Genomic DNA, 144,179 nt, shown 5'->3' on the forward strand with positions numbered 1-144,179 from the left:
TTGTCTTAACCTTTCACCTGAGCTAAGGCTGCCCTTCTCTCCCTGAATATCTCCAAGGCAGTTCAAATATTCATTAGTTTTTCCATTCCCAACCTGGCTTCCTCCTGCTTCCTGTTGACGAAAAAACATCCGTCCTAAGATAAAGCTTATGAGTTTATTTGAGCCAAACTGATGACAATTGCCGGGAAGCAGACTCTCAATGGATTGAGCAAATGCTCCAGAAAATGGCAGTTTTGCAACATGTTTTGTGCATTAGAATCAAAGGAGGAGGGTTACAGAAATCCATTGGTGGTAGATTAAGGGGGTGGGAAAAAGCAAACGGGGGGAGGGGGGATCTCTGGGATTGGATAAAAAGTACATTGGAGAGACAGATAGTTCTCTGACATTGGTGGACACAGGATAGTTACGTTAGCATATTACAGCACATAAAGATGGTAATCAGGGGACAACAAAGAAGGGATTCTGGAGTTTCCTGCTCTGGTGTGGGGGGTTGTGCCCTGATGGGTCCGGAGAAAGGCATTTCTCTGACCTTCCAAGGGTATGTTATCTTAGATGCAAAAAAGACAACAGACAGGTTCATTTAAGGTAAAGACTGACCTTTGTCAAGGAAGCTACGGGCCAAGGATGTGACTATGGGCCATGACCTGCTTTTAGTTAGCAATTTTTATGTTCAGACCATCCTATGTGGTTAAGTTTGTAGGGCCTGCCATGCAGGCCTCCCCTGAGCTTGTCAGGTTTAGTATGTGGCCCCTTTTCTTGTCCACATCCCAAAGCTCAGTCAACAGAATCAACATCCATCTAGTTGTCCAAGTTACAAATCTCAGCGTTCCCTTAACTTTTCCCAGTGCCTTTCCTCCTTGTCATGCTGGGCAGCCCCCTATATCCCCTACCAAACATCCAGCCTCAGAGTCCTAACTCTGCCTCTGGGTCTTTACTTCAGTTTCTTCCACTTGGGAGGCTCCTCCCCACTTTGTCCCAAATCCTATTCATTCTTTGATATTCAGAACACTGGTTAACTTCGATTAATTGCTGCTTCTTCCCAGTTCTAGACAAACTGCTTCTTCACATTCTGAATGCTAAGTTTTGTTTTTTAATGACTGATTTATATATGCCTCCCTCACTATGTTACAGGAAAAGAGAGTTCTTGGCTTCACCTAGCAAAGAATTCAAACGTGAGCCAATATAGAGTTTAAAGTAAAAGTAAGTTTATTTAGCATAGAGTAAGAAACCAAAGGCTACCCCATAGAAAGAGTGGCGGTCTCTAATCGCTAGTGGAAGAGAGACCCCCAACATCCACTGGGCTAGGTAGGGATTACATGTTTTCTACTTCCATGGGAAATTCACTGGTGTGCAGAGAAAGGAGGGTAGAAGAAAAATGGTAAATTAACTTCAGTAATATGCAAGAAGAATAGGGGCAGGTTTGTTTTCAACTCTTGTAAAGCACAACCTGTGTTTCCTTTCCGTGGGCTTAACTACAGGGATGGTCCTAACGCAATCTCAAATCTTCTGGAGAGATTGCTCTGTCATTGATTAACGTCGGCCTGAGTTCTCTGTCTTGGAGCTCTTAGGCCAGGCTTGGAATCCAACCTCCTGGTTCCTTCTGCAAAAATAATCCTCATGCCCCTTCCCTGTTATCAACGGCTGTAAAATTCTTGAGGGCAGGCTTTTGTTATTTCTTTTACCATTGGGTCTAGCCAGTGACTGACATTTTAGGCGATTAAAAATATTTTTATACGAATGAATGCGTGAATAAATGAGTGAACTGGGAATGTGAATCTCTTCAATTACACCCGTTAAGAGATGACTGCCAGGGAGGGACTCTTTGAATTAGGACAATAACTCGGTTTGAAAACAGGAGTATTAGGTAACCAAGTAGGCAATACACATTGTACCGACATATACATGCTGTAGACAGCAGGTAATTGCTACGTATCAAGGGAGACTTTATTTTTAGGCTTAGTTCTTGGTATGGAAGGCCAAATTTTAAAAGGGAAGGCATTATTTTAACCCGTTCTGTACTCCATTATACTGGGTGACAGAAATTAAAAGTATAAACAAGAGAAAACACTTGTAGCAGCCTAGGCACTTGGTAGGTCCCCAGCACATTTTAATCCCTTTGGTTTTTCCTACCTCATTTTATACTAGAAGGCTCATGAATTTAGAGAACCTAAAGGAAATTTTAGTTTTAGGATTTCAATTGGATGAAACAACAACGTCGTGAAGATTCTGATTAGCTCTATTCACCCAAGATTCTCAATCCCAAGGGGGAAATCCCCGCTGGAGGGGGGAGGGGAGAAAGGAGACGGAGCAAAAACTGAAAGACCGAGACGAGAGGAAGCGGGAGAAGGAAGCTCCCTTTTTGGTTGAGTTTGTCTTTTTTTAACCCGAGGGCCGTGACGCCGTAACTGCCGTCGCGGGTCGGCTTCCCGGCGGAGCGCCCGCCCGCCCTGAATTTCCTCGCCCGCCTTCCCGCTTCCGCCCGGCGGTGCGCTGCTGGCCGCCGCCGCTGGGGGCGCTTGGGGGACCCGTGGCTGAGGCGGCGGCAGCCGCGGCGGTTCTCGGAGCGTCGCTTCTCCACGCTCTCAGACGGGCGGCAGCGGCGGCGAGCTGCGCACCGAAAGGGCGCCCACCGCCCAGGCGAGCTGCAGCACAACCGCTCCCGCGCCGCGGCCGCCGCCGCGCTCCGGCCCGGGCTGCGGCGAGAGGCGGCGGCCCAGTCCCCGGCCCGCCCGCGGCGCCCCCCGGCCGCGCCCCTGCGCGCAGCTCGCGGCCCTGGCTATGGGGCGAGGCGGGCCCGGAGCTCGGCCGAGCTGAGGCAGCGGCGGTCCGCGCGCCCCCTCGGGCCGCCCCCGCACCCCGCTCGCCGGCGTCTGGCCCTCATGATGATGAAGAAGAAGAAGTTTAAGTTTAAGGTGGACTTCGAGCTCGAGGAGCTCTCCTCGGTGCCCTTCGTCAATGGGGTCCTCTTCTGCAAGATGCGGCTGCTGGACGGCGGCAGCTTCACCGCCGAGTCCCCCAGGTAACGCGCCGCGCCTCCCCGGCCGCTGTGCCCGCGCCTGACCGCAGGGGCTGGTTTGTGGGCAGCGTCTCTTTCCTTGGCCGTTGGCTCCAGGAGGGCGGCCAGCCTCGTGAGCTCCTTTCTCTAGGGACCAGTTTGATATCGGGCAGGAACGTATTGATCTGCACAAAGTGCTCCGCAGATGGTTGCATCTGGACTGGGCTGGGCTCCTGCTCCCCTGATTCCAAATGGTTCCTGCTGTCTGCTCTTCCCTCCTAAATTCTCTAGGAATAGGAGCAGTGGCCAGAAGGGAGAGGATGCTTCTGGTTTCTCCTGAAGACGTTTCCATATTTGTGAAGCGCCAAGTGGAACTTGGGCTGTTGTTAAAACAATAACAAAAATGCCCCAAACTGCTTGAATCCAAGAGAAGCCTGTGCTTAGCCTAACGCCTTCTCCCTTGTTGGTTCCTCAGGGACTCAGGAGCCCAGGGGTAGGCCTGTCGGGCTTGACTTGACTCAAGTGTTCCCTGGCAGATGGGACAACAGTCTGTGATTCATCAGAAAGCTGCGTCTCCAATTCTGGGCTAACCCTCACTGAACTACCCATCTTGAAGTGGCCACTAGTAGCTCTGAGTGTGGGGAACTTAGAACCAGCCCGAAGGAGAACCCAGATCCTTCCCTCATTTTGATGAGCCCCTCGGCACTCTGGGAGAGTCGTTGGCAGGTTGCAGAATGAAGTCAGGAGTAGTAATGATCCTGGAGTCATTTCAGGGCCATTCGCAGGTTGACAGATTTACCCTAAAGTGTTCCTTAAGAAAATAGAAATTTTACAGCATTTTAAAAAACCAACCTTGAAGTTCCTGAGATCAAGGGAAAAGGTTAAAAGCTTCTTTTGCCTAAATTTACTACTAAAATAAAGTCTACTGTTCATAGACTTTATTTTTATCCTAAAAATATTCTGCTTTCCTTCTATCTATCATTCCTATTAATAATGTATCGGAAAAAATGTCAGTGGGTTGTGGAATTGGGGCCAGAAAATTGGGGCAAGATTGAAGCCTGTAGAAACCAGAAATTGTAATGTCCAGTTGGCTGAAGCCAAATATGTAGGAAGCACTGTTGGTTCTCAGAATTAAAATACTGTCAGCAGAGGATGGTTTTTAAAATTAAACTGTGGTTACAAATCTTCTGTGGCTATTCAGCTAATGAATTATACTACAATCCTTTTTTTTCCTTTTTTTTGAGTCCCTATTAATGCCTTGTTTCATTAGTGACTTTTAAACACATTCAGTAGGCACTAATTATTCAGAACAATAGCGTGTACTAGTTGGAAAACATTCAACTACTGAAGAGTACACTACAATCATTTTTAACACAGATAAGAGAACAATGTAACTTAGAATGGTGCGACAAATATTGTACCAGCTGTTAGGGTGTTGAAAAGCCAAAGCCAATTCTTGAGGTGCAAGTGAGCCTTACCCTGAGCCAGTATGGTTTTGCTGCAGGGTCCTACTGCCACTTTTAGCAGTCACACCAGCTCTTCTGGGCCAGTGGTGACACCTGGTGGCCAGGGTACTTCTCTACCATCTCCTTTCTCCCTCAGGTTATTGATTTGGCTTTCTCCTCAGTCAGTTATTCCAGTGTTGCAGACAATCATTTATTCAGCAAATATGTATAGGCTGGGTCCTTTAAATATAGTATCTTATTTATTTCTCACAGCAAACTTTTGAGGTAGGAATTCCCATTTTGTGGATCAATAAACTGAGACTCAGAAAATATAACCAACTTTCCCAAGGTCCCCACATCTGGTAAGTGAAATGCCAAGATTCTGATACCAGGTCTGTCTAATTTCGAACAGATTGATGCCAGATAAAGGGTATAGCTCGATTTGTAATTTGCAAGGGTTGGACGGGAAAAAGCAGAGTATCCTGGGTTAAACTTAGCCTGTTCTGGTCCAACTAAAATTTGACTTTGATCAAAGTCATAGTACTCTGTATAACCAAAAAACATATTTACATATGCATATAAAGAGATATATATAGACATATATATATATATATATATATATATATATATATATATATATCATATAGTTTGGAGGGAAATGATTCATAATAAAGAGCTGGAGGTAGTTGGTATAAACCAAGACCATGGGTTTGGAATGAGGTGGATCTGGTCCTAAATCCTAGCTCACCTGGTAAACCTGGGTGGATTACTTAGCCTCTCAAAGTTTCCATCTATAAAATACAAACCAAGAGCAGACAAGGAACTTGTCTGAGAGGGTTCATTTCTTTTAGATATTTTTCTTAATTCCTCATCCTGACATCTGTGAAAGTTTGTTTTGAAAAAGATACCTCATTTTACAAGGAAAAAAAAAAAGAAAGAAAACCTGAAATACCTAAAGGATGTGAATTATTTAAAAATTTTATAACTTTTAATTCTTGGGTGCCAGTCTAGGCAATGCATCTCTAATTAAATGCTAGATTTTAATATTTAAAAAAATCACTTTATGTGCCTCTTATAAATCAAACATAGTGAACACTGTAACATTTCTCCCATAAAAATACGAAATGAACTACATCGAAAAGATTTAGCATAGCAGGCCCAAGAGTGCTTTTCTTAGAAAGGCCTGCTTACAGTGTTTTTGCTGGCAGCTGAGAATTTGAATAGTCAATAGCTCCCTACACCGATATAAAACTTCAGAGTGGCTCACTGTGCCCCCTGAAAACACACTACAAACAAGGTGACTGATGGTGAATACTTTCTGGGAGTCTGGAATTGACCAGCCCTTAGAAAAACCTTATGCACTGTGTCTCCAACAAGCTTCCTTGATAGACGCCATGTGTTGTCACAATTTGATGCCGGAGAAATTGTGCTCTGGGTGACTCCACTGGGCGAGGACTCTTGGAAGCTTGCACTTGGTTTCTCAGGACTTTGCCCCATGTTCCTTTTCCCTTAGCTGATTCCACTGTGTATCCTTTCACTGGAATAAATCTTAGACATGAGCACGACTATATGCTGAGTCCTATGAGTCCTCCTGATGGATCACTGAACCTGGCGGCGGTCTTGGGGACCCCCCCAATGCATGAACCCATAAAATAAGAATTCATTTTGTTAGAGAAAAGCCTTAGAGGTACATGGCAAATTATAAATATATTTGGCTTTGTACAAAAACTTAGATGCAGCTAATTCATTGTTCACCAAATATTGAGGATTTACCTGGTTTGTAGCTGTCTGTCAGGGGCTATGAGAGGTACAACTAATATAAAGGACCATAAGGGAATTACTTCTTCTTAATTAACTTAGGTCATAGATGTATAATAGCTTGACAGTAAGAGACATTATGATTTGGTGCCTAATCAATGGGTCAGACAATATGCGAGTGTTGTTGAAATTCTGAAGGTGAAGAGTTTAATTACAGCTGTAATGGTCACTGAAAACCTTTTTAGTAGTTTTTCAGGTGCTCATGTGAGCGGCATCCTTACTTTAACCAGGAAGCCAGGGTGGGCGGAGAGCTGGAAAGTCATCAGTAGGAGTTGGTGAGATCAGCCTGATTGTGGAGAGAGTTCACATTGAACAGAAGCAGAAGATAAAGACTTGGGATACCTTCATAAAGGATTCCCCTTCCACTGCTCATAGCATAAGAGTTAATCTACGATGCTCGCAGTAAATTGTAATGTGATTAAAGTGGTATTTAAGCTGGCTGGTGGGCTGATGCCCTTTGGATTCAAGTGGGGTTAGATTAGAAATGGGGAGAGACATTAGGAGTCTATTAAAATAAGCCAGGCAGGAGCTAATACGAACCTGAACTTGGAGGTCTGTCATGTAAGTGACTGATGAAATGATAATGATATGACAAATGCCTTGATGATATATGACAGTAAAGAAGTCAAGAAGAATCTTTGTTTTGTTTTGTTAAGGGGAGTGTAGTATATCATGAGGGAGGATATGAGGCTGTAAGTTGTATGTTAACGTACGACATTTAGGTGACAGGGAGCCTGATAAGCAGTTGAAGACATATAGAGTGTGTATTTCTTAGATTCTAGTCTATTATAAGTCAGCCTGCGCACCGAACATTTCATCTGGAATTTTCTTATACCATTTTGCCCCTTTACAGGTTATTAATGCAAATTAATTTTAGAAGGATTCAGTTTTTCCTGGGAAGGTATGTCCAGTGAAGGGGTTATAAAAAATATAAAGACTAAAAGGTATTTATTTGTAATAAATGTTATTAAAATGGTCAAATTTTACATACCATAGTCAAAAATGCATTGTACATTGTACGATTATAGTAAACTGAAGCTAAATTATTGCCTAATTTTATATTATATGTATGAGTATGAGTATATATATATATATATATACACACACACACACTTTTTTTTTTTTAAGGAGGGCGCAGCTCACAGTGGCCCATGCAGGGATCGAACCAGCAACCTTGGTGGTGTTAGCACCGCGCTCTAACCAACTGAGCTAACCAGCCACCTCACTAAAATATTTTTGAAGACCTTTCAAAGACAGAATGTTACATTATTTAAATCTTTCAGAGCACCTTTCCTTTGTAAAAGCATCTGAATCACGTTTGAGGTTCATTAAGACTGTCAAAATAAGTTTAGTTTCTGATTTGCTTTAACAAAAGGAATAAGAATGTTTTCCTGTATTTTTTAGGATTCCTAAATTTGCCTTGTGTTGTTCATCTTTTTCGATTCCTATAGCTAAATACTAAGTTTCACATGGGCCTGTGGAAGAAAACCATGTGAATTCAGGGAGTGTCCGGAAAGTAATGAACACATCTGTGTACTGGATCTTTTACTTTGTAAACAAGCCAAAGGGATTTCTTGTCTTTGGCCAGAGAATGCCTTAATGTTCTCAAGATTTCAGTTCACTGCACATTGTGTACTTCCTTTTAGTAACCTTTTTCCTTATTTAAAAGTAATATAGATTCATATGGGAAACTTATAGAAAAGCAAAAAGAACAAAAATTACGTAGAAATGAACCAACTAGAGATAATCACTGTTATTTTTTGTTGTCTATAACCTAGGAGTCTTTATTAATCCATGTACACACACACACACACACACACCCCTACTGTTTTTAATCCAAAGTGGGATCACACTGTAATTGAATGTGTTTTCCCTTGACGTATCTTCCCATATCATTAAATATTCCATTACAAAATTGTTTTTAATAGATGCATACCATTCCATTTTATGGATTTCCATAGGTTATTGAATCAAGCCTCTTTTGTAATAGTCTTTCTTCTTTGCTTTCTTTTTTATTGATACTTTTATAAACACACTACAACAAGCATCTTTATAGCCAAATTTTAGGCACATTCATTATTATTTATTAAGGACTAACGCTTAGAAATGGAATTGAGACAAAGGGCTTGCAGATTTTTAAGGCTTTTGAAATATAGTATCAACATGCTCTGCAGTACATTAAATAGACTTTTTAAGATGGAAAAAAATCACTAATAAGAGGTAAATATAAAGAATAACCACTATTAGAAAATGCCGTTTGTCCATATAGCACAGAATTCTTTATACCCTGACCAGAAATGGTGTCATCTGTTCACATTATTATAATCGGTGTAATAATGGTAGCTAACGTTTATTGAGCACTCCACCATGTGCCAGGAACTTTTCTAAGCCTTTACATCCTCAAATGAACCCTAGGAGGAAGGTACTATTACTACGTTATTACTGTTACTGCTACTGTTATTGTTCTCATTTTTTACGTGAGGAAACAAGCACAAAGAGGTGCTGAAGGTTGCACAGCTGGTCAGCGCCAGAGCGACGAGCCGATCCAGGCCCAGCGTACACTATTAATCACTAAACTCTGCTGCCTCTCCAATTTTGTTATATGTGCTCTCATTTTTTTTTTTTTTTAAAGATTTTATTGGGGAAGGGGAACAGGACTTTATTGGGGAACAGTGTGTACTTCCAGGACTTTTTTTCCAAGTCAAGTTGTTGTCCTTTTAGTCTTAGTTGTGGAGGGTGCTGTTCAGCTTCAAGTTGTTGTCCTTTCAGTCCTAGTTGTGGAGGGTGCAGCTCAGCTCCAGGTCCAGTTTCTACTTGCAGAGGGCACAGCCCACCATCCCTTGCGGGAGTCGAACTGGCAGCCTTGTGGTTGAGAGGACACGCTCTAACCAACTGAGCCATCAAGGAGGCAGCTCAGCTCAAGGTGCTGTGTTCAATCTTAGTTGCAGGGGGCACTGCCCACCATCCCTTGCGGGACTCGAGGAATTGAACTGGCAACCTTGTGGTTGAGAGCCCACTGGCCCATGTGGGAATCGAACCGGCAGCCTTCGGAGTTAGGAGCACGGAGCTCTAACCGCCTGAGCCACCAGTCCAGCCCTATGTTCTCATTTTTATGTTTTAACAAGATAGTAGATAAAAAAGTAGCATGAGTTTTTCTGAATGTCAGTCTCAGAAAACTGGTTCCAGCATGTGACACTAAACAGGTCATGAGACCTGGCCCCTTTGGATTTGCCCCAAGGTTATTGTGTGTGAAAAAGAAGAAACATAGTAGTCATGCATGTACTTCTTCTTCAAGATATGACTTTCCAGCAGTAGGTCCTCAAAATTCAGTCTCATTAATGGGCAGTTGTACCTTGTAAAAATATTATTAATGCCATTTTGCACCAGTAAGTTAGTATTCACTATGACATCACTAAGCCTGCACAGCAGGCGGTTTATAAATATTTGTTGAAAGAATGCAGATATTTGGAGACAGGGTCTGTTGTAGCTTTGCTAAGGGTGACAAATGCATAGAAATCCCCCAATTAAATATATAGGGAAGTCAGAGGGGGAATGTATTCTGTTCTATGACAAAGCTTACAGAGAATTTATATTCAGTTTGAGGTGTCAGCCTTTGTGGGGTATTATCAGATAGAGATCCAGGGAAATATGTTAATCTTGAATTATGTCAATAACAGGGTCTGGGGTCAGTCTCGAGAGATGATGGTCTTCAAACAGTAAAAAATGAACTTATGTATATTTTGTAGTTCTAATTTTATTTAATTCTTACAAAATTCCTTTGATAGAGGTGTTACTTCCTATTGGGTATCAGGTGCTGTAAGACATATATTACAAAAAAAATAATAATAATAACAAGTGGCTTAAACAGGACAGAAGGTATTACTCTCTTGTGTAAAGCCCAAGCTGATGTAATGGCTATGCGCTGGCAAGTAGTCGGAAGCCCTGACTTTTTATCTTGTTACTCTGTCGTGCCAAGGGTATTGTTCTCATCCACAGGGACTAAGTTGGCTCACCCTGCATCCGAATTCCAGCCCCTGGGAAGGAGGAAAGGGAGGTCCCATTTGCTCACAGCCCATTGACCAGAATTTAAGCATAGGCCCCATCAAGCCCCAAGGAAGATTGAGAAAAGTAGTGTTTCCTGGGGGAATGTAGTCCATGTGCCCAGTAAAAGAATCAATTACAATAAAGAGAAGGGGAGGACAAATACCACGGAACAGTTAATTAGCCTTTGCCACGTCTCTTTTAAAAATGAAAAGGTTGATCCTCAGAAAAGCGACATAATTTGTTCAAGGTCACACATCAATAAATGAAAGCTATTTTAAAGACTGTCCCATAAGGAGGGAATAGACTCATGCTGGGGGCATCAGAGGATAGAACTAGGACCAGAAGGCATGTTTCTATCGTGTATAACATACCGTGTTTCCCCGAAAAGAAGACCTAGCCGGACCCTCAGCTAAGTCTTTTGGAGCAAAAATTAATATAAGACCTGGTATTATATTATATTATATTATATTATATTATATTATATTATATTATGTTATACCCGGTCTTATATAAGATTCGGTCTTATATTAACATAAGACCAGGTTTTGTATTAATTTTTGCTCCAAAAGACTCATTAGAGCTGATGGTCCAGCTAGGTCTTATTTGCAAGGAAACACGGTCGCTATAACACTTAGTATAACTTATATAACAGTATTCAGTATAACATTTAGAAGCGTACAGTGGTATATATGCTACCTCAATACCTTGTCCATTTGTCGAGAATGTTATTCTTCATTTGAAAGATGGGTGACCTAGGTGATTCTTAGGGCCTTTTCTAATTCCAGGACTCTATGATTAAGCTTTCAATTTTATTTTCTAATACTGCTCTTCCTGAACCTCCTGTTTTAGCCAAGATTGGTCAGCTTATAGTAGCCAAAAGTGTGTGCATCTCCATCTCTTGATCCTCTGTCCTTTTCCCTCCTCTTCACCATTCCTTCAGGTGATTCAAATTCCAACCATTCTTCAAGATCCAGATCAACTGTTTCATCACCTGTATGCCTGCACCTGTTCCAACCTACAATCCGCCCACTTCTTCCCGCCAACACTCGCTACACGTACTTGTCCTTAAGAGATGTTGGTTATTTGTTGAATGGATGAACTCTTTCCGCACTGTCCCACTATGATTTCACCTCTCACTCAATTCCTGTAGTTCTTGTTCCTGCCAGTCATTTCAAGTCACCTTTCTGAAAAATTTCCATGCATTGTAAAATTTAGTAAAAATAAATATAAGAAAAGGTAGGAAGAAGTATTTAACTTCTTTTGGTGCAGAGGTGGTCAGGGGAAGTGTGGGGACAGAGCCCCAGAAAGCAGTTTCCAGGCTCTCGGCCTCACGTGGAGGAGTGCTGGCTCGGGTAGTAGATGGCCGTCAGCTGTGGCTGATTGGCCGTCAGCTGTAGCCAGTTAGCCAGTTAGCCGCTAATATAACTGCTGCGGCTACGGAGGAGAGAGGAGAGAAGAAAGAGGAAGAAAATGGGGGCTAGCAAGAAGATGGCGGCTGGGCTGGCAAGCGTGGATGGCGGTTTGCGGACAGTGTGGATCCAGCCTCCAGTGAGAGTATAGTGCCGCCAGAGAGAATATAGTGGTATGACTCCCCTACCTATGGCTCCGTGGGTGTTCCTTTTTGGCCTCACCATATCCTGCGTTCTTGTATGGGGAGCGGGAGCAGAGACCCCGCAGGCCGCCCTGCACGACAAATGGAGCAGCGAGCAGGGTCTCCCTGCACGACAGGAAGTGTCATGGAAGAGAATTCTTTAGCAAGGTTTTGACAGAAGTCTAGCTGGAGAAGGAAATAGAGTGGAGAAGAAACGGTACACACAGTGGTAAGGAACAGTGTGTGTGGAGGACGGAGGATGGGAGGGGGGCATTATGAGTGTTCAACTTGCCCTTCAGTACATTAACTTGACTTTTTTTTTACTGCAGAATATTGGGGAACAGTGTATTTTTCCAGGACCCATCAGCCGTTGTCCTTCAATCTAGTTGTGGAGGGCGCAGCTCACTGGCCCATGTGGGAATCGAACCCGCAACCTTGTTGTTCAGAGCTCACGCTCTAACCAACTGAACCATCCGGCTGCCCTAACTTGACTTTTTAAGATGAAAAAAAATCACTAATAAGTAGCAAATATAAAGAATAGCCAGTATGAGAAAATGCTGTTGCCACATGAAGAGGGGGAGAGAAGGATCATTACAAGGAGACTGGACTTGCTTTGATGCTGTAGGGCCTCGGGAGGCAGACGCAGGGCAGTGGCTGGCGCAGTTGGTTGGTTGGCTTAGGGCTGACATTTAAGAGAATTCTCATCTGGTGACCTTAGCTTTCTCAGCAGCACCCAAGGAGGGTGGAGTAAGGGGCGCGAGGATACTGGAAAAGATCAGAAAAGCTTCTGTGAAGCTCAGACAATTAAGTTCGCGAACTCCCCCTAGAAAAAGTGCTGCACACCTCATTGCTGAATATCAATAAGGTCACATTTGAAGTGCTCCCCTTGGGAAGCTATGCACTGACTCCAGCGCCTAGTCCACCCTTCAAAGCAATTTGGGAACTCTTTTTCTGGAATGGCCATCAGAGCTGTCATCGTATTACCCTTGATGTCCTGAATGTCATCAATATGTCTTCCTTTCAATATTTTTTTTTCTTGTGGTAAAGAAAGAAGTCATTGGGGGCCAGGTCAGGTGAGTAGGGAGAGTGTTCCAATACAGTTATTTGTTTACTGGCTGAAAACTCCCTCACAGACAGTGCATTGTGAGCTGGTGCATTGTCGTGATGCAAGAGCCATGAATTGTTGGCGAAAAGTTCAGGTCGTTTTCGTCTTTTTCACGTGGCCTTTTCAGCACTTCCAAATAGTAAACTTGGCTAACTGTTGGTCCAATTGGTACAAATTCATAATGAATAATCCCTCTGATATCAAAAAAGGTTGGCAACAGCGTTGCAACAAGTTCGCGAACTTAATTGTCAGACCTTGTGTATAAGGAATGGGAGGACGTGAGGATACTGACAAAAGATCAGAAAAGCTTCTATATAAGGAATGGAAGAGGAAGGTAACGAAAGACAAGTCCGAAAGGCCCCACTGAAATTTAAAATGTAAATTGTAGTGATGGCAGTGTGCGTGTTTGTGCATTTTTCTCCAGCCATGCTCATAGGTTTGACATAGGAGAAAATGGGTGGTAGGATTGATTCAGGTTTAGAAGTTTGTAGGTATGTGGAAAGGCCAATCAGACAGGGGAATTAAGTATTGGTGAGAAAGGAATTTAAGAACTCAGTCATGGGGTCCGTACATCATAAAGAGAAACCGTGGCCAGGAAGATAAATCAGGAAAGTATAGAATGGAATGGTTGGAAGATGAAGGCCTCAGTGATTGTGAAGGAAGGCAGGTATGGAAGGAATGAGCCTGTGACACATTCGGTGGGGTATGGAGGCTTGGGATCCCCTCAGAGCAGTCCAGAGAGGTGGTGAAGTCCAGAGTGTGGGTGTTAACTGATGTGGTGTGAACATAGCTTGGGACAGAGTCTAGGGTGTTAGGTTATTTGCATGGTTTAAAATAGCCCGTGTGATTGCAGATGCTGGGGTGAAAAGAGAGGGAGCCAGAGAGAGAAAAACAGGTACTTCAGTGTGACATTAGATAGGAGAAGCGTGTGACATAGCCAGATATTGTGAGCCTTCAGCTTGTAAATAGAAGAGTTATAGCCCATAAGTGGCATTGGGAAGTTAAGAAAATGCTAGCTAGTAGCACGGCCTCCTGTGGGAGATGCAGGTGGAGAATAAACATCATCTACCCTACACGGCTTCTATATCAGTAGTGTCCTCATGAAATAGCCCGGTTTCGGTTAGGAATGAGCAGGGTTAAGTGAAGAGGTGACAAATGTAAGAGTGTGTTTAACCGTGAAGCAGGGTTCAGGTGATGGTACGGTGGAATGAGTTGAGAGAGAGCAGCAACAGAAGAATGAATCAGAACGAGGAAGAAGAGAACAGTAGGAGAGAGCAGACTAGGGATTTAGGGAGAATAGGTGACCAGGACTTGCATTTTTGTCTTTTTCTGTAGATTACAGAGATGAGAGGTGTACATAGAACTGACTGACCTTAAGATTTCCAGTGTGGATATAAAATGATTTAGTGTCATACCTAAGGCCTAGGTCATACAAGACAGTTTCTCCAGCTGCGACTTGTGGAAGTGCAGGAATGAGGTCATGTTACGCCTTACCTTTCACCTCCTAAGAGGCCTTGCCAGCCTGTCTCTGTCTTCGTCTCTGTCTCACAAACCCCCTGCTTACAAACTAATCTTCTTCCTCACTACCCTTTTCACTCTCAGAAGACAAAATATTATCCTTCCTGTTCAGTGCCAACCCATTTCCCTCTATCCTGGATCCCTTCTCCATCTAATTTTCCTCTCCTCTCTGTACAATCCTGATCCAAATTTCATAAAAAATAAGCTACATTTTGTCTCTTAGGCATCCCACCTCTGCCCTCACCCCCATACTCTGACTTCTTTCTCACTGTCCTTGCTGACACCATCAGCCATTTCTAACTGGCGTATCTAGTCAGTATTTTCTCATTTGTGCTCGATTTGAAATTCTGTGATAATTACCTGTTCCCTGAAACTTGACTATCTTGGCTGCCATGCACCTTATTCTCCACTTCATTTCTCTGATTCCTTCCATGAATTCTCTGAGGGCACTTCTGTCCACCCTCTTTCTCTTTTTAATGGACTTTATTTTTCGAGCAGTATTAGGTTTGTAATAAAGTGGAGTGGAAGTGCAGAGTTCCCACATAGCCCCTGCCCTCACAGTCTCCCCAGTGTCAGTATCCCACACCAGAGCCATATGTTTGTTACAACTGATGAACCTGCATTGACACGTTATCACCCACAGTCCGTGGTTTGCATCCGGGTTCACTCTTGGTGCTGTATATCCTACGGGCTTCAACAAATGTACAATGACGTGTGCCTGCCATTTTAGTATCATACAAAATAATTTCAGGGCTCTGAAAATCTTCTGTATGCCACCTATTTATCCCTCCCTCCCCCCAACCCCAGGCAGCCACTGATCTTTTCACTGGCTGCATAGAATTGCCTTTTCCAGAATGTCACACAACTGGAATCATACAGTATGTAGCCTTATTCAGATTGGCTTCTTTCACTTAGTGATAACGCATTTAAGATTCCTCCATGTCTTCACGGCTTGATAGCTCATTTCTTGTTAGCGCTAAATAGCATTCAGTTGTCTGAATGTACCACCGTTTATCCATTCACCTACCGTTCACTGTATGATTCCACTTACGTGAGGTAACTAGAGTAGTCAAAGTCACAGGGACAGAAAAGAGAATGGTGTCTGCCAGGGGCTGGGGGAGGGAGGAATGGGGAGTTGTTTAATGGGTACAGTTTCAGTTTCACAGAAAAAAATTCTTGAGATTTGGTGCACCACAATATAAATGTACTTAAGACTACCGAACTGTACATTTAAAAATGGTTAATGTAGTAAATTTTATGTTATGTGTACTTCACCACAATTTGTGGTGAATGAATGAATAAATATCTCAGCCCCCCCAAATTTTTATGAGGCCAAGCCAATTATTTACATGTTAGTATTTTCAAGTAAAGTGGATTAGTATTAAAAAGAAAGTTTTCTCCTTTCTAAACTTTGTAATTTAAGGATATTTTGCCATGAATTTTCTGCAGTAGCGTTGAGGTGTCCGTAACTAATAGGATTTAATGAAATATAGACATGTAGGCTTATATTTAACATTTCTATTTAACAGGTTTAGAAAAACTCCCTTTTTTTCCTTTCTCGTGTTTCTGCTCAGCTAAGCCATTGTGTTTGCTTTGTTGTATAAGTCTTGAGATAATCTTATTTGTTGCTCATCAACAAATATCAGCATTTATTGATAATATTTCAAGTTTATCTTCTATTAAGTATATTACCTTGCAGATAAGTTTGTCCTGTGAAAATACTATCTATGATGTTTACTTTCATCTTTTGCATGAGCCCTCAAGAGGAATGATACATTCTTCTTAATAATCATTACTGTAAACATAGGTATAAAATGTAATTTTTAGCATCAAGGAACCTGCGGTTTAGTGGGTGATACTGATACATATATTGTTAAATACAATAGAGGACAGAGTGAGTGACAAAGGCTACAGTTTATGTACAAAGAAAATTGTATGGCAGTTCAAAGGAAGAAGGGAACTATTAATTCTGACTGAGAAAGTAGGGAAGACTCCTTAGAAGAGCTGGCATGTGAGATAAACTTTGAAAGATTAGTAGGATTTAACCAGTAGGAGGGCAATTGTATGGTAGAATTTCTGACATTTTGACGCTAATAACATTTTGACTTGTGTTTATTGTTAAAAAGAACTTATTTTAAAGAGTGGTACATCATTACTGAATCTTCATCAAGAAGGCATTTTCTAGTGTAACCCCTTTGAAAAACAGACTCATAATTCCTCAGATATTAAACAGAATTACCGCATGATGTGGCAGTTCCACTAATATACCCAAGATAAATATGTCAACACAAAAACTCGTACGTGAATTTTCATAGCAGCATTATTCATAGTATCCAAAAAATCGAAACAAACTCAATGTCTGTCAACTGATGCACGGATAAATAAAATGTGGGAATCTGTGCAATAGAATATTATTCAGCAATAAAAAGAAATGAAGTCCTGCTATATGCTACAACATAGGTGAAACTTGAAAACATCATGCTAAGTCAAAGAAGCCAGTCACAAAAGACCCCATGTAGGATTCAGTTTATGTGAAATGTTCAAAATAAGCAAAATCTGTAGAGACAGAAAGTAGATTAGTGGACTACTAATGGGTATGAGGTTTTGAAGGTGGTCAAAGTACTCTAAAATTGTGGGGGTGGTTTCACACTGTAAATATACTGAAAACCGTTGAATTGTACATTTTAAATGGGTGAATTGTGTAATATGTGAATTATATCTCAATAAAGCTGTTTTATTATGAAAAGTGTTTACTGACAAAACTCCATTAAGCCAATCTAATTAATTCCTTGGACAATTTTCTATACAGAACAGTTCATTCTTTCATTTAACAAGTATCTTTTGAATGTCTGCTATAATGCCAGAACTATTCTAGGCAATTGAACCATTTCTGTTATTTTTCACTTTTTTATTTTATGAAATTATTTTCCTTCATGTTTATTCTCTTCTCTGTATATTTTACAATGAACATGAGTTATAAAACAAGTGTATAGATCATACTGTGTTTCCCCAAAAATAAGACCTACCTGGACCATCAGCTCTAATGAGTCTTTTGGAGCAAAAATTAATATAAGACCCGGTCTTATTTTAGTACAATATAAGACTGGATCTTTATAATATAATATAAGACCGGGTCTTATATTAATTTTTGCTCCAAAAGACGCATTAGAGCTGATGGTCCGGCTAGGTCTTATTTTCTGGGAAACACGGTAAGTGAAATCATACTGTTTTTGTCTTTCTCTGTCTGACTTTTTTCACTTAGTGAAATGCCTTCACGGTCTATCCATGTTGTCACAAATAGCAAGATTTCCTTCTTTATGGCTGAATAATACTACATTTTGTGTGTGTGTGTGTGTGTGTGTGTGTGTGCGCACGTGCGTGCGTGTTTTCTTTTTTCAATATCCATTCATCCATGGATAAAACACTTAGGTTGTTTCCATATCTTGGCTATCGTAAATAATACTGCAATGAAAATATGGGTGCATACACGTATATCTTTTCAAGCAATTAATGTTTTTGTATTTTTTGGATAAATACCCAGAAGTGGAATTGCTGGCTGATATGGTAGTTATTTCCATAGTGACTGCACCAATTTACATTCCCAGTAACAGTGCATAGGGTTCCCTTTTTTCCACAGCCTCTCCAACACTTGTTATTTCTTGTCTTTCTGATAATAACCATTCTAATAGGTGTGAGGTGGTATCTCATGCTTTGATTCGCATTTCCCTATTGATAGTGATGTTGAGCATCTTCTCATGTACCCGTTGGCCACCTGTATGTCTTCTTTGGGAAAATGTCTACTCAGATCTTTTGCCCAATATTTAATTGGATTGTTTGATCTTTTGCTATTGAGTTGTATGAGTTCTTTATATATGTATTTTGGATATTAACCTCTATCAGATAAAGGATTTGCAAATATTTTCTCCCTTTTGGTAGGTTGCCTTTTCATTTTTCTGATGGTTTCCTTTGCTGTGCAGAAGCTTTTTAATTGGATGTAGTCCCACTTTTTCTTTTGTTGCCTTTTCTTTTGGTGTCAAATCCAAAAAACCATCACCAAGACTGATACCAAGAAGCCTATGTTTTCTTCTGGGAGTTTTATGGCTTCAGTACTTACATGCAAGTCATTAATCCGTTTTGAGTTCATTTTTGTGTATGGTGTAAGGTAATGGTCCACTTTCATTCTTTTGCACGTGGCTGTCCCGTGGTTTCATTTGAGTCATAGGTTTCAAGAGGTTAGGGAGTGAACAGAAGTAGCAGAAGCACTGAGAATACTTGTCCTTTTGGTAAGTTTGTTAATTAAGAGAAGGAGAAAAGTAGAATTAGGTAAAAGGGAAAACAGGAGCAAAGAAAGATTTTATTTTATTTATTTTTAGAATAGAGATGTGAACATGGTTATAAGTTGAGAGGGAAAAGTGCAAGAGAAAATAGGGATACAAATATTATAAAACGAATCCATGATTGAAAGTTTGTTTTTCTGTTGCTTAAAGAAAACTTTTTCCTGTCCTGGAACCTGTTTACTGCTTTCAGAAGAACTCAGACTGTTCCTAATCAAATGGTATTTCCAAGCTTTGTGGCTTAGAAACTCGCTTACACCCACGGCTTTGTCTTAATGAAATGAAGAAGTACCCATAGTACTGATTTTGGAGTTTACACGTTTGCTTCATTTCATTTTAGTGAGTCATCACTAGCATAGCAGCAGAGTGAACTCATTTATTGGCATTTGCTTTCTAGCCGAAAATTGTATATTTCCTGCTCACACAGACTGCAACCACATTTCAAGAGAAATTGCTGGGAATTCTCTAGTACTGGTGTCTAAACATGAAGTTACTAACATTCTGTCTTCTGTTGTTACCTCTTGAGGCCAATGTAGGATCTCATAAGGTATTGTAGTTTTAACAGTGTCACCTTGTGTATCATCCTAGACATCAAGGTCTCCCTGTTTTGGTCATTCCTTATGGTTAAGGAATTATTTCCAGAAAGCTCAAATGAATATCTTACTGGGACTGTCCTGTGGACATCACTGTTTCTCTGTGTACAAGGCAGAAACAGTTTTAGAAATCACAGCCTCAGGAAGGTAGTTAGAAAAGATCATTCAGGGCAGGCCCGGTGGCTCTGGTGGTTGGAGTGCCAGGCTCCTAACACCCAGGTCACAGGTTCGATTCCCACATGGGCCAGTGAGCTGCACCCTCTACAGCTAAGATTGTGAACAAAGTTCTCCCTGGTGCGGGGCTGAGCATCCGGAGGCTGCAAACAACAGCTTGAACGAGTCAGGGGGAGGCGGAAGAAGGGGGGAAAAAAGGAAAAATCATTCATAGTCCCTGCAAAAGAAGGTAATTGCTTCCAAAATTTTGCCTGCAGGTTAAATTTAAAGTACCTTTTATAAGCAACCATAAATTACCTTTATAATTTCTATTAACACATTTCTTTTTTTTTTTTTTTAAGATTTTATTGGGGAAGGGGAACAGGACTTTTTTATTGGGGAACAGTGTGTACTTCAGGAGTTTTTTTTCCAAGTCAAGTTGTTGTCCTTTCAATCTTAGTTGTGGAGGGTTCTGTTCAGCTTCAAGTTGTTGCCCTTTCAGTCTTAGTTGTGGAGGGTGCAGCTCAGCTCCAGGTCCAGTTGCCCTTGCTAGTTGCAGGGGGCACAGCCCACCATCCCATGCGGGAGTTGAACCCGGCAACCTTGTGGTTGAGAGGGCATGCTCCAACCAACTGAGCTATCCGGGAGCTCAGTGGCAGCTCAGCTCAAGGTGCCGTGTTCAATCTTAGTTGCAGGGGGCGCCGCCCACCATCCCTTGCAGGACTCGAGGAGTTGAACTGGCAACCTTGTGGTTGAGAGCCCACTGGCCCATGTGGGAATCGAACCAGCAGCCTTCGGTGTTCGGAGCACGTAGCTCTAACCGCCTGAGCCACCGGCCGGCCCCTGTTAACACATTTCTAATACAGAAAAATAAATTCAATTATTAAGTTAGTAATACAGATAATACACATTTGTAATTATATACAGTTCAGAACTGTAAACTCTTTCATTGTACTAATAAAGTGTAAGCCTCCCTGAAGCAACCAGGAATTCAGTAATTAATGATTGCAGTATTGGTACTTGCCATTTCCTAATTTGAGAAACTAAATTAGTACTGATACAAAATAAAATGCAATCTGAGAGCTATTTTTGCTAAGGTAACCCGTATAAAACCAGCATACAAAATAATTGAGAAGTTATTTTAAATATTTATTGCAATTTCTCTAACTCCCCTACTTACTCTGCTCCCGCAGGGGTTTATTTAGTTCTGTGTGAGGAAAGGTATCAGTCATGTGGAGTAATGCATTTGTGCCACATAAACATCCAGTTTACACTGACTGTGATCAAAGTCAGCAGGAGCTACCATAGCTGATCTGTGCCACTCAAGAAACATGCCAACATGTATGCTCAGTACAGTCCTTTTTCTATACAATCCCCCATAATCGCATCCTTTCACTGCTGCACAGGTTTCTTCCAGTCTCTTCTCCAGACATCCATTCAAAGTAGGCTCACAAGACCGTGTTGCCTGCCATGCTTTTGATTTCAATTTACTTTATTTGCATGAGATTTTCCTTGTCATTATAACATTGTCATTATTTTAAGGGTAACCGAGACAGCGAATTAGAATCTTCACAGTAGTTTGTAATACTCTTTGTGCTATGTTGTCATATTCCACTCGTTTCGCTCTCAAGGTTAAGAATGTGAAATTCTGCAGTCGGTTCCTCCTTATCCATACCTCCCTCCAGGTAGGACGTGGTGGCTTGTACATGCTCTTTGGGATTCCCTACTTCCCGTCACTGTACCAGAAAACCCCCTCTGATACCATAGATTCAGTTCCCTTTCAGTGATTATACCGGTGAAAAGTACTTTCATAACACTCAGCAAAACTTCATTGAAGTCTCATTTTTCTTTCTCCCAGAATCTTTCGTTTGCAAGGCAACTTCAAATGTGCATATGAAATGTCCCAGGATTTTATAGGAGCAAGAATAATTTTACCCCAGGACTCGGAAAATGTATCATAGAGAAAGCTTTTCAGTGAAGTCTTGATTCATAACACCTTGTTGTTTACACAGTGATATATACCGGGGGTGCCAAAAACATGTATACCGTGGACACTCAAGCAGTAGTTTGCCGTAATCAGAAGTGTCTGGATGCTGATGGTAACCACTTTGAGCACCTCTTGTAATTGCAGAAGTCAGACATGACTTGTATCCATCTTTTGTTATTGATATATATTGAGTATTACAATTTTAATACAGTTTTCCTTTCTTAAAATGTGTATACATTTTTTTGGCACCCTCTGTATATCATTTCATTTTCAAACTACCCTTTAAGTAAGTTTTTATGCCATTTTATAGATTCAAGCAACATCTGTTTATCAATCTGTAGTTGACTACAAAACATTTCATAAAAGAGGAAACTAACACAGAGGAAAGTAATTTGTTCAACATCATTGAGGGTTGAAATTAGAATTGAGCTCAGGTCTTCTGAGTCCAAAGTTTATTCCCGTGCCATTATACCATGTGGATGATGCTGGATGGTGGGTAAAGGATAGGCAGCACTGGGAGGACATCCCAATGGAAGGGATGAAGGCAGAACAGCATGAAGGCAGGTGTGCGGGGACATAGTGCCTGTATAGGGAATAGTGGATAATTCAGGTTAGTGAAGGGTCAGCAAAGGTAAATCACAGGGGATCAAATCTGAGAGGTTAGGGGAAGACCGTGGAGGGTTGAATATGTAGTTGAACTTGGCTTTTAGTCTACAGATAAAGGAGCCATACATTTCTTGATCTGGAAACTAATTGAATATGTGATGTAGAAACTGTTTACAACTGTTATTTTAATTTTTAGTAGGTCTTTTCTTAGATTAGGATTTTTTTCCTATTATTTCATTTTTTATTGTGTTTTCTTCATCTATACTGTCCTTTCTGGAAAGTAGGGAAGTGATGCTATGTAAAATATGTATAATTGCAGCAAAATAAATTAATTTTCTAGGATGATAAAATGTTTTTGTCAAAAATATTTATTTTGATACATGGACTCATGAAATTTTATGCTACGCAGCTCTAGTGCAACACTGCTGTTTCTAGATGAGGAAATTGAGGCCCTGACAGGGTAAATGACTAGTTCAAAGTCACTTCCATAGCTTATAATAAACAATATCTTGACTTTGTCCTTTGCTTTTTCCATTATACCATCCTGCTTTCCTTTCACTGGCTGTTAAGCTGAAAAGTTATGAATAGAAAACTATATGTTAACTGATAGCTGAACTGGGTACTAGTCTCCCTTTTTTATAGTATTCTAATTGTTTGTATTAAATGTTTAGAAATGTGATTGAAAAGTATATAGAAAGAATGATCTAAGTCTAGATATGAGGGAATTTAATTCATGACTCTTTAGGTAAACGTAAGTTCGTATTTTTAGTTTAAACATTTTTCCCCATAAAAATTATTAACTAGCCTGTTATGGTACTATAAAAAAAGCGCATAATTTTGCCTACTTTAAATGAAATTTTTCATTACGACACCTGCTAAGTCAACGAATGGCAACCCTTCTTGAGTGAGGCTACAAAGATTTTTTGTACTATTTAGAGCAGATTATTAACAAGCAAGTATTCAGCACACTTTTGTATACCAAGTGTACCGTGTTGTTCATATGAAATTTTTCATTAGAACAGTCTGGGCAATGAAAAGTGGCCTGTTGACAACCCTGCCTGCATTAGAACATGTCATTTTTGCTTCCCCTCCTTATGATGCAAGAGGAGCCCCTTCTCTTGTCCAAGGCCAATCCCCCCACCTGTTGTCTGGATCCCATCCCCTCTGACATTCTCAGGGGCGGGTCCCCTCTGGCACCATCATTCACACCCCGTCAAATCTTTTGACTTCTCTTTATTGATTCTTTCCTATCAGCCCTAAAGCATGCTTAAGTCTCTTGCGTGTTCAGATGAAATCCTCCCCGTACCCCACATCCCCATCTGCTGCCACCCTGGTTTTCTCCACTTTATTACTAAAATACTTGAAATCAATTGTCTATGTTCTCTATCTCCGTTTCCCATAGTAGCCTGTCTTCTACCCCCACCTTTTCACTGAAACTACACTTACCAATGTTATCAGTGACTTCATTTTAATCTTGACCTTACCTGACCCCTCTCCCACTTTGATATTGTTGAGCAACTTACTTCTTAAAAATCTTTTCCCTTGGTTTTCCGTGATAACATGATCCCCTTTGATTCTCTGTTGATCCTTTGTCTCCTTTGCCTGCCTCCCTCCCTCTCCTGTACCTCACCAGTTCCCTAGAGTTCCACACTCAGCGCTCTTCCCTTCCTGCTCTACGCACTCTCCCTGAATGGCCGCATCCATTCCCATGGCCTCAGAGACGTTCACATTTGTGTCTATCCCTGTGCTCCCCGCTGAGTCCTAGGTCTCTATGCCTCTGTCTGTCTGCTGGGCATTTCCAGATGAGGGACTCTCGGGCTCCTCAAACTCAAAAACGTTCAAAACTGGGTTTTTCCTTCCCTCACTGTCTAACGCCATCAGCAAAATGCATGAATGAAAGAAAATCTTCTTGTGTTCAAATGTTTTCTGTTGAATGATAGTAGATGGTGCTGTCCACCCAGTGACCTTAAGCCAAAAATACCTCTGGGATGTGTGAAAGCCATTTATCCTTAGTATTGTAATTAAAAGTCACAGTTAGAGCTAATTTGTCTTTGGAGCCTTAAAAACTTGTGTTTGCCTCAATTCCAAAAGGTTCATTTTCTCAGTAAGCAGTCCTTTTTAAAATAGATTAATGTCGAAGAAAATTGTCTACTTGTAAATATAACCCTTATTTCTCTCTGAAGGGCAAATGTAAGTGGACTTAGAACTGCTTATATCCTTGATAGTAACTTCTAACATTTATTATTGAGATCCACTATAAGCCAGGTACTGTCACTTGGTTTCCCAAAGTTCCCATGAAGTGTAGGTACTGTTAGCATCCCTGTTTCACAGAGGAGGAAACGGAAATGCGGGAGGTTAGAGAATGTGGCAGTTGGCAGAGGCAGGATTTGAACCTAAACAGACTAGCTCTGAAAAGACGCTCTTCACCTCCGGGCAGTAATGTTGTCTGGCAAAACAGTTTGCATTCCTCATAGCAGTTTTTTTTTTTTTTAATCACCATTTCTAAAAAGTTTAAAATATCTTTAATTACCAAGCCATAGATAATTTTAAATATGTGCTAGAGTATACCTATGCAAGTTATTCTTAGAATAGTAATACAGTTTGCTAGTACAGTAACTAAGTAGTCACAAAAACATGGATCCATAGTTTTCATTTTATTTTATATTTTATTTTTTTTAAAGACTTTTTGGATTTTCTTTGACTCTTTCAAAGTATAAACAGTGGCCATAGCAACATTTATCTTCTTTTAAGTCCTCTGCTTATGTATTTCACAATCAGCAACTTTATCATTTTATCTTAGAAATACTTGGCTTTCCACAGTATCAACACAAATCATATTCTGTTGCTTTGTTTCTTGAAAGTGGTTAAGCAACCATATAAAACTCATAGGAAATTAATGACTCATGTAACGGAAAGCATTTACTAATGTGACTTTTGTCTCAGTTGCCAAGTAGTCTGAGTTTGTTTCCATGGTAACCCATCAGATAACAAACCGTCATGAACCAACTCAGCCACTTTTTGTGTGTGTGTGTATACTTTGGACAGCCTTCTAACAGCTGTGTGTGTGTGTGTGTGTGTGTGTGTGTGTGTGTATGTAAACACTAAAGATTATCACAAAAAATTCTGAGTAATTAATTGCCTTAGGCACAGAAACATTTTTTTTTTCATTTAGAGAAGTTGTTTAATACTCCAGGGCTATTATTTTTTGACATTACAAAATCTAAAGATTATTTAAATTAACATACCTATTTCTGCTTGGTTCTTATTAGGAAACGCCATAGTCAACAATTTTTTAAGCTTATAAATTTTTAAAATTCATTTACACTATTGGTTCATTTGAAACATGTGTAATCATAGAAGAATCTGCCTCAAGCAAGGCAGGGAAGAGGAAATTAGGACCTCGTCCTGGGGAGGTGAGGACTGAATGGAATGAAGGAGGAAGCCAACTCAGCCAGTTCTTGCCAGCCCCTTCCCTGGATGGCAGTTCTCTAGGACGGGGCCAGCCCTTCCCTGGATGGCAGTTCTCTAGGACAGGGCCAGCCCTTCCCTGGATGGCAGTTCTCTAGGACAGGGCCAGCCGCTTCCCTGGATGGCAGTTCTCTAGGACAGGGCCAGCCCTTCCCTGGATGGCAGTTCTCTAAGATGAGGCCAGCCCTTCCCTGGATGGCAGTTCTCTAAGATGAGGCCAGCCCTTCCCTGGATGGCAGTTCTCTAAGATGAGGCCAGCCCTTCCCTGGATGGCAGTTCTCTAAGATGAGGCCAGCCCTTCCCTGGATGGCAGTTCTCTAGGACGGGGCCAGCCCTTCCCTGAATGATAGTTCTCTAGGACGGGGCCAGCCCTTCCCTGGATGGCAGTTCTCTAGGACAGGGGGTGGTCAACACTGAGGTATTCAGGGAACCGAGGCAGACCGGGCTTTAACGTAAAGGCTGAGTTGGGAAAGATTCTTAGAGTTGGTAATGGCTAAACTAAAGGAGTTAAAAGGCAAATATGGGAAGTTGAAAGGGAGAGTAGAGGAAATACGAGGGAAGGAAAACATGAACAAAGGCATACAAATGAGAAATACTGTGACATAAATGGGGAATTGCGGTATAAGACAGAAAGAGATGAGACTAAAGGTAGGCAGGGGCCTAGTCATGGAGATGCCATGTTAAAAAGATTGGACCAAATGCTCTGAGATATGGGGAAGCAGTGAAGGATTAGACAGAGGCATGACGTTACCAAATTTGTATTTTAAAAGGAGCTCTCTGGTAGCAATGAGGAAGGTAGATTTGAGCAAGGACCGTTTAGGAGACTGTTACCATATTCCAGGCAAGATCTATGAGGGACCGACTTAGGGTAACGGCGCCAGACAGAGGAAAGGGGGTGGAGGTGACATAGGCCAGAATTGGTAGCTGGGACTGTTCACTTGTGGCCCACGCGTGACATTTATTCAGTCAACAAATATTGAGTGTTTAACTGTGATTGGCAGTGGATCATCCAGAATGTTATGCTGAGCTCATATGTTCTGCATTCATCATTTCTAGGTTTCTTCTCCAAATAAGGACCTTTATTGTGAGTTAATTAATGGACAGTTTTCATAGCCCTCGTTCCTTCCAACCGATCTCTTGGCTCATTAGACTTTCTTCCTGTCACAGAAGAACCTATTCCGGAGTCGTAGCTGATAAGTCAGTCAGCACTCGGGAGGCAGTACTCACGTGTCTGCGTAGTGTCTTCTCCTCATTAAGTGGATCTGAGCTTTTTGCGACTTCACTGGGTGGGGCTAAACAGGTCGTGAAAAATATGTACAATAGGTTCCAAAGCATTTCATCCCTATGATAATTTTCTTTTTTTAGCTTTATTAAGGTATAATTGGCAAATTAATTATATGTAGTTAAGGTGTACAACTTGATGTCTTGATATATGTATACATTGTGAAATGACCACCACAATCAAGCTAATTAGCATACCCCTCACCTCACATAGTTAACTTATTTTTTTCTAATGAGAACACTTAAGAGCTACTCTCTTAGGAAATTTCAAATATACAATACAGTATGTCAGCTAAGGTCATCACATCTCCAGAACTTACTCCTCTTGCATAACTGAATTTTGTACCCTGTGACCAACATCTTCCTCACTCCCCTCACTTCCCAGCCGCTGGCAACCACCATCTACTTTATACTTCTGTAAGTTCAACTATTTTCGATTCAGTTTTGGTAAGTTGTATGTTTCTAGGAATTTATTGATTTCTTCTTGGTTGTCCAATTTGTTCATAATAGTCCCTTAAAATTCTTTTTATTTATGAAGCATCCATTGTAATGTTTCCTCTTTGATTTCCAATTTTGTCTCCTTTCTTTTTTTCTTAGCTTAGATAAGGGTTTGTTGATTTTGTTTCTTTTTTCAAAAACCCAACCCTTATTTTTGTTATTTTTTCTGTTGATTTTCTGTTCTCTGTTTGACTTGTGTCTATTCTAATGTTTCTTATGTCCTCCTTTCTGCTAAATGAAATCGCCATTTCTTTCTCTCTGATAATCTTTTTTCTTCTTCCAACATAGACTATTTTGTTCAAGTTGCCTTTTTGCTATTCATTTCAGTCTCTGTCTTTTATACTTAAAGGGCTATCCTCAAGTGTCTGCCCATATTTAACTACGAGGCATTTAAAGTTCATTAGAAGCTTTGTACACGTGGAGAGTGTTTTTTGACTCAGGGTTTTACTGTAGATCGAGCTGGCTGAGCCATCGTGTTGGGAACCCTCAACATCCACCCCATTAGATCTTTTCTCTGGGGCTGGTTGCATTTCCCCAGAGAATGTTCTTCCCCCATCTTGAGGAATATATTCTGAGAAGCCAGGTTAGGGAGGAAGGTTGGCGGTCTCAGCATTCAGTAGGCGCTCTTCCACCACCCTCAGCACCCCAATATTCCCTTACTATCATGCCGTTTCTAATACCAATCCCTCTGTTTCACCTGGTGAGGAGAACGAGTCTCAGTCCTCTGCGGGAGTCAGGGAGAGGAGCTGAGGGACTGTGTCTAAAACAGTTTTCAGCCAGCCCTTCTGCCTTTTGTCCCTCCTTCATTCTGCGTCAACACCAATTTAAGATTCCTGCTCTTGGCTTTCACCGTTACCAGCTTAAGGTTCAGCTTTCTTCGGTTTGCTAAAGTCAGTTATCATTTGTCCATCCCAGGCCACTTATTTTTGTCTCCTCTCTGGTTCTCTTTGTCTTTGTGAGAGGATGACTTAAAAATAAAATAGAAGCTTTGGGGGCACATCTTTAACTAGAACTTTTTATGTAATTTTTAAGAAAAGTAAAATAAGTGTGTGTTCGTTTTAATGTCGTCTCTGGTTCCTGATCATACATCAGTGGTCTGAGCGACAGGAACAACCGAGTGCCTGGAGGCATAGAGTGCCCCTGACAGGCCCAGCACATCAGTATTCCTGCACACCCTTTGTGGGGAGCTCCAGCGGCCACGGCTGATGCCTCTGTCAAGGCTGGAGGCCAAGACATGTTGAGAGGAAGCAACAATTTAAAAAAAAAAAATCTGTTTTATTTTTTTCTCTTTGTTATTTTCGTTGTTCACTGATTTTTTTAAAAAAATCATTTATTTTTGAGTGTACAGGTTAATTACTGCTCATCTTACTGGTGGTGCCTCATGTGGCCTGATAAATACCTCCATATCCATCCTTTGCCAAATTACTCATTCTGCCTGTATTGTGACCATACAAATAAATTGCACCCTTGCTGAATTTCAGGGGAAATGCTCCTACGAAGATAAATACATTCTCTTCACACAATAATTTATTAAATCACCTGAAGATTTCTAATGAAAAAAATAAAATGGCTAAAGTTATCACAGTGAAACCTGTGATAAATTATATGCCCTTGGCTCCCATTTATATGTATATACCACATGCAAACAAACATATACTTGATTTTTAAATAATATTCGTTTTTGCAATTCCTGTTCTTGGATTTCTGTGTACTGATGGAGAAATCCATGAAACCAAACTGACTGGTCTTCATACAAATTCATTTTTTTCACCGAGACGACTATAGTTTGATGCCCTATTATATCCTCCAGTTCAGTTATTCCTGACTGTCATCAGCCTTTAAGTTTTCAAATCACCCATCAGCTCCTGTCATTCTATAGAAGTAACCTCACCTATTACTTTCCTAAGAAAATCAGAACTATTCAGCCTGGGCTCTCTTGCCTCTCCCTTTGCTTTCGCCAACTTTCTCTTTATTTTCACCCATTGTCTTTCTTTTCTTCCTATGTTAGAGGAATAGTTATCCTTCTTTTCTAAAGCTAAGCCCCCTATACTTACAGGGAGCAGTGGAGGGGACAGCACGTACAAAGGCCTGGCTGCTTGAAAGAGCAGAGTTGTTAGAAAAATATAGATATTCTTTAGTGAACAAGGAAGCTTGTGGGTTAAAAGGACCTGGTTTGAATGCTAGTTCTGCTACTTTCTCCCTCAGTGACCTTGAGTTAACTTCCCTCCTTGTGCTTCATTTTCTTTTTCTTTCTTTCTTTTTTTTTTTTTTTAAAGATTTTATTGGGGAAGGGGAACAGGACTTTATTGGGGAACAGTGTGTACTTCCAGGCCTTTTTTGCAAGTCAAGTTGTTGTCCTTTCAGTCTTAGTTGTGGAGGGCGCAGCTCAACTCCAGGTCCAGTTGCCGTTTTCTAGTTGCAGGGGGCGCAGCCCACCATCCCTTGCAGGACTCGAGGAATTGAACTGGCAACCTTGTGGTTGAGAGCCCACTGGCCCATGTGGGAATCGAACCGGCAGCCTTCAGAGTTAGGAGCATGGAGCTCTAACCACCTGAGCCACCGGGCTGGCCCAATGCTTCATTTTCTTTATCTACAAAATGGCTGCCTCCTAGCATTGCTGTGAGATTAAATAGCATGTGATACAGTCAGTAAATGGTCACTGCTGTTGCTGTTATGGCTGGAACAGGAGTAAAGCTATGGCAGTAGCTCATTTTAGAAGAACTATTTATTTATATTTCTGTCTCTTTCACTAACTGGACTATAAGCCTTTCAAGGTTAGGAAGGCTATCATTCTCATCTTCGTATTTCAAACATCTAGAAACATACCCAACACTCTAAAGTAAACATGTATAGTATGTTGACTGAATGAATAGTGAAGCTTCAATTGATAAGTAAATTCACTTTTTTTCAGTTTCTGTGCATAATTAAAAGCTTCAAAGATTTTCAGATCACATTGTTAAGAATTTGTTTTCTTCATGTTTTCACTGTTTCTGAATACTGGCTTTTAATATATCACTTTCGCATTATAGACTTGAGTGAAAGAGTGTGTACTTTTTAAATATGTCGTCAATAATAATTAACTGGTTCTTTTTTATTTTATTTTCCTTCAGGGAGGTGGTGCAAGCAAACTGTGTTCACTGGAGGAAGAAGTTCTCATTTATGTGCAAAATGAGTGCGAGTGCCACCACAGGCATCCTAGATCCTTGTATCTACAGAGTATCTGTGAGGAAGGTATAAAAATAGCCTCTTACTTCTCCCCTTTCAGAAACCATAATTAGTTCCATAGTCACAGACTCACTTTATTTAGCTCTGCTTTATCCTTCGAACTGTTACATGTAATTTCATTTCACACTTGCAGCAAAAATGTAAATTACTATGACAAATATGGTGAAGAATCCGAAGTTATAAATTAAGATATTCAAGGATCTTATCTCATGGTCACTATGCATAAAAGTATTAACCTTATTTGTATTATTTTGGGGGCTCTGTATATCTATATCCTGCTATTCATTAAGTCCCTCTTTGTTAGGCATTATGTCTGATAACAACCCTGAAAATAGTTGGTGTTTTTTTTCTTCTTTCAATTCTGAGGACAACTCAGGCTCAGAGAGGCTGTTACTTACCTAAATTCACATAGCTAATAAATGGCAAAGGACTCAAACACAAATCTTTCTAATTCCAAGTCCATGTTTTCTTTTTTATAGGTTGAGTCATATTACCAGTAATCTACAGAAGTGGAAACTTAATCATATGTTTCAACTTAATTATATGTAAATATGTGATCCTGCCTTTTTAGGGGGTGAAAAAGAGGGATCCATTAGTCACCAGTACTGGTGAATTAAACAGCTGGCGTTAAAATGTACATTTTTATGTTTTACATTTTATATACATTTAAAAAATTACCAAAGTAATTCATATACATGTTCAAAAATTAAATAGAGAAGGACTTAGAATGAAAATCAGGAGTCCCTTGCTTTGTTCTTTTTCACTCCAGTCTTGCATCCTTCTATATGAGATAAAAAGTTACAAGCATATTTTAGCTTTCTTGTTCTGCTTTCTGAGTGAACTGTTAGCACTGTTATGTGTGTACCTGTATTTCAAATTCTCTTATATTGCTTAATCTACTCAGTTAAAATATAACATATATGTATATATAATGTGTATATATATATATAAAATGTATACATATAATTTGTATATATAAAATGTGTATATATATAAAATGTATATATATATATATAATGTGTGTGTGTGTGTGTGTGTGTGTGTGTGTGTATATATATATATATATATATATGGAGAGAGAGAGAGAGAGTTTTAAGCCTTAAATGAAAATAGACCTCTAAAATAGTCGTATTTGGAGCAGCAATAATTGAATAGACGCTTCCTTAAAGGAAGTGTAGTGCAGGGAAAATGTATATGGCATCATACTGACCTGGATTTGAATCGTAGAAATACCACTTATTAACTGTGAGACCTTAGGCAATTCTCCTGATTTTTAAAAAATCAGTCTCCTCATCCCAATAATGGTATAATAATAATTACTTCCTCAAGAAGTTGTAAGGGATAACCGAGATATAAGTAAAGCATCCTAACTTCTTCCCTTTCTACCTTAATTGCTGCTCTTCAATGTGGCTCTTACATTGAAACCTTTTCTAAATGGAGTTCTCATCATGATTTTTGAAAGATGATCAGTCTTTGAATTTTAAGAAAAACCATATAACCAGTTTAGAATAAGGAATAACTGCTAATTAAAGAAACTCGGGGCCAGCCCGGTGGCTCAGGTGGTTGGAGCGCCGGTTCCATCCCCACAAGGGCCAGTGAGCTGCGCCCTCTACAGCTAAGACTGTGAACAACAGCTCTCCCTAGAGCTGGGCTGCCGTGAGCAGCCAGAGGTTGGCATAAGCTGTAGTGGGCAGCTGGGTGTTGCCGCAGGCTGCTCTGTGCTGCCATGAGCGGCCACGGCCAGCATGAGTGGCCAGCAGCCAGCGAGAGCTGTGGTGTGAGCTGGCGACCGGCGACCAACTGCCTCAGCCTGGGGGAGCGCAAGGCTTATAATATCAGCCAGGCTTATAATGGGCCAGGGAGCTGTGTCCTGCACAACTAGACTGAGAAACCATGGCTGAACCAGAGTGGGTGTGGGAGGCGGAAGAAGGGGGTGGGGGGAAAGAAACTCAGAGTCTATGTTTATAAAAACTAAATTTTTTTGCTATTTAAGGTAGGACTTGTTCATCTGAAATAAACCAGTTCCTCATATTACGATGGTTTGGTGTATTAGGGCATATGTAATAAGCTGCTGACGCAGACACCCAAATGTACAATGACTTAATAAGTAAGATAGAAGTTCATGTCTGTCTTGGGTAGTAGCCAAGGATCCAGGGCTGGTAGAGCAGCTCTGCCATCTTCGCCATGTGGTGCCCGTCTTTAGATCCAAAGGAGTTGCTCCAGTCTTGTCATCTCTCAACCAGTGAGAAAGAAAAAGCCACATGAGAATAAACATAAGAACCCATAAAGAAAAATTAGTCAGCTTAACTATGTAAACATATTCTGCATTGAAAAAAGAAATAACCTTAAGCAAAGTCATAAATTAGGGGAAAATATCTGCAAATCACATCAAAGGCCTAATTTTCTTAATGGAAAGAGCACCTTCAAATAAACTATGTACAGTGATCGTGAGGTAAGGTTCTTGAATAATATTTTAATTTTACTTCACACTTGCAGCAATAATTTAAATTACTACGACAAATATGATGAAGAATCTGAAGTTATAAATTAAAAGATCCACAACCCTATAGTTAAATAGGCAAGGGACAGCATAGACATTTCACAAAAAGAAAAATAGCGTAAGCATATAAAAAGTTACTCAGTCTCACTCATGTATATTAAAACTACAAATAAGATACCATTTTTTAACCTATAAATTTGACGAAGATCAAAAAGTCTGACAATATACTCTTGTTGCCTGGGCCACAGGGAAGCAGTCAGTCACCAGTCAACAAATATGTGAGTTCCTACGATGTGCCAGCTACTATTCTAGGCACTAAAAGAACAGCGGTGAGCTGGAATGAGTTCCTGCCCCCAAACATTCTACTTGCTGATTCCAGTTCCATGGCCATCTTCTCCCTGTGTGTCTTCACATCATCTTCCCTGTGTGTGTGTCTGCCTCTATATTCAAATTTTCCTTTTTTTATAAGGACACCAGTCATATTGGATTAGGACCTCATTTTAACTAGATTACCTATATAAAGAGTCTGTTTCCAAATAGAGTCACATTCTGAGGTACTAGGGGTTAATATTTCAGCATACCTTTTTGTGAGGGAGGCCTACAATTCCATCCATAGCAGGCCCTAAGATTATAATAAACCTGGGGATTTATGCTTCTGAAATTAATGGATTAGCTTGTTACAGACCACCACTCCCTCCAAGAACAAACAGAAAAGCTAGAGAAATTATTAAAAATGACTGCTTGAAGGCATCAGAAGTTGCCAAGGCAGTAAGGATTTGAGAGGCTTAGCCTCAGAGACAAGGGAAGTGTAAAGAGGGGAGCCTGACATTTCTTATTAATTTTACCCTTGAAGCATTTGTTAATTTTCAAGCAGTGGTTAAGAAGCTGAGCCAAGGGTGGCTGGTTAGCTCAGTTGGTTAGCACACGCTGCTACTAACAGCAAGGTTGCCAGTTCAATCCCTGTATGGGCCACTTTGAGCTGTGCCCTTCTTAAAAAATAAGTAAGTAAGTAAGTAAGTAAGTAAATAAATAAATAAATAAATAAATAAATAAACAAATAAATAAATAAAATGGAGAGGCTGAGCCGAAAACAATGACTGAGAGGCTAAGAAGCTGAGCTGAGATTCCAGCAATCTTACAGGACTAAAGGGACAAACACTGGATTCCCAGGCCCATCAGCAGAAGGTGCCTTGGTAAATACCCCAAGCTTTTCACTGGGACTCCCTAACATTTTCAACCTAGAAGGGGGAATATAATGGATATAGATTGGCCCTTATAAAGACTGAAACTCAGCTTCCAATCAGCTCAATCCCTGCTTGGATGAAGATGATCTGCCCCTACCTTACTACTTACCAGAAGCAAATATATATATCTTTTCGGAAGGAAAATAACATTACTCTGAGCTTCAAACTATTTCTTCAAGTAGTCATGCACAAAAAGTACCAAGCATACCAAGTGACATGACTGCATGACCCACAATCAAAAGGAAAATAGGTACTTAAAAACAGACCCATAGAAGATACAGATTTGGAAGATCAAAGGCAGACTTTTTCAATAACCATAATTAGTGAGCAATATGGGGAATTTCATTAAAGCACTAGAAACTATAAAAAAAGAAGCAGATTGAATTCTAGAACTGAAAAATATAATAACTAAAATGTAAAGCTGAAGAAATGAAGATAAATCTCATCAGACAGATTTAATAGCAGGTATACCATAACTGAAGAGAGCTTTGGTAAACTGGAAAATAAGACAAGAAAATATGCAGAATAAATTATAGCCAAAGGGTGGAATATATAGAAGAGTGTAAGACATGGGAAACGGTATAAAGATCTAACATTTATGTAATTGGAGCCCTAGAAGGAGAGGAGTGAGATTGTGGCTGAGACTCTTCTAAGACTGATGGAAAATATCAAGCTATAGATTCAAAAGTCCCGTGAACCCCATTTAGGACAAACAGCAAATCTGACATGTTTAAGTGACAGAAGGCCAGCCTGGAAAGCATGAAGAGGGCAAGTTCTTGGTGATAAGATTGGAGGCACTAGGTCAGGTGGGGCCTTACAGGCCATGGTGATGAGTTTAGATTTTATTCTAATTATAATTGGAATCCATCTGAGGATTTTAATGAGAGACATGGTCTTCTAAGATCACTTCTGCTGAAGCATGGAGGATGAATTGCAGAGAGACCACTTAGGTGTTTGGGACAGTTCAGGTGAGGAATGCTTGTTTTGGCATGGAGTTATTAACCGTAGAGGTGTCATGACTCAGGATGGATTTTGGAGATAAACCCCCCACTAATGGATTGGATGTAGCAAATGAGGGAAAAAGAAGAACTGAGGATAACTCTTAACGCTTTTGCCTGAGCTTATAGGTAGCTGATTATGCTATTTCTTGAAATGGCAAAGATTCAAAGTGGAATAATTTGGGGACAAATAAGCAGAGATCAGTCGGCCTCTTTTGGTGATGTTAAATTTGCGGTGTCTGAGACACCAAGTGGCAATGTCAAGTCGGCATTTTAAAATACTAATCTGGCACTCGGAGGAGAAGTTCAGAGTAGGGAGAGATTTGAGAGTCATCAGCATACGGTTTGCGGTTTTTATTTAGAGCCGTAGACCTGAATGGGGTCACCCAGCGAGAAAATGTAGAGAGAAGACAAGAGGCCCTTGGCCAAATTCTGGATCACACTCACACGTAGGTGTAGAATAAATTACTCTTAGCGGGTTCAGGAAAGGAGCAAGAAGGCATACGTATCACTTACGTGCTTTTGGTCAGCTCGTCATATTGCCGTAGCACAGGAGGAAGGTAGAAAACATCATTATTTTCGGTAGCCAGGTGTCCAGCTCAAAATAGAGGACTCTGTTACTATGGAGAGGGGGAGAATGGATAATTGGGGTACAACTAGCATTCTTTCTACAGAGGTCGAGTGCAGGTCTAGGTCCAGCAAAGGAGACTGAGAAGGAGCAGCCAATGAGGTCGGAGTAAAACCAGGCAATTGTGGCACCATGGAAGGTTAGAGGAAATGATAAAAGCAAGGAGATGGAGTGGGCAAGCCTCTCAAATGCTCTTGAGAGATTAAGTAAGATGAAGACAGAACCTTTGGCTTTAATAAAAAAGATCATTGGTAATCTTAAGAGCCATTGCAGTGAGAAAATGAGGACAAAAGCCAGTTGGAATGATTGAATAGAGAGTGGGATTCTGCAAATTAAGTCTTTTGAGTAGATTAGTTACAGAGGGGAGCAAAGAAAAGAATGCTAGAAGAGACGAGGATCATCGGAGTAAGTTTTATTTTGCTTTATTTTACAAAGGGTGCTATTAAGGGAATATGACAATGACCTAATAAGAAAAATTCGATAATTCATAATGGGGTAGATCTGGTGGCACGGCCACACCAGCCTCAATGGGGCACAGAAGGGGAGGGGCAGCAAATATTCATGAATAATAGAATTTACCGTAGATTGCTTCTCAGCTTATTTAAATTCACCACTTTAATGATAGAAATGGTAGATAATGCATCATGTATCTGGTTTATGGAATAAAGATAAGAGACAGCTCCATCCAGCAAACCTGTTTCCAACAGTGGGTGGGGAGAGAGAAGTTTGGCCCTAATTATAATCGCAAACACTTAAACAGCATATACTGTACGCTAGGCATTGTTCTAAGTGTTTTACACTTATTCTCACATTTGTGTGACAGCCTAAATCCAGAGATTTGACAAATCAATGTACAGTTCTATATTTTAAATTAAAATGGTAAGACATCTGTATATTATTTTGTATTTCTCACTTTTGCCATTGTTTACATTGGATAAGAGGGTTTCTCCTATACTAACACGGAACAACACCATATATATATATATATGGAAACAGTAAGGCATAGATAGAACAGCGTGTGTAGTACGCTATCATTTCTGTAAAAGAGTATATACATACATATGCATACGTATGCATGGAGTATGTTGGATACCTTCCACAAATTGATAACTGGTTGTCTCTGGCAGGGGTTTTAACTCTTGTTAAAATCTTTCTACAATGTGTTAATATGCTTAACTAAGTAAGTAATTTAACTTTTCTTTGATGATTTGGGTTCCTGCAATGTGTCTAGGACCCTTTCGGCAATTTCTTCAGCAAATAGATTAAATATTAACTTGTCTTCTTAGCATTTGTCACTTTCAGATTTAAGTTAAATTCTAAATAAAAATTCTGATTATTTGGGGGGAGGGGCATCCAAATAGCTGGATATAAGATCATTAGACTTATACTGTCTATATTTGCCAGCATGTAAATCTCTACTTCAGAATTATTTGACATGAAAAACCCAGAATTATTTGACGTATATTTAATTTTAAATCTTTAATCATGTGATAACCTTATAGTATTTTCTATCTTTGGCAGGAATTAAAAGGTGGAAAAACTTATGCAAAGGTAAGTAAATGTTCTTTAACTCTTTTGGAATTTGTAATATCACTCATTGCTATTGACAAAGTTAAAAATTAAACAATTTGCTCTTCTAATTGCTGTTCAGGTTGGCTATCTTTAAATAAGGCAACTTGGACATTGAACAGCTGGAGCCAACAATAAATTATAGTCAGATTCTGTCTAAATGCTGATTATGGGATGTTCTTCTTACGTTTCAGCTTCCTGTCTAGATAATGATCTCTGGTTTGCATTAAGCAGTAGTATCTGTTAATTCAGTCTCCCTTGGAAGTATTCCCAGTCCCACCATTGCCCCCACGAGTGGAGTAGGACCGCTCGTCTGTGTCCTCATAGCACTCTGCATATACGTGATCTCTCCTTTCTTTCCTTTATACGCTTACTAGCTGTAAGCAATTCCTAGTGAATGTGCTCACCTTTTTGCTAAACAGAAGAAAGGAGTAATTAGTCATTCTACCAGAAACCCACACACTCCTCTTTTATTTCCAGTCTCTGTGATGGTATCTCCATCAACCCAGTCACCTGAGCCAAGTACTGGGCACTAGTTCCAACCATCACATCTACCTAACTCCCTAAAATTAGCTGCAATGTCAGTTAGGAACCTCTTTGCTATAAGTAACAGAAAACCCTCCTCACCTAGCGATTTTTTTTAAATCTCACTAAACAAGTAGATGTGAAGTAGAACTACTCCAGGATTAGTTAATCCACTGACTGGAGAATGTCATCAAGAACCCATGTTCCTTTTCTCTTTCTGTTCTTCCATTATCTACGTGGTTACTTTGACCTTGGCTAGCTACCCTCATAGTCACCAGGTAGATGGCTGCTTGAGTTTTAGTCTACACATTCAGATATGGCAAAATCCAGCTGCTTCCCCACGTATGACTTTTTTGCCTGAGAAAAGTTTTCCTAGGTGGCCCTCAAAGAAGTTTCCCATCCTTTCATTGTTCACAGCTGGATCATATGCCCACTCCTAAACCATAGCCAACAGGAGTGGATGGCCATAGTTAGCTTAGACCAGGGGTGTCCAAACTGCGGCCCGCGGGCCAACTGCGGTCTGCAATCCATTGTTAATTGGCCCGCAGCAAATTCCAAAAATATATTTAGTTTACTTAAATAAACCAAGTGAGGCAATACGTACTTCACCTCGAGTGAGTGGCCTGGCTGTATGTGTATTTTACCGCATAAGGCCCTTGGTGAAAACCGTTGAAAAAAGTTTTGACACCCCTAGCTTAGATGATTTAACAATGAGTTAGAGGTTTAGTTAACTTTCCTTATGTACATGGATGAGCTAAAAGTGGACACGAATAAAATCAGAGCTCCGCTAGCAAGGAGTATGAGGGCATTGAATGGTGGGATAAGCCAACAACAGGGTCTGCTATCATTGGCAAATCCTCATGATTTCTCCCTTCCAGAAAGCTCTTGAAACCATCCCTTCTCTCCATTCCCAAGTCCACTGCCTTAGGTTATGCCTTCATTATTTCTTATTTAAAGCCAACATTGGCCCCTATCTTTTGTTTTCTGCCTCTGTTGTCTCCTTCCAGGCCTTCCTCTATATAATTGCCAGAGTGATGGTTTTCAAGTTCAAACATGATCATATCATCACCTCACTTTTAGTCCTTCAGCAGCTATCTATTACCTGTAAAGGACAATGAAGTGAAAAGTCTTTAACCCAGTATATTAGACCCACCTTGGTTTGCAGATCATCTGTCTGCATGTGCACATGCACACACGTGCACACACACATACACACGTGCACACGCACACATGCACACACGCACACACGCACATGCACGCACGTGCACACGCACACACGCACACGCACACACGTGCACACGCACACATGCACACACGTACACGCACACGCACACACGCGCACACGCGCACACACTCACTCACACTCATTCATCCTGTGCTTCAGACATACTGCCCTCGTAAACTTCCTGGAAAGCGCCTTGTGACTTGATGTTTTCCCTGCCTTGTGTGTGTTACACTCCTCCCTCCTCTTGTCCTGTCATTCAGACTCAGCTTAGTCATCCCTCCCCGCTGAGAAATTTTCTTTTCCCCTCTTTCTTGCAGTTTGTCTTCCTCTGTCACAGCACTTACACTTTTTTATAGGAATTTGTTTTCTGTTTTCCCTTAGTAAACTGTGAGCTCCTTGAGAATAGGAAGGATTTCATTCCTAATGCCTAACATTACCCGGAATATAGATGCTCTAAGTTATTTGGCAAATGAAGTAACGTTGTCCACAGATACCGTGTTAATGAGACAGTTATATCAGTGAATCCAAAGACAAAATCGTAAGGAAGTATGTACTCTGATACATCACTAGTATGTAACAAGACAGCCCTTACCTGTCCTGTTCATCACTATTTTCCAGTGTCTAGAACAGGGCCTGGCACATAAACAGTGCTCAGACCCTCAGCCTGAACTATCACGTTGGCATACCCCACCTTTTAATGCTTTCTGAATAGGGATTGACCGGATTCTTTTTTTTTTTTAACTTGCATTTTGCTTAGTGACACTGTAATATCAGCATCCCAACAGTGGATGGTAAGCCAACAAGCTGTTTTTTATTCAACAAACATGTATTAACTGCCTACCATGTGCCAGGCATTATTCTAAGTATTGAAGATGCAGCGGTAAACAAAACAAACAAAAATCCCTGCTTTTATAGAGCTTACATTCTAATGGAGGGTTGAAGCGGGGGGGGGGGGCAGACAATGAGCTAAATAAAAATGAAATGCGTATGTACATGATGTGATGATAACTACTAAGGAGAAAAATAAAGCAGATAAGGGATGAGGGGGGCTGCTACAGGGTAGGGGAAGTAGGAATGCTCAGCAAAAGCCCCTTTAGAGAGATGACATTTGAACATAGACCTGAATGGAGTGAGGAAGAAAGCAACAAGAAGGTCTAAGAGAGAAGCTATCAGGTGAAAAAACAAAAACAGTAGTTGTTAAAGGCCTTGAGGTGATCTCGGCATTTCCACGGAAACAGGAAACAGACGTTGCGGCTAGAAGAGTAAATAAGGATGGGGAGATAAAGTTGAGGAGGTGGCCGAGGACAGAGGGATCAGAGACAGTCAACACAGAGAACTCTTTCAAGGAGTTGTGCAATAAAGGGGAGCCAAAAAATAGTTCAGTAGACTGGAGAGAGAGGTGAGGGGAGGTTTTGTTTTCTTTTGTTCATTAAGATGGAGAAAATCCAGCATGTTTGTGTGCTGCTGGGAATGATCCAGCAGAGAAGGGAAGTTTTAGAATGCAAAAGAGAGGGAAGAATTCCTGGAGCTGTGAACTTGAGTAGGTGAGAGGAGAGCGGTTGGCCTCAGATGGGAGCACAGCCAGTTCACTTACAGTAAGTGGGAAGGCAGACATGTGGGCACAGATGCAGGTAAGTGCGTAGATGTGGCTGGCAATGAGAGCTTATGAAAGTTAAGTGCTCTTTGATTGCTCTTATCGTCTGAGTGAAATAGGAAGCAAGGCATCATCAGAGTACAGATGTGAAGGAGGTAATGAGGTTATAGAGGAAAGATAATGTATGAACCAGGGCATGTGGGTGCTATGTGGTCATGTAGCCATGTGAGTCTTCACATGCTCATTTGGATGCAGCTTTGTCCTGGCCATACCCAGGCTTTTTGGCTGATCCGTTGGACCCCTACAGGAGGCAAGTGAGTTAGGTAGGTGTTACCTGTGGCTTGCTGTGTTCTGACCTATTGCATTTGGGGCTTGTGGCCCTTCAACTAGTCTCTTAAGTTCTTACCCTTCATTCTTTTTGTACCAGTTAAAAGCTACTAAAATAATGCTCCAGCTGGCAATTAAAATCTTCATCTTGAATGCCATTCATATGTGTGCAGTGTGTGTTTTAAAATCTTAAAGCAGGCAACTTAAAATCACAGCAGTGTCTGAAATTATCACTGCTTTTTATTATGTATTCAGGGAGATAATCGCAAACTCAAAACATTTTTTTGTTGTTGTTAAAAGATTCCCTATATACTTAGTCATAGAGAATAGACTTTGTTAAAAAAAAAAAAAAAAAAAAAAAGTTATAATGAGGTTGACTTGTTGTACCACTTGGAAAGAAGAAATAGGGTTAAGCAACATCAGGGGAAAGACCGGAGGGCAATGTTTGGTAGCTGCATAAAACAGAGAACAAACGTGGGTAGTGGCACGAGGGAGGGACGGGTCTGAGCTGAACTTCTGAGCAGCAGCAGAGAGGGTCGGTGTGGGCACAGCTTTGAGGAAGGGAGGAAAGGAAGAAGGGTCCCTAAAGAGAGTCAGCTCAAGGGTGACCCGCAAGACAAGGTTACGGAAGATGCTGAAGGAGAAGGGGCTTATACCAAAGAAAGTGTGTGATGCGCTTAAATCATTTGCGTTCTTGTGTGGAGAGCAAGAACTTAATAACCTGCAACTGTCTGCAGTCACCAGGGTTAACTGAGAACAGAGCCAGAACCAGATTAGGGAGAGGGGAGTCTGGTTAGTTTTCTATATGGATATGCAAGTGGTCATGACGGGTCTGCTCGTGTTTCCCACAGGACGGTGTGAGGACCACTGTTCCTTGCAATGATTTTAGTGGTTTGACATGATTAACTTCAACAGTGACATATTTTAATGTGTACAAGAAAAATAGGTATATATTTGGCACATAACATCTGTGATTTCAAAGACTGTAGTGCTTAAGACAAGAGTAGAATAGGTAATAAATTTTTTTACCAAAAGGGACCCAATTTAAAGATGCATTAAGTAGATAACAAAACAGATATTGTTAAGAAGGCAGAAGTTACAAATGACTATAGTTTTAGGTAGCTTGTCTAGAGCATGGGTTGAATGTTTATTTTAAGTAGAATATGTGAGAAGCCTAGTAGATATTCTATTAATATAATTATTCTTCTTTTCATAGCTGGGCTTTGCAGATCTAAACCTGGCAGAGTTTGCTGGATCAGGAAATACCACTCGCCGCTGTTTACTGGAAGGCTATGATACCAAAAATACAAGACAGGATAATTCCATTCTTAAAGTAAGCACGTTTCAAGGTTTACATGTCAACAAATTAAATTCTCTGCATTTTAAATAAGCATAGGTATATACTCTCAAGGGCAAGATGGGAATCAATACTCAGATCACAAGCTGACCTCACCACTGAAATACTCACCATGTAGGGGAAAAAAATACCCAAATCACAGAAACAGTGAAAGTAACAAATATTCACCGTCTTGATCCCAAGGTGTTTCTCTCTGGTGCTTTGACCATTCCGGCAACAGTGCACACAACCACTGCAGCACAAGGGCTCGTTGGGAGGAAGGAGCATGATGAATGGGTAGCTTAAAATGTTTATAACTCCCGAAAGGTCATTTCCAAAGCAGCTGTGGTGGCCACAGAGAAGTCACTGGGCTCTCTTGTCACTAGTGAAGGGATAGGTGGAACTCACTTTGGACGTATGCCCTTTGTTTCCCAGTACCATCGGGGGCCACGCGTTTTGATGGCCACAGACAGAATATACACTTCAGAGAGTTGGTGGGAGCATTAAATGAGAGCTGTTGAGAAAACATTTGTAAAGTGTCTTGTACCTCGTAAGACTCACTGGATAAACCTTTTGCTGTATTTCAGTTAGGTCACCCATGATGGTAAGTTATCTAATGATAAGAAAAATAATTCTGAATAAGAGCTGGATGGTCAGAGTTAGTGGAGCAAAGAATTACCCCATACCTAGTTTTCAAACTCTATTTTCAGTAAATATTTAGCCCTGAAGATGTGAAAATGCATGAAGTGGTTATTATAGCCAGTCCATTCCTTGCACAAATTTAGCAGCTGTAAAGAAAGGGATGTAGCTGGGGTGGAGAGGAAGGTGGTGAAAGAAGATAAGGAGAAAGTTAGAAAAATAACCTGGTATTAACTTCTGTGCACATCTTGTTAATTTTATGGTTTTATGGTGATCTCTATATAGATGAAAAATTTCCAAAGCACTGCATATACCTCTGTGAAATAGATGGGGTTGGATAGGTGGGCATAGATTGTCTCCATTTTGTAGAAGAAGCTGAGACTCAGAAGGTTAAAGGTCTCCCTAAAGTAGTGAGAGGCAGAGCTGAGACCTTCTGCCACCTGGTCAGCCATCTTCTCACGTTACCATGCCGTCAAAGCATCAGACTCACCAGGAGCAGGCGACACAGTTCAGTCTTAGAACAAGCCACTGAATTCAGTTCCTTTATACTTCTTACATAAGAAGATAGATAATCCTTCTCTGAATTATGGTGTTTTTATTAGAAATTGAACTTTGACATTTCAGACCCCCACATTCCTTCCGGCCAGCTCATGGAGTAGTCTCCTCCTGGCTCCCCATTCTCCCACTTTGTCCTACAAAAACCGTATTCTTTTATAGATCACACCATTCCGCAGTTCTCCCTTCTGATCTCCTGGCCCCTTAATTACCTTCTTTCTCCCACTCATTGATGCCTTAGCTCCTAGCTCACAGTTTTTCTCTCTATCCCGTCTGTCATCATGTTTGGTGGCTTCAGCATCTGTGGGGGTGAGCTTTCCTTCTGGGCTGTCTCCTCTGTGCAGTCTCTCACTCTGACTAATCTTACATGTGCCTAACGCCTCCAGTTCCTTAAACTACGTATCTCCAGCTACCTTTTCATTTTCTTGATCTCAATTCCTACACCCATGGTCACACTCTGGACTTTCTTGCCAATAGAAACTTTACCAACTCCAAATTTTCGATTTAAAGCATTCCTCTCTCCTGCTACTACCTCTTCTGTCTCCAGCCCTCTTGGTCTACTACTCACATAGCTATCCTGAATGTTATCACTGTCTCACTCTCTCAGCCTCCACTTGCTTTCGCTTTCCTCTTTATCCAGCTTAGATTCCATGATCCATGATTATCATAACTTTCAAAGTACTCCTTGCTCCTTTGTCCCTGTCTCCCTCTGTTGCCTTCCCCTGAACAATCCCTCCCCTGAGTAATCCCTAACCTCAGTCAAACTCAACTCTCCTCTCTAGGTCTGCATCCTAGTCGTCGGACATTGCTGCAGAAGATCACACCACCAAGCCTAGCTGGCATCACTAAAGCCATGCCCACCACCACCACCAATCGTACTCTACCCCCTTTCCCTGTTGCCTTGAAATTCTGTTTCACACCTTCTTTCTCCTCATTATCGCCACACACCAGTCGTGCTCTCAGCTAATGGTCTTGCTTTATCCTTTATTGAGAACATAGAAGCCATTAAGCGCTAATTCTCTCATCTTTCCATTACAGAATTTACAGGTCTTCCTATCTCTCCAGCCCTCTTGTCCTTTTTGCCTGCTCTTAACGATGAATGAAGTGCCCCTCTTCCTGTCAGAAGTCAATCATACTCATAGGTTCCAGAATCCAAAGCTTGTCTATCAAGAGCTTTGCCCCTTGGATATTCCCCTCTCCTAATCAATCATCTCTCCCTTTAATGAACCATCCTCATTAACACACAAAGCATCAGCTCAGGCAACTTCTCGGCTCCAACCACTGTCGCATTTCTCGATTCTACTTCCCTACACAATTTCTTGAAAGCTGTATGTGGCATCTCCATCTCCTCCCTAAAACTTTCAAGATAGTCAAGAGTGCCGTTTTGATGGAATTGGAAACCAGGTTGTAGAGTTCTATGAAAGAAGAGGTGATGAGGAAACCAGCACAGCAGGTGTAGGTCACACATTTGGTATTTTTAGCATTTAAAGAGAAAAAGAGTAGTAGTGGTCGTACTGGGGTGAAGAGATAAGAATAAAATGAGAATGTAGAATACATATCAGCCATTAGTGTGTATATATATATATGTATACAACAGTATATATATAATACACTGTTCTTCATTGAGACCATGAGTTTTAGTATTATGCAGTCCTGGGTTCAGATTTCAGCTCTGCCCTTTACTAGCAACCTGATCTTGAAAATATCAATCTCCTAGGCTTAAAATGGAAATATCGATCTCTAATAGGAGTTTTGAAGATTAAATTAAATAATTTATATAAAACACTTAGCTTCTGCCTGGCACATAATAAGTTCTCAAATCATGAATGTTGTTAATACTACCGTTATCATTATTATTCCCAGAAGTACACAGTCAGATCCAATGGCTGATTCTTAAAAGGCACTCAGCAACTAGCAAACAGCAGCATTTCAGAAAACATTAGCAAAGCTTTGAATTCTGATTTAAAGCTGGAGCAAAGGCGGGAAGCATTCTACTCTTACAGGCCACCACCAGCAGGCACCCCTCGAAGCGACAACACGACAAGTTGGAGGGAAACCTTCTAAACACTTGAGCACCGCTGGGAGGAAAGACACAAACTAGACGCACACAGCACATACCCAGAGGCTTGGTGCTGCTGAAGTACCTGCTTTTTGTGTCCATCGTCTCCACTCTGGTTTTTGCCAAAGTTTTGAATGTTAAAAATGATTTTTAGTCTGTGTCTGTTTAAAGCAGCGATTTAACATCGGATGTAATCCAATTTAGCAATCATTTTATTTAATGCTCTCTAAGTAGGAAGTACTGGGCTCGGTGCTCTGGAGGATGCATAGGTTAGTAGAACATGGCTTCTCTCAAGAGATCTTTTATAATCACAGAATTTCTTTTTCTTATGTTTAGGTTTTGATCAGTATGCAGCTGATGTCTGGTGACCCCTGTTTTAAAACGTAAGTTGATGCTCAGTAAATGTGTTATTTATCTGAAAGTGTAATAGTGATTTATGGGTTTAAATTTTTATATTCATATTTTAGTGTTTACAGGTCAATACCGGATGGTTCCTTTCCTAGGGAACTGACCTGACCCTCACGGAAGTTACCGTTACCTATTACCAGACAAGCTCTCCACACTCAATAATTTTAGCTATATGTCTTTTGCCATCTTCAGGTTTTGGGTAAAATTATACACATTAAAATTTTTAATTTGACATTTGTGGACAAATTTTCTTCAACAAATACCTATAAAGTACCTTCCCATGTCTAGGCCCTGTTCCAGACACAACAGAAACAGCAGGGGGGAAAATGATAGACACGGTCCCTGATATCTTGGAGCTTATTTTGAAAACAACAAACTAACAAGTAAATGTATAATATAAAGATGGCAGTGAGTGCTTTGGAGAAAAATAAAGCAGGGTAGGAGGTCCATGGTGGGGGGAGTGCCGCTATTTTCTATGGAGTAGTCAGAGAAGTCCTCCCTGGTAAAGAGGATATTTGAGCAGGGACCTGAAGGAGGTGGGAAGCAGGCCATGCAGATATTTGGGGAAAGAGCATTCGAGGTAGAGGTAACAAAGACAAAAGCCTTGGGGGAGGAGTGTGTTTGACACACTCAAGTGACCGCCAGGAGACCAGTGTGTCTAGAACAGTGAATGAGGGAGGAGAGTAATAGGAGATGAGACCAGCTGATGAAGAGTTTTGTAGGCCATTATAATAGTCTCAGAGGCCACTTATAATGTGAGTGAGATAAAAAGGTACTGAAGGATTTAGAGCAGAGGAATAAAATGACCTGACTGTGACGGCGAGCTAGGGGACAATCTGTGAGCGTGACAAAGGAAGCAAGGGCAGAAGTTGGTAGATAAGTTAGGCGGCTGTTTGATTAGTCCAAAGTTTTGGGCCTGAGTAACTAGAAGAATGGTTTTTCCATGTATTGAAATGAGAGAGCCTACACGAGGAAGAGGTTGGGAGCTTAGGTATTGATCGTATTAAGTTTGAGATCCCTATTTAACATCTATCCGGGCATATCAAGCAGTCAGTTAGATATACAACTACAGCGTTCAGTGGGGAGCCCCGATTGGAGATACGTACTTGCTTGAAAATCATGACATCATCAGCACATAAATACTAGTTAAAGCCATAAGATACGATTAAATGACCAGTGGGAGTGAGTATAAATTTTTTTAAAAAAGAAAAAAAACCAGACTGCGGTGTGGGACACTCCAGCATGTTAGGGGTTGGACAACCAGTGACGTAGGAGGAAGAACCAAAAGAGAATACTGCCCTGAAAACCAAGTGAAGAACGTGTTTCAAAAAGGAGGGAGTCATAGTCTGTCATACACACTGAAGTGGTCACGGAAAGTGGGGACTGAGGCTTGACCTTTGGATTTTGCAGTATAGACACGGTCGGTGACTTTGACAAATACTTTGGTGGAATGCTTAGACTACAGCTTTGTTGCAGTGCGTTAAGGAGGATTTTGGAGGAGAAAAATTGGACAGTTGAGTACAGTGGTTTCCTTCCTTATCCACAGTTTCGCTTTCTGTGGTTTCAGTTATCCACAGTCATCCATGGTCCACAAATAGTAAATGGAAAATTCTAGAAATGAACAATTCCTAAGTTTTCAGTTGCACACTGTTCTGAGTAGCGTGATGGAATCTCTCACCATCCCGCTTTGTCCATGTGAATCATCCCTTTGTCCAGCACATCTGCACTGTATCTGCTCCTCACCCGTTAGTCACTTAGTACCCATCTCAGTTGTCAGATCGACTGTCACGGTAGCACAGTGCTTGTGTTCAAGTAACCCTGATTTTATTGTTATAATTATTCTATTTTATTATTAGTTATTGTTGTTAATCTCATACAGTGCCTAATCTCAATTAAACTTTAAGATAAGGGAGGACTACTGTATCTGTGTACTGATAGGAATGGTCCAGTAGAGAGGGGGAAATGTGGTGCAGAAGAGAAAGGGGACAATTGCTAGAACAGTGTCCTTGGATTGTTGAGAGGGATGAAGGTAGAGAATATGGCTACAGATGCACATATATGAGATGTGGAAGCATATAGATGTTATTTTAAAATTGGTGCTGGTTTCTTAGTGAAATAGGAAACAAGGTGGTCATTAAAGAGTAAGGATATCGGGTGCGTCCCGTTAGCTCAGTTGGTTAGAGCGCGGTGCTCTTAACAAGGTTGCCAGTTCGATTCCCACCTGGGCCACATGGGCCACTGTGAGCTGCACCCTCCACAACTAGATTGAAACAGCTACTTGAGTTGGATTGATGGGTCCTGGAAAAACACGCTTAAAATAAACAAAAGTTTAAAAAAAAAAAAAAAGATGAAAGATGGAGGTGGTGGTTTGAAGAAAGAGGAAAAGATGTGTAAAAGGCTTCTCAGAGAGTGGGCGAGTGAACTGAATGGAAGAAAGCAGTAGGATTGCCTGTCAGCAATTGAAGACACTTAATGATTAAACATGAAAGTTAATTAGATGTTATTTAAATATCTGAGAAAAATATATTTAGAAAAGTAAAGAAAACATTACTTCCCTATGCATCAACTTCATGTTTTTAATAGCAACATCTGTGTAGTTCTCTACTCACATACTGTTTTGTAAACATGAAAATATATACTTTAATATAAATCTTTTATTGATTAAACCTATGCATTTTCCTCTAACTTAGCCTTCCTGTACTGTCTTCTCTCAAACCATAATTTCCTGACTTCTTTATTTCCTGCTGTCTTGGGACTAAACAGTTTTTGATATACTATTTTTTATTTCTTGGGTGACAGTATGTTTTTCTAGTGGAATCAGTTTTGGGTGAAAGGCGACAATGAGCAGCAAAACTTAGTAGAAGAAAATGAATTTATCGTTTCTTCTCATGAACTTTTTATGAACAAATAGTCCCTTACTAGCCCTTCCTCTGCTATTTTACCTCTTTACTTGTGAAATTTAAATACTGAAAAGCTCAAAAATAGATCACTTTATGTTCTGTATTATCTCCACAAATGTAATTCTGAGTTTATATTTATAGAAAAAGACTTTTATAACTTACTAGAATAAATAGACCTTACCTCAGCCCAAGATATATGAAAGTATTTCTCCGGAGAATCAAACCCCCAATATTTGTTTTCTCTTTTCTTTGAATATCTGAAATTATGCATCTGTCCGTGGAAAAAGGGCAACTCTTAACACATCCATTCACTTGTACATACTAAGTATGGATTGAATAGGAAAAAGTAAATTATTTTTATCAACTTATATTTAAGTGTATATAAATACATAAAATCATAGTACTTTAGAGCTGAAAAGGATGTTGGAAGTTGTTCAGTTTGGTGATTTTTTCCCCCCAAAATATTTAGTCATAAGGTTGTTTTTGGCTCAAATGTATTATAATCCCAGTATATGACATTTTTCTATTGAGAGGCAAAAATGTGTGTACCCCCCTGAAGTCCCTGATGGAGCTTCATGAAGTCAGTTCAGCAAGTGTTGGTATAATCCAGGTCCTCATTTTACAGATGAGAAAACTAAGGCACAGAGCACTAGAGTGACTGCATATTTGTCTGTAAGACACAGATTTAAATAACTGCTGGAGAAGCTCATTCCATTTTCTCTGCCTTTGTCTGTCTTTAAATTTTTCATGATATAAAATTTTTTTAAAAACCTACTAGAGAAACTATTGGTAAAGCCAATCCTTAGCATTTTCAGATTAAATTCTAGTTTTGGTATTTTATGAGCAGAAGATCTGTGGCATAGACTGTATAATTTTTCTGAAGCAAAGTTTATACTATGAGGCCAGTATTTTATGAAGAACAGCCAGTAAGTCAAGCTCTAACCACCTAGTACCTCCTACTCTGTTTTATAGTTCTCCACAACTCATCAAATATCCACCAACTCTTATAAAAGAATGAAACTGACTCTGAAAAGAAAGGCAACCACTAGTGCTGATAAAGCAAAAGAATATTTTGAGAGAAAAATTATACACTATACTGGCATTTGGTAATTTGGTGATAAAGCAGATCTAGGGATGATGTGACCCCTTGAATAGCTGTGGAGCATTTATAGTCTAGAAGAAAGGAAGTGACCATTTGTCAGCATGATTAAATGAAGATTACAGTTTCCCAATTTGATTCTTGAAACAGTTGTGTGATGTGAGTAGTAACCGTACCTGTAACTGAGGCTCAGAAGTTATAGAGCTGGTTTGTCCTGGTCCCAGGATGCGCTCATTCAGTCATGTCTGTGCACTGACAGCTGCCATGCTCACACATTCACCAAAATGAGTAAGATCAACGCTGCCCTGAAGGATTCACTGCTTATGTGGGAAATGGACACACAACATACGATGTTACTGAGGCAGAGAGGACGGAGTCCCATCTACTTTTCCCTGAAAGTCAGGAAAGTCTTCACTGAGGGGGTGACACTGAGCTAAGTTTGAAAAGATAAATAGGAAAGTAGTAAGCAGGGGAGGCAGAGAGAGACATTCCAGAAAGAGAAAGCAGCTTACACAAGTTTATGGCGTTCTTACAGGGCATGGAATATCTACAGAATACCAAGTAGGTGGTGTGGTCATTTTAGAAGGTCCTTTTTCATATACTGTTAACATTACTGTGAAATTAAAATAAAATAATCTAATCGCTTTTGTTCTTTAATTCAGCTGCATTCAATAATTTCTGTAAGGGATATAAAACCATTTCAAGAACAAAAGGGGTGATAGAATAAAAGCTGGCACGTGATAGGCACTCGGGGATTATTTATGCAACACGCCTGAGTTGTTTAGGGAGACTTAGGAGAGCTGCCAAGGCACAGCTCACCTTTTAGATTCTAAGTTTGCCTTAATATCAATCCCCATGGTTGATGAATTTTCTCCATCATGCTTAGTTGCCCCAATATTAGAGCAGTTAGTGTTGCAGATGGCTGAAATGATCAAGGGTTGGAGTTCTTCAAGTGTTCTGAGACTGCAGAACAAGGGCTGCCAAACTGAAGAAATCGCTAAGAGTGTCTGACTGTGGAGTCAGGCCGGACAGGAAAGAGCGGAGCCAGAGGGAGGCTGATAGAGAAGGAGAAAGGGAAGAGGCCTCGGGCTGGGAGGTCTGAAGGGCCGGAAAACGGGTCTAAGAGGTGGGGGGACAGAGGCGCTGTAATCAGGCCATCTGTCAAAGGAAAACCAGAGGAGCTGCCATTAAAATGATAAGAATTGGGTCAGGCCAGCATGAGCCACCATCAGTGATTAATGCCGGTGACTATCGGCTCCATTCTTTGCAGGTGTATTTACTGTTAGTCTTTCTTATACATTGAGTGCAGGCTTTTTCACCAAGCTGTTTTATATCACAGCAGGTCCTCCAATAACATTGTTTCATTATAGCATCGATGAGATACGGTAGGAACTTAACTCTTGTTTATGTCAATTAGCTTAAAGTAAAACTGGTCTTGTTTGTACCTCATTTGTCTTAAAGTCACAGAACCCATCAACAATGTTAAGTGAGGACTTACTGTATTTAAAAATACAGCTTTTGATAATTGAAGAGGTAGGTCTAGGCCAGACTACAAAGGGCCTGATAGTACCATTCTAAGGAGTTTGAGCTTTATCTCTAAGGAGCTAGTGAAGTATTAAAATCAGAGAGGAACGTGTTCATATGCACGTTTCAGAAAGACCACAGCGACAGTAGCATAGAATGGACGTCGGCAGACTACGTAGCTAAGAGACTCTTGTCGTCATCCAGGAAAAGGTACAAAGGCCAAACTAATTAGTGGAGGCAGAGGAGAGATGGTAAATAGGAAAAATATTAGGCGAGAATCTGCGGAATTTGGAAATTGGATGTGGAGAAATGGGAGTAGGAAGGAGACAGGCAATACCTAGGGTTCTAGTTTTGGTGACTTTGTGGGTTGTGGCGGCACTCACAGAGATGAGGAATACAAGAAGAAGGCAGATTGGAGACAGAAGATAAGTTTGGTTGGGGATATGGGACTTTGATTTACTTGCAGGACAAATACTTGAAAATTTCTCGATAGGACATGGAATTTTGGAAATTAGAAGATCCTGGGATATAAAGAAATTAAATAGGTTTAATGGCAATCTTAAATGTCTGTATCCTCAAGGACCTGAATCAGCTTCACGATTCCTTTGATCATCTTCCTATTTTGTCTCAGGTCACCGAGGAATAGTCTCTAGGAAAATGTGGTTTTTCCCAGGAAGATCAACCTCAAAAGGTTAGGGATGTTTTATTCAAAAAAAAAAAATTTCTATTAGAACTCCAACTTGCCCCACCCTTTTTCACAGCTTCCACATGAAGATAGCAGCCTACTTCCATCACCTGCTTCTAGAGAATCCAGCCCAAAACGCAAATCTAAACAATTGAGGTTCTTTATAGACTCTCCCTGAGGCAAGTGAACCATTTACAGAGAAGAAAGTAGACAGAAAACCATGGACAGTATTTAAGAAGTTAGTGACGCCAACGAGAGAACATAGGCACTGAGGCAGGAGGTATCCCTTCCAACTTCAGATGCAGAGGGGCTTGGAGCTGCCTCCTCCACCTCGCAGACGCCTCCCTGCCTGGTCTGAGCGTAGAGTTGACAGTTGAAGCACCCTCCACTGTTAGTTCTGGGAACACACTCAGTCTTTCTCTCTTTTCCAGACTCCCTTTCTAGTCTCACATTTTTTGTTGTATAAAAAACTCCCGCCGTGAATTTCATTCAAGTTTTGAGGATGCTCATACATTATTCATTGATCTTTATTAACTTTCCCCGTCAAAGAGGTAGCATTACAGGCACCTTACCAAGGTTGTGTACTGACTACACAACCAATCTGACAATATTTCTAACTTTCAGATTCCCCATATACCAAATTCTGATCCTTAGAAATGTGTATTTACAGGCCTCCTTCTACATCAATGTCTATACCAATTGCTGGTGAATCTGAATCTCTGGAAGAAGATAGAAAAGGTGGAGAGACTCTCAAAATCCATCTTGGAATAGCAGGTATGGATGTGTAGTTTATTGTTGTTTTAATTTGTGAGAAACAGTGCCACTTGATGTTCTAAAGGTTTCCCTTTATTCCCTCCCAGATTTAAAATTCTATAGATGTATGACTTGAAGTGGACCAATGAGTATCGGCAGAGTTTTGATTATGCAGTTTCTGGTTAAGCTGATGCTTCGTTTTGTCGAAGTGTTATGTTTGTTCTGACCGATTAAAAGCTAAATGTTGCAGTGACACCCCCCCTCCCCCATGCTTCTCCTCCCCACACGTAACAACAGGATACTGCACGGTTAGGATCAGTGAATCCTTCCTGCACTTTTAACCTTTCATTAGATTGTTCTCTTTAGTATGTAAATATTCCGAATTTTTTCTCATATTGAAAAAAAAACAAAAACCCACAATAGCTCATTGATTAGCCCTACATCTTTCTCTGGCTACTGCTCTTCTGTGGGTTATTGCTCTCTTTCCCCTCCCTCTTTCTCACACTTTTTATAGCCAAATTTCCAGAAAGAATATACTGCCCATTTATTCCTAAACACCTATGCAGTCTGGCTTCTAGCTTCCTCTTCTTTCACCTTCCTCTTAAACGTGGATGTTTCACAGGCCTGTCCCTCTGCTCACTCTCCCTGGACAATGTCATCTGTCTTCCTGGAGTCAACTGTCACATAAATGTACATGGGGTCATGTCAGTATGAGTTAAATACTTTCCATTTACACATTTGTGTTGCCGCCCCACCTCCTTCCTGAACTCCAGGCACATATTTCCAAATGCTTTTTGGAAAGGTCCACTTCATGTCACATCTTATACTGACATCCATCTATTTATCTTTCTCCTCAGCCCATTCTTCACGATCAGGTCTTATTTGTCTCTCCGTGTCTCCAGCATAATGCCCAGGCCACAGTAGAAATTCAGTGAATATTCAATGAATGGGTGTCCTCAGGTGTGTCAGTTGCACATAGCCAGCACGTCTTCCTAACTCTTCCTCTTGTAGCTTCTGTCTCAGTTTTCCTGGCACACATTTCTACTTAGTGACTGAGTCCTGTCATTTGTGCCTGCTAAACGTCTCTTCCTCTGAGCTGAATTATTATGAAAACCCTCACCCCGTTTCTCCTGTTGCCAACGTGATCTTCCCAAAATGTGTATCTCATCATGTCACACCCTTGCTTAAAAGCCACTGAATTCTTTCCTTCTTTAAACTCACAGAAGGTCCTTCATTAGCAGGCACCTGCTCACCTCTCCTTTCCCTTCAATCTACACCACTACCCTATTGGCCAGTTTCACCAGATGATTTCCTTTTCTGCAAACAAGCCGTGTTGTTCTCTGTGCTCTTCCCCAGCTAATCTGGCTGAGGAATTCCTAGATAAGACCCGGAGTTAACCTCTCCTGTGGGGTCTTTCCCCCATTATCAGGTCGTGTTCCATGCACTTGTCTTTGGAGCTCTATCATAGCAGCCTCTTTTTGGTGCTTGTACGTATCTTAGTATTTGCCACATTGTATTATAACTGCTTCTACCTCTAAACTCTGAGCATATATTTTTTGTCTTACTTATTTTGTACCCCCTGTGTACGGTATTGGGCACCTGACTTGGTAAGAGGTTAATAAATAGTTACTGAATGAATACATTTTGTAAACCACTAGATAAATGGATGAATTAAGATCTGAGCCAACCATGGGAGTACAGGGTTAGTCCTGTATAATTCTTGATATGAACCAAGTCTTGGAGTTCAGACTTTGTTGGTCCAATTGCGTTCAGTATCATTTATACACTGCTGCCATAATTGCTGTTACTCAGGTGGTTTCCTTTCTAAATGAAAAACAGTTCGTTTCCAGATATTTCACCCTAATGAAAATGGTCACAGTTCTGTGTTCTTTGGAAGAAGCCTGGTTCTGGAAATACGTAACTGTCATCTGGAATGTGCACGTTATCAGGGAACTGTTAGAAATGACTTTGACACTGCTTTCTTTTAAATACATTTACTTTGAAACTAAATACTATAATCAATTTCTTAAGAATCTTTGCTCTCAGTGCTGTATTCCATGCTATGTTGACTTAAACCACAGATATTTGGCCAAATTATAGCCTAGCACTAGCAACACTAATGTTAAAGTAATAAAGTGCTCTTTAGTTTACTGCTGTCATCAATGTTTTGAGAGCAAGATTTTCTAAAAAAACCTGACAATTTTGTGAGAATTTATAAGAATACACCTGACTCATTTTTATTAGCAATACCAAACAATAAAAACTGAAATAGTTTTCAGATAGAGGGCTGTTAAATGTTATTGAAAGAAAGTACTACAGGTCTGGCATCAGCGGCCACAGTAGGGGACACTGTGAGAGCAGCAAGATGGCGTCACTGGCCGTGGGGGAGTCCAGGGAGCCCCATCTGTACTGAGCACCACCGGGAGGCCTCCTTCGACATCCTGCATCCGTGGTGAAGCGTGACATTCCGGAGGGAGGTGAGGAAGCCATGCAGGTCCAAGCACAGAGCATCCTGGAACTAGGGTCTCTCCTGGTGAAGACAACAAGTTGTACAGCTTGGAGGACTCCTGAAGTACGTGTGAGCCTTCCGTCAGCAAGGCTAAAGCAGCTCGTCTTACCCGCTCTCTTCTCCATCTGTTTCTTAATATGGAAGCAGCTACAGGGCAGCAGGTCGGGTTGTGTTTAGAGTGCATTCAATGGGACAAAGCAGAGAAAAGAACTTTCTTACACCAAGCTTTGGAAATAAGACTGGTGTCTTTGTACTTTGGTACCAAAAGGTACCAGGAAGCACTGCATTTGGGTTCTCGGCTGCTGCAGGAGTTGAAAAAGATGACAAAGGCCTTTTGGTGGAAATACAGCTTTTAGAAAGTAAAACATACCATGCCCTGAGCAACTTGCAGAAAGTCCACGCTGCGTTATCTCTGAGCAAACCACAGCAAATACCATCTGCCCCCCCAAATTGCAGGCCACCTTGGGTATGCACCCAGGTATTACCCATGCAGCAGAGAGGCTTGGAAAACTGCATCCTCACATTTCCATGAGGTATTTGAGGGTTGTGACTCCATCGATAGCCCCAAAGCCATCTCTGAAGTACATGTCTCTGAAGTACGTGTTACAGTGCAAAATCATGCGTGGCACCCCAGAAGACGCCCAAGCTTTGGTGAACAGGAGGCTCACACTTCAGTATGTGGGAGGCAGACAGAAGCATTAAGATGTGTGGCCCAGGCTGGCAAGAACAGACACTGGCAGATTTTGAAAAGGCCCTGACAGATGACCGGACCGAGCTATGGGATGACCCACCATCAGAACACACTTGGCCGAGTTGTGTAGTAACTTCCTGGAACAGAATCCTATCCGAGGCACTGAGCCTTTTTCCCAAGTACAGATCGAACACATATCGAGCCTCATCAAACTTTCCAAGGTGGATGTGGAAAAGAAATTATTACAGATGATTCTTGATAAGTTCATGGGTCTTGGGCTAGGGGGAGGGTGTCCTGGTTACTTTTTATGAACCCCCAGTAGATAAAACTTATGAAGCTGCTCTGGAAACAATTCAGAACGGGAGTGAAGTAGTGGATTCTCTCCAGAACAAAGCCAAGAACCTAATGTGCGTTGGATCTGTGGCAGTCTTTTGGAGAGTGTGTGTGGCACGAGACTGAAACCTTTGGGGAAAATGCTAGGAGACTCTTTTTTCTTTTTGTTCTACTTTTCCCCCTGAAAGCTTTTAAATCCTCATTCAGTGCATCTGGATTCCAACTGATGAGTGTGCCATTTTTTGTGTAATCTTTACTGGCCCAACTTGGAAGTGGGGGCATTGCTTAAAAAAAAGAAGAAGGAAAAGGTTATTCTAAAAAAAAAGGAAGAAGGCCCACACTCCCTAACACTGTGCTCTCTGCCTCCTGCGAGAGGGCCACCACGCCAGGCCCTTTTCAGAGTTGGGTGTTTTCTTGACCATCAAAGCAATGACTTTTTATTCTGCTTGTACTGAACCAAAACAAACAAGTGTGTTCAGACTGCTGTTTTCTTTTTTATTTGAAATGCGGCGTTCCTTCCCCTGGCATATGGCCTGTCCACCTCCTCTCCCCTCCAACAAATTGCTCCAACACATTCGCCGAAGGTCAGCCCCAGCCGCACAGCAGCAGCAACACCTGCAGGGCCCGCTCCGACCTGTGAAGGAATGGGGACCGGGCCAGGAGCTGGTGTCACCATGGCCACACAGGGGGCAGTGTGGGCCCTCAGGGAGCCTGCGTGGGGCTCTTCTTCACATAGTCAACTACGTTCAACGTCAGTATTTTAATTACTCCTCTCCTGCTCCTCTCTCCCTTCTCTGTCCCCTCTCTCAACCCGGAGACGGACCATCATGTGTGTCTTCCTCCTTCTCCCCACCCAAAGGACTCAGACTACCTGAAATCCATTAGCTGTTCTACCTGGCCCACTCCTCCTCTCCTGCTGTCAGATGGCTTTATTCCTTTGTTTAACAATGAACATTGGAAATGAGACTGTAGGGTGTGATTTGGTGGGTTTTTGTTTTAATTTTTGTTGTTGGGTTTTCAAGCAACCTCTCCCTCCCAGGGATCGTCTTTATTTACCTCTTAGAAATCGAACAGCTGGGCAGTGGAGCATGTGTTTCAACATGCTTTGTTTTCTGATGAGGTTACATAACCAGCTTTAATGCCATTGGGCAAGTCAGCTTCTGCACCTTTATTGTGCTCGGCTCTGTTTTCTTTTTCTTTTTTAAGAGGAAACTTTTTTTCCCCTACACTTTTATTTATTTTTTAAGTGTGTTTTTCCAGGACCCATCAGCTGCAAGTCAAGTAGTTGTTTCAATCTAGTTGTGGACGGCGCAGCTCACAGGATCCCATGTGGGGATGAACCGGCAACCCTGGTGTTAGGAGCACCGCGCTCTAACCAACTGAGCTAACCGGCCGCCCCTCTATTTTCTTCTTCCCCTCATCTCTTTGTTTTCTCTCTTTCCCTTTCCCCTCCTTCTGCCTCCTTCCTGTTGGCCTCCTTTTATCTTTCTCTCCCTTTCTCAGATTATCCTTCCAGGTTTTCATAATGAATTTACATTTTGTAAAAGGATTTGTTGTACCAGGTTTTACATCCTCACTGAATCTGACTGGCTTTTATTGTCCTCTCGAAAATCAGGTTTTTGTTCCCAGTGTCTCTTCCCATCATGTCCAGTCACTTTTTTGGTTTTGGCACCATCAATACCAGATGTACAAATGGTTCTTACTAACAAACACCAGGTATATCTGATGTTCAGATGAGTTCCAGTAAAAACAATTCTTTTCAAAAAAAAATACTGTAGTTCTTCAGTAAACTAAGGTATTTAAGTTTTTTTATTTTCTTGCAGTACACTTTTTTACATTGTACTGACTTAAAGGGATCTCTTTCACTTTGTAACTTATTTTCCTTAATAATGAACTTGGAAGTTTAGGAAATCTGCAAATTAGAAAACGAGTTGACCATTGATTGACTTGTTGGCCATAATAGTAACATTATGTTATGACATATTGCAGATCTCTCAGCAAAGAGTGCCTCTGTTCCAGATGAACTTGGTGCCTGTGGACATTCTAGAACATCAAGCTATGCAAGCCAGCAGTCAAAAGTGTCAGGTACTATCCTTCGATAGATGATTGGATAAAGAAGATGTGTGATATATATATATATGCGTATATATACAATGGAATACTATTCTGCCATAAGAAAAGATGAAATAGTGCTATTTGCAACAACATGGATGGGTCTTGAGATTATTATGCTAAGCGAAATAAGTCAGACAGAAAAAGTCGAGAACTATATGATTTCACTAATATGTGAGATATAAAACTGAAAGCAACAAAGGAACAAGACAAAGAAACAAAAACTCATAGACACAGACAATAGTTTAGTGGTTACCAGAGGGGAAGGGGGAAGGGAAGTGGTAGGTGAGGATAAATGGGATCAAATATACGGTGATGGACGGAAAACTGACTCTGGGTGGTGAACACACAATGTGATATATAGATGATATAATACAGAATTGTACACCTGAAATCTATGTAACTTTACTCACCATTGTCAGCCTAATAAACTTTAATTTTAAAAAAAATATCAGGTAGAGGCCAAAAATGAAGTTGAATTCCTTCGACATTTATCGCTTTAATTTCATTATTGAAATTGCTGTGATGTGGGAGGAGAACGTATGATTGCAGTGTGTTTGACATTAGTGCTCTATCCAAAATGGTTTTCTCTGACAGGGTATAGCACGTGCCACTCCCGGTCATCTAGTTTCTCTGAGTTCTGCCACAGGAGAAACACCTCAGTGGGAAGCACATCGACAGGAACTGAAAGTATTCTGGAGCCATGTGATGAAGTAGAGCAAAAAGCAGCTGAACCAAACCTTGATACAGCTGATAAAGAAGATACAGCTTCCGAAACACTCAACAGGTATCAGTTTTGGTCTCAGTTTAAATGAGGAAGAAGGAAAAACACCTTTGTTATCATAACATAATAAAAAAGAGGGAACATTTTTAATTATTTTCAAAGGTGCCCAGTGAAACAAGATTCTGTAGAATCTCAGCTGAAACGAGTTGATGACACCAGAGTGGATGCAGATGACATTGTGGAGAAAATATTACAAAGTCAAGACTTCAGCCTCGATTCCAGTGCAGAAGGTATGTAGGTGACAATTTAATAAATAGAGATGCATGTCACCCAGGTTTCTGTAACCCAGGGGTCAGCAGGACCTTGTGACCTGACTGTAGTACATTTGTAAAATAAATGTCATGCCCATAAAAATCTGAAGATAACTTTGTAGCGTATTTCGAAGAACAGATACTAAATTCGGAATAGGATGAACTTTTAAAAGATCAATTTTAAAGAGAGCTTTTATTGTAATTTTTAGTTATGCGTCAGTGTCTACCATGTTTGTATACCTGGTGTAGATAGCTACATTTGCTTTGTCAAAGCTGGACATTAGTACTTCAAGTCACTATTGTAATTTGAAAAGTTGGGTGGTGATCTTGAAATGATACTGAATAACAGAATCTTTTTCATTCCCTCCTTAGCATTTTCACTGAAACTTAAAATTTAAATACCACCAATTTGAAAGGTATAATTACTCATGCTAGTGTGAATAGAGAGCAGTTAACAATAGCTTTCGCTCCATTATATAACTGGTTGTAAAGAGAAATAATTAAATTTCACTTGTGGAAATTTGTAGAAGAGCTGTCTTGACTCAGTTTTAAGAAAAATATCTTTTCATTAAAAAAAAAGAAAAGAAAAATAGCTTTAGGAGAGCCAATGAAAAATAACTATTAGTATATCTTTTAAATTGCCTGTTTTAAAACATGTATATAGTTTTTTAAAGCTTTTTATTTCTTTAAAATGTAAAATATGAATTTATTACAATATGAATATTATTTGGCAGTAATCTAATAATTGTACCCACGGTATTTTAAATGTGCAGAAGAAGGACTGCGGTTATTTGTGGGTCCTGGGGGAAGCACAAGCTTTGGCAGCCATCATCTTCCAAATAGGTATGTATTCCAAACAGTATCTTATTAAAATCAAGAACAGACTGACTTTTTTTTTTAAATGTTCATGAATAGAAGAAGAAAGTTATAAAGTTTGTACTCGGCTGAGGCTACAATACACAAATCTTAGCAGTTCCATGAGAATTACAGCTCTTCATGTAGCTCGTAGTTTTCCTTATTCCGAGTACATTTGGAATTATTTAAGTTTATTTGTTGATTTCCTTAGATGTATTTTTAGAACGTATTAGTAGAGGACCAGTAGAGGACTGGGTGGAATGCAATACAAAAAGGACATTTAGAAACGAGTTCTTAGTCTAATATATTGGAAAGAGCAAAGCCAAATTACATTTTCAGTCAGTGGTCTTGTGTGTTATGAGTTGTTATGAGCCACTGAGCATCATCCGCTGATATTAACCTTTCTTGTACTTTCCTTTTCTCCACCCACTGGAGTCTAACATACATATTAAGAAAATTTCAGAAAACCAAACGTCATTTTGGTAGTTATTCAGATTCAGGTGAAGAAAATGCACCTGCCAAACTTAATATTCTCATTCCTGGCACTGCGACAAAGGATAATAAGCACAGATGCTGAGGACACCGTAGGAATGCTGATCACTCCCTTGCTTCCCCACAGCCAGATCCCTGTCCTTCTGTGCACCCCTGATACTCAGTATTTCCATGTAATGTTTATGTAGAGTTCCAGCACGACTACAGAGTAAGTCCGAGTTGCAGGGGGAGGGAGTCCCCTTTGGTCCAAGACAGTTATCTTTTTTTTTTTTTTTTTTTTTAAATTGGGGAATATTGGGGAACAGTGTGTTTCTCCAGGGCCTATCAGCTCCAGGTCATTGTCCTTCATTCTAGTTGTGGAGGGCACAGCTCAGCTCCAAGTCCAGTCACCGTTTTCAATCTTTAGTTGCAGGGGGCGCAGCCCACCATCCCATGCGGGAATTGAACCGGCAACCTTGTTGCTAAGAGCTCGCGCTCTAACCAACTGAGCCATCCGGCCACCCCTCCGGCAGCTCAGCGGGCAGCTTGTTGTCTTCAATCTAGTTGTGGAGGGCGCAGCTCACTGGCCCACGTGGGAATCAAATTGGCAACCCTGTTGTTCAGAGCTCGCGCTCTAACCAAGACAGTTATTTTATTCTCTAATGAGCAAAACCTAAAAGAATTTTTAATTCACTTCTATCAGTATTCCTTTTATTGAGTACCTCCTATGTGTCCGGCACATTGCAGGGCCCAAAGGATACAAAGGACACAGCAAATACCCACATCAACAGCTAACTATAATACAATCAGTGGGGGTAGATAAGAGAGGGGCATAGAAAGATGCTATAAAGGAACAGGTAATTTAAAAAGAGGTTTATAAAGGATTAGCACAATTTAGACCTTTCGAACCCTTTCATTGACTTAACCAATTCATTAACTATCTATTGGGCCAACTTGTAGGCAAGGATGCAAAGATGAAAGACCTAGCTTTTACCCTCAGCCAGCTTATGGTCTAGTACCTGAGGTTGGCAGCCTACAGTCCGAGGGCCCATTTGGCCCACTGCCTGTTTTATAAATAAAGTTTTATTGAAATACAACAACACCTGTTTATGTATTGTCCATGGCTGCTTTGTGCTATTGTAGCAGAGTTGAGTAGTACAGCAGAGACCATATGGCCCACCAAGCCTAAAATATTTACTATCTGACCCTTTCTTTCTAGCAGGTGAGATACACAAATGAACTAAAATGTATAATAGTATGATAAGTACTATAATATAAAAAAGTAGAGTAAACTCTGATAGAACAGAGATGGGCCCTCACTCAGAAAACTTCCTGGAAGAGTTGACACTTCAAGAGAGTCTTTGGATGAATAAAATATAGATTGGAGTGTTACCAGGTGGTTATGTGGAAGACGAATATTCCTGGTAGTGAGAACAAATAGAAGGAACTTACAGACATAATAATTACATAATTATATAATAAATGTATAATAATTACATATAACACTTATTGAGCATTTATTAGTTATGTGCCAAGCCCCATGTGTATGTTTCATTCAGTTCTTACATTATCTCTTTTAATACTCGTAACATACCACTATTAGTTTTTAAAAAGAAGGAACAAACATACAGAAAGGCTAAAGTAACTTACACAAGGCCTTAAAACTCGTAAGTGGTAGAAACCAAGATTCAAACTCATATTTCTTTGAGCCCAAAGCCCATTCGTTGTATGTAACCACTGTACCTGCTGGCTCATGAATAACAGAACCTACTTAGAGAACTGCCAGTGAACAGGTTCTTCTAAGGAGAGAAGCTTGTGAAGTGGAGTTGAGGGACGTGAAGTTGGCAAATGTCTTGAAGCCAGGTGGTAAAGGGCCGCTGTCGCTATAATGACATGTTTACCCTTAGCCTGTGTACGTTGAGGAGCCGTTGGTCATTCTGTGGCAGGGATGTGACCCATCAGATTGGCGTTTTAGAAAAGTAACTGGCCATAATTTTGAAGGTAGATTGGAGCAGGGAGCAGGTGGAAGAGTAATGTTTATGAGAACCGTGGTATGTATGGTACAGAGAACATGTGTTTTTGAGTTAAGGAGACTTGGGGTCGCATCCTAGCCAGACCGTGTTTGGTGCAGGTCATTGAACTTCAACTGAACTTACCTCTGCTGAAAAGTGCGATCATATGCCTACCTCATGGGATTGTCTCAAAGGGTAAATGACATGATACATTCAGTAAACCCTAGCTACTGTTAATGTAGGTACAAGAATATTACAAGATACAGCTCCACCCAAAAGGAAACAAAATAGTACATGCTCAAAACATGGCGGTCCTTAGACTGCTCGGGGTCAAGTCGCAGCTCTTCCTCTATGGACTATACTGACGGTATTAACCTCTGTACACCTCATTTTCCTCGCCTGGGAAATGGGAGTGATAAGTAAGTTACCTAACTCACAGGGTTTTTGTGAGGATTAAGTTAGATAATTTACGTAAACTATTTAACACAGTGCCTGGCACATAGAAAACTCAATATATGCCAGCTATTTGTGTTGTTATTCAGAGGAAAGAAAGATAATTTCTAGTTGACAGAAGATCTACAACCTAAGACATAAAAGCATTTATGAAGTTTAGAATACTGGCTCCCAAAACTAATAATAAAATTAAATTAAAAATAAAAAAGGAATTGTGGCTCCCACACCCTCCCCAAATGAATTTTAGAATAATCACCCAATACATGAAAGCCTAAACTGATTATTAGGGGTTGAAGTAGGTGATTAATACTACATGCCACAGAAAGGTGGAGGAATTTCAGAGACAGGGTGTCATAGCGAAAAGATAATGGGCCATGGAGTCAGACATGGGTTTGATTCCTGGCTCAGCCATAATTACCCACCTTAGCCATGACCTTGGCAAACTCCATCTCTTGCTACCAAAAAAGACTACTGCATCCCTTTTATTGACATCGCAGGCTCCGGAGTGGGCTACCTGGGTTCAGTCCCCAGCTCAACCACTTGTTAGCTGTGTGTCTTTGGTAAGTTACTTCACTTCCCTCTGCCTCAGGTTCCTCACCTATAAAATAGTGATGATAATAGAACTCCGTTTATAAGAGGCAAATTAAACAGTTTAAATTAAGTGAGGTAAGACATGTAAATGCTTAGAACAAAATCCGTCCTGAAGTAAACACTCAAATACTTTATATACACTAATTAATGGTCCACCTTGCAGAATTATTCTGGAGATTAATCTATTTGAACTGCCCAGCACAATACTTGTATACATAGGCTCTCCATAAATAGTAGATACTCATCAGAGAAGCTAATGTGTTAGCATTAGATCTATTCTGTGAGATAAACTGGTAGCACAGGATGAAACCAGAATCATTTACCTAGGACACAGAAGAGGCACAAGAACCATAGTTGAGAAAAGTAATCCAGGAGAAGGAAGAAAACAGAGCCACAGGGATAGAGACTTGGGGAAGAACATCGTGGGGAGCTGGTTTTAAGTCTGGTGGGCACTGCCTGGCCAGCTCAGGGTTGCTTACGGAGCCCTGCATGTACCTCCTCACTTGCCTTTGGGACATTTAATTTCTGACAAGAAGTCTGCTTTCACTCCCATGTATACTCCTCTATGATTTATCTTTCATCTCTGGCTGCTTTTAAGCTTTTCTCTTTATTGCTGTTTTTTAGAAGTTTTCATCAAATTTGGAAATTTTCCCGCCATTATTTCCCCCCACTCCTGATATCCTGACCAACAAATTCTAGCCCCCAGGATCTCTGAGCTATGACCTGTGACTCCCACCCAGAGAGACCACCTCACTGTTTTGGGTTCTCCCTCCCAGAAGGAAACAGCTTCAGGCTGCACGTTGGGACAGTTGTCTGGCTTTCTTCGTTTGTTTCCCTTCTCTCAGGACCAGTCCCGTGCTGCCTGTTGTCCAGTGTGTGAAAATTCATTTCATATATTCCATCCAGTTTTCCAGTTGCTTAAAGCAGAAGGGGAAGTCTGGTTCCTGTTACTCCATCACTGCCAGAAGCAGGACTATTTTAGGGCATCTGAAAGCCAGTGTGCAGTGGTGCTCACCACGGTTCTTTCAAGTTCTTATCTGTAGCTATGAATGGGTGTTTACTGGTGTTCTGTTGAGGATATTCGTATTTCTTCTAGACTGAATGTGTAAAAACAGGCGTTTCTGAGCAATCAACTGAGAAGTCCAGCTCAGTCTATGGTGGGCGGGTAACCGCGAGCTTACTTCCATTTTTCAGACTTTCCTCTTAAAATTCCATTAAGAGCAGACATCGGTCATGGTTCTGAGCTTCCTGACCTCTGGCATACTCAGAGGGAAATGTCAGGTAGTAGCCCCTGACATCTTGACAGATGAGATGGGTCCCTGGCGATAACCTTAAGCTATCACGCTCCCTCCCTGCAACAGCACTTCAACTCTCCTTCGAATCACTCAAGAGGGGTAGAGTGATCTTTATCCAAAAGAAAACCAGCTGCTATTATACTGTGTGCTTTTATAAGCTTGTAGAAAACGTTTATCCTCCCAGACCAAGAAGTGCTAGAGGGAACATGTGTGTTCATTCCATTATAACATAAGGCCGAGGTACTAGTTGTGTCTATAATAACCAAATAAGTATTGATGAAGCCATTGCTTAATTTAAATCTCTCTAAATACTTTATTCACAGAGCTTGCGAATTTTAAGTCTTTTAGTGCTCTCCATATTTCATTAATAGAGGTTAGTTAGTACCTAGCATATTAGAGCAAAGGCTAAGCTGCCATAACAAAGAGACCCCAAAATACAGTGGCCAGGCTGATGGGACAGCTTACCCCGGAGGTGATTCACTTACCCTCCATTTTGTCCTTCACCATCCTCCTTACCTGTGTTATCATAATTGGATTGCTACCATTCCAAGGCAAGCAATTTCCCTTTGAGTAGGTGAGGCAGAAATTGATATTTCTCCATTCACGTTCCCTGGGGGGAAACAGTCACATGGCCACACCAGTTTACAAAGGAGTTTAGGAAATGTGGTCTCTAGCCAACGAGCCTGTACCTAGCTAAAACTATGAAGAAGGGGAGAGTAGATTTGGGGGTACAACCAGCAGTCTCCAAACCAAGCTAGTGAAGAAATAAACCCCTCTTCAAGATAATTTTCCCTTTAAATCTACATATATAAAATTTGCAATACTGACCCTGTATAAAGATATTTGCATATTTGACTCAAAGAATTCTTGCACTTCCTAGGAAAGTACATTAAGACACCACACTACTAAAGCAGCTGAAAAGTGTCATCTATTAATTCTGTGCAAGACCTGAACTGTCAAAGTCAATTTATATTCTTGGATAAGACTGGTTTTAAGATTTATATATTAAACATGTTTGCCACAGTGTGTTGTTGGGTAAGAATTTGGAAACATTACTAGATTATTGTGGGAAAATAAGTATGGGAGGATCAGGGACTAGACTAATCCAATGTATTATAAACATTTAATATTTCAAATATTTTCTATCTGTGATATCTTTAAACCCTGTGGAAATCAAATCTAGCAGAAAATGCCGAATGCACTTTCTCTTTGGAGCCAAGGTTAACTATAACAGTTTCAAACACAATGGCTTAAATTTTGAAGTTATTTTTTTCCCACTGTTTTAGGGTGGTGTCTGGAGCTTATGAACAAGTTGTGATCAAACGCTAGAAGTCAAGCTGGTGAACTGAAGCTTCCCTGTGGTTTGAAATGTGGGCAATTGAGCTATGAAGGCACTTTATTCAAGCACTTAGGAGAAAATGAACCTCTTTAAAAAAGGAAGCATGTTTGTCTGTCACGAGGAAAGCCAACACTGGTGTCTTCTCTGAAAGTGCCCACCGCTACCCTTTCCCACGCACCAAGAGGGGCCATCAGAATGGCAGCACCAAGGCAGCATGCCATGTGTGTTTTGAGGTACACGGCTTCTGTACACTGCACATGATAATGAAAAGACGACTTTTTCTTTGAAAACATCCTGGTGGGGAAAGCAGACCTATACATCTGAGCTGAGTTCTAGTACTGAAATGTAAAACCTGCAATAGAGGTGCTCAACAGATTTGGGCTGTAAGTAATTTTATGTTCAAGAGACAATAAGTGAAGATCATTTAAACACTATAAATTCTGTCAAGATAGTTATAATTCCTGGGAAGGAAATCTTCCATATTATACTACCTACAGTATTGTACTAAGTTTATTAATTCTTTTTCATCCTTGATATAAAAATGTGGGTGTTCATACTTTGGGAAAAAGTTATACTACAATTTAAACATGTAAAATGCTTAATAATTCTAAACATATCAGTCATAACTCGAATGAGTGTTTTTAAGTCTGAGATCCATGAATGACTATAATACCATTATAATGCAGTATGTATTGTCACTTGTTAATAATAGGTAAGCTGTAGAATGCCCACTAGCCCTAGAGAAGAAATTCAAGAGAAGTTGATATTCACTGTTAGGCTTCCATGAGGCACCCTAACAGAAAAGCTGTTTTAACTAAGTGAATAGTATCTGCTGGTTTCAGGAGTCAAAATTTAGAACAACAGGAGGGAAATAGTGATATGATGAGAAACACAGCAGCTTTTTCTCTGTAAGTTCAGACTTATCTGAAATTGAAAAGTATTCCCAGGAGGTAGTGGATAAACGACGGGACAGCTAACATTATTAACATGGACCTTGGTCTTCTATTGTTTTCTTCTTACTAGATCAGAAATTAGTTGTTTTAAGGCAACAGTAGAATATAATATACATCATACAGAGCTTTTAAAATAAGAATATCTGGTCCAGATCTAGTTTAATAGCACAGCAGATAAACCTTAAGAGTTTTTCAGGTCTTATGTGACAGTTCCTGTGTTGGAAAGATCTCCGTTTTCTTGGAATTAGTCACTGAAGAAAAATGTAGATTCCGTAGAACTAGAAATTCCCAGTCTTTACTCTTACCGTGTCCAAGTAATATAACATGTTAGAATTACTTTAGTCTGGGTATTTTCATGTTGGCAAAAGTAAGGGGAAAAATATATTATTTTTAAGAAACCATTAATATCCAAATTAAGGTTTGGGAAAATTTGAATAGTTCATGTTAGGGCTTTTTTCTTTTCTTTCTTTCTTTTTTTTTTTTTTTTTTTTTTTTTAATATTTCAAGGATTGAGTATTCCAAATGAATCCAACACTACTTTTACAGATAGATTCTGAGATTTATAAAGAGATGACACCCCAGTTTAGAATATTTTGAATATCAAGAGAGAGGGTTTTCTGAATCATTAAACTTTCTTATTTTTTAAGATTTTGTTTTTAAGAAAAAAAAATTGACCTGAACATTTTAGTCTAACCAAGGAAAATGTTATCTTAAGTGATAAAGACTTGCTGTCTGTGAATAAACAAGTGAACTGATCTGTTCATTATATATTATAGAAAAAAAATCAAAGAAAGTTTTTAATAGAGATATGAAGATATTGTTTAGAGAGAGATTTATTGTCACAGGTTTTAAAAACATATTTTTCTATTTTCAAAATATTATTTCTAGGATCTATTTTTTATTGGCGCTTCTGCAAATGATTTTGCAGTTTTGAAATAATAATAAAAATTATATTGTAAGCAAGGTTCAGTGAGGACGTTCTTCAGATACTAAAAGGTGCTGTAATTAGGGCACTAGCCCTGTTAACTCAAGCCCTGTTAATTGCCCTTGGGCAATACCTTTATACCAGTGTATTTAAAAGCGATATAAAATTATTTTTTAAAAACAAAATGTGGATTTTCAAAAGCATAAAAATCATGCCTTTATAATTTAGCAACCACCAGATACATCTTGATTTCTATGTGAGTAAAGATAACAGACATTAATTAGGAAGAAGTGAGATGGCAGTGTCCTCTGTAGTCAGTGGTCTAGATTCATTTTATTTTATTTTATGTTCCATCAGCATACTTTGCAATCATATCTCATTACAGTCCTTGAAAATATCTGTTAAAGGTTGCCTAAGTGTCTGCCTTACTTCCAAGTTTTTCTTTTCTGAGAGCATGCACTGTTAATATCTTAGCCATGTAGCAATTGAAAAAAAATCTTACTAAATATCAAGTCCACTTTTGGTTTTGTTTTGAGTTTAGAAAATGTAATTTGAAAAAGTAGATCTTAATACATTGACTTTTAAATATTAAAATCAAATTTCAAATTGCCCGGTCTTGGAGAATTTGCAGATGTGTAACATTTTCTAATCCTATGCTAGAGAAAAGATCAATGGTATTTGAAAGCTACATGCCTGTGGTAAAATAAGAAAGTCTTTTTGGGGAGAAATACAGAGGCAAGTCAGGAGCCCACTTCCTGTGACTTGTGCTGGTGACTGAGACCAGAGAGGATGTGATGGGTAACAAAGGGCAAAGGAGGCCCTGGGCCATCAGTTTCCACTTTGATTCTTGATTCCCGTTTGTGGTGGTGTTGAAGGCTTCTATACACAGACAACTAATGTGGATTAGTATTTATAATCTGACAAAGTCTTGACCAAGAATCTTAAAGTCCACCATCCCATTCCAGCAAAATACTATCCAAGTATGTAATGATAGCCAACAAGATTCTTCTGTATATGCTTTTTGTGGGTTTTTTTTTGGGGGGGGGGGCTTAAGAACTGTGAGCCACTTAGCCCATTTGTTGCTAGAAGGAAAAAAAAATCTAGCCTCCGGGCAAAATATATTCAAATAGCAATGAGTTTTAATAAATTAAAACACCCCGAAGTAATTTTAGACTTTGAGATTTCCATGCTAACTAGACCACTTTGCAAGCTGAAGGTGACCATATTTTTAAATACTTTACTGAAGTGTTAAGTCAGTACATGTAATAACGCTCTGAAAAGACTGGGCTCATGTGATGGGGTTGTCTTTTATTTTAACAGGCCTTTAACTGAGGCAGTTCAGAAATTACACTTGGTCAGTTTTCCTAGATAGTACATCATGTGAATACAATCAGGTACTGTAGTTGAACTTGTGTTACGCCACTATTTATATCTCAGCTTAGGTACTATGCATAATTTTGATAGTTGAGATGTTAAAGAATATGAAGTCTAAAAATATAAAGAATGATATATGCCTATATGAACCCTGTTTTAAGACTGCTCTGGAAATAAAGGCCTTATTATTCCTTTTTGTGACTTTTCATAAAAAAAATACATACACAGCATATTTTAAATGGTCGTGTAGGTGGTCTCTATATGGTAGGTGTAGGTGGTATCCTATATGACAAAGCTGGCAACATTTTTAATTTACATGAACAATAAATATACTCTGCATTTACAAATGTTTGTTATGTATATAAGAAAATTCTCATTGACCAAGTCTCACGGAGAGGAAGACATTTAGGGTATATTCAGTTCGGTTTTTTTGGAAATACATCCTTATCTTTGCAGTCACCTTTCTCTTATGCATTTATTTGATCCTGTGGAAATTCATATATTTGTGGGTAATCATGTAAATGTTTATGAAAAAGATTTTATTGAAGTGACTCCATTAGTATTCTGTTCTAATACTTGGAGAATGATCTTCATATTTATATTTGTTTTAACTGCACAACTATAAATCCGGGAAAATGTGGTGTGTTTTTTTTTACAAAACTGATTTTTATTGTAAAGTATTTGTAATAATGTAAGGGTGTATCTTATACATGTTCAATAAAAATCATATCTTAAAGTTTAGAATGTTGTTCATACTTTAAATTTTCACTTAAGATTGTTACTGGCCAACATAAGAAAAGTAAAAAGACCAGTATTTCCCTAAGGGTTTCCCTTTATTAACAGGTTGTACTGTGTTTCCCCGCAAATAAGACCTAGCTGAACAATCAGCTCTAATGCGTCTTTTGGAGCAAAAATTAGTGTAAGACCGGGTCTTATATTAATTTTTGCTCCATTAAGAGCTGATAATCTGGCTAGGTCTTATTTTGGGGTAAACATGGTAGCACAGTCTTGAATGCCTCCAGTAAAAGACATTTCTTTGAACCCTGAGGCAGCCCCTGCAGTGGCATGGGCGCGGACCTTGGAATAAGACAGACCTGAGTCTGAATTCAAACTCCCCTATGACCCTGTTTTCTAATCTAGGATGGAGATACTTTTTTTCGGGGGGTGGGGGAGGAATGGATTGTAAGATGTTAAGAATATGCCACTTAACATCTTAAGTAGTAGGCACTTAAGTGTTTTGTCAAGCTAAAATTTGCCTTTGTGGAGATGTCTACACACATCTTAATTCTAGTATTAGACACACAGATGGTCAATGAATGTGCCTCTGTTAGAGGTTAAGGTCACCACTTAAATGATGTCCAATGATACTACTCTGTAAACTTCTTCCCTTTGACAAGAATGTCCTCCCAAAGGAAAAACAGTGCCAACACATTCCCTCTGCTGACATTCAAATTACAATGGCAATTCAAAGTTAATTAAAAAAACTATGGTTCAGTATGAGTCTGAACCCAGATCTTTCTCTGCAGATTGTCCTGGCTTCCCTTGACAGTGCAGATGATAAAAGGTTATTTGAGTTAAGGAGAAATTATCCTACTTGCTGGCAGAAGTGGGGTAGGGTTTGAGCTCTCTAGGAGATACCCTCAAAGTTCCTATCCAGTATATAGGATCTAGGGGATCACCCAGGATAACTGTGACAGACCACAGAATGTGGCAGGCCCCTCTGACCTGCCCCCTCACACCTCCCGGCCCTCATTTCAGGTATGGGGTTCCCAGGCCCAGCCTTCTTGTCAGGACAACGCCTAGTGTTTTTCTCTCCCACCCTCCCCTCTTCTACCTTATTTTACCTCTTCCTTTGTGTATATCATATACCCGGTAGCAGCACATATAAGAAAATCTTTACATGTGCATGGTAGCCTTTGGTGGAGTTAGTCTATCCCACGTGACATAAAATGTAACAAACATTTACGAAACAGAAAATAAATTTAAATGTTCCAAGTCAGTGCTCTTTATTCCAGATGGACTCATGAGGAAATTGAAGAGACCTTCCTGTATGAATTAGTTCAGACCCCAATCCTATGCAGTTATAACAGCTGTCGAGATGTCTCCTCAGCCATTTCTCTGAAGAAACTGACTTTACCACTAGATCTTTAAACCATCTAAGCAGTGATTTCCCTGTGTTGCAAAAAGCTTCAAAGCTCTATAGAAAACTAGTATGACTAAGATTTTTTTTTTCATCTTGTATCAGGCAATGCTCAAGCAAAAGATTGCATTTTAGTGGAAAGTGTGCCACCTTCTGGTGTTGAACTTCAGTGATTCAGTTCAAATACACCTCCCACGGGATCCTCTCTGCCCTTTCCCCTATGTATATGGAATTAAGACCAAAGGGAAAACGCGTTTTGTATTTCTTCAGTACTAATTTTAAATAATTCATGAAAGAAGAGAAGGAAAGGGGCTGGGAGGAGAAACGGGCAAGGATATAAGATGGGTGCTACTGTGTGGAAGAGTTTCAGGAGTCTCAGAAACACTCGGGCCAGCTTCACATCTGATTGTGTGGAAAATAAACTTGAAGACCGACTGCTATGAGTACCTACACTAGGAATTCACAGAAATCTTTAAATGGGTTTTGGAGATGCCCGGACCATGAAGTAGGAATTGGAAGCAAATCTTAGCTCTCAAGGGCCAGGGAGGCTCCAAAACAAATTTCACACCTATCCTGGGGGGTGGCCCGTGGTGGTGGTGCTGGTGGTGGTGATAACTTTCCAAGAAAAATCTGCAGATAACTGCGTCCTACATTACTGCCGTACAGTGCAGTTTAATTCCTTAAAGCAAAGTTTCTGTTCTTGATGCAGCTGTGTTTACAAAACAATGTAGCCCATTCAGGCGGTTTTCCTAGAAAAAAGAAACATCTGCCCCCCCAAAAAGGCCACTAGTTCTTGTAAAACTTGTGGTTAATTGGGAAGAAGCATAACTTTGATGGTTGTCTAACTGGTATCAAAATGGACATTTTATCCACTGGAATTCTATGCGAAATGGCAGGCAGGCAGGGCTGCTCACTTCACAATACGGAATTCAAGATGCTTGAAGGGTACACCTTTCCTTTAAATTCTGTATAGTTCTGAATTCTTTTACAGCATTACTTTTGTAAATTAAATTTAGATTAATTTTATAGACTATATCATCTTGGTTCTAACACAGATAAATAAGGAAGTCATGGGGTAAAAATTGCAGAGGCCTAGGAAGATAAGGACAGACAATGCTAACCTCCCCCCACCCCGCCCCACCTCCGCACCCCCCACCCAGCCTTCTGTCCTTAAGTGTATAAATCTCTAGGTCATAGGCATTCAGGAGGGAAAAAGTCTAAGTACAAAGGCAGGAGTGGGGGACAGCATCTGATGGAGCAGTCTATGAAATTTAAGGAGAGAACAGCTGGTCACCATGTGATTGTTTTCTTCCAGAATCCCTTCTGTCCCTTCCCACTTCGCCAAATCCACTTTCCATCTACTTAATGGCCAGCTGCCACAATGTCCTTTCTCTCGTTCCTTGGCAGAAGAGCAACAAGTGGGCACAGAGACCCCCGGCATAAAAAATGACACCTCCCAGCTTCCCTCATTGTAACACCTTAAGAGACAATCTGGTCAAGTAGTTAAGGGGCAAACCTTACCAGACAGCCAACACCTGTTCCTTTCCTTTCTGCTGGATTGGAACGTGCAAGTGGTAGCTAACGTCAAACGTCCTTCTTTGTCCCTGAGGTACATACCAAGTATAGAACAGCCCCAACACCGAAGATGCAGAACTGTCATGCCTGGGCAGCTTACCTCTGCACTTCCATTCCTCACTGACAGGCACCTGAAAGAAATGTCTCTCACTTAGACCCCTTTCCCCTCATGACATGAAGCTGTACCTCTCTCCCTACCACCACAATCAGTTCCAACCAGTATAAGCTGCCAGAGAAGAGGGTGCTCAAATACCATGGACAGTTTTTGTATCATGAGACTTCTATTTTCTTCAATCACCTGCATTCCTGTTTTATATGATGTTTTAGGCTAAGATTTAAAGGTTAGAATTTAGTCCAAAAGAGGCAGAGAATCCTAGAGATTTTAAAGCTACCCTTACCCCCTTTACTCAGGGAAAAGGCAAAAAGCACTCCATTTGATACTTCAATTTTCTTTAAAAATTTTTATTGTCACTCAACATGGCTCCAACACAACATAACAAACAAGCATACTATAAACCAACTCTCTACACCCCCCCCCAAAATAAAGCATATTTAAAAAAACAAGGTCACATAATTTCAAAATGAAAAGTTACCTGAATTATGACTACACACATTTACATTCTAAGTGAGCCCAACTACTGCTAAGACCCTGCGCTTCGGGAAGGATGGCTCACTCGTCATGCAGGTCTACCTTCACTGCGGAACCGTCGCGGTTCAGTTTCATTGTGTCAGCAATGAGTGCTCTCATCATATCGACGTTATCGCATAAGCGGTTCACCTTGGGATACGCAAAGAGTCTTTCCAGGGGTACGTAAAACTTATTTCCAAAACTGAAAGGTTTGGGAGACTTCTCTATGTTGGTTTTTTCAAGTTCTGTGAAGACTGGTCCAGAAAATGTGATGAGCCCACTGTCACTTAGCCGCTCAGATGCGTCATCCTGTAGTATTTTCAGACTTATGACATATCCACGTCTCAAGCATTGGACTTGTCGGGACACCTCATTTACCAATGCGTATTTGCGGACTTCTTTTTGCTGCAAACTCGGGTATGAGATTGAATAAACCTAAAGGGAAAAAAATTAACACTTGGAATAGCGGGAAAATTTCAAAACCATTAGCAACTTTACCACAATAAGAATTAACTATACGTACAAATGTCAGACCCTACTAATCCATAAATGCCGCAATTATCATGGGAGTCAAACTACTGACACATAGGGTAAAAAAGAAAAGTGTTGCTAAAAGGGAAATGTGTCGATTCTTCACTAAATACACCTCTTGAAACCAAAAGAATCTGAGAAGCTTGGAGGCTCAGTTCCAAGTCATTTCTTCAGCCCAGCTGTGAAACTACTGGGTGTTTTCCTCTTTCCTGCCGATCCTAACGCATTTCAAAAGTGGAGTTTGGGGCGCAAACGGCTTAGTAGTCTAAGACTCCAGCAGATCATTTGCCTTGTTTTAAGACCTGGCAAAAGGCCAGGTTATGAGGCATGAAGGATTCTTCTAAGGTCAACCTCAAAACAAGGTCATTTATACTTTTCTCTACAATGGGGACTCATAAAAACAGTTCACCATCCTAGTAAATGTACCTCTTGTCCTAATAGCAACCTCACAAAGAATACTCACCATTGTATAAACGTATTCATCATGCTGCCCTGCAATGCATGATTCAGTTGCCTTTGCTCCAATTTTCCGGAAGACCCCTATCTGGGTACAGTACCCAACATTCCCAGCTCCTACTGGTGGTTCTCCCACGCCAGTGAACTCCACAGAGTAATTGTAGAGATTTGCCACATCTGAAGCCCTGAAATCAAATCAAGGAGAGCAAGTTTTTCCAAACACTGTTGTGAAAAGACAACTTCCAGTGCAATAGAACATGAAAAATGCCACTAAAATTCATGATGCTGCTGCAACCACATAACGCTTCATCATGGGGTTTGCTTACTTCTCTGAGGGGCATTAAGGCAATGACCGAGTTTAATTAATCACAAGAATATGGAGCAGAAAAGGGAAGTTGCAGAGTGTAGGGGTGGACGGACAGGGACACAAGGGCTACAATCCCAACTCTTACTTGGGTTTGGAATTATGCCAGGAACATGCCAAGCCCTGGGGAGATGCCCCTGGAACGGGCAGGGCAGGAGGCTCACCCCCGCAGCCCCACGCAGTTCCCCCCGTTTCGTTTCCTGATCTCCACACCAACACTCGTGACACCTTCACATGAAAAGGTTTGCCTGCATGAGACCTAAGAGAGCAAACTTCCCCATTTATTTTGCCCAGATATGGTGGTTCCTTCATGATCTTACTACATGCTGAGTGGCACTTTGGAAATCAATTTTATTGGAATAATTTCAGTAATGTATAAAGATTTACTTCACAGGATTTTTAAACTTCAGTGGGGTCCCCAAAAAAACCCAAACACAAAAACACTTCTGAACTCACCAGGTCTGAAACTGCTTTCTGTTCCACTCAAACTTGTGATCGGAATCTCGTAAGGTCACTGCTGGAAACAGGGGATTGAATTCCGAGTTTGGTGTGCTAATGACAACCATGGCTGGGGACAAGTACCCAAATACGACTTGAGGAAAATTGGCCAGATCTCTCGGCTCCAGATGTTCTACTCTAAAATGGTTAGTGGGAGAGAGAATAAAATCTAGCTTCATTTGCAAATATTTTCCTAATTGATTTATCAAAACAATTTCTATCTGTACATTGATTTACCCCTTCTTTGAATGTATAAGTGAGCAAAAATAGTTTCATCCTTCCCTTCGCCCATAGTAATAAGCCAGTGCCACTGACAGGCAATTGAAAAATAAGATTATATTTAGGATGCTGAGTTTACTGAGTCTAACATACAGTAGGAATCAGTTTAATACTTACAATTCAATACATGTTATTAAGTCAAATCCAAGCAAACGAGAGTCTCTCTCCACAGCAGAACCATGATACAAGATAATAGACAAATTCAGTTCCCGGGGACTTAGATATTCCCCAAAGAACGGAGACAATCCACACCTACAAAAGCATTATTGTAGAACTAAGGATATTTGAACACAATAATTCTGTTTAGAATTATCTCACCAACTACAGGACTCTGACCCCCCCCCCCTGATAATTATCTTCTACCAACACTGGTTTGTCTGACATGGCATGATTTATGAAGCACCAGGCCAGAGAGTTACTTCCTTTCATGGGAAACTGGCCAGTAAGATTTTGAGTATTTGCTATTGCTCTCATTTTATGATTTTTGACCTCCCACCTCACTTTGTATCAATGATTTTTCAACTTTTTGTTAGTTAGAAGAAAAAATTCTTGAAACAATCAATACATACAGAAGAGATTAGAGAACTGCTCTGCTTCAAATTGGAGGCAGCCTGGAACTCTGTTGTAAGTTACCATGGTGTCCAGCAATTAATTAAATTCTTGCCATTTGAAATTCAATTTGCAATGCTTTGACTACTATCATGACTTGAGGCTACTTTCTACACTGGTAGGAACATAAAGGAATAATTCAATGTATACAGCTAATTATTATGGCACAGCCATTCGGTGAGCCTGAGGCTCTCAAGTGTGTGTAACATATAACGTATTTTATACATTGTATAAAACTGACACTTCCTCTATTTTAGTAGTGCCCCTAGTTTTAGAGTAACGCACAGTTCTTTCAGAAAGTAGGTATTACCTTTGCGATCCTATTTTATCTTTATTGATATCTACTCCGACAAGCAGTTCGATGCAACTGTGGCATTTAAGTGTCTGTATTAGCAAAGCGTTGCCACAGCCCAAGTCTGCAACCTGTAGATGAGACGGAATGTATTTCAAAGACGTTTATAAATAGAAGTTAAATGTGATCAAAGACTTTCTGCAGGAGTGGGTATCCAAAAACCATAAAGCCATTTGGAAGGATATTTCTGGCAGAAAAGTACAGAAAAGGAAATTAATCTGAGACATTTATAAGCCTGGGAGAAGCCTGTTAATGTCTCATGTTAACCAAACTTTGATCAAGCTTCTCACCTTTCCCCAAGCCCGTAAACGTTGGACTGCCCTCAGCCTTTATTCAGGGTAACACACTCAACTCTCCAATAACACCACCCCTTTACCCCACTTCGCTCACCTACTTCTTTCAAGCTTACTTTGCTCCTCTCTAAAAAACCCTTTTTGCCCCAACTATTGAGACAAGTGTGGATCTTGGTCAGTGTTCTCCCTACTGCAATAATTCCTTTCCCTCCTTGCAATAATTTTTTTGAAGACTCTGCTTACCTGACATTTTATAAGACAGTCTTATGTTTGGAAAGAAATACCTACCTTCTTGGGTTTATGTTGATCCACCAGATTTTTTACGAAGTTGTAACGCTGTCTGTATAACGGAGGGCTAAACTGAATTATCCTCTTGACGGGAGCTTGAAAACCACCAACCGAACTACTGCACTGAAAGTTTACAAATAAGGTGTTCTAAATCATGCAAGACTTCCAAGATTCAGAAAAAGCTGCTTTATTTCCCCCAATCACTTTGCAGAACATACTAGCCCTTCAACCACCTGTCCTAAAATTAGGAGACAATGCATTTCCTCCACAGGTCATCTAAGCTTCCTCTCAAGAATCTGGCTTGGGGCGGCCGGATGGCTCAGTTGGTTAGAGCATGAGCTCTCAGCAGGCTTGCCGGTTCTATTCCCACATGGGCCAGTGAGCTGCGCCCTCCACAACTAGATTGAAGACAAGCGGCTGCTGAGCTGCTGGAGGGGCAGCCAGATGGCTCAGCTGGTTAGAGGGTGAGCTCTTAACAAGGTTGCTGGTTCAATTCACGCATGGGATGGTGGGCTGTGCCCCCTGCAACTAAAGACTGAAAACGGCGACTGGACATGGAGCTGAGCTGTGCCCTCCACAACTAGACTGAAGGACGACGACTTGACTCGGAGCTGATGGGCCCTGAAGAAACACACTGTTCCCCAACATTCACCAATAAAATAAAAGAAAAGAAGAATCTGGCTTTATTCTTTCTATAGCTCAGAGTCAGTTGAAGGGGAAATTACTTATGAATGCATTTAACAATTACAAGCCTCTGAGCCAAGGCATCTTTACTGAATTGCCAAAGCCAGGGATCCAGGTGGGCAGGAAGCTGATAAAGTCTCTCCGTAACCAAACTGAAGTCAGGCTCCTTTGCGTCCTATTCTAACTAGGCCTCCACCTGGACCCCATTATGTCTTTGGCCTGCCCCGACCAGTTTTAGCAAAATTCCTGCTAAGTCAGTACAGAAAGAAGCCCCTACCCTCGATCAAACTATCTGATCAACTTCCTCATCCCCACCCTTGATAGCTGATCACCTTGGCCTGCCTGCCTTCTTCGGCACATACTCTTTGTCAAATCCCTTTAGCAAGAATCCCCACACCCTTGATGTTCTCTTTTCCATCCACTGACCCCCTCACTCTGCTCATAGCCTATAAATCCCTAGTGTTTGTTGTATATAGAGTTGAGCCCAATCTCACCTATTGCAACGCTCTTATTGCAATAGTCATAATGGTTACCAGAATTTTTCTTGAACATGACCCCGTTAGAAAAAAGGAATTGACAAATCCCTAACAGCCGCTATTACTGCTCCTAAATACCAGTATTATACAGTCCAAAATGCACTTAATACTTATCGTGCTGTCCAAGAGAAAATATAAGCCAAATATGCAACTTTCTTGTAGCCTACTTTTAAAAATGTTTTTGTAATATCTTAGTAACCCAATAGATCTAAAAATTGCCAGAATAACTCTTGAGAGTCATACAAGCAGGTTAGGAAGGGCAGCAATTACCTCTTTATTGTTCTGTTCCATTTTGTTTCTACGTTTCGTTGAAACAAAAACGCAGATGTATCCTTCAAGCTCTAGGAATCGGCAATGACTCGGCTGTAAATACAAATATCAGTTATAAAAAGCCTATAGGAAAGGCTGGTTAGTTCAGTTGGATAGAGCGGGGTGTTAATAGTACGAAGGGTGCCGGTTCATTCCCCCCATGGACCACTGAGCTCCGCCCTCCTTTAAGGCCTGTAGAAAATGGCTGCCTGCATCAGCAGCGAAGGGAGAGAACGGCCTTTCTCCCTTCACTTCCCATGTAATCCACAGAATTTGTTCAGTACGTATTGTTTCAGACAACAGCCAAAAGGCTCAGAAAATGTAAAGAAACTTCACTATGCCAAACCCAGCTAAATGCAATAACACACTTTCCTTTTACTGTTTAATTTGATACAAACGGAACAATCCTATCAGTTTGACTATCTCACGAAAGCCCTCATCCTCATTACAATTGCTTGCAATTACTTTCACACGTGGTCAAAAGGGTATTTCGAAGGAAAGAAAGTGTCCTAAGTAATTAATAAACTAAAGATGCTCCATCTATCCAATTCACTGATGGACATGAACTTAAGTTTTGGTTTTCTATTGCACGCCTGTCTCTATCAACCAGAACTCAGTCTGAAACGTAGGGAACATGTCAATAGCCCAACTTTCCGAGTTATTCTCTTAACTCGAATCTGAAACCCCCCTCAAGCGAGCCAACGTTACGGTCTGGAGCACGAGTCGTCGCATTTCTTACGCGTCGAGACAGCAAAGCCGGGCGCCCCGAAGACGAGCGGATGGCGCAGCGGCGCCGCCGCATTTAAAGCCTGGTCCCACCCTAGACGGCTGCGCATGCGCGGTCTCGCCACGGGACGTTACCCGCCCGCGGCCGCGGCTGCGCCGCCCACACGTGCGTCGCAGGCTCATTTGCGCTGCGCCCTCCGTCGTGGGCCCAGGCGCCCCGAGCCCGGCCGAAGCCCAGCCCAAGGGCTCCTGGCTCCAAAGCATCGGTTTTGTGTTTCTTAACGGCTGCAGTGGCGCAAGGCCCGAAGCCATTTTCTAGCCGCTACTGTTGGACGGAGGCGTCGCCGCACCCCGCGCGTCTGCAGGCCGCAAGCAGGACGGCGAGCACCGGTGGCTGTTGGCGTTCGCGTCAAAGCTGAAAACGGTCCCGGCCCATGGAAGGCGGCAGGAGCCACCAGGCTGAGCGCGAGCCTGCCGGCGTGTAATATTCCAATCCCCTGCCACTCGGGGGTCCCCAGAACCATCCACAGCGTCCCTACGGGTACCCTGGGTTACGCAAAGTTGGTCCAGTACCTCTGAGCTCTGAGAAGAACTTACGTTGAGCTCCCAAAACTAATCAGTCATTTCTGCGTCCTGGGGACGCAACTGTCCTAATCTCTTGGGGAAAAAAGTCACAGTATCAAGTCCTCCTTCAGCTGTAAACGAATCTGCAGGTTGAATCACTTGACACTTTATAAGTCAGTCCTTGTATGTGATGAAAGACTAAGGAAGGGGAGAGGAGACGCGAAGTTGTCTTTTTTTTTGGGGGGGGGATTTAGTACTATTTCAAAAGACAGGAAAGCTGGTGTTTACTAATGAGTAACCCATTAGTATAGCATAAATAATATGTTTGTGGGGACAGAGCCCCAGAAAGTTTACAGGCTCTTGGCCTCACGTGTGTGTGTGTGTGTGTGTGTGGGGGGGGTGCTGGCTGGGGTGGTGGATGGCCATTGGCTGTAGCTGATTGGCCCTCGGCTGTGGCTGGTTAGCCAGTTGAGGACTGCTGAGGATTGCGAGGAGCTGAGGAGAGCCGAAGAGAGCGGAAGAGAGGAGAGGAACGGAGTCGAGGAGAGTGGAGGAGAGTTGTCGGTCGGTTGGCGGAAAGGCGGACGGCAGGTCGCGCATCCGGTGGGCCCAGCCTCCAGTGAGACCGTGGTGGTATGACTCCCCTACCTATGGCTCTGTGGGTGTTCCTTTTTGGTCTCACCATATCCTGCGTTCTTGTGTGGGGAGCGGGACCAGAGACCCCGCAGGCCGCCCCGCCCGACAAGTGGCGCAGCGAGAAGGGTCTCCCGCACGACAATGTTGGAACTGTATTTTCAAATATTTCATACCTACTATAGGCAAAGCACTGCTAACAAGATTGGAGTATCACAAAATTACACAGTTCTTGTTATTTGGAGGAGTCTAGTCTCATAAAAATAAAAATAACTTGAGGTAAGCTTCACTATTTGAGAGGTTCCTATTGTCCTGGAGAAACTAGTGTAACAGACCATCTTCATTGAAAGAGCATAGTACTTGTTACAGATTATAAATTTACATAGAACCTTGAAAAGTTAAATGAATTCCACTTCTGGGTATTTTTTAAATTAATTAAACGAGACGGTTAGACTAGGATGACTCTAATGCCTTGGCAGCCTGCATAAGCAAACCAAAACTTGAGGCTGTGACTGCCTCAAGGTTAAGAAATGGAAACCTGCAACAACCAGTCACAAACAGCCAACTAGGCTTTCCCAAATAAGGGACCCCCCCAACCCCCTGTGGGGACAGAGCCCCAGAGAGCAGTTTCCAGGCTCTCCGCCTCACATAGAAAAGTGCTGGCTCAGGTAGTAAATGGCCATCAACTGTGATTGGATGGCCATCAGCTGTGGCCATTTGGCCGTCAGCTGTAACCAGTGAGCTATTGGCCACTAATATAACTGCTGTGGCTACGCTAGCAGAAAATGGGGGCTAGCAAGGAGATGGTGGCTGGCAAGCGCGGATTGCAGTTAGCACGGCGGAGTGCGGGTTGCAGATTGCAGAGAAGTGGACAGCAGGTTGCAGACAGTGTGGCTCCTGCTTCCTGTGTCTCCAACCCAGCTGCCAGCGAGACTAGAGTGGTATGACTCCCCCATCTATGGCTCTGTGGGTGTTTCCTTTTTGGCCTCACCATATCCTGCATTCTTATGTAGGGAGCGGGTGCAGAGACCCCGCCTGACACCCTGCATGACACCCCCCCTTAAGCTATAGCCAAATAATTTGCTTGCTTTGCTGTGACATCTTCCCTATAAAAAGTCTTTTCTCTAGTTCCTGACAGTGGTTAGGAGCTACCCTATTCAAATTGATGTTTGCCCAAATTCTTAAAAATTTCAGTACTCCTCAGTTTATCTATTAACAGTATACACTCAAAAGAATTGAAAGCAGAGACTCAAACAAATATTTGTACCAATATTCACAGCAGCATTATTCAGAATACCCAAAGGCAGAAGTAACCCAAATATCCATTGATGAAGAAATGGATGTACAAAATGGCATATACAATGAAATTATTTAGCCTTTAAAAGGAATTAAATTCCTACATAATACAACATGGATGAATCTTAAAGACACTATGCTAAGTGAAATAAGCCAGTCACAAAAGGAGAAATATTGTAATGGGAGGAGGAGAAGAGAGGAAAAATAGTTTTCAGTAGCTCACTTTTGTGGATATGTGATTCTAGTCCTATTCATTGTCTTTGAAGTTTTTGTTAACCTACCTGAGAAATGGACAGGATCCTGACTTCTAGTTTTTCTCTATTCTCTGACTCTTAACATTTCTAAATTTCTCCCCCTCCCCTTCTGACTTGGAATCACTAAGAACAAAAACCGCCCTTTTCCCAAATCCCTAAAAGCTGAAGCTGGATGGCTTACTATAAACTTCAGAAAAATCATCACAACAGCTCATGTATGAACAACCTTTGAGCCTTTTGTTGTGTGGGCCACTCAGAAAGTTCGCTGGAACACCTATGACATCACCAGAGGCATTCAATCTGCAAACCAGGAAAATCTATCCGATTGCCACTTCGTCTCCTCACTCAGACTGAAGTTGCTTCAAGCCCAACATCTAGAAATCTTGACTAACTGCCCTCTGTACTCAAAAACTGAGTTTATAGTCTATTCTAACCCTTAACCTTTCTTTTTTTTTTGTTTCCATAGAAATGCTTCTTATTAAATACCTGATTGCTTGCACCATATAGGCCTAACTTTGGGAGCCCAACTGCCACACCACCTCCTGAAATGAGACACAACTTTAACTTAACTGATTTATTCTCAGGATTAAAAGACTGGTTCAATGAGATATAAGATATGGAATAATCTACCAACTCAGCTTCTGGACTGTGAAACTTATTAGGAAGTTTCAAAGGCAAGAAAGAAGGGTAGCTGAATATGCCACCCCAAAATATGTCTCTGGGTCATAAGGACTGTTTTGAGCTAATTATTTAAAGAAACAGCAGACACAGGAGAAACTCTGAAAACACAGTAGAAGTTACCCTTTTGTAAAGGAAATTTACATTTATAAAGGAAATCTCCATTTTTAAGGGTGTCTTCTCTCTATACCAGGCAGACAAAGATGATTAAATCACAAGAAATCTTATCAATGGAGAAGACACTGATTCAAATCTGCTAAACAAATCTGACCCTTGCTTTTCCTGGTTACCTCCCATAACTGGCCACCCCCAACATCGTTCATCTTTACTGCAGATGGTATTTAAGGTGGTGACTTGGACTTTCTGGGGAAGTTATTCATTCTTCTTGGGTATCTCCCTTTTATACCTGAGATATACATGTTAATAAACTTATGTTTGTTTTTCTCCTGCTAATCTGTCTTTTATTACATGGAGTCCCAGCCGAGAACTCAGAAGAGTAGAGGGAAAATTACTTCTCCCCTTCAGTAAGATTTCAGTTGTATGAGGTAGCTAGAGTAGTCAAATCCATAGAGACAGAAAGTAGAATGGTTGCTAGAGGCTGCGGGTAGGAGGAAATTGGGAATTATTATTTAATGGTAGAGTTTCAGTTTGGGATGAGGGAATAGTTCTATACATGGATGGTGGTGAGGGTTAACAGCAATGCGATTGTACTTAATGCCACTGAACTGTACACTTAAAAATGGTAAGTTTTGGGCGGCCGGTTGGCTCAGTGGTTGGAGCGCAGTGCTCATAACACCAAGGTCGCCAGTTCAATTCCCACATGGACCAGTGAGAAACAATAACTTGAGCTTGGAGCTGACCCACTGGACTCAGTGGTTAGAGCGCAGCGCTCATAGCACCAAGGTCACCAGTTCGATTCCTATATTGGCCAGTGAGCTGCACCCTCCACAACTCGATTGAAAACAATGACTTGACCTGGAGCTGATGGTTCCTGGAAAAACACACTGTTCCCCAATATTCCCCAATAAAATTTTTTTAAAAAAATATTAATAAGTGACCTCTCCAAGATTCCTGAATCTAGAGTTTTTGCTCTACCTGGTTGTTGACTTCTTTATGAACTTGAATTCTCATGGAAATTCTCTCCAAATTTGCCTATTTCATCATTCTGCTAGTCTCCTGTTTCAGAGACTGAAAATCATCCTTGGCTTGACCAATTTCCGCCCTTCCCACATTTGGACATTCACCAAATCTTGACCTCTTCAAGCTGTCGGTTGCATCTGTTCCTTTCCACAGCCAGCAACTTAGCTTGCCCTTTATCTCATTTTTTCATACCTAATCTTAACCTTCCTCTACCAAATTCCAAGTCCCACTGACATACAGACCATGTTACATTTTCAGAATGAGTTTTAAGTCAAACAGACCTTACATCCTGATTTGACTCTTACTCTCTAACCTTTGGGAATTTACTTACCGTCTCTGAACGTTGATTTACTCAGTTGAAAAATGAGAATTAAGACTCCTCATTCAATAATTATACTGTATCAATTATGGACCACTGGTTTGAGTGAAAAAGACAGATAAAGATTGTTCTCCTATGGCCCCCCGAGTACAGCTGCCATGCAATAATTGACCAAAGTTATCTTGGATGCCAGCTTGAGCCTGATGCTCAAAATAGGACGAAATACTTGGAGATCTTGGGAGAAGGTGATTGTATTTTGCATGTAACAGTCATACCGCAGACGCAAAGGGGTCCACTTGCCTGTGCACATCCAAGCCAAAGAAAACACGAGCAGGAGTTTGTAGCAAAGAAAGTAAAGGTTTATTCAAGGAGTTGGTACCAAGTCCAGAGACATAAGTGAGCCATTGCTCTCACAAAGCAAGCTCCCCGATGGCCTCTAGTGGCTCGGTTATATTAGGGAAAAATCATAAATCTTGGTTGCTAGCAGTAGATCATGGCTCCAGGTCCTGGTGTCAGACATGGCATTGTTCTGTCCGTTTTCTAGGGGATGCAGTCCCGGGGGCCCTTCTGCTTTCATCAGTCCTGGGCTGAAACACAACTGAGGCCACAGTGTTAGAGCTTTGTTTGACTAAAACCTTATTCATTGTTTGAGGTTTAGTTATTATATCCTCGTCAAGGCTGATAGACCTGAAGCTTTATTTTTAAATGAATTTGATGTTGACCAGGACTGAATAATGTCCTAAGGGCTTCCTGATTAAAAGGGAGCTGACACATAGCATAGTTCCAGAGAGGAGGATTTGGGGTCAGAATGCAAGGGCGTCATAGTTCTATCAGGCTTAACAAAGCCAGCTTGGATTAAAGCAGCATACATGCTAAAGAAATGAAGGTCATGTACAGTTACAAAAGGAATGTAAACAGTTTGTGGCACAGGGAAGACTGTGACCGTTCAGATGCACAAATTCTTTGATACTCCTATTGAGAAGTGAGGTCTATGTCTTCTCCTTTCGATTCTAGGTGGATTTTGTGATTTCACCAACGAATCGAATACCGAAGTGCCAGTTTCAGGCCCAGGTGTTAACAGACTGGCAGCTTCTACTTTCTGTCTTTTGGAACATCTACTCTTGGAATCCAGTTGCCAGGCTGTGAAGAAAAGAAGCAGACCCAGGAAGGGGGCCCACAGGGAGAGAAACCAAATGTGCCCCATCCTACCCCCAGCTGACAGCATCAACTGGTGTGTAGGCATAGAAAATGTATTATATATGTTGGATTGAGGCTTGAAAAAAACAAGTTGTTTACTAGTAGGGACAGGACTATGGCCACACATGTGTGAGACTGATCAGAGTGAAGTAAAAAACATGTTTTTGTGTGAAACTGAGCATAACAAAATTGAGTGATGAACACATTTACCAAGCAACTTCTGGTTATCATCTAAGAGGTCAAAAAACTCCTGGCAAACAACTTCTGGTGATCACCTAAGAAGTAAACAAGTCCAAGGAAAAGAGGATAAAAGCAGAAATCCAGAGCAAAGCCATAAGAAGTCTGACTGGGCACTCCGGCTAAGACCCTCTGCAAGGTGCAAGCCGCGATACTCCGGGACTCTCCGAAGCTCTTCCTTGCAAGACCAGCTCACCTCAGACCCGTCGTGGGCCCGGTCATCTCTCCCGGACCAGGGACCTTCACCACCTCAATTGACTCTGGGACTTGATTCGTTATTAAATTCTATTCTATTCTGTATAACCTTCAGTGCTGACCAGAGCATTGGTCTCTGGAGGGACATTGGTTCCCAAATAAAGCCGTGCTACTATCTGAACCTGTGTTCCAGGACTTTGTTCCCCACTCATGTCACGAGTACCACACAAGGACATAGGGCCCTGCAGAGGAGTTAATGTCCCCTTGACTTTCAGGAATAGACTGAAGTGTGGCAACTGCCTTACAGGAGCTCACAACATCTTGCTAGCCAGGTGAGTGAACCATCTTGTAAGAGAATCCTTCAGACCCAGTGGAGCCACTCTAGTGAGCCGCCTGAGGGCTACTAGAACAGCTGTGCCACATCATGTGCACAGAGAGCTGGAAGTCTGAGAATTCACATTCCCCTAGGTAGCGGTTTGCCAGTGATTGACTGGTAGGGATATATAAAAGTCAGCTCCCTTGCCTCTTTGGAATAAGAGTGGGTATAATTTATACTCCAGAGTTCCCCTCCTATATCAGGCTAAAGCCATTATTGCACAGGACTTTACCCAAAATTGGACCATTGCAATGGTTTCTTCTGTGTCCTACTTTCCCTCTCCCTTATCAGCTTCTGGGAAGATTACTTGCACACAGATCTTCATATCTCAGGGTCTGTCTCTGGGAACTGGACCTACGACAAACTCTGTTTTGTGGAGAATAAATTGGAGGGCATCAAGAGTGGAAGCAAGGTGACAATTTAGAAGTCCATTTCAATGAGTCAGGAGGGGTATGACCATGTCCTGGACTCAGTGATGGCTGTGAAGATGGAATGATGTAGATAGAGTCTAGATATATTTTGAAGGTAAAACTCAGAAAGGTTCATAGTGGTATGGTTGATAGTCAGAGGTGAAAAGAAGGAGTCAAGAATATTTCCCAGGCTTTGGCACTCACACATGTCATGGTGGCACCAGGAATGGCCTGGACACGCAGATGACATGGGGTAAGTCCCTGCATCTGGACATGCTGTGGAAATGCTCTGCCAGCAACGTATCATCAGGTGCCGAGGACCACACGTCCACCCAGATGAATATGGCTGAGGTTGACAAGGTGACAAGCAGGTTCAATGGCCAGTTTAAAACATGCTATTTGCAGGGCCGTTCTCAGGAGGGGCAAGTCAGATGACTCCATTTTTGGACTGTCCAACAGCACCATCTCAAAGAACTTGTGATTGGAGAGGGTCATGGATGAGGAATATTTGTCATAAATAAATAGTGACACCCCCCCCCCAAAAAAAAAAAAGTATTTCCCAGGTTTCTGGTATGATCAACTGGTAGGATGGAGGTGCCATCAGCGGATGGGAAAGGTTATGGAGGAAGAAGAGGATTGGAAAGGATTGAAAATCAACCATTCAATCTCAGATATGTCTGAGACGCCTAAAAGATATCAAGTAGAGGTAAGAAGGATAAATTGTTAAAAGTGCAAGTTTACATCCCAATCACTTTTGAACTAGTTAAAATTAAAACTTGATAAGCAAATCCTAGGAAACTGAAATTTGAGCTATCAGTTTTTTGAGCCAACCAGTCTCAGGACATTCCTGAGGATCTCTGCATTGCCCTCAACCATGTATGTCCTGTAGCTGCAGGACTCATTCAAAGCTTCCATGGTGGCATTCTGATTTCCCACAGTTCTCAACCGGCATGATGGTTAAATTTATATGTCAACTTGGCTGGGCCACAGTGCCAAGATCCTGGGTCAAACATTATTCTGGATATTTCTATGAAGATGTTTTTTGGATGAGATGAACATTTAAACTGACGGACTTTGAGTAAAGCAGATTACCCTCCTTAACGTGGGTGGGCCTCATCTATCTGTTGAAAGTCTTAAGAGAACAAAGACTGACCTCCGCTGGAGCAAGCAGACTGACTGCCTTTGGACTCCAACTCTAACTTTTCTTCTGCTGGCCCACCCTGCAGAATTTAGATTTACCAGCCTCCTTAATTACATGAGCCAATTCCTTAGAGTAAGTCTCTGTCCTGATTCTGTTTCTCTGGACAACCCTGACTAATACAGCTTTTCTCTCCTATCTACACTCTCTAGGGCTGCCAGAAAAGGCCTACCGACTCCATTCCTCACTGCCTATGCCCTTCCATTGACCCGTACATAATTAGATGATAACACCCCTATACCGATCAACTATTGCTATTTAACAAACCACCCCCAACTCTAAAACTTAAAACAGCAGCCGTGATGATTGCTCATGCGTCTGTGGGTCTGCAGATAATACAGACTGAGCTCTGCTGGGCAGCTCTGCTTCTCTGTGGCAGCCGGGCAGCTTTCAGTCTTGAATATATGAGACCACCGTGACCATTTACCTTTTGATGTGCCCAGAAGCATACCCAGGAGGAAGGTTTTCGCCCTCCTTATAAAAAGTGTTTTTTATGTTTTTCATTATTTCTTTTTCAGAATGCCTAGTCTCTCTTTTTCGATTAACTCGTTCTTTAAGATCCAGACCAAGTGTCACCTGTCCTGAGAAACCTTCTGATTCCCTAGTCAGAGGCTCCTTCCTCTGGGCTGCTGTAGCAGGTTGTTCAGTCGTTATATTGCTATCACTTATTACATCCATCCAATGTGATTGTTTATTCATACGTATCTCCCCTAGGCTGTAAATTCCTGGACGGCAAGGACGAAAGCATTTTAACCTTATGTTCCAGCTATGGTGCCTGAAATCCAGAAAACGCTCAGTGAACTTACTTGACCAAATTAAACCTTCTCTCACAATCTAACCCTTATTCTTACCCATCCCCCTTACTCTAACCTCACACTTGCTCACGTTGATTTTGCACTTGTCAGAGTCACACAGTTTGGCATGTATTTAGTCTCTGATATTTTGTAATGTTAGCTTTCTATCTCAAAGTTTTTTTAGCTCCATAGAAAAACTCTGTCATGCAGGGTGTCATTCAAGGTCTCAGCTCCCGCTCCCCACATAAGAACGCAGGATATGGTAAGGCCAAAAAGGAACACCCACAGAGCCATAGATAGGGGAGTCATACCACTGTAGTCTCACTGGCTGCCGGGGGAGACACACAAAGTGGGATCCACACTATCTGCAGTCTGCTTTTCCGCCTGTGGGAGCCAGCACCCCTCCACGTGAGGCCGAGAGCCTGGAAACTGCTCTGTGGGACTCTGTCCCCACAAACTCTGTCTGGTAAACGTTTACCGATGACCCACTGTGTTACTGTTACCCCATTTAACAGGGTTGGACACATAGTTGGCCTTCAAGAAATTATTGTGGATTGGATCAGTAAATTACTAAAAGTCTGGTTTTTTTCCTGTTTCTGTAAGTACAAAAGCTACTTAAAAGCCACCAAAAAATGAAAATTAGTGAAAAATAAAATTACAAAGGAGTTAAATCTGTCTTCATTAGCTCATTTTATTCATCAACCCCTCTTAATATCTGGTATTAGATAGACCCTGATGGCTAGATCACACCACTTGTCACACATTTTCTCTTGATTTTTTTTAAATATATAATGGATTTAAAAGGAGTATAAATTGCTGCCAAAGCAGTACTGTCAGAAACCATGAACTTTTAGCTATCTACTGTTAAAAAAAATTCAGCTGAGTAAATTTAAAGATCAAATTGGTTTTATTCAATGATTCATGAATGAAGCAGCTTCCCATCTAGCAAACAGAGGAGCCCCCCAGAGCTGTAGCAAAGGAAATATTTTTAAATGCAGAAAGGGGGCAGAAAAAAAAGGAAATCATTAGCAAAGAATGCCTTGTTGCAGGAAGCTCACCCTCCTAAGGGCAACTGAAGGGGTCTATAGGGTAGATTCTCTCACTCCTCAGTGCTGAGCAGGTAATTCCATGTTGACAGGTTAAAGGTTACATTCCTGGGAAGCTGAAACTGAAATCAGGTTAAGTATTACATCTTGATTTGCCGATGTGGGCCCTAGCACAAGTGACTCCATTTTGGGTCCGTTGCCTCTTTTGTTTACCACTACAGTACATACTCCAGAGTAAGGAAAACATTGGACAGGAAAGAATTGTGTATGGACAGTCATTTAACCTTCCTAATAAGGCCAAGTTGTATTATGAGAGCAAGCAAAAATTAATCAGCAGTCCACTTATCACAGAAGAAAATAAGGTATGTGTTGCCATTCGTCTTCTTTCGTGATGCTCTCGTTTCGAATCTCTCTTTTCAACAAATGTGTGTTGATTGCCAATATTACTTAAAGCACTACCTAGTACTTTAAAAATGGGAATACTATCTTCCTTTAACTGTGTATTCCTGTGGTACCTGATAACTACTCAAAAAATGTTTACTGAATAAAATCATTCAGGGCCTATGCATTTGTAGGAGGTTACCTACTCTATGAAGCATTTCCTGATATCTCTTGATATTATTGAAGTTTCTCCATTGACCCTGGTTAGAAAGAAAGATATAAATCATACTAGATGCTATAAGTACTATGAGAGAGGTGTATAAAAAAAAACAGTGGGGGCATAAATTAGGGTAAAATTCATTCTGCTTTGGGTGGCGGAGGGTCAACAAAATCTACATAGAAGAGGTGGCCTCTCGGCTCAGCTTTGTAGGGTGAAATGGGGAGAAGGGCCTTCCAAGGGAAGGAGACAAATTAATTCAAGTCACAAAGGAATGAATAACAATGCCTTTTAATAAGAGGATCACACACAGTGCATTGCACTGTGTTTGAGAATTGATTATTGTATGAAGAAAAATTTTAAAACTACATAATATGGTGCCATTATAAACAAAAAGTAATTTACTATGTATTATAATAGCTGAGATTAGGTAAGCTAGAGGGGAAAAAAATATTCAATTTATCTAATTACACTCACTTGGACCATCCAAGGTCCTCAGAAGGCCTAGCATGTGTTACGTAGTCATATTTTTAAGGTAAAATTTGCATTTAACTGTATGTGATAAAGACTGCTCTTTCCAGTCTAACCCACTTGTCACATTTGCACTTGTGTTAGGTAGCACTGAAGTGACTGTGAGCATTTTAGGAATCTGGTACTCGGGTGGAGTTGATTTGGGTATACAGTTAATGTGTTTCACAGTCACTCCTGTGTATGGTATAAAATATAGTTCTCAAATTATTTAAAAAAAATAATTCTAATACAAGTATATAGTGAGCATGGGGCAAAGTTTTAGTTAACTCATCGTGAGGGAACCAGTGGAAGAGCTGCTGAGCAAAGGTTTGAAGAACTGGAGTGTACACTGTTAGCAGGGAAAGGAAGAATGAAGTAAGATTGCCAGGTTATGCCTAACGCTGTATAGTATCCTACCGATTGACAAAATTGTAACCTTTGGAGTATCTGTGCTATCATGCAGGAAATAAGAAATTATTCCAACTTATCAAGTTTTTACAAGTTAAACTCTAACTTTTCAGGGCTATACATTCTTTGGGGTTTCTCCCTTGTAGATAGTAACTCAGAAATTTCCGATCCCCAAGAGAATCAGATGTCTGTGAGACAGGCTTAATACTGTGGCGTGATATTAAATTATCATGCAATAATCAGTTTCCAAGTGTTGGATATTTTTTCTGCATACGTGAAATTGTTGCTGGCCATCTTGGTGTAAAAACAGCCACTGAACTGTCTGGCATCCTGACAGGAGGATGCAGGGCCAGACGTCAGATCAGAATCTGAATGTGTCCTAGGGGCCAGCTCTGAGCGTCAGTGGGCAGTAAAGAAAAAGAAATAAGATTTGAAATGTAGATCCAATATATGGTGATGGAAAGAGAACTGACTCTGGGTGGTGAACACACAATGTGATATATAGGTGATGTATTACAGAATTGTACACCTGAAATCTATATAACTTTACTAACAGTTGTCACCCCAATAAACTTTAATTTAAAAAAAGTAATTAAACAAAAAAACAAAAAGAAAAAGAGAGAAAGAAAGAAAAGAAATTAAACAAACAAACAAACAAACAAAAGGATTCGAAATGTGTGATTCCAAGGGTCTGGAAAATTCTTCCAGTCACCAGACATGCCAAACTGCAATTTTTAAAAAGCAACTTAAAAGCTTATTTGGGGTCTTAAAGGATTCAAATCCAAGACTTGCTGATTCCGGTAGGAGCCCAACCTGCACTCTCTCAAAATTGTATTTTATATCTGTAATTTTTTTAAAATACATTTTTTCTTTGCAAAGCTCCCTACATTGCATAAGCTTAGAAAACCTGGATCTGCCCTGCGAGGACCATGATGTAGAGAAAAACTGCTTCCACAACAGTGCAATTCCTCTGATCCCATTCTCCCAATACAGCATGACAGGACCCTCAGGCACATGGGGGCCCTCACAGCTTAACAGATACAGTCTCTGTATGTTCAGGAGAGGAAATCTCGTTAACTTCGGTCAAATCTCCACTCCTGGTTCAATCACATGTAAGGTCTGGGCAGATGGTTGAGCTCACAGAGAACACAGGGTTGCCTCTTGGGAGATCTGGATTTCTCAGAGAAAAATGTGGTTGGAGAGGAAATAGGATGTGTACTTTGGAAGCCCTCAAGGATTCAGCTTAGCCCATTCAGCACTTTCCTTGCACCTTTGTTTCCTTAGACGTGAAATGAAGATCTACCTGCTTCAGAGGGTCATTATGGTGAGAGAAGTGAAGAATTAAAATGTGGAAAGAAGGGCATAAATTTAAGATGTTTTAAAAACCAAAATGACTTTTAACACCAAACTGGTGACCTGATCACAAAGATGGGGTAGGTGGAATGAAGAGAAAGTTTTCTGATGCTTTTTACTTAGAAATGGATTAAATCAGGTTCTTAGTTGTAAGAAATTTATTATAAGATATTGAAATCTCAGCTAATGTCTCAGACAACTGGAGAAGCCAACTCTTCCAAGGCACAGCCTGGAACAAGGCCCAACCGCCAAAGGGATTCTTTATCAGAAATACCTGCACCACCAAAACCGGCCCAACCGAGGCTTAGAATAGATGTGAGAAGCACTGCCACCTCCACTGCTATGCTTGTTGGAAGATACGGGGCCAGCTTTTTTCGTTGTTCACTTTTTTTTTCTTTCAACCAGTATTGAGTGCGTGTTTTCTACTGAAAACTATGCTAAGCACTGGGAATAGAGAACAAAACCAGACACAGTTCCTATTTTCATAATGAATATATAATTATCAACTGAGATTATAGTCTGAGAAATATAATTTGTGAGACCATATATCAAAGAAAACTAACCTTGACTGTAGGTCAGAAAAGGTTTTCCTGATTTCCAAAGTACGAATGAGAGTCAACTAGGCCAACAGAGGATGAAAGACAGGCATTGAAGCACATTCCCATTTATTTATTAGTTATTTAAAGCACATTCCTGACTGGAAGAACAGCATAAGGAAAGGCCCTCAAGTCATGAGAAATCATGGCACATTCTTATGTCACAGGAAGAGAGGAAGTAAGGGAAGAGTGGGCCAGACATGTAGAGTTTTATGGTCCCTTTAATTGAGATTAGTCTTTAAGAGAAAGAAGCCATCAAAAGATTTTAAGCCTGAGGCTAACCAATGTGACCAGTTTAAGTTTTTGGTTTTTGCTTTTTTCAAAGGAGGGCGCAGCTCACAGTGGCCCATGTGGGGATTGAACCAGCAACCTTGGTGTTATCAGCACCACACTCTAACCAACAGAGCTAACCGGCCACCCCCTAATTAAGTTTTTGAAAAGAATGTCCTGGTGACAGCATGAAAAATACAGAGGGTGCCAAAAAAAATGTATACACATTTTTAAAAAGGAAAAACTGCATTAAAATTACGCTGATGGTAACCATGTTGAGTACCTCTTGTAATTGCAGAAAGTGACTTGTATTCATCTTTTGTTACCGGTATATATTGAGTATTACAATTTTAATAGTTTTTTCCTTTCTTAAAATGTGTATATATATATATATATATATATATATATATATATATATATATATATATATACATACATACATATATTGGCACCCGCTGCATATTGGAAGGAGGCCAGGCTGGATGGTAAAGGAGACCAGTTAAGAAACCATCATGATAGACCAGATAAGAAATGCAGGTAGTTAAGGGCTGGGGTCGTGGCAGTGTTGGTGGAGTAAAATGGATTACCAGAGACATATTTCGGATTCAGTTTCTAGGACTTCACGATGAATTCGATATGCTGGGTGAGAGAAAGGTGGATGTTGTGGACAAAAAAAAGGGAGTTCTATGGAAAATAAGTAACTTCACAGGGTGATTTAAAAAAATTTTTTTTTATTACAGGTGACATTCAATATTATATTAGCTTCAAGTATACGGCATAGTAATTAGACATTACTATAACTTACAAAGTAATCTGCTCAATCAGTGTTGTACTCCCCTGATCATTGCTCACTTCTGAATCTAATTATTCTATGGGCATATCTGATGGGTTAAGTCTAGGTCATATTCAGCTGTAAGAAAGCCTTGGGATGTAAGATTTGGGGAGGGGGGAAGAGGGTTCTATATTGAAATAAGTATCATTATGTTGGAATTTACCCAATTTAAAGAGAGTGTTCAGGCTACAATGACAAATTTCTAACTCAAAAAGATATACCTTTATGTCTTGGGCCATAAAAGCCACAGGAAGAATCAAGAAGAGCTGTAATTACATAACAACAAAGTGACAATTGGTACTTTATTATAGGTATCTTTTATGAAGCAACTACCATGTGTCTGTACACAGTGGTGTTAGACATTTTACATACAGTGTTTATTTAATCTCCATGAGAACCTGCAAGCTGAGTACCACCAATTCCATTTTACCGATGAGAAACTGAGATTTCAAGTTACCCAAGATCCTAAGTTCCATAAGCTGTAGAATTGGACCCAGAACCCAGGTCAGTCTGATTCTCGCCATGCTCTGGTTGGAGCTGGCGACGGATATTTTCTCCCTTGGAGAGAAAATGTCCTCCAACTGCCCTCCACAGTTTATTTAGAGTAGTGCAAAAAAGGCTGGGGTCTTTAGGTCACCTTGTCTGACATTGCTTTCCTACACCTCTACTACTTTTTATCTCTCCTCTCTCTTCCTTAAAACCTCTTTAGAACAGAGAAGAGTGAAGAATCAATCGTTATAAGACATATTTCTGGCCTCTCACAAATCTGCCCTTGCCCCTTTTAATGCTGTAACAGGTTTTAACAATGATGCGTTGGATTCTGGTGACTCTGCCATTGCCTACCGGCTTTAACTATTATTGCCAGGGGTCACATGCTTTTCTGGCGTAAGGAAAGGAAGCCTCCCTTCCCAGAACAACTGATCCTGTAAGCCTACTGTGGATATACCAGGTAGTGGTATTTGATGGGACCTGAATTCGGAATCCACTGATGCACAACAAAGTCAGAAAAATTTACATAAAAATATCATCTTTGTTTCTATTAATCCTGTTTTATTTTTTTAAAGTTTTCTAAATTAGGATATCCTTATATCTTTGGTACTTGGGGTCCAGTAAAGAGTAAAAACAATATTTTTATTTACCAAAGGGATTTCTGTTGAAATGGCCAGGATAACATATGGCCATTGTCTCAGGCTTTGGCCAGGAGCCAGAGACTGTTGAGTCCCTGCAGGGGATCCATGGGACTTTCTCTCCTTTGTCTATCAGTGGCTTGTTTATTAATGGGATTAGGTTTTACAAAGGGATTATTTATAGTAAGTGGGTTATTGTAGGTGTATTTACTCTAAGAGGTTGGTTGTTTCTGTTTCTCTGCCACTGTAAACAGTTTCTGGTGTTTCTATTTGGGTTTTTGTTTGTATAATTTGGATTAAAGGGTGGTGGTCTAAATTGTTTAGGTGGCCAGAAGGGCCTTGTTCTTCCCATCTCAGTGAGCTCTCCTGTGTTTCTGGTACCTGCCGTCCTATGCAGGGCAGCTTTTAAAATGATACTTTTAATTTGTTCTCTAGCTTCCACATGTAGCTTTGAAGGTGTCTGTCCCCTTTCAAAAATCATGGTCTTAATTTCATTATTATATTAGTAGTAGCTTCCCCTGCTATTTCTCATGGAGATGTTTAGGGGATAATATATTAGGTATAAATCATCTTAATCTCCAGGCTGTTGCTCCCCAGTCAAATAAAGACCTTTGTGTATTAATATTATGATGCTCTCCAAATTCTCTAAGTTGTTGATTACATTTACCATCAGTGGAAATGGGTTGGAGTTGCACAATCTCTGCTCCTTTTAGAATCAGATTGTGTCCTTTGGACCCTAAATCTAATAGCCACTGGGCTCCTGTGTCCAAATCAGTTTGCTGGAATTCCATTCTAGTTTTTGTCATTTCTTGTCTAGTATAAGCTCTTTCTGCAGAAACTCTGGATACATGTTAACATTTGTTGTAGTTTTGTCTGTTCTTACAGGCTTAGCTTCTAGACGGTTCAAGTTATCAGGGTCAAAAGCATTACAATAAGTATCGTCCTCTGGGTGTGGATTGCTACCCGTTAGAGGCAAAAAAGGTCTCAGTTTCTTCCTACTCTGGAGATTGCTTTTTGTGGTAGCATTTTTCCTTTCTGCCTATAGGTGTCTATGCTACTTAGTGCTCCGAATAAGAGTGCTAGAATTTCTTCCTTATTTGCTCTTTTTAATATAGGATATAACTCACTGGGTTGGTTATTCATTTCAACATCTGGAGCTTCCTTAACTTTAAGTTTTGTGCAGACTAAATCTTTAGTGTGTCTCCAGGGATCTTCAGAAGTCAGTATATAATCCATTCTACCCTTAAACTACCTTTATTTATGTATTTATGTATTTGTGTATTTATTTATTTATTTTGGCAGCATGGGTTAGCAAGGCATATATGCAACCATCCTCCTGCCTTTCACAACAGTGTTCAAAATATGTTTTTTTATAGAGATGCTTAATAGAGCATTCTAAGTTTCTTATAATATGGTACCGCACTACTAAGATAATTATCGTGGCCAGCATTAGCATCCAAACTATAACAGCTTTATCAATTTGTCCATTCACAGGTAGCTGATACTTTTAGTAGCATGCCATAGATAGTAAATAATATGTTAAGTTTAAAGTTTGCCAATCTAGTAACGAGCTTTACCAGATTTGGGTCAATTATAAATTGAACATACTTTATTAATCTATTTCAAATTTGGCATGGAGGATGAAATAGCTCACAGTACCAACCGATATTAATTATTATTACTTCTGGGTTGGGTTGCCCACTGTGCCAATTGCTTTGTTTTGTTTCAGTTTTGGAAGGCAGCAAAAGTTATGCTCAGAGACGGATTACTGTGTTTGCCCGCAATTTATTTAGTTCATGTTTGCAGTGGGAGTTATAATAATTTACAAGTCAGTAGCATACAGGATAATATCTCTTAATAAGCAAAATAAAAACAGTAACATACTCCAAATAAATGAGAGATTAATCACACTATTATTCCAGGCAAGGGGAGGTGAAGGAACAGAGTCCAAATTTAACATGAGGTGTACTGTTTTTTTATGATTAGGCATTCATATAAAAACTCAGATCATTGGTGACCAACCAAAGTGCTGATTTCCGATGCCAGTGCAAGGTAACAGTGCCCTGTTGATAGAGACCTTAGCTAGGGAATGAAGAGGCCATTGTTGGTAGGGGGTTGATCTGTTTCAGGGGGTTTATCACCCCATCTAGGAGGGATGCCCCAAGGGCCTTGGGAGAGTTTTCATGTTAGGGAAGAGTCGCCTCACCCAAACTAAGGCTCTTTAATAGTTCTCACAGACTCTTGGTACTTATAAATGTCCCCTTGTCATCACTGCTTTTCCACAAGTCCCCATGCAAGGCTCCTAGCGGGACCCCTCAGAAGCGGGGCTGTGGACCGTTTATCAATGACAACAGATGTCGAATGATGACATCCTGACACTACTTCATTCTGATATCAAAGCCGCCTACTTGCAAAGGCCAAAGAGAGGAGGGACTGGTTGTTAGAGTTATTTCCCGTGTATGATTTTCAAAGGTTTCAGATAGAACCTCTGAATATTCCTTATTTCTTGTTAACAGCTTAAAACAAATCTGGTATCAATAAGTTCATGAACTATCTGCTGAATAGATTAATCCCTTGCATAACCCTGGCCATGCTATATGGTTGGCAGCCATGAAACAGGGCCCAGTTGGCACCCCCACAGTAGAGGCCTCTCCACGTCCCAGCCTCACCTTTCCTTGACCTACCTATAGCTTAACAATACATCATCCCCCTGTAGCTTGAGCTAGGAATGTCCCCTGTCCCATCCAGTTCCCTGGTTTAGAAAAGTACCCTGAAACTTACGATTAATACCCTTAGGCTTGTTGCTCACCATCTCCGTGGTCTACCAGGCTACTCCCATCCTTCTTCCTGGATTGATGACTCCACCATAGAATCACGTGGCCAGAGGGAAGGCTCCATGCAGACCCCCGGAACTAGCAGGTAGCCTCTGGAGGAACACCCAGGCTTTCCCTTAAAAACCCCAAGCTGGTCTGAGAATGTGAAGGCAGTTTTTGGAGGTGTTAACCCCCTGACTTCTCAGACCACCAGTGCTCTGATAATAAACGCTTATTCTATGGCCCAACTCCTGTGTCGGTCTATTGGCTGAACAGCGCAGGCAGCACAAGCCCCGGACTCGTTTGGCCTCAGGTTTCAGCCATATGAAAATGTCTCTGGCAGAACACTGTATCAGAATTTAGATTCCTAAGGAGAAGTAAAAAGTTAACTGTTAGAGATTTAGGAAGAAAATAAGACTGCAATAACATTTTTTAAAAAAGATTGTATCGGGGAAGGGAAACAGGACTTTATTGGCAGGACTTTATTGGGGAACTGTGTATTTCCAGGATTTTTTCCAAGTCAAGTTGTTGTCCTTTCAATGGTAGTTGTGGAGGGCGCAGCTCAGCTCCAGGTCCAGTTGTCGTTGTTAGTTGCAGGGGGCGCAGCCCACCATCCCTTGCAGGACTCAAGGAATTGAACTGGCAACCTTGTGGTTGAGAGCCCATTGGCCCATGTGGGAATCGAACCGGCAGCCTTCGGCATTAGGAGCATGGAGCTCTAACTGCCTGAGCCACTGGGCTGGCCTGCAATAATATTTTAAAGACGAATTTAGAATATAATAAAAATGTTCAATGTTATTTAGAAAACAGTAATAGCAAACATTTAATGACATGGTATGTGCTAAGTACTGTTCTAAGCACTGACATAGATATCAAGAAATTTGATCCTCATAAAACTCCATGAGGTAGGTGATAACATCCCCATTTTAACAGATTAGGAAACAAAGGCAGAGAAAAGTGAAGTAGCTTGCCCAAATTAAAATGGGGGAGCCAAATATTAATCCCAGGCATTCTGACTCTAGAGTCTGTGCTTTAAACAACTGTTATTGCCTGTCGTCCTTTTTTTATACAGCAACATCCCAGTTATGTAAAAATGATGGAGAGAAGGCTTTTTCAGATAACTAAGTGTTAGCCACTTAAACCTTAAATAACTTTAACAATTTTATGTAACTTTTTCTAAAATATATAATCTCATGCCCTAATAAAATAACTCTAATTTAAATAGTTCAGGTTCATTCTTATGACTGTTATTTTACATTGTGATAACTGCTCCACTTTTGAATAAAACTGCCACATCTTTGAGACCTAGGTCTTCCCATTATAGTGTTATATGATTTTCTACCCTTTCCTGACATGGCATTAACTGACTTCCTGAACTGTTCTCACATTCATGGAAGACTTTGGATCAGTCTTCTATCCAACCAGGTAGAGCCAATAACTCATTCATTTGTTCATTCAATAAACGCATATTGTGATATAATAATATATAGAGACAGTCCTTGCCTTATGATGGTTCGACCTACAATTTTTTTATTTTATGATGGTGCAAAAGCAACACTCATTCAGTAGAAACTGTACTTAGAAGTTTGACCTTCCCCCGGGGCTAGTGATATGTGGCAGATACATTCTCACGGTGCTGGGTGGCAGCAGCAAGCACAGCTCCAGTCGACCACATGAGCACGCTCTCCAGCGTTCTGTGCTGCCAGCTGTTTTTGGATATTGTGTTCTGAGCACGTTTACGGTAGGCTAGGCCAAGCTATGATATTCTAAAGGTGTATTAAAGTGTCAAGTGTAGTTTAGGTATATTGTAAGTACATTTTCTGTTCCCAAACCCCCCCTCCTAAGTTTGGCTGCTTACCACTCAGAAGCCAATACTCGAGAGACAAGTGTTGGGTGGCAAGGAAAGCTTGCTTTATTCAGGAAGCCGGCAACTTGGGAAGATGGTGGCCTAATAGCCAAAGACCTTCTCGAAGAGGTGAACCAAGCAGAAGAGTTTTAAAGGGGGTGAAAGGGAGGGGGAGTTCCAGGGAACTGAGAGAAGTCTATGTTCTCTAGTCCTAAATGATGCTTTTTCACATCAGACTCCTGGGTACCAGCAGCAGAATGTCTCTGCCTTGGAGACATTCTTTCCTTCTGCAAAATAAACCCTTAAATTCTCCCCATGACATTATCTCCTCCTACTTGAGGGGAATATTGGGGAACAGTGTGTTTTCCCAGGATGTCTTGGTTTTTTCAAAATCTAGTTGTGGGGGACACAACTCACCTCCAAGTCAAGTCATTGTTTTCAATCTTGTTGTGGAGGGCGGAGCTCACTGGCCCATGTGGGAATTGAACTGGGGACCTTGGTGTTATGAGCACTGCACTCTAACCACTGAGCAAACCGGCCATCCATTGGCAGCCCAGTTCCAAGCTCAAACCATCGCTTCTCACTGGTCCATGTAGTACTCGAACCAGCGAACTTGGCATTATGAGCACTGCACTCTAACTATTGAGCCAACCGGCTGCCCACTGGTGGCTCAGCTCCAAGCTCAAGCCGTTGTTTTGAATCTAGTTGTGGAGGGCGCAGTTCACTGGCCCATGTGGAAGTCGAACCGGCAACCTTGTTAAGAGCTAGCGCTCCAAACAACTGAGCCATCCTGCCGCCCTCCAAGAGCTTTATTTGTAATAGCCCCAAAATAGAAACGCAAATGCCCATCAACAGATGATTGGATAAACAAATTGTAGTAAATCCATACAATGGAATATGATTAATAATAAAGTCAACAGAACTTGTTGGTACAATCAACATGAATTTCAAAACTATGCCAAGTCAAAGAAGCCAGGCAAAAAATGATAATGTATGACTCCATTTATTTAAATTTCAAGAAAACGCAAACTAATCTATCTTGACAGAAAGTGATTGCCTGAGGATGGAGTTGGAAGGACAGACAGATTACAAAAGGGTACAAGAGAAAGTTTGGGAGTGATGTACGATTTTTTTATTGCGGTGATGGTTTAATGGGTGCTGTAGTCTGAATGTGTTCCCAAATTCACATATTGAAATCCTAACCCCCAAAGATGATGGTATTAGGAGATGGTACTGAAGCCAAGAGGACGGCACCCTCTTGAATGAGATTAGTGCTCTTATAAGAGACTCCAAAGAACTCTAAATTTAAATATCATTGAATTTCTGATTCATCTTGGCATTCCAGGCATTTCAGTGGCCCAATTGCTATCCAGCCATTACTCCCCCATAGCACGTTTCCTGGCTTGTGTCAACTGGACTGGATACTCCTTAACAAGCCCCATCTTCCCTGCTTCTATGTATGATCACGTTCTTCTCTACTGGTGACTGACAACACTACCCAGTCTGTTAACGCCTGTAGAAACCCAAGTGCTTTTTGTAGTTCTCTTTTTAACTCCCAAACAGCACGAACCTTCTCTAGTTTAACAGGTTTTGAGAGATGAGACAGATGACTCATTTTTACACCACTTCCTCACCTCGCGCCCTCTCTCTCCCCATTTGGTGCCTCGCCCAATGTTTACCACGCATTCTGCATCCGCCGAATGTAAGAACTCGAGCAGGAGGGAAAGAAGACCCAGCAAATGCCCGGAGCATTCCACTAGGCCCTACAGGTAGAGTAACTCTTCTAATGCTTAGCAAGATGTTAGCTCGATCTCAGTTGAATAAATTTAGGCTCAAACAGCAAGACCTCTCTCTGGTCCGACACTACAGCCCAGCGGAAGGCAGAAAGCCCTTGCATCGGAATCACATGGAGGAGTGAGGGCCTCACGATTCTCCTTCCAGATTACTTTAAAACTGAACTCAGGAGCCTCGGATACTCCGTAGGAGTCAGTCACGAATTTGCCAGCACACAGCCATGCTTCCTCTCCAGCCCGGCTTTCCAGAGAAACCAGGGCCCCCATCCAAGTACCAAAATATATGAATCGGACCCACAATCCCTTCCTCCGGCCCCCAAATTCTCAGTAAAAAACTTAAAAGAGTCAGCAACCGCAGGCCACCGCAGCGACTGCAGCGCGCGCAGAACGCGCGGCGGAACCTGCAAGAGGAAACGCCCGCCCCCCTGCGCGTCTCTGATTGGCTGCCGGCTACACTTGGAACTTTGGGGCGTGTGGCGTCACATCCGCCGTGCCCGCCATCTTGTTCCCAGGGGCAGTTGGCGGAAGAGATCGCGCTCCCCGGCCGCCGGCTCGCCTTCTGCCGGGAGTTCTCGCGGCCCGTGTCTCGGCGTCTGCGCTCGACCCGGCGTCCATTTATCGGTATCCTCGTTGCCCTCCCTCAGCCGGCTGGGGCACAGCGAGGCAGCCCCCTCTCCCGACGGCGTTCCATGGAGTAGGGTCCCGGACCGTTGTCCCGAAGAGCGAGAACGAGCTTGGCCCCCTCCCCCTCCCTCCTCCCTCCCTCCTTTTCGCCGCAACATGGCTAACAACAGCCCGGCGCTGACAGGCAACTCGCAGCCGCAGCACCAGGCGGCGGCGGCCGCGGCGCAGCAGCAGCAACCGTGCGGCGGCGGCGGCGGCGCCACCAAGCCGGCGGTCTCGGGGAAGCAGGGCAATGTACTGCCGCTGTGGGGCAACGAAAAGACTATGAACCTCAACCCCATGATCTTGACCAACATCCTGTCGTCGCCTTACTTCAAAGTGCAGCTCTACGAGCTCAAGACCTACCACGAGGTGGTGGACGAGATCTACTTTAAGGTATGAAGCAGCTGGGGCTGGGAGGGGTGAATGCGGAGTAGGGGGTGTGGAGAAGACGGGCTGAGGCGGCCCCCGGGCTCCGAGGGTTTGTGGGTTGGGGGAAGGTTGGGAGCGGTGGCCAGTAGTCCGCCAGGGAGGGGTCAAACTGGGGCCGCCCTCACTTCCTTTTCAGATTTTTAAGGCCGGGAGAGCCCGCCGCTGTGGATCTCTCTCCTCCGCCAACCTTCTGCCCGTCCCTGGGGGGAGTGGGACAAGGGTGGGGGAGAAAAAGAGTAACTGAAGCCTCTCCAGTTCACCGCTTTAAAATTATTCCTTTTGATGTGAAGTTGGCGCTTCTCCCGCTCACCCGGGCCAGGGCGCCTATTGACTTCAATGTTGGCCTCGTGTTGTTGGTATTCACTATCCAGACAGGGAAATGGTCAGTGCGTGTACCGGGTGGGTGGGAGGGCTGAGGGTGGAGAGGTGCCAGGGCAAGAGGTGTACAGAAGGCCTGGAAATTTTCCCAGCAGGAAGTCAGGAGTAAGTGGTCTCAGTTCCCTGTGCATTGGGCTTATTTAGAATTATCTGGGCCCTGGGCTTCTGCGGCAGGGTCGGTGTTGGCTTGGCTGTGCTGGGGAGCTCACCTGGCGCCTCCTCACTGCACTCTTGTCTCAGTTCTTGTTTCGTTAGCAGGATTGACTCAGTCTTGCAGCGAGGCTCGGAGCAGCCCAGGGTCGCAGGTAGAGGTATGCACTATTAATCATGCTCAATCGCCATAAATGCATTTCCCTGGGTTAAATGAACGCCTAATTAGGGTTCTTTTGGCCATTGGTTTTGGTCTTTTCACCAACTAGATACAGGCTTTCTCCACTTCCTTGCAAATGATGTAATTAAAAAAAAAATGTCTTCCAGGCCTCCTAAGGTTATTTTTCAAAGAGTATTTATAATAGTCTTAACGATCGTTAAGTATTTTAGCTAGAGCGTCTAGTATAATTCAATCCATGTTGTCTATTTTGACTCTTAAAACACTTGACAGACCACATGGAGTATTCTCTGTGATCTGAACGTGTCCGTAGAGGTGCTAATTTTCTTTAGTTGCTTTTAGGTTACATTTTGTCCTCCTTTTTCCCAATTAAGTGATTGGGTTATTAAAGGATTTTTGAGGTATTAGTTGCTATTGATAGAAAATTATTTTGAGAGAATACAGTTCAACTGTGAATATAAAAAGTATACTGAAATTTTGATACCCTCTTGTAAGAGTATTGTAATTGTAATGCTATGAATTAGTGTTTTTTAGCTTAAAAGGTAAGGCCTTTTCAGCATGATACAGAATGGTGAATTATTTAACTCTTACTTTTATGTAGTAAACTTCAAACGCTTGAAAATGGGTTCCTTCTCTTTTGTGGCAGTTTTCTGTTTAATAACAGACAAATGTTAATGTGATAGAGGAAAAGCTTCTTTTCAAATTTCAAGTACTGTGTTTTGAAATGACTTTAAAAATCTACTACAAATTATTTAAATTTAGTTATAAAACTAAAGAGCCAGGTTTTGTTATCAAGACATTCACATCAGATGATCATTAAACTATGTAGCCTTCCAATTTTGTAAGTAGATATTGTATTGCATCCACCCCTGTGGCTAGCCTTTAAGGAACTGAAACATCTTTGATGCAGCAAGCTGGGGGAAGGAAATGAAACAGTAAAGCAGTGCAGGAATCAGCTGAACAAAATAGTATAGTGCTTACATTTAAATGCATGCTTTTCTGTCTGCAGCCACTGAAAAAGACTATAAAATGTAACCGTGGGTGGGTGGAAATGCAACTTTAGAAATAGTGAAAAAAAAAGATGTTACTTTGTTTTTGTTTTAAGAAACAAAGGATCTTATGTCTCCAAAAGACCTTCTTGACTTACATCTTTTTATGGAGCTATTATTCTCTATTTTTAGGTGAAGTATGTGGTTTTTATAGGTAGCCCACCTTAGCAATGATGCTGTACCTTTGGGCTTACTTAGTGTAATGACTAGTCATATTTATACAATATAGACAGTTTATATTCTGGGACAAAAAACTGAATTTGGTCACATAATTAGGCTGAAAATAATTACACACTAACAAGAACGATCTCTGTAGGTGTGGCCTTTGTAATTTCATCTTTAATCAGGAATGAATATAATGTTTGATATGGTAAAAAATAATGAATAAAATTTCAAAACTTTGCATCACAAATGTTATTGTTTTAGCATATTTCAAGTCATGTTTTAATCTTATAATGTAGAACTTGAAATCACCATAAAATCGAACTAGGAAGTGTATTTTTTTAATGCTTAATCTTTATTAGTACTTTCTGTTTTTAAGTTGGAGCTTCAAATCCGTTTTAAAGTGAGAATTTTTATTTTTTAAGCAACTCTTGATAAGATGCAAAGTTGATATATTATCAAATATTTTTTACAAGTATATGAGACTAGTAATTTCATGGCTCCACATGTATCAGCTCTCTACAAAACTAATGGGATTTCTACTCTGTATTGCTGTTGAGATTTTGTTAAACCCTTGTAGCTTTATTGGTACTCTTTAAATATCTAAGCAGATTTTCAAAGATGGTTTACATACTTAATGTGTGTAAACAAAATATATACCTCATGTCAAAGTACCCAACTTCAAAAACTTTTGGAAGAGCTGCTCTGTTGTGGAGTTGGGGTTTACTTTAATCATACTTTTAAAAAAAATTCGAAGTATGAATGTTTGTTGTGTTCCTCTTTTCTATTTTCAGGTCACACATGTTGAACCATGGGAGAAAGGGAGCAGGAAAACAGCGGGCCAAACAGGGATGTGCGGAGGGGTAAGTAGAAGTACGTGCATTTTTCAGTTTTTCTGTGTCTCAGAACTAAGTGTGTATTTAGAAAACTGAAAGTTTGTCAGCTACATACTCGATGACAATTAGTTGACATATCTTAGACTTTTGTGTTTTTTTAATCTAAATCCAAGTGTCCTGTGAATGGAGTTAGAAAAGTATTGTTTTTTTATGCTCCATTCTCAGTTCTGGATTATATCTTGTTATTAATACCTAACAGGATTAGCCAATTGGTATTAAATATCTGTTAATTATTTTACTTCTTTTTCTTAACTCTTTACCTTAAAGGTTCGAGGTGTTGGAACAGGAGGAATTGTCTCTACAGCTTTTTGCCTGTTATATAAGTTATTTACTCTGAAGTTAACTCGCAAGCAAGTGATGGGTCTCATCACACACACAGACTCTCCTTACATTAGAGCCCTTGGATTTATGTATATAAGGTAAGCGTGCATTTATCTACATTTCTAATAAATGTCTCAATTTACATAAGCCTAATCATTCTTTTGTAATTCTAGGTACACACAGCCCCCTACAGATCTATGGGACTGGTTTGAATCCTTCCTTGATGATGAAGAGGTATGTCAACAAGGGTAATAATTCGTTTTCTTCTGATTACTCTGATGTTTTTCAATATCTTTTATTTATTGGAGGTTTAATATCTTCCAGAATTTTCTGTAGTTAAATTTATTTTACTCTAATATATCTTAGGTTAAATTTCTTAAGTTTTATTTCGTTATTTTTAAGCTATTTAAATGTGTTTTGATAACTATTAAGAATTTTCTCTTCCTAATTATGTGTATGGTATTGATCATGTACAGTTTTAAAGGTGGGCCATGCTCAAGACTGAAATGATAAGACATGCACGTAGAATACTAATTATAGCTTTTGTCATGGAACTTTTTACTTCTTTATCCTCTAACTTCTTCCAAATATTAATATTCCCACTTGCATAGAAGTACGAAATTTAAGAGCTGGGTGGGACTTAAGTGGGCGGAGTTTAGATGAGTTGGTCAAGGTGACCAAAATATTTCCATCCTAGCTTTCTGATTCCCATTATACTACATATAGTCATAACGCTAGAAGAAAACCTTTTCTTTAATTTAGTTTAGATTTTGTTGTCATTATAAATCTAGTTTTCCATTCAGGCTTAACAATGTTGAGCTTGTTACTTATGCTCAGAAATGTTACTCTAGGAAACTTAACTGTTTCAGATTTAAATCATACATGTATTAATATGCTTACATAGTGACGCTCCAGATCTCAAAAGGGACTTTACTAGTGAGCTGTGTTAGGCATATATCTACCCTGACCGCTACTTTATATTTTCAGGATCATAAAGTAGACTTTGAATGTTGTGTTTCAGTACTACTGTTTTCTTTTAAAGTTTATCTAAAGACTTTGTTGAATTAAAGAATAGTTCTAATGGAAATCTTTCTAGTGTGTTGTTTTGTGCACACCTAAAAAAATCTCACTCGTGTAAACATCGAAAATTTTTCTCTGCATTTTTTTGACCAGTTTACTGAGCTAGCTGTTCAGTATCTCAGAAGAAGCAAAAAGTGTATTAGGTGATAAATCACAACCGTTGTATCTTTACAGTTTTTTTTTGTTTTTAGATGAGATTTTTCAGGCTGAAGCACTTCTCCCTTTAATATTTAAAAAGCATGTCCCTCTTCATAATTGGTATTATGTAGGTTTGTTTCTGAATGCTACTATTTAATCTGTTTTTTATTGTATTAACAAACCTCAGGATCTCTATTTAAGCTAACTTATGTTTTCTTCCTTAGATATCTGCAGCGATTAAATTTGGAAATACTGTATATCTGAACACTTAAATGTGTGTGAGTGCAAGCAGTTTTACCTTTAGCTCTTGTTTTCCTGTTTAGATAACAAATCTCACTTTCCTTGTGTGCTTGCACTATAGGTTTGGGACTGACAATAGCTGACTAACATGTCCTGAGCTGTGAGAGGGCATAGCAAGAAGGCCTTCATGCGGTAATGACCCTTTTCAGAGACAATGGTCATCATGGATTATGCGTTTCCAATTATTTGTTCATTTATTTATTTTCTACATAACTCTAAATTAGAAACCTCACTGCTTCATGGCAGTTGGTTTGCTATTGCTTCCAGTTTTATTAGGGCTTCATTTTATATTAGAGCTGTTAAAAGATAGTCTTTAGATAGGAATTGTCTGAAGTAGTTCATATGTAGCTAGGTTACAGTGCTAGGAATGATGTGTACAAATATTTCCACAGAAATAGATACATACTTAGTAGGTATGTGGAATGTAAATTTAAGTTGATTGTTCCACATAGTTTAGTAATGTAAGGGGCTGTTTCATATTCTTGCTAACTGAGTGAGCTCAGTTCTCTTTATGCCCATGAAGCTGCAGGATATGTTCTCACCTGCATGCACACACTTTTAAGCCCAAGTATTTCCCTGTACCATTCATTACCAGATTAGAAGGGTACACAAATTGAAATTGTTGTTAGAATTTTTTTTTGTATTTGAGATGCCAAACATGGTAATTTTTTTTATAGTATTCATGTACATATTGGAATAATTTTTTGACGGCTAGGTTATCTTTTGTGTTTCTGTAGGACCTAGATGTGAAGGCTGGTGGAGGCTGTGTAATGACCATTGGAGAAATGCTGCGGTCTTTTCTCACAAAACTGGAGTGGTTTTCTACCTTGTTTCCAAGAATTCCAGTTCCAGTTCAGAAGAATATTGATCAACAGATTAAAACCCGGCCTAGAAAAATCAAAAAAGATGGAAAGGAAGGTGCTGAGGAAATAGACAGACATATTGAACGCAGACGTTCAAGGTAATGTGACTCTTGAATTACACTTATTTTTAAAGCATGCTTTATACAAATGTCCTTGGAAATAAGTGGCAAATTCTTAGGAAATTCTGTTTATAATGTTAATTTTATTAGTTATTCTTTGTCCCAAAAGGTAATTCTCTGCCTTTCAGGGCATTTTCAATAAAATTATACATCTGTAATTAAGAACAAATTGTTTGCTTTCCCTGCTCCCCTTCTTCTGTTCCTCCACTCCGGTTCAAGCCATTGTTTCTCAGTCTGGTTGTGCAGGACACAGCTCCCTGGCCCATGCTGGTATATGAGCCTTGCGCTCCCCCGGGCTGAGGCAGTCGGTTGCCAGTTGTCGGTTGCTGGTCGTCAGTCAGCTGCTCACAGCAGCTCTCCCCGCCTGCCAGCCACTCATGCTGGCTGCCGGCTACTCACATTTGCCACCGGCCACTCATGGCAGCACACAGCAGCCCGTGGCAGCGCTTAGCAGCATTCAGCAGCCCACAGTAGCTCATGCCAACTGACGGCTGCTCACGACAGCCCAGCTCCAGGGAGAGCTGTTGTTCACAATCTTAGCTGTAGAGGGCGCAGCTCACTGGCCCATGTGGGGATCAAACTGGCGACCTTGATCTTGGTGTTAGGAGCTTCGTTGTCCAACCACCTGAGCCACCGGGCCGGCCCCCTCTTTATTCTTGACATGTTTCAGCTAGGGACCTAAATAAATTATACTGATGAAAGTTAAATTTTTTACAATTTTCATTCATTCAAATTTTCTTCTTCTCTCCCCTTTCGTAAATATTAGGTCTCCAAGGAGATCACTCAGTCCACGGAGGTCCCCAAGAAGATCAAGAAGTAGAAGCCATCATCGGGAGGGCCATGGGTGTTCTAGTTTTGACCGGGAATTAGAAAGAGAGAAAGAACGCCAGCGACTAGAGCGGGAAGCCAAAGAAAGAGAGAAAGAAAGGCGAAGATCCCGAAGTCTTGATCGGGGGTTAGAGCGCAGGCATAGCAGGAGTAGGGAGAGACATAGAAGTCGTAGCAGAAGCCGTGATAGGAAAGGAGATAGAAGGGACAGGGATCGGGAAAGAGAGAAAGAAAATGAGAGAGGTAGACGACGAGATCGTGACTATGATAAGGAAAGAGGTAATGACCGAGAAAAGGAGAGAGAGCGATCAAGAGAACGGTCCAAGGAACGGAGAAGTAGAGGTGAGGTAGAAGAAAAGAAACATAAAGAAGACAAAGATGATAGACGGCATAGAGATGACAAAAAAGATTCCAAGAAAGAGAAAAAGCACAGTAGAAGTAGAAGCAGAGAAAGGAAACATAGAAGTAGGAGTAGAAGTAGAAATGCAGGGAAACGAAGTAGAAGCAGGAGCAAAGAGAAATCAAGTAAACATAAAAGTGAAAGTAAAGAAAAATCAAATAAAAGAAGTAGAAGTGGCAGTCAAGGAAGAACTGACAGTGTTGAAAAATCAAGAAAACGGGAACATAGCCCCAGCAAAGAAAAATCTAGAAAGCGTAGCAGAAGCAAAGAACGTTCCCACAAACGAGATCACAGTGATAGTAAGGACCAGTCTGACAAACAGGATCATCGAAGGAGCCAAAGTATAGAACCAGAGAGCCAAGAAAAACAACATAAAAACAAAGATGAGACTGTGTGAAATTTTTTGTGTGAAAATGGATCACATTGAATCCTATAAATGTTTGATTAAATCTTGCTTTTTTCCTCCTCCCGAGTTGAGATTGTTGCAGTAGTTATGCACTCTTCAAGCTCCCTGTAGGCTGCATTTTCATTTCCTCTTTTGTGTAGGGAAGTGCCTTTGTAATCCCATTTATTGCATTGATGTTTTCACCCAATTGTTGAGTTTGATACATGATGCACAGATTGTTCTTGCATTTTTATTGTTTAATTGTTTTTGAGATATACAGTCTGTACATATGTCCTGAAAATGTTTTAATTCCTTTGGCATGGTTGCCATGTTGGTTAAATTTGTATAAGGCAATAAACTGCCACTAATTCTATTTTTGTTTTGTAGGTGTGGGATTATGGTTTATGTACTGAAGTTAGCATGGCTATGCTTTTCGTAATAGAATGCTAAAGACTTTGAGAATGGATCTTGGATGTCTATTATAGGAGAATTATGTGCTTTCAATGTACGTGAAGGCAGCAGTTGTAGGATTAACATTCTTGTCCACTGTATATTATCTTGAAAGGCTCTTGTTAATAATGTTACCCTTAATATTCTCCACAGTTAACTTTAGAGAGAATTTATGAGAAGTTAGTTTCTGATGCAGAGGTTTAAATTAGGCTGTGATTTGATCAAAAGTCCTTTTAGCATTCTACCTCAAAGGGACACTGTTAGTATTCCTAAAATTTATTCACTTAGTTTTCCTTTTTTATTTGAAAAAATACATGACGTGTAATCTTTTTTTCTTGAATTTCTCAGATTTTAAAGTACTATATTAAAGGAAAAACTTAATGTTTAAAGCCTAGCATTCTTGCAGAACCCTATACTAACGTGAAATTGGGAGAGGATGGGGCAGAGTAGAGAAATAGATTCAAGCCTCAAGCTTCCAAAGCATTTTTATAAATGGAAAATACTTAAATTATGAAACAGCTTGATATAGTGTCCTTTTTTTAAAATTCAAAACTTTTTTATTGATAATGAGATTGCTGTTTGAGTTTTTAAACTTAATCTAGAACAGAGACGTATTAAAAGTAATGCTATGCTGCATTATTTAAGATTATTGGCAAATTATTTGATAGATTGTTCTTTATGACTGTATTCTGATTACAGAGAACGATCATGAGTGTGGAATAAATACTGGATTGAATCCTTTATTCTGGGTGTTGGCTTTTCCCCCCATGTGTTAATATTGTTTAAAATGTTTATTTGGAAATTGATAAAATGTTAGAGTCACACTTTGTGTAGAGAGGTATCTCGGTGCCCAGTAGACAAGTGAATTTTAAGCATGTAGGCCAGAATTGGGACACGTGTGTCCTTACTAGAGTTATGGTAGTTCCCTTTGTCAGTGGGTATTGTGTGTCTTCTGTTCTTTGGATTGGGTGATTACTTAGTTTCACATCATAGGTACTTATAAAATACTTTGCACTTGACTTACATACTAGAATCATTTAAAATTTGGACTTGAAGGAACTTTTATAAATTAGCTCATTTAATTCTTTTTAGAACAGAGATGGAGGCTCAAAATGGTGGTTCAGTCAGTGGCAGGACTGTTCCTGGCAGCCTACGCCATGTTAATGCTTGTTTGATCTCACTGTTTATATTGGCCAACTGATGGGCTCGCAGAAGTGTTAAATGGAGCAAACAAGTGCATTCAAAGAAGAGCCCTGCATATGCGGGCTTAACAATTGTACCTACCTAATTCCAGAAAAATCTCATTAAATAAATTCCTTTATGAAAATACTGTTTTTTTTAAAAAAAGAAATTCAGTCATCTTGTCTTAAATTGAGATCAAGTGTGTTTACACGAGACGTGTAGACTTTAGAAAACTATATTCTTGAGTAATGAATACCAGGTTTATCTTAACATTGAAAATATTTTTAACATACCTAAATTAATGGTGCTACTCCTTTGAATATAGTTGTACCTAAAATGTTAATTCAATGGTGTATTTTAAGTAAAATGTGGAATTTATTTCAAACAGAGGTAAAAACAAGCTGCATTTGATTTCCTATGATTTTTAAAGTTTGCTGTTGAACATTTTGATAGAGCATGTAATACTAGTTATTGCTAAATATATACATAATTTGGAGAGACTTTCTAAAAGACTGGGAAAACAAGGGACTGTGAAAGATTGCAGGATTATTTCTTACAACGTGAGAAAACGTGAAAAGCTTTTCATAGAATTTGATATAACTAGCAGCCTCCATCCAGTTCTCTACTGAAATGATTTCACCTTTTCATGTATTAGTACCTTTCATCTGTTTTCTAATGTTCAATTTGCAGTTAAGTTCTATACATGGGCTAGTTTATTATCAACCTTGGGATTTTAATATAAAATTTGTTTTAACGCTGCCCAATTAATAACCGCTGTTGAGTGTAGTTCCTTAATTCCTCTAACCTTTGAGTTATAGACCCCTTTTTAGCAATCTAATGAAAGCTACAGATTATGTCTAGAAAAATAAAAGTGCCCAAATTTGCATGTAATTTCAAAAGAAAACTGCCGTAGGGCTTCTGTGCTGTTTATTTTCAGAAAGCTGTGATTAGGTGTACAGTAGTTGGGAACGAATAGCAAATTTAAGTTCCTGAGTAGCCCAAAGGTGATGGCTTTTTTTTTTTTTACTTAAAAGATAAAAAGTTTAATGGTAATTTCATTCTCTTCCCCAAAAGATTAATCCTTTATGAATATAAGTAATTTTTTATTTGAACAGTGAGCGATGAGACCCAGATGCTCGCAGTTTGTAAGTTTTTCAACGGATTGCAATGTGCAGCCGCAAACAGCAACTAGTCCAGTTCTCATGGGTTATTTTGGCAAACAGTTTTAAATTGGTCTGGTCCTAATCTCATCCTGTCGTGCAAATGATGAATTCAGCCTTGAATGACTAACCCAATTACAGGACCTCTTTAGTTGTGGGGAAGGAAGCATTTCTTCTGATAGTTTCAGTCTCTGAAATTCCTTCTTGATTCCATCCTATGAGATCTCCCAGCACTTTTCAAATAACTCCTGAAATGGCATTTTTCATTTTAAAATCACTGGGTATCAACATTTGTTACTGAAATATGACAGCATTTATACAATCAACTGAAAATACCATCAGAGCTGACCTGAAATCCGTTCTGTTGCTCAGCATTGATAGTCTAATTTCTATTACATAATCATGATCCATAATGTAATACACAGGTAAAATGTATTCAGGGTGGCAGGAGGGAGGTGTCGTCAGCCTATTGAAAAAATGAGTTACTCTTTGAAGTTAAACACCTTAGCTCCCAAGTCCACCTTTTCATTGCTCTGCTTTGTGGTATTGGAGCTGAGACCTTGACACTTACTTTGCCTGCTTCCCAATGTTCAAGTCAGTAGAGGATGCTGCAGAAAAAAAGCTTTTCCGGGGTTTTTTTCCCCCCTCATTTTCTCCCACAGTGTACAGGGCCATTGGTATGTAGGACACCCACGGGTGCCTCATGTGAGGGTGTTTCCCAGCAAGTCCACGGTCCTCCTGCCAGCTTCCCATTAAGTCTCATTGGCGCCCCAGTGGGTGGCTTCCTCCTAGTTCTATTAGCATCCCCTCCTCTCCAGCCCCAGGCTTCAGTACCTCAGCAAACAGTGGGTCACGGCCACACTCTCCAAGTCTGAGCTTGGGTCTCCTGCCTCAGCCTTAGAGGGCTGCTCCTGTAGCCACCATTCCTGTATGAAGAACTCGCTACTCTTAGTAATAAATCCCATTACTGGTTAGTAATTTTGTTTTTGTTCCAGGTGAATGACCATCTCGTATTTATTAGATCATTCTTCCTTGACCCAAAGCTCTGCAATGTGAGACCTACCAGTATCAAATGTCCATATATACCTCAGTTCTAAAAATACGGAGTGGGGCACAAATTTGCGGGTCATCCTTGGGCAGGAGCCATGCTAATCTCCCAATTTTGTAGTATATGTGCTGCCGAAGTGAGCACTGGTTAACAATTCTTTATATCAAACTTTCCCTGTTCAAATCATTGTATATTTTCTGTCTCCTGACTGGATCCTGGCTAATAAAGTGGATTAAGATATAACTAAGGGGAGCGGCTGGTTAGCTCGGTTGGAGTGTGGTGCTAAGAACACCAGGGTTGCAGGTTCAATCTCCACATGGGCCACTGTGAGCTGCACCCTCCTTAAAAAAAAAACAAGGGTGCCACTTCAGGCTGGTTGATAACCCTTGATGTAGTCTAGTATGAAGGGCTCAACTGAGTAAGTCTGAGAATTATGTAAGTGAATCAGGCTGGCTCCTAGAATTTTGAGAACTAAGAGTTGTCCAGTACCTAAAAGAATGGACAAGATTTGTACAGTTGTCACATGAAGATGCGCATGTGAAAGACATAGCATGATAAATTACCCCTGAAGCTTCCCTCCCTCCCTCCCTCCCTCCCTCCCTCCCTCCCTCCCTCCCTCCCTCCCTCCCTCCCTCCCTCTCTCAATGGCCTGAGTTTCTCTTCCTTGGGACCTACAAGCCTTAATGGTTTCTTTTATCATAGCCATCAGGGACACCTGTTCAGCGAAGGTCTTCCTGACATTTCATTGACATTTAATTCTTACCTGTTCATGGTCAGTCCCAGTAAGACAATGTCATCCACTTGATTGGACTTGGCAAATAAGTAGAAAAATACATTCTAGGTGCAACTGTATTTCCTTGGTAGAAATAGTCTGCTCAAGGGCAGGAAGGGTATGTTCAGGTATGGTGGAAGGATGGAGTGTGAATTAGGGCCACCATAAATCTGGTAGTATCCAGTCTTTTCCTGGACAATCAATCCTACTCCATGTCCCTTCTACACCACTAAATAACTCATTTCTCCTACAATGACTATTTCAAGTCTTCATTAGTTTCTTAAATCCCCTGTTCCACTTCAACACGTATTCTCACTTCACATACAGAGAATACCAGGTCCCTCAAATTGCTGCCTTTCTCCGACCCCCAAACTACAAATTAGCCGCATCATATCTATCCTGTTTTCTTCCTTACATCCCTTTATTCTTACTCTTCCGTTAAATATTGCAAGTTCTGCCGGCAGTAGGCTTGCACGTGTACCTATGCTCTGAATCTTCTACATTCATGTGGTACAGACTACCGACTGTTCCTTATCCATTCTTCCCTTCTTCCATAGCAATAGAACGTTGTGACTGAGTCTGCCTTTTTTTCTTTCCGCTTGACATAGCCATGAGACCAACTTCTGACCAATGGGGTTTAAGTGGCTGCGGGAATCTCTCTTAAGAGCTTACTGACATATAGTTGATCTTTTTCCTCTCCCCTTACTGAATTCTGCTGCTTCGAACTTTGATATAATAGGGAAGCTTTAACTTAGACCGAGAGGAAGAGGGCCTCTCCCTACGGGTGACAGACTAAACTGAAAGGAGCCTGGGTCTCTGAGGATTCGATGTATGAGAATGGCCGTACAACTAGATGCTCGGCCGCCACTATTTTATATCAGAAAGAAAACTTCTGTTTCACCAAAAGCTAGTTCTTCCATTACAGATTTGATATCTGGACTTGTCTAAAAGTAACAAAACCTAAAATATTTAACATTAGTTTAGTGAAGGAGGTTGGTGTCAGAAAGCACGGAGACAGGGACTGGGCTAGAAAGCTGATGACTTGTTACACTTCATCCTAACATTTTTCTCTCATTCCAGAACCTTTGTCTTTTTTTTTTTTTTTTTTTTAATTGGGGAATATTGGGGAACAGTGTTGTTTTTTTCAGGGCCCAACAGCTCCAAGTCACATCGTTGTCCTTCAACCTAGTTGTGGAGGGCACAGCTCAGCTCCAAGTCCAGTTGCCATTTTTAATCTTTAGTTGCAGGGGGTGTAGCCCAACATCCCATGCGGGAATTGAACCGGCAACCTTGTTGCTAAGAGCTCATGCTCTAAGGAACTGAGCCATCTGGCCACCCACCACTGGAGCCTTTGTCTTTTATTTTCTGCCCCTCTCCTGGCCTTCGGATATTAACCAATCTTAATATCCCTAGTATAACCCCGGTAATACACAAAGAATGTTTAAACAGACTCTGTCTTGTAGCTGTTTCCCCTTTACTTGTCTCCTCTTTGTATCCCTCAGGACCTAAACTCAAGCATTTACTGTTTTGCAGGATCCCATTCCTGGAAGGATAATTTCAGACAATTGACAAATTTGCTAATTCAAAGTTTTAATTAGTAAATTTGTCTTACAAAACAACTGTTTTATTTGCATCATTTCCTAATGGAACTGTTCAGCAATAACACTCATTCGTAACCTATTTTGACAACAATAGTTGTCATAACCTATTTTGTAAACTATAGTTGACATTGGCCAGAAATCATTTTCAAACATAAAATCATGGTTCTTCCAGACCATTTTTTTTCTCCCTCTTCTCTGAACCTCCCAGCTCCTCTAAAGTTCCTGTCATCAGATTATACCATCTACTATCACAGACCTGGAGAGATACTCCCCTAGTATTTTAATACATACTTAAAGAATGTAACAGATGGCCCACTACCTCTTTCCTCACTACTCCTGCCGTAATTCTTAGTGATTCCAGCATCCATTAAACAATCTTTCCAATACTCATGTCTCTCAATTTCTTGATCTCCTGACCTCCAGTGATTTTTTTCCTCTACCTGACCTCAGCTGCCAGTTCTCATGGTGACATCCTAAAACTGGCCATTACCAATAACTGAAACTTCTCCAGTTTCTGTTTCAAATATCCTGTTCTCTAATCACCAACTCCCATATTTTTTATTTACTTCCTCTAGTATCCTTTCCAACAATTCTTTAATTCCACTGAGCTCTCCAATCTACTGTCCCTACAAACTTTTCCCTCTCCGTTGCAGACCCTTCACTCTCCATTGTAAATACCTAGGAGGGAACTGATTGGGTCACATAATAAGTATATGTTTAACTTTTTAAGAAATAGCCAAATTGTTTTGTGGTGGTACCATTTAACATTCCCACCAGGTATAAGAGTTCCAGTTGTTTACATCCTTGCCTGTTTTTCTTTCTAATTTTAGACATCTAATATGTATATAGTAGTATCTCCTTGTGGTTTTAATTTGCATTCTGCTAATGACTCGTGATGGTGAGGGCTTTTCCATGTGCTTATTTTCTACCTGTATATCTTCTGTGAAGTGTTTGTTCAAGTACTTTGTTTTTATTGAGTTGTTTGTTTTCTTATGAGAGTATATACATATACTCATACATATGCACATACACATTTATTTAAAAAAATTTTTAAGTAAAAAGTTTTTGGATGCAGAGTAAGTCCTATATCAAATATGTGATTTACAAATATTTTCCCCCAGTCTGTGGTTTGTCTGTCTTTTCATCCTTGTAATAGTGCAGAAGTTCTTGATTTTGATGAAGTTCTAGTTTATCAATTTTTTCAAATGGATCATGTTTTCAGTGTTGTATTTAAGAAATCTTTTCCCCAACAATTGTTAACTCAATAAGCTTTAATTAAAAAAAAAGAAATATTTTCCTCACGTGAGGTCACAAAGATCTCCTACTTTTTTCTAAACATTTTACAGTTTTAGGTGTTACATTTAGGTCTATAATCCATTTTGAATTAATTTTTATATGGTGTGAAGTATCGATCAAAGTTAATGTTTTTTTGCATATGGTCATCCAATTGTTTCAGTATCGGTTTGTTGAAAAGACTCTCCATTCTCCATTGGATTGCCTTTGCATCTTTGTTGAAAAATCAATTGTCTACATATGCAGAGTGTATTTCTGGACTCTGTTCTATTGATCTATTTATCTATCTTGATGCCAATCCTTATAGTGAATCTTGTCTTAATTACTGTAGTTTTATAGTAAGTCTTGAAGTCAGGGAGGGTAAATCAAATCCATTTTACCCTATCTTGGTTGGAAGCAGAGGTCAGACTGATGGATTTTAATCCTAGATCCACCATTTAATACTTATGCGATTTCATACAAATCAGTTAATAATGTTTATTGGTTGTCTTTGTACTTGTTTATTGTTAGAATTAAATATTATAGTACTTGAATTACATGCTACTTATTATTAAGAGCCTGAACTTGGAAGATGACTCTGCAAATAAAAGGTCCTGGAACTGTAGGGTGGTACTGGGGGATGGATGAATTTAATGTACTCATCAAGGCCCTTCCACTATCTTTTCAGCGCTGGGACATGCTCCTTGTCTTTTACCTTTTATATATATATATATATATATATATATATATATATATATATATATATATATATTTAACGTATAACATTGTGTAAGTTTGAGTGTTGGTTTGATACATTTATATATTGCAAATGGTTGCTACAGTAGCAATAGCTAAACACCTCTATCACATCATATAATTATCACTTCTTTTTCCTGTGGATAACAGTGGAGACCTAGTCTCTTCGCAACTTTGAGGTTTATAATGCAATATGGTTGACTATGATCACGAGCTGTGCATTAGATCTGCAGATCTTATTTATCTACTAGTCGTAAGTTTGTACCCTTAAGCAACCTCTCCCTAATTTCCCCACCTCCAGCCCCCTGCCCTTTCATCTCCGATACTGAAGTTTTGCAGCAAATTGCTCCCTATATAGCAGGATTGATCATTCTACTGAAACAGCAACAGTAAGATCAACAAACCAAGGTAAAAAGAATAAATAAAACTAGTCAGGACCCTCAAGTTTAAAATGATCATTCCACTATATCAACAATTTCCTGTACAATTTTGTAAATTGCTTATTTAGAAACAACCATGTTTGTTTGTTTAAGAAAAGGAGAGCTTTCTCCGTGTTACCTTAAAACCCAGGTTACAGTAGCTTTTTGGCCCGGTTGGCATGGCTTTCAACCCTCTTCTTTTTTTCAGTTTTTGCAATCTCGTCCCTGCCAGTCTCCAAGCGCCCCTAGTTACAGGTCAGCTCCACACTGAGGGGAGGAGCCACTTCCCAGGGTCTGTTCCCAGCATCACAGCCCCACATCCCAGCGACCAACAGTGCCGCCCTCCTGGGGACCAAAGAGGATCCTAGTCGCTCTGCCGTGTGCCATGTGAGTGCTGTGGCCAACAGAATGGCTGGGAGACCCAAGAAATGTTTGTCTTTGATTGGATTCAGTCTTATCTGTCTTCAAATGGTGAGTCGACCATTCTGACCTACCTGCAACTATATAGGGAAAGAAAGACACACTGATTATCTTTCTCGTTTTTTGAGGGTGTAGAGGGTGGAGAGATAGAAAGCAAAATACTTTGGGACCACACCAAGACTGTGCATGTTTGTGTGTTTGAAATTTAATGCGATTTGCTAGAGAAAGAAAACAAGATTATCATTATATTTTAAGAACAAAGATTTCTGAAAAATCTGTCAGCAGCTTCTGACTTAGTTCAATAGGCAGATTCAGGGAGAAAAACGAAATAGTAATGTGATCTGCCTCCCGCTTCTAAATTCTGTTTAGGATTGCTTTGTGGTGGATTTGAGTGTTGGAAAATGATTTGTGCAAATAAACAATCTGTATGGATCGCAAGATTGCGCACACCATGTATAAAAATGTTGGGATTAAATTTATTACTGTTCTGATGGATGTTTTACGTTTTCCCAAATGATGTTTTTCTTTATGGTTCTAATTTTCTAAACTTTCCTTTTCAGGTTGCCTCAGCAAAAACAGGTAAAATTTTCAGAAAAGAAAGTTTCCCCTCCCCGTATTTGCTTTTAATTTTCATTGTTCGTTCTTGGGCTACCCTGAGATATAAAGGCTGTAGCAGGACAAAGTATTCAACCTTTTCTGAGCACTCACATTGTGAATGGAACCGGGAAGACAAATACAGGGCTCACACTTCAAAGATAAGTCCTCATAAGATATTTTTATTGGGCACTGAGATGTATAAAGTCTGTAGTCATGGATTTTCTCAAACACAGTCAGCCATTAGTAAAATATTACCATGATCGTCATTTCAGTTAAAGAAACAAAAATTTCAGTCATAAATAGTCAAGAGTCTAAGTTATGTAACTTTCCTAACTTGTCTTCTGAGAAATTAGAGGAGAAAACTAGAAATGTTTCTGATTAAAATTTCAAGATTCTCTACTTTAATAAAAAAGGATTTTACACTTCTAACGTTGCCTCCTTAAAATATAGACAATGATAACTCAGAGCTGGAAAAGAGCTTTCTTTTTAAAAGATTTTGTCACCATGTTTTCTTGAATAAATGACTAAAAGCAAGGATAATTTCCCTAGAGGCCTCCCCTGGTTCATACATTCTAGAAAAGAAATCTAAGCCCCCAGAATGGAAATTTATATTCAGTGGGATTTAGATGATCTGAAGGAACTATATAATATCGATTATATCACCAAGAACCTCTCAGCAATTCCACATAAGAACAATTTTATATGTTAGTTTGTCTATACCACAGAAAAGGAAGTATAAATAAGGCAATATAAAAATTTGATACAGACATGGCAGAGCCATAAAATCCATGCATGTACAATAGTTTTTTAAAAAATTATTTCGTATTTTATTATTCATTTATCTTGTTTTTGAGAAACCTTCAGAATTGAACAGGAAGCTATGAGAAGGACTGTTTGGCCATGTACAAAGCAATTTTTTAAATAAGTGGCCTTTGAGTGGACAAAATCTACCTCTGCTGTCTCTTAGACGGTCCCAGATACACTGAGCCCTCAAAACGAGCTTCTGTTTGGTCCCTCACTGTTTGGGAGAGCGCGTGGGGCAGGCTGAGATGCCGATGGTGCTGTTCATTCCTTTGTCCCAGCTTTTCAAGAGATGGATGTGTTTTATTGATACCATGTAGGAGGTTTCCTTTTGGGTGTGTGTATTTCAATTTTCTTTGTCCTCGGGCTTCAGCTGTTTATCTGTGTCTAGCCACTGGGACTATGTGAGCTAAGTTACGATCTCTGAGTTGGTGGAATGCACAGATGCGGAGAATCAAAGGGTTTCACTTTTGACTCATCAGGATGATTGCTCATCTAGGGAATAACGTTTCCTCTTTCATCAATGCACTAAGTGGGCCAAACAGAACTAAGAGAGAGTGAAGAACAGCTGCTAATTTATGGAGCCCTACACCTCCCACTCAAGCTTCTCATCTCTTTAAGGGGAACAAAGTACAGGGGTGTTGATCTTTTTTTATTGCTGTTACTGTTCAGATTCTGCCCTAGAACCAAGTGTAAAACAGGCAGTCTATATCTCCAGCCTGTGCTTATAGTGGACTCCCCAGAATCTCACTTTCCCTCGCACCCTTCCATGGCAGTGCCATGCAGTCTGGTTTTTCCAGAACCAAAACTTGCTCATCCTGGTACAAACACACACACACACACACACACACACACACACACACACACACACCCTTTTACCTTTCAAAGTTCCCTTACATACATACACTGTTTCACTTGTTACAGCAATCCTAAAATGTAGGTATTTTACATTTCAATGTGAATCCTAAGATGTAGGTACCCTGTTTCCCCGAAAATAAGACCTAGCTAGACAATCAGCTCTAATGTGTCTTTTGGAGCAAAAATTAATATATGACCAGGTCTTATTTTACTATAAGACATGGTCTTATAGGATATAAGACCCCGTCTTAAGACGGGATATTGTATAATATAATGTAATATAATATAATACCTGGTCTTATTTTACTATAAGACAGGGTCTTACATTATAATATAAGACGGGGTCTTATATTATAATTTTAAGACCAGGTCTTATATTAATTTTTGCTCCAAAAGATGCATTAGAGCTGATTGTCTGGCTAGGTCTTATTTTCAGAGACAAGTAATATTAACATTCCGCAATCTCAAGGGAGAAAACTGAGACTAGAAGAGATTCAATGACTTGTGCACATTCACAAGCAAAAGTAAATGGCAGAGTCAGGGCTCAAACCCAGAGCTCCTGAATCCAAACCCTTTGCTAATTTCCACCGTGGAATCCTGTGTTTCATCCCACTGATGCTGGCTTCCTGTAACACTCCTTCTGGGCAGGTGTGCCTCTCCCAGCTCAATTCAATGGGCCAAGTTTCGGGAGTCCTCAGACTCCTGACAGTCCTGTGGGGAGAGCGTCTGTGTCGTGCTCGCCTTTTAATGCCTTTCAAACCACTCCGTGAATGCACTATCAGGCTCCCATGTCATTGGCTAGTTTGGTTGTCATTTTTCCAGGAAGTTATTCCCTTGCACTGAGCTGGGCTGGCTAATATAGGAGGTAAGAGGAAACAGGAGTTGAGAGACACCACAAAGTTATAAGAAGGCATATAACACAGGACAAGTAACTGGGGAGCAGAAAAGGGATGTGTGTGTGGGGAAAGAGATGAAAATAGGAACCTGCTGGGGGGAGGGAGAGGGAAGAAAGGGCTTCCTGCAGAGTCAGCTGCTGGCAAATGGCTAAGATGAACAGGCCTGCAACTTTTCCCTAGAATATAGAACCATCCTCATTTTCTTCTGATGGCACAGGAGACCGTCCTGGGTGATGTTCAAGGAATGTCTGGCCAGTGCACAGTGGAGACTTTGTTCATTCTTGTTTCTGAGGTGCTGCCAAAGCTAACTCTCTGGGCTGTTGGTACAGAAAGAGAATGTTGTCTGTGTCATGCACATAGGGATTTGGCAGGTGGGAGGCTGCTGGGGGGTGATACCGGCAAATCACCCCCCTGGTCTGGTTTGCTGTTTCTCCTCTTTGCCCTATGGTTTGGTTTTGCCCAGTAGTTCTGAATTCAGCATATAGTGATTTGTGCCTAGCCAACGCTGTACCTTAAACATAAAAGGCCAGGAGCCAGTTTCAAACCTGAAACCCAGCTATTATTTTTTGACCTTTTCTTCCACTTGGATCTCCTCCTTTCAGGGCATTTTTGTGTCTGTGGAATTTTGCAAAGTAACACATTTGATTACGGTGCTGTGTCCCCTACCGCACACTTGAAGTGTAGGAATGCCTTGTATTAGGTTGGTGCAAAAGTAATCGCGTCTTTTGCTATGATTTTTAACCTTTTAAACCGTGATTATTTTTGCACCAACCTAATATAAACTCATGACGTAAGCATTTGCATCCCCCCTGCCAAACCGTCCTCAGGCGCAGGTGAGGAGGGACCGGAGCTGCCCATTCTTATACCGAGGCAGATATTTTGATAGAGAAAGGGAGAATACAGTTTATTTTTATTTTATATAGAAGAATCTGAAAATGGCTCCACTCTAATGACATGAAAGAAAGATGGCATAATTATACAACAAAGAACTCAATTCCCCCTCCTTCCTGTATTAGATTAAATGCCATTAGGGAAGTGTGCAAAGTGCATGAATGGAGACGTGGCCACAGCAGAGATGGGAGTGGAACTGGACGCTAGCAGGAGAAAGAAAGTCATGAGGCAGGGAGGGGACATCAGTGGCAAAGCAGGCTGGGAAATTCCCAGAATACCAAACTAGAGTAGAATCCTCGGGAATAAAGCCCCTCGATTACCCTCTCTCTCCTCTCAGAGTTCTTTCTCACAATCACTCCCACTCTTACCTCTTTTAAAAGTGCAGCGGGTAAATTATCCCAGAGGTAAACCTCTTGGAAATTCCATTCCTGAATGAAAGGTTTGAGCTTTCTGGCTGCTGGAGACTAGCTTCGCCTTTCTTTTTCTCTGTTTTTCTTGAGCTGGAAAGTAAGGGCAAAGTTCATATCTGAAGGATGGCACAAGAATAATGTAGTTTGAAAAGTAAAATGATGAAAGAAGTAGTAATTCTTATAGGTGTCTTAGCTAATGCACAACTTCAAAATCTCTTTCAGCTCCCGAAATACCCACTATTGATCAGGCATATTCAAAAATCAGCAACAGTATCACTGTCGAATGGGCTACAGTGCCAGGGGCCACCAGTTACCTCCTCACTGCCGAAGATGGGGACACTGTCGTTGAAACCATGGTGGCCAATTCCCCAGGCACTGTGACGGGCCTGAAGGCTGCCACCTTGTACCAAATTACTATCAGATCCATCGGTGCCGCTGGGAGAAGCCAGGCATCACCTCCAAAGCATGCAAAGACAGGTAGCTCATCCTCTGTGAGCCATTCCTTGTCACCTGGAACAGTTATACTGAGGCGGCAATTGCATGATGTAATTTTGTGTCACGTGAATTCCCAGAAGTGAAAGTACTTGGGGGAGGGATTCAGTTATCTGTGGAGAAGGTGATATTTAAATTCCAGATGCTTTGCCTTTGGAAAATAACCATTTCTTGGCATCTTTAAAAGCATCCCTGCTTTTAAATCTCTAAGAAAGGGATTTGTGTTTTTAACCTCAGTTATCCATCAAGACCATACAGAATAAAAAATACACAGAAGGGATTTTGCGGCACTGTGACTTGTTTGAAATAGAAACATTTGGAGTTTGTCATCAGCATTACTTAAATTGGTTTCATAAAGTTGTACCTAGGCGTATTTCTGACAGGTTGTGTGCACCATAGAATGGTATTAAACCATCATTTCCCCCACGGATTTATATTATGATTGCAGGGAGGTTTTATCTTACCAACATCCCATTGAAAGTAATGCCTAATACTAGATTTATCTGTTCCCCTTTCCTCTGCCGAGACATTTATGATTCATACACAATTAAATAGCAATTCTTTCTAAAGTTATTTATTTATTTATTTATTTATTTATTTATTTATTTATTTATTTAAGTGTGTTTTTCCAAGATCCATCAGCTCCAAGTCAAGTAGTTGTTTCAATCTAGTTGTGGAGGGCACAGCTCACAGGGGCCCATGTGGGGATCGAACCAGCAACCCTGGTATTACGTGCATCACGCGCTAACCAACTGAGCTAACCAGCCACCGCTAAATAGCAATTTTTAATGGAACTCTGCCATTAATCCTTTTGCAAAGCAAATGATTATTTTATAATATGGATAAATCAACCTCAAGATACTTATTCCTAAATTTGAATTATCCTTTCCTGAACTTTCATAGTGCAAATGCACGTGTGTTTGTCTTTGTAGTGTTGGCTGCCCCAGTTCTAGAAGTACACTCTCCAAGTCCAGACTCTATTCTTGTGCAGTGGGAAGCTGTATACACGGCCGTCGGATTCTCTGTGTCCATCATGCGAGCCAACGGTTTGGGTAGAATATGGAAAGAGAATACCACAAACACCACCTTGACATTTACCAGTTTAGATTCTGGGACGCTCTATACCATAAAGGCCTATGCGTGGAACGCCAACGGAACCCCTGGGGATGACTCCACCTGCAATCAGAGAACAAGTAAGTCTTCTCAGCTCCGCCCCCATATCTCCTTTTTGGTTAATGAGAAGGCCTATGCATTGTAGCCACCAAGAGCAGTGTTAAGTGACGAGCACAGAGCAGCTGGCAGCAGCTATTTAAATTTATTATGAGTTTATTTATAGTGCCTTGGTAGTTTAAATGCTTACTGCAGGTATTGAAGAAATGTTGATTTTGTAGTAGATGTAATTAGTTAAGATGAGACCATTGGGGGAGATGCTCATCCAATATGATGTCCTTTTAAAAAGAGGAAATTTGGACACAGACATATGCATCCAGGGGAGAATGCCACATGAACATGAAGACCACCATCTACAAGCCCAGGAGTAAGGCCTGGAGCAGATCCTTTCTCATAGTCCTGAGAAGGAACCAAACCTGCCAATGTCTATGATTTCAGACTTCTGGCCGCCAGGACCACGAGATAATACATTTCTGTTGTTTAAGCCCCTGACTTTGTAGAACTTTGTTACAGCAGCCCCTAGCAAAGTCAGGCCGAATCCAAAGTCTCTAAAACTTCTTAAAACGTGGGGAAACAAATGAAGAGAAACGCTTTAGGAAACCAGTCACCTGTAGGATGTGGTGCTGCCTGTTCCCAACCTCAGGTGATTGCTCCCTCCCGGGCCACTCTGCGTCTGTGCATTCTTCCTATAGAAGCACTCGTTAGGCCACATCTTCCTTGGGTTCTTGGGGCTCCTGCAAAATCTTCATTGTCTCTCAAACATGTAGGTCCTCGTGCGCCTGCCAACATTCAAGTCTCTTTTGATAGCGGGGCTCTGGAGGCATCTGTTTCCTGGGCACCAACAGAAGGAGCTTTCAACTACACCGTGATGGCTGTGAGTGACGCTTCCGAGCTGAGCTGTAGCACAACGTTCAGTTCCTGCACCATCGCCTCTCTCCAGTGTGGAACCGAGTACCTGATTTCAGTTTCAGCACGTAATGAGGCTGGATATAGCAGATCCACTCCAGCAGTGACTCTGAGAACTGGTATGTAAACAAGAGTGAGCTCACCACGGGGCAGGCCAGCCAAAGTGACTGCCAGATGGGAAACAAATAATCACCTGACACTGCTGCTCCAGAACACTCTGGAAGAAGGGGAAACAATAGCCTGGTGTAAATGGAAGCATTTTTTTTTTTTTTTGAAAGATTTTATGGGGGAAGGGGAACAGGACTTTATTGGGGAACAGTGTATACTTCCAGGACTTTTTTCCAAGTCAAGTTGTTGTCCTTTCAGTCTTAGTTGTAGAGGGCGCAGCTCAGCTCCAGGTCCAGCTGCCGTTGCTAGTTGCAGGGAGCACAGCCCACCATCCCTTGTGGGAGTCGAACTGGCAACCTTGTGGTTGAGAGGACACGCTCCAACCAACTGAGCCATCTGGGAGCTTAGCGGCAGCTCAGATCAAGGTGCCATGTTCAATCTTAGTTGCAGGGGGCACTGCCCACCATCCCTTATAGGACTCAAGGAATTGAACTGGCAACCTTGTGTTTGAGAGTCCACTGGCCCATGTGGGAATCGAACCGGCAGCTTTCGGAGTTAGGAGCATGGAGCTCCAACCGCCTGAGCCACCGGGCCGGCCCCAATGGAAGCATTTAGTTGGACGTTCTGATGAGTTTAAACCATGGTGATAGTGAAACCAGACACTGCATTGGAAAAAGAACTTTGAAAATCAGGAAGCCTGTTCCTAGTCCAGATCTTTCCTTATTTTCCTGATTTTCTTTTTCGTTTGTAAAGTTGTAAAAATTCTAAGATCCAGTTTGAGTTATACACAGCTCTGACTGTCCACTACAGACAGTGACCTCTTTTTTCCATGATGTTTCACAGACATAGGCGTAGTGGGAGCTGTTTTGTGAAAATTAAGATGGGCTATCTATAGTTCTGAATATGTGTTTAGATGCCTTCCCATTTTCATTCTTATCAAGGAGATAAAGACATACCTATGTGGAGGTTTACTCCTCTATTTAGAAATATCTATGTGTTTTAGTGATGAGAACTAACATTTAGTGAAGACATACTATGTCCCAGGCATTATAAATATATCATTTTATTTAATTTTTATGACCACTCAATGAGGTAGGGTCTAATATCTCCTTTTCCAGATAAGGAAATTGAAGTTCAGAGAAGTTAAATAATTTTTCCTAGAGCCCAAAAGATACCGTGTTTCCCCGAAAATAAGACCTAACTGGAAAATAAGCCCTAGCATGATTTTTCAGGATGACATCCCCTGAACATAAGCCCTAATGAGTCTTGTGGAGCAAAAATTAATATAAGACCCAGTCTTATTTTCGGGGAAACACGGTAATAAGTGGTAGAGCCGGAATTCAAGCCCAAGTTTGCTTGATTTCACTTCTCTAAGCCAAAACAAAGTGGCTAATTACAATAATGTCCACTGTCTCCAAACATCAGAATTATGTCATTCTAAGTGTAAGAGGCTTCCGAGCTGAGAGGAAAAGAACCATCACCAAGTGGATACACTCTATTTCACAGAAAAAAAGTACAGCCAACCCCTCAGATCCACAGTTTCTTTATAATTATGTTAAATTAAGGTCACTGATAACAAATTTGGTGATTTGGCTCCTTTTTTTAACAACTGTAAGTTAACGTGGATGATACATTAGAAATAATTATCCAGATGGGATAGCTGAGAGTGAAGGAACAGATACGAAATACATTTTCAAAAGCCCAGCAGTTCCGAGTTAGTCATTTAATGCAGGAGAGAATCACCCAGTGTTTTTAATCTTGGATGCACATTAAGAGCATTTGGAGAGCTTTTATAAAATCCTGATACCCAGGCGCCACCTAAGACCAGTGAAATCAGAGTTTCTGGGAATAAAGTCTGGGTACGAATACTTGGTCAAAGCTCTTCAGTTGATTCTAATGTGCAGCCAGGGTAAAGTGCCACTGAAATAGCCCTGCACACTTACCAGTCCAGGAGGTACCACTGTAGTTTATGTAACACAGTCAGTCATGATCGTGGGAACGACCTTGACTTATCGATAAAGGAACTGGGTTTAGAAAGTTCTGTGTGTTTCCCATGGCCCAGAATTGTATAACATATTTTAGGAACATTTCCATTAGCGATGACTACCATTTTAAAGCTTAGAGCTTGAAAGAATAAACTTCATTTGAATTCATTGCTTCAGAAGACTTCACCCCATGCTGATTCTCGCGTTGCCTTCACACAGAAACACAGACCATATTAACCAAGGCAATCCAGGCCTGTTCCCGACACAGTCTAGCATGTATGGTGTGAGAGAAATTTTGGGGACGTATGGGAATGTCTCGTTGGTTTGCACATACTATGTGATATATTCCTAGCATCGGGTATCCTGGACTATTGGAGATGCAAAGAAAATCTCTCACAACTGTTTATTATTCATCATTTCCCAGTTGCTTGTGCACCTGGAAGAGTGACAATCCAAGAAGATCCCCCTGGCCACCTGTCTGTGTCTTGGCCCAATGTCGATCTGAGCGATTACTACGTAGCTTTTGTGAAGAGTGATGATGGTTTGGAAGTACATTGCAACACATCCCTCACCCAGTGCAACTTCTTCTCTGAGTGTGGCTTCACTTACTTTATTAGTGTTTTTGCCTATAACAAGGCAGGGCAGAGTCCTTTGGGTGATGTGTTCAATTATACCACAGGTAAGTTACGCTTGATGTTTGTAGAGGGAGTTCTGAGTTCACTAAACTCAGCAGCAGAATGGATCTACTATTGCTCTTAGTGACTTACATAGACCCCCCGCCCCCGCCCCGGAAGTCATCTGCAACCAAGAACAGAAAGAACATCCTTCCCAGAATAGGAAATTATGGCTTCGTGGACCCAAGCCTAAGAAGGATGAAAAGTTTCGGAGTGAAAAGAAGGGAAGGGATGTAATTATTGAAACTTGCTCTGAAAAATTGAACCTTCCACCAAGATCTACTCAGTGTTCAGTCCTGTGCTGGGTGTTGAAGGGGATGCAATCCTGTTCTCTCTTTCTTCGAGACCAGAAAACAGGGAGGCAAAGGTACTACTCAGTGTAGAGGGTTTTGGAGGACACCTGGGTTCAAGTCCTAACTAGCCCACCGACTCATTTGTAAAATGGGGAGAATGACCTCTACTTTGCTAGTTCCTTAGTATCCTCTGTGCAGAATGGGACAAATCACAATGAGAAGATGAGTACGAAAAGGTCTTTGTATGCGATAAGATGCAATGCCAATATTTTTATTACAATCATTATTACTGTTGCTATTATTCTTCTCCATGAGGATTGGATATTCTACTTGGCAGGGATTGTGTTTATTCATCTAGAAGTAAGACTAAGTAGGCCCGCAGAAGAAGGGGAACCACACAGGCAAATGTGAGCATATGTGGGGTGGGGAATTGAGGAATCTGCTGTGGCAGGAGACCCAGGGAGACTGGGTACAGCTTGTATGTAAGGACCTTGAAAGTCATACTTAGAGGATTTAACCTCTCTGTCGTGGGTGTTAGGCCAAAATCAAAGCTGGGAAGACCCATAGGAGTCTTACAATAATTTAGGAGGGTGATGGCAGAGGCTCAGGGTATGGGGAAGGCAGCATCCCCTCTGACAGTGCTGCTCCTGTACTGACCTCCATTCTCCCTGTTCCTGCTTTCAGCTCCCTGTTGTCCTAGTGACGTTAACCCTGTGTTGGTGTCCAGTGACAGAGTAGAGATCGTCTGGTCTCCCGTCCGTGGTGCCGAGCTTTATGAAACCAAGGCTGTAGACGGGCTCAACACGGTTGAATGCAATGACACTGCTCCTGCTTGCACCCTTTCAGCCCTAGAGTGTGACACCAAGTACAACATCACAGTGTATTCCTTCAGTGAAGTCCGGGGCAGCAATACGTCATGTACTTCCCAGTTGATAACCACAGGTACCCTACGGCCATGATTTCACTCACTGATGTCTGAACGATTCACCCCAGCTGTGTCCCTCAGGATGAGCTTTCAGCAAGAACTATGAAAAGCCTAACTCCCATTAACCAGTCTTTGTGGGGACCATGGCGGAGAGTGGAAGATTTTGCCTGTTAGCCAATCCTTTCCTCCTGCCTTTGGGATTAGGGCCTGCCTGTATTCACACCATGAAGGTTAAGACCACAAATGTCTGTCTTAATTATTTTTGCTTTTGGAGTTCAAAATGCTCCTTAACATTTTCCAGTTAGTCCAACGCTCTAAGAACCCAAAACCCTATGTCAGTGTCAGCAAGGTTTCCACCCAAAGGCTCCATGAATTTGGCCTTCACGCATGGTACTGTTCGAAGTATAATGGTCTATTTTGGGGGGTGGGGTGGGAAATCAGTTGTAGGCCAAATGGCACAGGTGATATTTTTGACTCTCGGTGCTTCAATTCATAATCTAAAATCTCTTAGCTCCTTGCAGTCCTGAAATAAAAAATATTTCAAAGGATGCCTTCTCCACGCTGAACGTGCACTGGCGATCCAGTAACAGTGACGCTACTTACACAGTGACTGCTCGGGGAGAGAAAGGGCTGTACCGGTGCCGCAGCACTGGCGAGTCCTGTAGCCTGGGGGACTTGCCCTGCGGCTCCGTGTTCTCCGTCACCGCGGTGGCCAAAACACAGGCGGGACGGAGCCTGCCCAGCTACAGCGTGCCCCTGGAAACAGGTATGTGGCAACCACCAGCCTGATCATGGACTTCAGTGGGGGCCCTTAGGAATTGTTTTAAGACATGAACTTTCTTACTGGATCTACCCTAAATCTGATAGAAATACGATAAATTCAAAGGCATTTCAAAGAGCCCCGAATAAAAGAATAAAGGATAAAACTTTCAACATTTGGGAACAAGTTCTGTACATATATCATCAGGAGACTAATATACAGAGGGTGCCAAAAAAATGTATACACATTTTAAGAAAGGAAAAAACTGTATTAAAATTGTAATATAATGAATGATGCTAGCATTCATTTGATGGACGCCATCTTTTGAGCGAACATCATACTACACATTGCTATGTAATTCAATTCAACTTCGAAAAGTGACACATAGATAACATTTCTTAAAATGTGTATGCATTTTTGTGGCACCCCCGGTATTCATACACTGACATCAGAGGGGGGATACATTGGGGCTGCAAGAACATTTGTTGGAATTCATTTTCTCCCGTGACACAGTCTACCACGACAACCAACCGGTGACCAAGTTAGCTAGTTTATTGTTTATTTGCTTGGCTCCGACTTTTCAAGTCATTCTTTAAACAATGATTTCTGAAGTTTCAGTTTCCCAATTGGTAAAAGGGGATAATGGCTTCATTGGTGCTTGTTAATATTAAGTTAATTAATTCTGCAGAGCACTTGGCATAGTACCTGGTGCATAGTAAGAACTAGATAAAAGAAAGCTGTTACTGTTTTATAACTTCATGAATGAAATTACTTTAAAGCTTTTGGACATTATTTTCTCTTATATACGACAATAGATGGCACTTGGACTATAAAAATTGAACCATAAAAAGCAGCAGAATAGAGACAATGCCAAATACACAGGAAGATTCTAGATATCTTATATCCTATTGAATGAGTCCCTAAAAACTTGAGATTTGACTGTGGTATGGTTAAGAATATGTCAAGCTTTTATGTCAATTATGTACTATGAACGCATGAGAAAGGCAAAATGCAAATGTTATGGAATGTGATATTGGGAGAAGAGGCGCATACAGTCGTTGCTTTGAAATTTGCAGCAGCAATTGTTAAAGTTGGGGGATAACAAATGATTTCTCTCTTATTCTACATCACATTGCCCAGTCAGTTAGTGTCCTGCATTCTTGGGGAAAGCACCCACTGTATATACAGTTGATGTTAAATGATGTACAAGAGGAAATGAGATTTTGCTGAACAAAAGGAAATTTTGATGAACGATTGAAGGTCTTGAATGGAGCACAAGCAAAATGCCATTCTTGGTTGTTTTTCACAAATAACCCTCAGTGGAAATAAATCCCCAATTCTTTCTTTTTTTTCCCCATTTAAGTGCCGTGCTGTCCCGCCAGTCTGACAGTAACTCAGGTCACCCAATCAGTAGTCAACATGAGCTGGACTGTTGGGACCGGAGCCGAAACCTATATGACAGTTCTGGAGTCACACACCAGACAGTCGAAGTGTCACACCCATCAAAACCACTGCCTGCTGGGATGCATTACATGTGGCGTCAATTACACAGTGGTGTTAAAAGCAATTAGTGCCACTGGGCTGACTGCAGACTGCACCTACCAAAGTTATTCCTCTAGTAAGTGAATTCTAAACTCTAGCTTTACAGTATCGATAAGGACCTTGACTATTACAGATTCAGATATTAGCCCTTCCTTCTCATTTAAAAAGATGCTGCATCTCCACCGCTTTGCATTATAAATCCAGATTACTTTCTAAAATGTTTACGGTTTTCCTCTTGACCTAGAACCTCAAAGCCTCAGAGGCTTCTGTTGGTAGCTGGGGCACTGCCTCCCCTGAAAACAAGATTCGGGTACACTTTTTCTGAAGGGAGGACAGGTACCTGCAGCACAGAATAACTCAGTCTGACAGAGCTTTCAGAAAGCGTTTGGATCATACATCCTATTTGACTTGAATTTTTTCTTCTCATCATTACTATTATGATGCTATTACCTCTCTCTTCTAAACCACGCCAGCTCCTCCCACGGTTTCTTATTTCCACGGACTAAAAGAGCACTGTTTACCGACACGATTGTAGCTTGTTTTCCACAAAGACCAAACCATCAGGGAATAGCAGAGAAGGCAGAAGTGGTTCAGGGTTCGCAAATCAGATTTCTCTTGTATGACTTAGTCCACTGAAGTGGCTGCTTGGGGCACTGTTTTGAAAAAAAATCTAAGGAAGCCTGTCAGGCTTAATGGGAAAGAGTTCAATGACCAGTTAGTTGTGTCGGCCGCGAGGCATGAGATGGGAGAGTTGAAATATAATTTTGCCATCCCGGGTTGGTAGAAAGAATCTTCAACAAGGAGTCTAAAGATATGGCTTCTTCTAAGCTGTGTTGCCTTATGGTCCCTGATTCCATTTCCTCGCTGGTAAGAGAAATAGTAATAATCAAAATGTGAAAGCGTTTATAAGTGCTGCACATATATAAGGTGGTTTATACATTCTTTTGGCCCAATATGTTTCATTAGATTTGCTGCCTAAATTCTCACCCTGATACCCAGTTCTGGGAATATGGCTCATTGATTATCTTCACACCTAAAAAAAACCTTTTTTTTTTTTTTGAAGAACAAATCAAATGAGCCTGATTATGTATAACTGAATTTTTTTTCATTGTAAAATAACATCTTTATTTTAATTACCAAGGAATCCACCATTTGGTGCCCTGCTTGACACCTAATGTGTGATCTGCTCAAGGTATTTAGAAAAGAAAAAAAAGAAAAAAAAAGTACCTAGTCAGCTAGCCTGGGTGAAGTGTAGACCAGCAAAGCTTGCTCATCTGCCTGTTCTGTGACTGACTGCGCCCCAGGCTAGTTATGCGACTCAGCTCATCAAAGTAGGTCCTTTCAATTCAACCTGAAAGCAGTTAAATGTATTCAAATTCAATCCCACTAAAAATCCCATGAAACGAGGGCATTATGAAGGATTTTGACAAAGACTCTGTGCATTTGACTCAGAAGGTTTGAGTCAGCTACAACACCTATCTGCCGACTGAGGGCTTTTTGACTCACCATTGTTCTCTGTTGAAAATTCATGCACCATCACCACCCCCCACCAACACACACACACACACACACACACACACGGATCTCTAATCATGTGGCCCACCGTGGAAAGAACTACTGGGTATAACTCTTCAAATCTTGCTCTAATCATATATCATTTAGACTGAGTTACCTATATTGTTTCCCCATAGTAATAAAGGCCATGTTTGTGTGATGGGGGAATAAGCAATCTTTGTCTGTTTGCCTATTTTCATCCTTCAGGTGCCTGCTGCCCTTTGGGAGTGAAATTATATAGGCTCGGCCCTAATGGCATTCGGATCTACTGGCAAGCCACCAGGGGCTCTGCCAATTACAGCACTGACCTCTATGGTTCCAAAGGCATTTTCACCTGTGCCCCAAGTGCTGGCCTCAGTTTCTGTGATATCACCGAGATACCTTGCGGGGACGTATATACTGTGATGGTCTCACCAGTCGCTGAGACAGGACTGAAGCTTACTTTCTGTCCCAAAAAAATATATTCAGGTACAGCAAGTTATGACCCGTTATTTAAAACTAACCCTCAATGCAGTCTGTGAATTAAGACTCAGAACATTCACATTTATTTTCTGTGTGGGAAGGTCAAAGAAGGTGTGACATTGCTACATCCTGCAGGCAGATTCTGGCTTCTGGGGACCCCACGTTTTTTGGAATTGTGATGCTTTATTATTATTTAATTTGGAGATACTCTGTCTTCCCTCTCCCTCTCTTCTCCTTCAGAAAAAGGACAAGATGCTTGCTGCTTAAATAGTAAAGCAGATGTAAAATGATTTTCTGCTTTGAGATTTGGAGCTAGGTTTTTAATGTAATCTTAGAGATAATGATAGATATTCTGGAATGTTGGAAATTAAGATACTCGAACTTTTATGTGCACAGATTCAGACTTACGGCTGAGGAAAAGTTGGAAGATCAGGAAAAAAAAGAATTTATAAATCATAAGCTGGGTTTGGAAATATGAGTAGGCAGAACAGTCTGTGATCACAAAACATGACTGTCAGCAACTGCCATCTCATCAGAACTGGTAGAAAAACATTAGCAATTCTCCTGCTCTGTATTCCAGTACCTTCTGCTACCTTGCCCAGGGCAGAGTCATATATTTTTCATATACTTCTAAAAAAAAAAAAAAAACAGAAAGAGAGAAATGATGAAGCCCTAGAACTTTGCAGGTGAATGTGGGAAGAGGAATACATATTGGCGCAGAAATTTTTACTGATAACCAGAATCTAAAAGTTCTAATTATGCATAGGTGACGGGAAGGGCCAAGATGGCGCCTGGTGGTGGAACCAGGCCAGTTCCTCTTCAGGGGGTGTATTCACTGTCCTTGGCTGTCATGCTCTGATTCCTTGTGTTTTCATTATCTTGTCCACAGGACAAGCTTGCCCAAAGCGTGGTCCTATGGGAGGGGACAGGAATAGGTTGTGGGGTGAGGATGAGCTCTTAGGAAGAAGAGCCTATATTGGCATCATGTTTTACAATTTATCAAGTGTTTTCACAGTCAGTATTTCGTTGAATGCTCCAAATAGCTCTATAAGGTAGGTTTAATGGATTTTATGATCTCCAATTTATAAATGAGAAAAAATTGAGGCTTGGGGGCACCCAAATCTCTATCTACCCCCATTCTCTTCTTGTAACCTCTAAATCCATATTCGCACTTGACACCTCTACCTGAAGGTACGCCAGGCATTTCAGCGTCTCAGGGTCAAAGGAACTTTTGATCTTCTGCTGCAGTTTCTGATCTTCCTCCCATCACCCTAGTTTCAGGTACACAAGCTGAAAACCCTGGAGTCAGCTTCCCCTCCCTCACCCTCCATATCTAAGTAGTCTCCAAGTCCTGTCCTGCTCACTACATGATGGCTTCTAAATCCAACTTCTTCTCTTCATTCCTACAGCTACTTCTATGCTTCGGCTTTCACTACCGTTCCCCTATACTACTGCACCAGTCCTATCCTCATGTCAGCCTCCATACTATTACCAGAGTTGTCACATCAGGACACTTACCTGATTCTATTATTTTCATGCTTCAAAAATCCTCAAAAATTTTCTATTCCATTATTGGATAAAATTCAGTCCTCTGAGCATGGCATTTAAGGTCCCTCACAATCTGTCCCCCGTCTGTCTTTTTACACATGCATCATACAATAGGAATTGAATGCAAACCACATATGAAAAATTTAAATTTCCTAGTCGTCACATTAAAAAAGTAAAAAGAAATACGTGATATTAATTTAATAATATAATTTAGTTAACCCAATATATCCAAAATATTATCATTTCAACATGGAATCAAAATTAAAATTTTGCATATTTTCCCCATACTAAGTCTTCAAAATCTGGTGTGCTTTTAATACTCACAGCACATGTCAGTTCAGACTGGCTATATTCGGAGCAGCTAATGTATTGGTCAGTGCAATTCCAGGCTCTGTCTACTACATCCTTGCTGAGAGGATCCTGTTCTCTAGTCAGGGAATCATTCACGCACACCTGCCTTAGCCACACACACATCCCATGCCACGTCATGCTTCTGAGCTAGTGCAGTGCCCTTCTCTTTGTCAGGAATGCCACCACACCTCCACCAAGGGAGCTCCACCAGCCCAAACCGCCCCTCCTCTGTGAAGTCTTCAGTTCCCATAGGCAGAGTTTGTCTTCTCCCTTCATCCTTTATGATCTCACCTCGCCCTTAGCATTACTGTGCCACATTGCTGTGAGTCAATCGTGTGTTATTTCCCCTAATAAACAATAATTTCTCGGACTCTTAGTATGTAGTACATAACCATTGCCCAATGTATTTTAAATTTAAAAAAAAAAGGAGTCAGTGAGCTGGCTTGCTTTCCTATGACCATATAGCCAGTAAGTGAATGTTCTTGCTCTTGCCCCAGGCCTACACTTCAACCTTAGAGAGTCATTCCTCCACTGGTTTGTTAGCCACACAAGTCCTTATTTGTTAGAACTCTCATACCCTTGGGTGGGCTGCCATCTCAAGTCTGCAGCCAAGGATGGGGTATCTAGATGCAAGTTAGGGAATCCACTTTTGCTCAGTTTCCCTGGTAAAAACCATGTATTTGGGGGAAATTTTTGTTTTTCAGTTTTTTTTATTCCAATGTCAGTGATGCCTTACTCTGATAATTAGGACAATATTGTTAATAATAATAATAATAATAATAATAACAACTAATACTCTGGAGTGATATGTGCCAGCCACTATTATAAGGGCTTTATATTTGTATTAATGCCAGCTGATCTTCATAACAACCCTCTGAGGCTGGCATTCTCGTTCTTATCACTTCACAGATAAACTGAGGCACAGAAAGTGAAATGACTTGTCCAAGGTCATACTGCTAGTGGTTATGTTCTCCTATCACCCAAGCTGGTCTTATTCATTCTTTGGTTTACTTTCCCTTTATTCTCTTATGTTTTGTCTTCCCCATCTTAAATATGTCAGTAAATATGTTTTAAATGCTGTATTTTTATTTATTACAGTAACCTGCTCTGGAAGTACACTTGGAATGGGTAAGTCATTCGTCTCAGGGATCAAATAGAAGGGAATTTTGTTGTTGCATTTTAGGGTGACACTGAAGTCAGGAGCAAAGCCGACTCGTCAAAGAGTCAGGAAGCCAAATGCTACGATGTTTGCTTCTGGTTTGCATGGAGAGATATGCCCAGTGGAGGAAACGGGGTACTGAAAGGGAAATTGGAATAAAGATAGCCCTCACTGCCTCCTCGGGTGTGCTCAGGTCTGATCCCACCTAGGCTATTCTAGGTGCCCCATGTAGGCTACTCTTGAGCCAGGCTGCAGAGAAGAGCACACAATGTGTGTGCTGATCCAGTAAGTAACATGTGCTGCTTCATGAGAAATGCTTGCCACTCTTATAGGGGTTGGCTTGGGTTAGGGCCTTGGGGAAAACCCCAAGGAGACAATCAACCCTGAACTATAGACAGAATATGCACGTGTGTGTGCGCACACACACCTGTCCAGTCATGGCTGACTCCAGAGGTTGTGAGTGGAAATGAAGCCTTCCTACCAGTAAACCCCACCGGACAGCCCCCAGTTTGGGCCAGCTCCCCATCCTTCCTCTGGCAGGGGTGGCTCTGGGGTCTCTCTCCAGTGCCATTTCCTCTCCCAGACCACTGCTTCTCTGAGCACAGCAGGACACATGCTTTCCAATTCTTGCCCCACCTGCAGGTCTGAAATAAGCACAATCCCTATTCATTTTTAGAGGGTTTCTGTTTCCAGTGACTACAGAGCAACAGACCTGGCTTATTTAAAACAAGCTGTGAGGAAACTTCTAAATTATAAAAAAATTACTTATAAAAAACTCCCAAAGTGCTGATGACCATAAGCCCAAATCTTCAGCGGCATGTACACAGGCTTAGGTCTGCATTCTTGGCACCTACTTCCAGGGTTATGGCAGTTCTTAATCAGTGCTCCTGTCAGCCACAGAGGGGCAGTCAAAGCACCTTGGGGGCTCCTAGTAGGAGAGGAATCTTAAATAATCAACTGACCTTCCCTAAGATTTTGTTAAAGAAAGAACTGCAGTGCTTAAACAAACAAAAAAATGCTTGCAAACCATCACTCTTAGACCTGGCTACTTATGGCATCACCAGAAAGCTTGTTCCAAATGTACAATCTCAGGTCCCACCCTGATGTACTAAATCCCCAGGTGATTCATAGGCAAATCCGAGTTAGGAAAATCCTGTTTCGGTCGTGGTTCTCAGACTTTGGTATCAGAAGCTCAGAGAGCTAAGAGAGAAGGTAGAGGCCCAGACCTGTAGAAGTGGGATGGGGGCCTCTCTCAGGTTTCCAGGTGATTCTGGTACTTGAGAAGTTTGAGAAGCCTTGCTTTAGATCACTGCTCTCCCCTTCCTCTGTCCTCCTGGGCTGCTCTAATCACCAATCCTCCCTTCCTTAACAAGATTCAGTCTCCAGCCTGAAATTTGCCTCTTTCTTTCAGTAAATCCTTGTAGAAATCCTGCAAGACCCTCAAATATAAGAATTAGCTGAGTCATTTAAGAGCCTCTACAGAATTCACCATATCTAGGGAGAAATTCTAAATTGCTGTCTCCAGTTTCAGCATTTCTCCTCCCTGTACACAGGACCAGTCAAATTAGGTCCCTGGCTGGCAAGGGGCCTCCCGATACACTAAGGGCAGCCTTGGGAATCTTGTTAGCTTAAGACATTCTGTCTTCCTTGACTCTTGGATTATCCTAAAGCTTTTCAATAGCATGAATGGATTTTTTAAGAAACAGATCTGGGTTCAAATCCTGCCCCTATGACTTGCCCTTAGGAAAGTTTCTTTGATTCTCTCTAAGCCTAGGTTTCCTCATCTGAAAATTGGAATAAATAATCACCTCATAAGATGTTATGAGGGTTAAATAAGATGTAAATCGTTATTAGACTTACGAGAGGCCCAGAATATGGGCTTCATAAACAGTAGTTTTTAATTCAGGAGCAGCTTAAGCTCATATCCCACTCTACTATATTATGTGTCAGTTAACATTTAATGTGCTCTTCCAAGATATTTGCAATTTAACCACAGTGCTCATAACACCCTAACTCACTGGTTCTCGAAGTGTGGTCCCAGGGCCAACAGCATGAACAACACCTGGGAACTTGTTAGAAATGCAGTTTCTGGGGCTCCACTATAGACGTTCTGAACCAGCAACTCTGGGGTTGGGGCCCAACAATATTTGTTTTAACAAGCCCTCCAAGTAATTCGGATGCAAGCTAAAGTTTGAAAACCATGGCTGTCATTCAAGGAAGCTACTTCAACACTGGGGATTTGGCGCACGTTGGGAGGGAGAGGGAAAACAATCTGTTTGAGATGACAAGGCTTTAATAGGAGGTAAACTGGGGGAGGTTGCACCTGACGTCACTCCATGGGGGCATCCATCATCTTCAGCATCCAGCTGACTTCAGTGTTACCTGCACATTCCAGGAGAGGTTCCTCTCCGCGACTCCCTCCGTAGTTGAACAGGTTCACGTTCTCCCTGAACTATTACAATTTTGGAGCTCCCTGGGAACACATCAAGTTGGCCTGGGGGTGGAGAGGAAAGTCCTTTGTCCTAGGTCCTACTCTGAGCTCAGAGAAGCTCTTTGGGGGTATTCATTTCATGAAGCAGGACAGAGGTTCCCCTGGTTAGTTAGACGCTGCTTGTCAGTTTCTTCTTGCCCTTCGAACAGTTCAGATTGTCTTAATTGCCTTCTTCCTTGCTGAGAAGTACTGCAAAAATAACATTTCAGACCAAAATACTAATCTAAATCCCAGAGACGTTTGAGGACTTTTTAATTTAAGAAAATGTCTGCATATTTAATGTATTTTGTGGTTTTTCAATTCCTGGCCCTTCTCAGTGATTTATAGAGGGAAGAGAAATGCAGAGGAGAATGGCACAGTGAGACACGGATGAAAACAGACTTGACCTAGTGAGTAACTTAAATTGAAATGGTGTGACTCAAAGGCAAAGTTTTTTGTCTTTGTTTTTAAAAAGTCCTCCCATATCTTTTGCAGAGTTGTCTCAATTGTGATTAGAGCTGAGAAAGATCTATCAGAATACAAAAATGCATCTAGGATAGGCAAGCTTGCACGCCTTGAGAAGAACAACTGTCTCCACTTCTTGAAGGCAAGGTCAGGTGTGTCCTCGCCTGCACAGGAGTTGAAGGCCTGTCTTGGAGAAGACTCAGTCGAGAAATAGATCCAGAAAGTCCTCTGGAAGGCTGCCAGAGGGAGCCGTCACACTGGGAAAGTCCTAGAAACATGAAAGGTCTGCTTAGTAGAAATTCGCTTTGATATTTCACATGCAGACACACCACAGACTTCAACATATCCACTTCCTAAGTGTTTCATCGACACCAGCACATACTTTGCAGCCTCTAGCCATTTGTGGGCTGGACACGTTCACTCCCAGAGAAGTTGATATCAAGACACCCAAGACAAACCTCGCCAGGATTTCGGCATAGGTTGGACAGCAGCAGCAGCCAGGCCCGCCTGTGTTAACAAACACCCTCGTCTTAAGTTTGGAAGAAGCCGAGCCGTTTACGGGTTTCCCCAAGTCAAAGCATCATGTGATGTGACCTTTGTTGCTCCTCTGCGCCTGGGAAAGCAGAGCTGCTGGCCTGTTGCTGGAGAGATTGCAGCCATTCTTTTGAGTGAACAAAGCCTTCGGAGGGAGGGACAACCAGAGGCAGAGCCTCAAACTGTGGCAGACTGATACGTGCATTTGGGGAGGGAGGACATCAATCTTGTTGGCTGTATCCCCCACTCACACTGTAACTGCTTATTTCATCTTTGGAGAGGAAAGGCCATGATATATAATATATATCCATTGTACCTAGAGAAATGTTTGTCTTCCAATGCCAGTAACCTTATTAAAAAATAGCACAAACAGGACTTGTGTGACACACACACAACTAAAGTGTTTACTCCCCAGAAGTGTAGCTGTGGAGCCAAGAATGTAGTTGGGAACAACCATAAAACTCTGCCTGGAGGGAACTGGAGCATAGAGTTGGGCTTCAGGTAAATGGGGAGGGAGGGCAAACTCCCTTTTTTCTGTGTCTCCTTCCCTATTCCATGTACGACTGATGAGAGATACGTAATGTGTCACTGATAAGAGATACTCCCCAGAGCATCCGCACTTGAAAAGGAGACAAGCCAGACACAGTTCTCTGAAAATGAAATCTGCTGCATCAGAGAGCACACACAGAGAAGGGCTGAGTTTAGTTCACTTTTGGTATTAGGCCAGGTGCATCCACATCACTTGGGAAACTCATTACTTAATAAGGACTTCCAGGTACCTACCACCCCTGGAGATTCTAACTCAGGGGGTCTGGAAACAAGCCTGCAAATCTGTTTGTAACAAACTCACCAAGTGATTCTGACATGCGGCCAGGTTTGGGAACTTTAAAAGGCTTGCCTTGGTGAGCTCTTTCTTGAAGCAAAATTTCAGTGATGGGAGGCTGAGAAGTGTTAAAAGACAAACTGAGGCATACTAAATTTATTTTTTAAGAATTTATTTGAGCAGAAATTGATTTGAATTCTGCAGCAGCAAGTTGGAAGTGGTTAGGAGCGCTCCACTGATAGGAGCTTGGGGGAAAGACTTCTACAGAGAAGAGGCAGAATCAAAGCCAGGATATTATTTGATTGCCTATGGCTTAAGCAGTTGTCTTATTTGGAAAAGCCTAGTTGGCTGTTTGTGATTGATCGTCCTTAGGTTTCGATTTCTTAACCTTGAGGCCCTTACAAACTTAGGTTTTGGTTTGCTTATGTGGGCTGCCAAGGCATTGGAACCACCTCAGTCTAGTGGCCTAACAGGAGATGTGTGATATTTGAGGAAAGATTGGTGAGAAGATCTGGAGGGTTCAGAGTGGGTCCATGCCCTGGGGAGGGCCTTCATGGACTGGCCCAGCTTTCCAGTCCATGAAGGCCCTCCCCAGGGCATGGACCCAGCTTTCCAGGCTGTGGTCTAGAGCCCACGTGAGACTGTGTGGTAAGCCCAGTTGCTGGCAGAGTGTGTCTTCTGAACCGAGTTGTGTCCATGGCTGACTGGACCGGCCAAAGAGCTGAGGTCAAAGGTCAAAGGAAAGGCCAGGATTCCTGGTCCTAGGACACCAAGGAGCTGGGACCAGTACACCCATACTCTACAAATACCAGGGCACAGGAAATGAAATGACTGACTACTTAGCTAGGCATCTAAGGCTGGACTGCTTTGGTCAGAATGCCACAGAAGACGATGTAGTCCATACCAGGTGAACATAAAACCAAAACATACTACACACTTCTAAGTTCTTTCCACATACTCATTTCATTCTCATAGCAACCCCAGGAACTAGATAATAATATTATCCCCTTTATACAGATAATGAAGAGACCCAGAAAGGTCAAGTAACTCATCCACGTTCACTCTTCTAACCAGTTCAAATACTAATTCTCAGAGGGCCAAGTATGTAGCATTGATTAGACCTGCTAATCCATGATGTCTTTATGGAAAATATTT

General features: G+C 41.0%; 4 protein-coding genes, 1 non-coding gene and 2 pseudogenes across 5 annotated transcripts; 4 read left to right on the plus strand and 3 right to left on the minus strand.

Moving 5' to 3' along the window:
• Positions 1-2,518: 2,518 nt before the first annotated feature.
• Positions 2,519-70,921, plus strand: EEIG2 (EEIG family member 2). The gene is made up of 11 exons (XM_019746515.3): positions 2,519-3,019; positions 30,547-30,667; positions 37,553-37,582; positions 42,488-42,604; positions 46,197-46,243; positions 53,147-53,250; positions 58,752-58,847; positions 59,472-59,661; positions 59,761-59,888; positions 60,683-60,752; positions 66,873-70,921. Exons 1-11 carry the CDS (start codon positions 2,880-2,882, stop codon positions 66,913-66,915), a joined length of 1,086 nt encoding a protein of 361 aa, XP_019602074.1. The 5' UTR covers positions 2,519-2,879; the 3' UTR covers positions 66,916-70,921.
• TRNAV-AAC (transfer RNA valine (anticodon AAC)) lies at positions 7,404-7,477 on the minus strand. The gene has a single exon. It is a non-coding gene; the product is annotated as a tRNA-Val (tRNA).
• On the plus strand, positions 53,264-58,743 carry LOC141568441 (26S proteasome non-ATPase regulatory subunit 11 pseudogene; annotated as a pseudogene).
• A 3,511-nt stretch (positions 70,922-74,432) lies between the features above and the next one.
• Positions 74,433-79,701, minus strand: HENMT1 (HEN methyltransferase 1). Its single transcript, XM_019746496.3, has 7 exons — positions 79,681-79,701; positions 78,191-78,313; positions 77,568-77,680; positions 76,766-76,900; positions 76,328-76,507; positions 75,515-75,692; positions 74,433-74,955 (listed from the first exon to the last, which is right to left on the minus strand). Exons 1-7 carry the CDS (start codon positions 79,699-79,701, stop codon positions 74,563-74,565), a joined length of 1,143 nt encoding a protein of 380 aa, XP_019602055.1. The 3' UTR covers positions 74,433-74,562.
• Positions 79,702-103,413: 23,712 nt separating this feature from the next.
• PRPF38B (pre-mRNA processing factor 38B) lies at positions 103,414-112,463 on the plus strand. The gene is made up of 6 exons (XM_019746497.3): positions 103,414-103,987; positions 106,735-106,803; positions 107,104-107,255; positions 107,331-107,391; positions 109,413-109,636; positions 110,424-112,463. Exons 1-6 carry the CDS (start codon positions 103,709-103,711, stop codon positions 111,280-111,282), a joined length of 1,644 nt encoding a protein of 547 aa, XP_019602056.1. The 5' UTR covers positions 103,414-103,708; the 3' UTR covers positions 111,283-112,463.
• Positions 112,464-115,157: 2,694 nt separating this feature from the next.
• Positions 115,158-115,254, minus strand: LOC141568715 (U6 spliceosomal RNA; annotated as a pseudogene).
• A 4,398-nt stretch (positions 115,255-119,652) lies between these two features.
• FNDC7 (fibronectin type III domain containing 7) lies at positions 119,653-143,527 on the plus strand. The gene is made up of 13 exons (XM_019746494.3): positions 119,653-120,401; positions 120,911-120,929; positions 125,026-125,280; positions 126,228-126,488; positions 127,233-127,490; positions 129,889-130,143; positions 131,116-131,373; positions 131,868-132,122; positions 133,480-133,734; positions 135,420-135,680; positions 138,672-138,701; positions 141,541-141,612; positions 141,698-143,527. Exons 1-12 carry the CDS (start codon positions 120,339-120,341, stop codon positions 141,594-141,596), a joined length of 2,226 nt encoding a protein of 741 aa, XP_019602053.3. The 5' UTR covers positions 119,653-120,338; the 3' UTR covers positions 141,597-141,612; positions 141,698-143,527.
• Positions 143,528-144,179: the final 652 nt, after the last annotated feature.

Source organism: Rhinolophus sinicus, chromosome 7 (assembly GCF_057876585.1).
Source record: "Rhinolophus sinicus isolate RSI-liver-muscle chromosome 7, RSI-T2T, whole genome shotgun sequence".
Classification (NCBI taxonomy): domain Eukaryota; kingdom Metazoa; phylum Chordata; class Mammalia; order Chiroptera; family Rhinolophidae; genus Rhinolophus; species Rhinolophus sinicus.

Bases quoted from the DNA above. Each gene is read 5' to 3' on its own strand.
- EEIG2 (XM_019746515.3), top strand. From the start codon at position 2,880: ATGATGATGAAGAAGAAGAAGTTTAAGTTTAAGGTGGACTTCGAGCTC. The intron at 59,662-59,760 runs GTATCAGTTTTG...TTATTTTCAAAG, and splicing joins GCTTCCGAAACACTCAACAG to GTGCCCAGTGAAACAAGATT. The intron at 59,889-60,682 runs GTATGTAGGTGA...TTAAATGTGCAG, and splicing joins CCTCGATTCCAGTGCAGAAG to AAGAAGGACTGCGGTTATTT.
- HENMT1 (XM_019746496.3), bottom strand. From the start codon at position 79,701: ATGGAACAGAACAATAAAGAG. The intron at 76,901-77,567 runs GTAATACCTACT...ATGCTTTTGTAG, and splicing joins GATAAAATAGGATCGCAAAG to GTGTGGATTGTCTCCGTTCT. The intron at 76,508-76,765 runs GTAAGTATTAAA...TAACCATTTTAG, and splicing joins TTAATAACATGTATTGAATT to AGTAGAACATCTGGAGCCGA.
- PRPF38B (XM_019746497.3), top strand. From the start codon at position 103,709: ATGGCTAACAACAGCCCGGCGCTGACAGGCAACTCGCAGCCGCAGCAC. The intron at 107,256-107,330 runs GTAAGCGTGCAT...TTGTAATTCTAG, and splicing joins CTTGGATTTATGTATATAAG to GTACACACAGCCCCCTACAG. The intron at 107,392-109,412 runs GTATGTCAACAA...GTGTTTCTGTAG, and splicing joins CCTTCCTTGATGATGAAGAG to GACCTAGATGTGAAGGCTGG.
- FNDC7 (XM_019746494.3), top strand. From the start codon at position 120,339: ATGGCTGGGAGACCCAAGAAATGTTTGTCTTTGATTGGATTCAGTCTT. The intron at 127,491-129,888 runs GTATGTAAACAA...ATCATTTCCCAG, and splicing joins AGCAGTGACTCTGAGAACTG to TTGCTTGTGCACCTGGAAGA. The intron at 133,735-135,419 runs GTAAGTGAATTC...TTCATCCTTCAG, and splicing joins CTACCAAAGTTATTCCTCTA to GTGCCTGCTGCCCTTTGGGA.